This window comes from Myotis yumanensis, unplaced genomic scaffold (assembly GCF_028538775.1).
Source record: "Myotis yumanensis isolate MYYU_CA2020_CCGP unplaced genomic scaffold, mMyoYum1.0.hap1 SCAF_4, whole genome shotgun sequence".
Lineage (NCBI taxonomy): Eukaryota > Metazoa > Chordata > Mammalia > Chiroptera > Vespertilionidae > Myotis > Myotis yumanensis.
This window is the reverse complement of record NW_027223755.1, coordinates 82,393,880-82,514,333: the sequence shown is the minus strand read 5'-3', so window position 1 is coordinate 82,514,333 and position 120,454 is coordinate 82,393,880. Positions and strand designations below refer to the sequence as shown.

Sequence of the window (120,454 nt, the reverse complement as noted above, 5' to 3'; positions counted from 1 at the left end):
ACGACTGCCAGCTGATTTCTCAACAGAAACTTTGCAGGCCAGAAGGGAATGGCAAGAAATACTCAAAGTGATGAATACCAAGAACCTACAACCAAGATTACTTTATCCAGCAAAGCTATCATTCAGAATTGAAGGTCAGATAAAGAGCTTCACAGATAAGGAAAAGCTAAAGGAGTTCATCACCACTAAACCAGTATTAGACGAAATGCTGAAAGGTATCCTTTAAGAAGAGGAAGAAGAAAAAGGTAAAGATACAAATTATGAACAACAAACATGCATCTATCAACAAGTGAATCTAAGAATCAAGTGAATAAATAATCTGATGTACAGAATGAACTGGTGATTATAATGAATCAGGGACATAGAAAGGGAGTGGACTGACTATTCTTGGGGGGGAAAGGGGTGTGGGAGATGCGGGAAGAGACTGGACAAAAATCGTGCACCTATTGATGAGGACAGTGGGTGGGGAGTGAGGGCGGAGGGTGGGTCGGGAACTGGGAGGAGGGAGTTATGAGGGGGAAAAAAAGAGGAACAAATGTAATCTGAACAATAAAGATTTAATTAAAAAAAAAAAGAAAGAAAGAAGGAAAAGGTTGGTGGGCTCAGAGTCAGTGAGGCCGTGAGCAAGGACAACGATGCCCAAGGGGCGGGCCACAGTGGCACCGAGGACAGGACCCGCACTCCACAATGCCCCGTGGGTGGCGAGGGGAAGCTCAGGGCCCCTGTGGTATATCTGGGGGCTCTAAGGCTCAGAGGGACTTGCCCCATTACGCAGAGCAGCAAGTGGCAGGGCGGGATTTGCCCAGGGCCCGTTTGTGGTGTCTCGGAGCCTCCGGACGGACGAGCCAGCAAGGCCCCCGTCCCGATGTGCTGCATTATTCATAAGCCTCACGTTCTCCCCGGGGCAGACACTCAGAAGGAGCGTTTCAAATCCACTTGCCTGCTCTGAAAATAAATGAGCAGAGAATGCCGGCACACATGGAGGTGGTGGGCCGACTCCTCGCCCTCGGAAAGCTCACAGATGGCCTTGCTGTCCCCTTACCCGGGGCCCCGGAATGGCGGGGCCGAGGCCCATGAGTTTGGCAAGCTGGGCCGAGCCTAGAGAAGGACCTGAAGCCAGGTGCCCCCTTTTGCCCACTTCTCCTGTCCCGGACTGGGGACAGCGCAGCCCCCAACATCCCAGGTGACCGTGACTCTTGGGACCTGTTGGTTCCCTGCAGTTGGTACAACCTGGGGTCCTCCAGGAACCAGGAGCTGGCTAGGCCCAGAGGGTGCCTTGGCTCCTTGCCAGGTCAAGCAGATGCACACTTAACTGGTGCTTTTGTGGCCTAAAAAAATTAAGAATAGAGGCACCACGCTGCTGTCTCCATCACCAGGAAGATGCCCGGAGCCCCCGCTCCCTGAGCTGCTGCTGCGCTTCACCATTGCCTCCTGTGGAGCTCATGACGCAGGAGGCCCTCAGTCCCCAACGGCCAGGAACTCGGGGGGGTGTGGGGGGGGTACTTTCCCACTTTCCCAGACGGTGCATCAAAGATGGAAATGTTGATTTAGTTACACCCACATCAACACTGATCTTATTTTTAAATTTTTATTGAGTGAGTTCAGAGAGGAAGGGCGAGGGAGAGAGAGAGACAGAAACATCAGTGATGAGATAGAATCACTGATTGGCTGCCTCCTGCACATCCCCCATTGGAGATCGAGCCCGCAACCCGGGCATGTGCCCTTGACCGGAATCGAACCCAGGATCCCTCAGTCTGCAGCCAATGCTCCATCCATTGAGCCAAAGCAGGTAGGATTCAACATTGATTTTAAAAAGGAGGTCAGTGCTCTGGATCAAGGTCACAGAAAGTGGCTTTGAATTCAGCAGCAAGAGGGCAAACTGAGAACTGCCCATGTGAAGTTCTAGAGGGGGTGTGGGTTGGCCAGGATTGGGGGCGGGGGGACTGCTCCTTCACAGCTGGGCTGCTCAGATAAGGGAGGAGAGGGGAAGGGAACGTAGGTAGGAAATGTGGAAGAGTATGTTCAGCTCACTCATCAGCTCCAGCCCTTGAGGAGACAGCAGTGAGCCCTAGTTCCCCAGGCCACAGGGGAGCAGTCTGCAGATGGAGGAAGCCGGGGCTCACCCGCTGAATCTCCTCTCCGAATCTCCATAACCACAGGTCCCTCCCGGGGGGCCCTCCCCGCACCAGTGAGCTGAGCGTGGGCATGATCTTCCATCCGTGCCTTGTGATGGGTCCTCTGGGGCCGGTGCTGAAGGCCTCCTGGAGCTGCTGCTCAGCTGGGCACATGTGCCGGGGCCAACCAGGCGCTCAGAAAACCCCGAGGCTCCTGGACCAATGACCACCAGGTGTCCTCAAAAACCCCTTGTCGCCCTGACCGGTTTGGCTCAATGGATAGAGCGTCGGCCTGTGGACTAAAGGGTCCCCGGTTCGATTCCGGTCAAAGGCATGTACCTTGGTTGCAGGCACATCCCCAGTAGGGGGTGTGCAGGAAGCAACTGATCGATGTTTCTCTCTCATCGATGTTTCTAACTCTCTATCCCTCTCCCTTCCTCTCTGTAAAAAAATCAATAAAATATATATTTTTTAAAAAGTCCCTTGTCTACCCCCAACATTCTGTTCGCCTCTCCAGACCCAGCTCTCCTGTCACTGCCTCCAGGAAGGAGTCCGAAATCTCGGGCTGGTCAGCCGCCTGTCTGGGTCCTTGCAGGCCCACAGTACCCTGCCCGGCTCAGTCTGCTTTGCAGAGAACTGGATGAAAACTCAAGACACACCTCTCCTCCTGCCTGGCCCCTGAATGGTTCAGACTCAGGGCTGGGCCCAGCTATATAACTGCAGAATGAGAGCGTGGGCACGTTGTTCAACAAGCAGGAAACGTGTGTCCTTAAAGTACTAACACATAAAACATTTTCCTTTCTTCCGACTTATCACGGTGATTTTGTTGTTTTGATTTGGTATTTGGTGTCATTCTAAGTAAAGGAAAATGAAAAGGTTTATTCACATCTTGACATCTCATTCTTTGCCATTCAGAGCTGCCTCTTCCGACCTGCACAGGGGAAATGTACATATTGATTTCAGAGAGGAAGGGAGAGGGAGACAGAGACAACAATGAAGAGAGAGAATCATTGACCAAACCTGCCACCTTTCAGCGTGTGGGATGATGCCAACCAACTGAGCCACACCGGCCGGGACTACTTCACTTTTTGACACACGTTTCCCCAACTCCCTCTACCTTTGGCTTAGGATGTGTGCGGACTGAAAGGAAAAAGGAACTGTGAGTTGCCCCATCTTTCCTTTGCCGCCTCTGTTGTCCTTTTGGCTAATACGGAGAAGTAACAAGTAAGGATATGATAGGGTTTCTCAGTCCTTCGTGTTTCCTAGAAAGCCATTGCCTTTCTGCATGCGGAGAAGATCTGGTCTGAACAGAAAGTGGGCCTTCTCCAGGCTCTCGGGGGAACCTTGGTATGACATCAGGGGTCCACTGGAGTTCCGTGCCCTGGGCATCACCAGCACTGGGTGCGAACACGACGCATGGAACAGGGACACGCATCTGAGTGCCCCCTCCGTTCCCATTCCTGCTCATTGTCCTCTGGCCTTCACTCACAGAACACACATTCAGAGATGAAATGATTAAGATTTTCCAAGACAGCAACAGCAGAGCATTTAACCAAGCGTGGAGCCCTTCAGAGCACGAGGCCCTGTGTGGCCCAAGAAGACAGCCCTGCCAAAGGGAGCAAATTTGCTCATCCGCCCGATTACACATCCAGCCACAGGACTGCATTTTTCTGCCAGAACCCTAGGGGCCCAGCGCGGGCCTGCCAGGGGCTCCCACCTGAGGCCGGTCAAAGTCATTACCCCAGCCTGGCCTCCCTGCTCATGGGCCCAAGCTTCTGCTTCCAGAGCCCATCTGCTCTCCTGCCTCCCCTCCCCAACCTCCTCCCGCCCAGAAGCCAGAAACCTGCCTCCCCTCCCCTGCTGCTCACGATCTGTGCGCCCTTGGGTGGGTACCTCCGCTCTCTGAGGCTCAGACAGAGGCGGTGCCATGGGCTCCCTGACCATCAGCCAGGCCGGGGAGCAGCTGTCCTCTCGCATCCGCCTCTTTGCCACACTTGGGGACATTTTAGGGAACTGTCAGTGTATGCGGTCATGCAGATTTCACTGTCCCTGGGCCTGGGGCAGCCTCGCCCCCCTCCTAGGTGGGGTGTTCATCCCCCGGTGCATTGGTTTCCTTCCCAGTTGGAGTTTCGCTGGCACAGCCGTATTTTCAGCGCTGGCACTGTGTTTGTATTTAGGTCAGGCCTATTTTAACTCCGCTGGGACTGGTGCTGGGCTGCGACCGCCTTCCGGGGCTGACACAGAAGCACTGGGCTGCTGAGAGTTTGGGGCGATGGTAGAGGGAGGAAGGGAAAAGGCAGGAAGGGAGAGATGGCTTCAGCCCCCAAACTCTGGCCCCTCTGAGTCCCCTTCCCCCTGTCCCTTCCTGGTGGAGACCCCCACACACACACTGAGCTGCAGGGGAGGGGACACGGCTTCAGTCCACCAATGTGCAGGATGACTGTGGCAGGTGACGCCCTCTCCTGCCTCAGTTTCCTCCCCTGTGTCATGAAGGACTGAGTTGACGACGTCAGCCAGCATGTCTAGGTCCTTGTGTCCTTGTGATTAAGAGCACAGGCTGGTGTCCTGGTACTGCCACCAGCTGTGTGACCCTGTAAAACTCCAAAACCTCTCTGTGTCCCAATGTCCCCAGCTGCAAAGTGGGGCTAAAAATAGGACCGATCTCAAGAGGCTACGGGGAGATGACAGAGGCTGTGTCAGTGCTCACGTGGCCCCTGCCTGGTGGCCCGGGGGCTGCTCGGCAGGAGGTGACGAGCGGCAGTGATGTTGTATTTATTACCGGTCATCCGCGAAAGGTGCCCCTCACCTGCCAGCCCTCCTCAGCCCAGACTGAGCCGTAGAGGCCGGTGCTCATTGACATTCTGACCGCCCGGATCTGTATCCAGCCTGAGTAAACCTACCCTGTGTCTATCGCCAGATCTGGTAATTAATACCCTGGACGCTTTTATTGGAACGAAGCAGGACCTGCACATGACTTGCTTTTTAATTAATAACCAGTCTCCGCCCCACTCCCCTCTCCTCTCCCTGTTGTCCTTGAGGACAGGCTGGGGTGGGGGCCGAGTTGCCCAGGCCTGTTCTACTACCTCTGGAGGGAGGGGTGCATGGCAGGGCACAAGAAGGTGGGCCTTGGTCATTCCCCCACATATACCCCAAACCTTCCCCGTGCAGATCGGAAGAGGCAGCTCTGAGTGGGGCCTGGACGGTGGGGGTGGGGTGGGGTGGGGGGGGTGGGAGGAGTCCAGATGTGGCCCGGGAACTCAGGGAGCAAGTAGCTCGGGTGGCCAGACCCGTAGACACATCGATACCAAGAGCAGGTGCCATAGGAGAAGTCTCTGGAAGAACAGAGCCAGAGCAGCCAGCTTGGCCTGCAGGCACTAGGGAGGTGCCTTTGAGCTAATGCTTGAAAGATGGCTGTAGCCAGGCCGGCGTGGCTCAGTGGTTGAGCGTCGATCTATGCACCAGGAGGTCATGGTTTGATTGCCGGTCAGGGCACTTGCCTGGGTAGCAGGCTCCATCCCCAATTGGGGGTGTGCAGGAGGTAGTCAATCAATGATTCTCCCTCATCATTGATGTTTCTATCTCTATCTCCTCCCTTCCTTTCTGAAATCAATAAAAAAAAATATTTAAAAAAAGAAAGAAAGATGGCTGTAGCCTTCCTGGTGGAAAGGAGGAGGCACTGCTGTTCCAGGTAGCAGGAATGGCCTATGCAAAGGCTCAGAGGCTCAGAGTCGGGGCGAAGCCGGGCTGATCAGAATGGGTGTTCCCTCAACTAGAGCAACGGGGAGCTCTAGGGGCAGGTGGGAGATGAGAAGACCAGGCAGGATGGGCCTGAGTACATGGCTACGCGCCTAGCTTTATCCTGAAGGCAATGGGCTGGTCATACACAGAGGAGCCATGTGGTCAGATCTGAGTTTTAGAATCACTGCTCAGGGGTTCAGTGTATGAAAGGGACTAGTGGGAGCAGGACGGCAGCGGAGGGCCCTGGCTGTTAGAACTGGAGTCCACGATCAGGCTCTGAGGCCTGGTCACCCCACCAGGGGCACAGGAACCTGGACCTTCTTAGGGCATAGGGCCCGGCAGCCTCTCTCCACTCCCAAACGTATCGCCTTCCTCCTGCTATTTTTAATGTAGCACCTTGTTGAGGTTCAAATGAGCATCTCTAACCTGGCTTCTTGGCATCATTTCCTTCCATTAACATTTCCAAGGGGCCAAAGAAGACAGCACAGCCCCCTAGTGGGGACCCCCTCACCCTGGAGGGAGAGGAGCACAAGCCCATCTTCCCAGACAGGAACTTGCTGAGCTGGCTGAATGCTCTTGGGTGGGCCCTGGCATCTCTGGCCTCGCTTTTCCCCTCTTTGAAAGGAGGGAGCTGGCAGCATGGTCTCTGTGGCGCTCTGCCCACTCCTGGCACAGAAACCACACATGGTCTCCTTTCCTCCCAGCAAACTTGTGAGGACGATGAACCTACTTAATAGCTGGGAAAACTGAGACCCAGAGAAAGGAGGGATTTTTCTCCATCTCACTCAGGGCTTTGGCGGCGGGACTAGACCTGGTCCTTTCATTTCAAACAGTAGGGTCTCCTGTGCTCTACGGGCTCCGGGTCATTTGGGGAGATCAGACCCCCATGGGAAAACAATGAGAAGGAAAGTGAGGCAAGCCAGGGCCACCGTCCCTGAGGGCCGTGGCAGCCAGGAAACCTTTCCTTTTTGATCCCCAGGTCTCAGCCCTGACTTGCCTCCTCCAAGAAGTCTTCCCAGATCTCCTAGTTCTTTGAGCTACTTTGTCCCTTGCTGTCCATGTTGCCCACCATCTCCTGATCCCCTTAGGCAGCCCTCTTCTCCCAGGATCCTCTGGTCTCCGCCCTGGACCAAGGCTTCACTGAGGGCAGGGATGGAATCCCTTTGCTCCTGGCCTTCCTGCCTTCTAGTCCCACGTGTGGCTTAGCAAACAGGGCTGGCTGTCCCTGAACGCCTGCCTTTCCAACACATGTCAGGACACTCCACATGTGCTGGACATGCGAGTGAGTGCCTGGTCGGTGGGCGCTGACACGTCACCCTTTCCTCGGCTGGGCCGCACGCACCCTGAGGGCAGGGCTCACGTCTCTTTGGCAGACAATCCCTACCCCACAGGGCTGCTTATTATTGGTGCCCAGTAAGGCACTTGGGGACTGAGGTCACGTTGCCTCTCAGGTCCGGTCTCCTCACTGGGAGATGAGAATTCACACCCATGTTACGGAGCATCTGCTCTGCGCAGGGCACAGCGAGAGACCCTGGACCCACAGAGGAAGCCGATCTGACCATCCACGTCCTCTTGACACCTGTCTAGTTGGGGGCTGGGCACACCTAGGAATAGATACCAGGTCATGAGATTGATGCTCTGAGGAGGGCAGGTAACAGGCGGTGGGGATCTGGGGGGGGCGGTGGCAGGTGGGGAGACTAGTGTCCGAGCGGGGCCTAAACGATGGGAGGAGGGAAAAGCAGCCCGAGAGGGCGGGGCCCCAGGAGCCGCGGGGCAGGCTGGTGTCTGCTGCTATAAGGTTGAGATGCCCCAGATGTAAGAGTCTGTGGGAAATGGTGGCATCTTCATCCCCTCATTTATTCAGCGCTCTGGACTGCACCTCGTTCCAGAGAGGATTTAGAGTCACTTCTAACCACAGGTATTTAACACTCAAGTCGCTTGGTGTCATTCTGTGCATTAGGAAGCGACATCGCCCCCTTGCAGGGTGTTTAAGGTCACCACGTCAGCCTCCCGTTGTGCACACAGAGGCTCAGTGTTAACGTTGCTGGTTTGTCTGGCACCCCTGCCCACACCAAAGCCTTCCTCTGTGGTCTCTGTTGGGTGTATGAGGGGAAGTTTCATGTGCTGGGTTTTTATCCTTTTCTTATTGATTTGTAAGAGTTCTTTATATATGATAGATCCCCATCCTTTGTGAGTTATGTGTGCTGCAAATCTTTTCCCAAACTCAGATTTATCTTTCATTTGGTTTTCAATATTTACTTATTTATTAATAGAATTTGAATATTTTATTTATTAGGAGTTTTAGATTTTAATTTAGTCACATTGTCAATATTTGCCTTTAACATTTGTGCCTCTTTATATCTTGTTTCAGAAAAACTTTCTATGGTCAATTCTGTTGGTGGTGTCCAATATCCAGTCTACTCATCTTCCTTAATAACAAAATTCCAGGTTTTATCTGAATATATTGCACTGAGCTATAAGACTACATTTCCCAGTCTCCTTTCCAGCTGGGTGCGCCATTAGACAGGCATCTGACCAATGGGATGTGAATAAAAGTGTCATTCCCTCCCTCACCTTCCTCATTCTGCCATCCGGAAGGTAAATGTGATGGTTGGAGCTCCAGCAGTCATCTTGTACTCTGAGGTGACTTCTGTATGAAAGCAATATGCTGAGTAATGGCAGGGCAGAAAGTTAGAAGCCTATTTCTTTTTATATTATTATTATTTTTTATTTTATAGAGAAAGGAAAGGAGCGGGATAGAAAGACAGAAATATTGATGAGAGAGAGAGAGAGAGATCGATTGGCTACCTCCTGCATGCCCTACTGGGGATGGAGCCTATAACCTGGGCATGTACCCTGACGGAGAATCAAACTGTGCCCTTCTGGTTCATAGATTGACGCTCAAACACTAAGCCCCACTGGTCGGGCTAGAAGCCTATTTCTTGATATCACTGTGAATCAGTCATAATAGTTTTTCTGGTTTTGTTGTTGTTGTTGCCTACCTCTAGAATGATTACACCTGAGATAGAAATGATAATAAGTAAGAGAGGGCTTACTTAAGCCACTACTGCTTTGAGTTTTCTAACCTAATATGCTTCCCTATTTTACATTTTCTTTAAAAGTTTCACAGCTTTGCCCAGCCGGCGTTGCTCAGTGGCTGAGTGTTCACCCATGCACCAAGAGGTCGCTGGCTCGATTTCCAGTCAGGGCACATGCCTGGCTTGCAGGCTTAGTCCCCAGCAGAGGGCATGCAGGAGGCAGCCAATCAACGTTGATGTTCCTCTCTCCCTTCCTCTCTCTCTAAAAATCAATAAAAACATATTTTTTAAAAAGTTTCACAACTTTACTTTTTACACATAGCTCTTTAACTCCTCTGGAGTTGATTTTTGCTTATGTGGGAGGTGGGAATCTAATTTTATTCTTTCCCCATATGTACAGCTAATTGTCTTAGCATCATTTATTGAATAGCCCAAAACAAAATAGAAGGTATTTTGGAATAAATTTAGTAAAATTTGTTCAAGACCTTTATAGATAACATTGTAAAATTAACTTAGGGATGCAACTTTTTTAAATGTTTAGATAAATAGAAAGACTTACCATGCTCACGGATGGGAAGATAATTCTTCCCTGAATCCATTTATAAATTCAATACCACCTCAATCAAATCCTGCTGTGGGTTTTTCAAATTATATATACAAAGATTAAAAAAAACAAAACACACACACACACAAAACAAGTTAGGAAAAGAGGGAGAATAAGGGCAGGAAAATAAGATGAAGTCAGAGGTAAGGGCCGGTATATTTGTCAGAGGCGAGCCACACATTTTCCATTGAAACTTTTGGCAACGGATGCACAGAGGGGAACATGACGAGTTTTTATTTAAAAGATAAAAACATGTCATTACCAGATAAAGAGCTGCTCCTGGGATTGGTGGAAGGATTGGGGGGGGGGGGGGGGGCGGTGATGGCTAAGGGGCACAAGGTTTCTTTCTGGGGTGATGAAAACAGCCTAAAATTGATTGTGATGTTTGCACAACTCTGGGACTACACGAAAAACCTTTGAATTGTATGGTATGTGAGTTATATCTCACGAAAGCTGTTAAAAAATAAAAGGGGAACAAAGAGGAACACATAAGAAGGCGTCATCGGTGCATGGAGGTGAGCGTGAGACTTCCCTGCAAGCCCTCCACGATTAACTGGCTCTAAATCAGGCCTGGAGCTCAGTGGGCCATCCCCTAACAGTCTGTGAAATCTGAGCGTTTCCCGGCCGTGAGCTGGGATGGTGGGTCTGAGCCCTCTGATGGCCATGACGAGCGGGCAGGCCCGACTGGGGCCAGGCCTCAGGAGAGCCCTCTCTGCCTGCAGGAGAATGCCTCCTTGGGTTTGTTAAAGAACTTGGTTTGAGGTATGACATACAAAACGTACACAAACCATCAGTGTGGATTTCATAAACTGAACAGTTCTGAGCAACTGGCACCCACGCCAGGAAATAGACACTGCCTGGCCCCCAGAAGTCCCCTCACACCTTCTGCTGGGCATCGCCCTGGAGGAAAAGTACCTGGGCTTCCAACAGCATAGATACCATTGCCTGTTATATTCTGTAGACACGTGGGATCCTGGCAGCTCCCAACTGTCTATAGCTGGGGGTGGGGGTGGGGAAAGAGCTGAACAAGCTAACAGATGGACATTCCAGGGGGTCTTGGGGACCAGTGTTGGTCCTGGCAGGAAAGTGCTGGGACAGGGTATCTTCCTGGAGGCTCCTGGTACCCTCCTGGCATAGTCTGCCTTGACTCCCATGGCCATGGGTGTCAGAGACCACAGATTCTAAAACACGCAGGGTTTGGAGGAAGCCTGGGTGCAGGAGACTTTAGGCGACACTTACCCTCCTTGGGTCTCATTTCCTCATCTGTGAAACAGGGTTGATGATATGGAACATGGGCTGCATGTGTAAGGACTGAATGCCTAGACAATTAAGAAGAAATAATGACTGAGAAAAATAAGGATTTTTAAACCGAGAAAAATCAAATGCCAGCAAAAGACTTAAGATCAAGAACTTACTTTTTAAATAATGAAAAAATGTTAACATGAAAGAAATGAAAGACTAGGACCAATGAGATGACAACTTTAAAATGTAAAGATGAAGAAAAGTAAACTATAATGCAAAGTTAAAATTAGCAAATAAAAAATGAAAAACCAGGAAGTTGGGCTTAAAAATTACCCTTAACAAGAGATCAAAGTTAAGAGGCTTAAAATATTGATAAAATAAAGTGACAAAATGAATGTAATTTAAGTTAGAAGATCAAAGCCTAAAGGCTGAGATTTAAAGATTAAACAAAGGAAAGTTAAAGATGTAAGAGTTTAAGAAGTTTTGGACGACCACCCAGGAGATGAAGAGGGATTTTTAAGAGGATAGGACCATGTATGAAAAACTGACATTAAGAATGATGACAATTATGTTTATCTTCTAAACAAGAAGTAAACTTTAAAGATAATTAAGAGAAAACCTATTTTAAAGGAAACAATAGCAAGAAACTTGAAGATTACAGATACAGATGGTCAAATAAACCCAGATTACAAAATAAAAAAAAAATGAAGACAATTAAGTGACTTGTAAAAGGCTATAGGAGAAGGAAATATTTTAAAAAATATTTTTTTAATTGATTTCAGAGAGGAAGGGAGAGGGAAAGAGAGATAGAAACACCAATGATGAGAGAGAATCATTGATCGGCTGCCTCCTGCACACCCCACACTGGGATCGAGCCTGCAATCCAGTCATTTGCCCTGACTGGGAATTGTAACCTTCTGGTTCATAGGTCGACGCTCAACCACTGACCCATGCCAGCCAGCTATTTATTTGATTGATTGATTGATTTTAGAATGGTGGACAATATGGGAATGTTTGGAGCTTAGGGAAGATGGCAAAGAAGAGGACAAGATAGAAGATTTAGGGGTGTGTGTGTGTGTGTGTGTGTGTGTGTAGGGGAATAGATCCATCTGACAAATGTTCATTGAGCTAAAAGCTAGGGGTACAGGTGAGCCAAACACAGTGCCTGTCTCAGAGAGAGAATGTCTCTTCAGACTGTGATGCATGCCATGAGGGGATGGAAGAGTGCTGGGGAGGGAAATGTGTGTGTGTGTTTACTTGGAAAGGCTTCTTCAAGAATGTGGGGTTTGAGCCAGGATCCGAGGGCTGAGGCAAGAGAAGGGGGCTGGGGAGGTGGTGAAGGATATAATGAAGTCCAGGGGTGCACCTATTGAGGGGAAAATGAAGATACCCCTGGTAAATTTCAGCCTCCAGGCTTCTGGGAAATCAGATCCCAAGTTGTCTGCGTGGGTCAGAGGGAAGGGTGGCCTCTGCAGTTGGGAAAGGGAGGCTGTAAGGGGCGTCTTGATGGATATTGGGGCAGCTGGTGAGATAGCAGGTCCTTCCCTCGTTGGTATGTTTGAGGGAAAGAGCAGAGAAAGTTTCCAGAGAAGATTCTAGAACTAAGTCTTTTGTTTTTTTAATCCTCACCCAAGGACGAGAGAGAGAGAGAGAGAGAGAGAAAGAGAGATCAATCAGTTGCCTTCCCTGTGTGCCCCCACTGGGGATGGGACCTGCAACTCAAGTATGTGCCCTGACTAGGAATGAAACCAGAAACCTTTTGATGCACAGGACGACACTCAACCAACTGAGCCGCCCCAGCCAGGCTAGAATTAAGTCTTTTGGTTATTTACCCCATACAGGAGGTTATTTGCCTTCTGAATTTACACCAGACCCCAAACTTCTGTCTTTTGACATTTTCAGTCACTTCTGGGGAGTAGAAGAGGGGCCAGGGTGAGTGCCCCCAGTTGGGGTTGGCCAGGGGGAAGTGAAGACAGGATTTATGACAGAGATCCAGGCCCAGGAGGCAGCCCAGGGAGGGGAGCAGAGCCTGGAGTCAGGAGGGGCACACCAAGACCCCAGGTCCTGCAAGGTAGAGAGGCCACCGTGATGGGAGGAGGGATACTGGGTCAAATCCTGGTCTCTGTATGGGGTCCTGGTGATGGAATGAAAATCCACCCCCTATTTGGCCTCTGTCCCAATGCATACTCATGTACAGGCGGGAACCAAGTCTGGGAGGCCACAGGGACAGTGAGCTCTAGGGCCACCAGCTCGGATGCCTGGGTCCCCACCTGGTTCTGGCCTGTGAACTTGGCCGGACCGACGCCCTCTGCGCTGTGGGCCTCTCTCCCCTCTGCATCCATGGATGGTGGCTTGGTACACGGTGGTGGGAGGGCTGAGGGCGACACCTGGTGGTGGGTTGAAAGCACCACAAGCGAGGCTTGGCTGATGAGTCACCATGAGTCCCCTATGCCTGTTCCACCCTCCACTTCACCCCCAGTTCCCTCAGGAGGAGAAGGCCAAGGCCTCCCAGTGGACCTAGATCAGTGGTTCTCAACCTTCCTAATGCCGCGACCCTTTAATACAGTTCCTCATGTTGTGGTGACCCCCAACCATAAAATTATTTTCGTTGCTACTTCATAACTGTAATTTTGCTACTGTTATGAATCGTAATATAAATATCTGATATACAAGATGTATTTTCATTGTTACAAATTGAACATAAAGCATAGTGATTAATCACTAAAACCATATGTAATTATAATGTGTTTTCCGATGGTCTTAGGCGACTCCTGTGAAAGGGTCGTTCGACCGCCAAAGGGGTCGCGACCCACAGGTTGAGAACCGCTGAGCTAGATGGTCCAACCGATGTCTCCCAGGGCAGGCAGAGCAAAGAAGGGAAATGGACAGGAGAGGTCCCGGTGTCTGAGACGACCGGCCCTCCCTGAGCTAGACCCTGCGCCGTGGGGAGGGAATGCGGCATCTGATGGCCACGACCCTGTGCAATGCATTTCATGGTCCTGACCTTAGTGGAGGTGGGAAGCAAGGGTTCAGGGAAGTGTAAGTCTGGCGAACGTCATAAACCAGGTAAGTGGCTGAGCTGGCATTCAAACCAAGATGTCTCATTCTCAAGCCTGATCAGGTGCCTTTCCCATCTGTCCCAAGGGGGCGCCCTCCAAGGGCCAATGTACATCGGGCAGAGCTGTGCTGAGGACACCCCACTCCTCGCTGCAGTCCCGGGGACTCAGTCCCACGCCCGAACACGGCTGCTCCAAGGTCTACTTAGTCTTCCCTAGGAGGGGCCTGCCTGCGCCATGCCCGGAGGAGTGGGGATCACGCTCCATTTTACAGATGAGGAAACCGAGGCCGTGCCCGGGGCCACAGGTGGGCTAGTGAGTCAGGGGTGGAACGTGGGCCTCAGCGGCCGCATAGCACCGCCTCTTGAGGATGAAGGAAGGCCCTGTCAGCCATCGAAGGCCCCCTCAGGCGGCTCACCCCATCAGGAGCATAAGAGGGGGAGCAGATGAGAAAGAATCAGAGGAGGGCTGCTTCGGAGCAGCATCTCTCAACCGCGGCCCGGCTGGCCTTCCGGCTGGATGAGTCATTGTTCTGGGGTCTGTCCTGTGGACTGCAGGCCACAAAGCAGCATCCTGGTCTCTACCCACAGAGACCCAGCATCCCCCTCCCTGCCACCCCGCCCCCCGTCGTGAGCACCCAAGGGTGTCTGGGAACATTGCCAAGTGTCCCCTGGGGGAAAGGCAGGTTGGGGAAGGTCCCCTGGCTTGGAGAGCGTGGGGATGAGGTTGCCACCTCCCCACTGAAGCCGCGTAGGTGGGGCTTTAAGACCCCCTTGGAGAGCTCATTATGCTTTCCTCGAAGTTGGGGGACACAGTGGACGGGTGTCCACTATTTTAAGTCGTGAATTGAGCCTATGCTTGCAATCAAAGTGACCTTGGTACTCTGACCTTTGAGTGCCTGCTGAGGTGGAGGGGTCTGCCCAAGCTCTGGGGCAGGGGTGGGGCAGGAGCACCCTCACTTGAACAGGTTTCATGACAAATTGCAGACAAAAATAAAGTTGTGTTATGGTTCTATCCTGTGAGTTCTGCTTGGATCTTTATCTTTCAGGTTCTGCAAATGTCAAGGAGACGTGCCTAAGCCTGGGTTTCTTTTCATTTATGATGCTCGTGATTCTATGTATTTCACGTTTATACCTTTTGTGTCTATTCTGGTAATTTCTCAGGTGTTTCCTCTTTAAACAATTCTTCTGTTCAATTCTCTCTATTTTCTTTTGGAATCCAATTACACACATAAAAGCTTTTCTTTTGTTCTCTCTGTCTTCTATTTATTCAGCAAATATTTATTGAGCACAATGCCAAGCACGATCAAGCTCTCTTGTGGACCTTTTCTTTTGTTAAAACTGGAGGGGGGCGGGGAGAGAGAAAGAAAAGAAAAATAATGATTTGTTGTTCCACTTATTTATGTATTCATTGGTTGATTCTTATATGTGCCCTGATGGGGGCTTGAACCCACAACCTTGACATATGGGGACGATGCTCTAACCAACTGAGCTACTCGGCCAAGGGTTCCTTGTGGATCTTAACCAGTCTTTTCCATCTTTTACCTCTAGGTAATTTTTTCTGAGCTATCTCTAGTTTTCCAATTTCCCATCAGCTTTGTTTAATCTTTTGCTTTAAGTATCTATTGAATTTTAATTTCAGTAATGAGATTTTCCATTTTAGAATTTCTAATTAGATATTTTCAAGCCAGTCTGGCCTTCTTTCTTTTCTTAATAGTATCATGTTTCCTTGCTCCTGTTTTTAATTCAATCTTATTTCCTTAAAACTGAAAGATAAGCATTTTGTACTTTGTATTAAATAATCCCAGTATCTGAAATACTGAATACTGTTTCTCCTGGCTTTTGCTTTGTGTATTAAATTTTGGCTTGTTGCCGAACCGGTTTGGCTCAGTGGATAGAGCGTCGGCCTGCGGACTCAAGGATCCCAGGTTTGATTCCGGTCAAGGGCATGTACCTTGGTTGCAGGCACATCCCCAGTGGTGTGTGTGCAGGAGGCAGCTGATCGATCTCTCTCATCGATGTTTCTAACTCTCCATCCCTCTCCCTTCTTCTCTGTAAAAAATCAATAAAATATTTTAAAAAATAATAATAAATAAATAAATTTTGGCTTGTGAGCTCATGTTCAGTGGGAATGCTGGAGGCCGGGGATGATGGCACATTCTTTCAGAGGGGGTTGCACTGGCTTCTGCCAGGTGCTCTGTACCAGGACCACTTGAAAGTCATTTGCCTGCTTATTGTTTCCTGAATCACCCCAATGTCATAGTCAGACTCCAGTCTCTCACGGGGCTTGGGTTGTTAGAAAGTCTGTGAATTTTTTTCCCCCTCACCGAGAGAGTAGGCCAAGATACTCAAGTGTCCTTGTCACCTAGTCCATACTTGTCAGGAGGTTGTAGTTCTGTCGTTTTGACTTTCGAACGAGTCTTGGTTCCAATTTTCCACTTTGCAAAGCCCAGTCTCCTGTGCCCCTTGTGGCTGTAATATCCCCAGCCTTTGGGTCTCCGATACGGGAACAGCCTGGGCAGTCACAGCTCCCGAATCAGCTTACCCTCTGGCTTCCAACCCTGGTCTTCAGCCCTCGGGGATTTCCTGTACGTTCCCGCAGGCTCAGCACATGCCTAACAGCATGAGTGGTATATTTTATCTGGCACATCATATCAGGAGAAATTGTATCGAGGTGTTTTTACAAATGAAGTTCAGTCTGCTGCATTGCCCGAAACAGAAATCTCACCGTGTCTTCAGGCACACGCTTGTAATTCTGGATTCTGTGGTTGATTGCTTTCAGAGGTTCCATCTTCTGCTCCGAGTCTCCCAAATGCCCTGCCTCCTTTGTTCGGTGGTGTTTTATGGGCCCACACTGCTGAGTTTTGCTCCCGCTCTTTCCTGACTTTCTGGGAACGGCTCGGTCAGCGCAGACAGACAGAGTGAGGGCTCCGTGTGCCCACTCCTGCTGTCCAGCTTTGATTCCCAGGTGGACATGGGTGGCAGACTCAGTGTGCGCCTTAGCCCGGCCTCCCGGCCTGGCGCCTCCTGTGAGGCTGCCATGGTGCTGGCCTCCCTCCCCAGCACACGGAGTTCGTTCCCGAGGTCTGGGTCAGGGGACACAGAGGCTTGATAAATGTCGCCGGACCTCCCAGGTCCTGGCGTCAGGCTGTCTGTCCATCTGATTGTACAGTGTTACTGTGAGCCTTCATCATGTCCTAGGTCTCCTGGATAGAGTGCACAATACTTCTAACCCCGTTGTGTATCAAGAGAAGAACAGATAAAGACAAATACGGTATGCTCGCCCTTATAGTCGGAATCTTAAAACAACCCAAAACAGCCAAACCACAGATACAGAGAACAGATTGGCGGTTGCCAGGTGTGTGGGGTGGAGGGTGAGTGAAATGGGTGAAGGGATCGGAAAGTACAAACTTCTAGTTACTCAATAAACGTCATGGGATATAATGTACAGCATGGTGACTATCGTTAATCATACCGATTTGTACATTTGGAAGTTGCTAAGAGAACGGACCTTGAAGTTCCCATCACAAGGAAAAACAACAACACACAGAACTGTGACTATATGAGGTAATGGATGTAAACTACACTGACCGTGGTGATCATTTCACAATATGTACGAATATGCAATCATTATGCTGTACACTTAAAACCAACATAATGTTCCATGTTAATTATATCACAGTTTAAAAAATAACAAACAATGCCAAAGGGAGGGGAATAGGTGACTAAGCTGTGGTATACTGCACAACGGAATGCCACACAGCAACGAGCAAAGGGCGGATTATTACCACACACAAGAAAGGGGAGGATCTCAGAGGCGCAATGTGACCCCAAACAGCACACGAGCAACACTCCCCTATGATGACAGAGGCAGAGATATTGCTTATTTCTTAGTGGGGAGGGCGAGTGTGGGCTGGGAGGGGCGGGAAGGAGCCTGCTTGGAGTTGGAAATGTTCTTTTTTTAAATCTTAGTGGTGATTCCACTGGTTCACACTCAGATTCATCAATCTGGGCACTAAGTTTATAAAGAAAGTGTTATAAAATATTCTTAACACCTCTCAAATGACTATAAAGGAGCATTCCTCTACGAGACATTTAAAAAATAACGACCTCAGTTCAGGGACGCCCCCGAAGCCCTAGGTGCCCGGCTCTCTCCCGCTCCACCCATCTTCGCGGTCGTTACTTTGGAAAGTCAGCAGACGCTGCGTGGTGGGTTCTCCCTCTAACCTGGGAGTCATTGTTTCTTCCTTTTATTTGATATTTTATGGTCAGTTTATGGAGTTTGATGATGAATGTTATGAGAAGAATATCCTCCTAAAATTATTTTTTTCTCAGAAAAAAAGAACAGAAGATAAAGACCCTCTCAGCATAGCCTCAGACGCCGTGCCATCGACCTGCCGTGGGGACGGGCCGTCGGTTACTCTGATCAGCGGGGTTGTAGCCTGGACCATCCTCCTCGCCCTCTCGCTCCAAGTCACCCGTTTCCTGGCCCCAGGCCGCACGGCCCTCCGCTGTCTGCAGCGCCTCCTGCAACTGGATATCCGGTGGGTGAAGATCATGGTCTGTTTTATTTATTTATTTTTAAATATATTTTTATTGATTTCAGAAAGGAAGGGAGAGTGAGAGAGAAACATCAACGATGAGAGAGAATCATCGACTGGCTCCCTCCCGCACGCCCCACACTGGGGTCAAGCCTGCAACCCAGGCGTGTCCCCAATGGGAATCGAATCCTGACCTCCGGGTTCATAGGTCGACGCTCAACCACTGAGCCACGCTGGCCAGGCGGTCATGATCTGTTTTGAAGCGCTGTTTCCCACCTAATTACTTTTTCCCTTCTTGCTCTCCTTCCACTCACTTCTTTTTTAATTTCCGAGAGTCCTGCGTCAAACCTGGCCTTCCAGCCTAAGAACTCGTCAGTCGTAATGGAGTGCCACGAAATAATTGCGTCCCGGCTCCTGTTTCCTTTCCATTCTGTAGCTGCCTTTTTTCTTCCGGTTTTTATTTAATCGATTGTATTGGATTTTCTTGCACAGCCAGCACTAAAGTAAAGATCATCACCCTGCGAGGGTTTCTTCTTCCCACAGGGCTCATTTTAAAATGTCTGAGACGTCTTGTCTTCTGGATCCCATCCTAGAGAATATTGCGTAAAAGGGGAATCCAACGGGGTATTTTCCACAGCATGTCAGCTTGAGTATGGTCTGGACAGCTTTGTCATTAGATGTCAGAGTAACGGCGAAGCTGGGATTCCTTGGTCATTCCAGATAAGGACACTGTCAGAACCCTCTTCACGCATCCCCTCACCCCCTTACAGCATCCCAGAGAACGAGAGCAGGCCTGGAGCTGGATGGAGGCAAGGCGAGCAAACCCCAGGCCTCCAGCTCACGGAGTTGTATCCACATGGCAGCACGTATCAGTGCTTCATTCCTTCCTACGGCCAAATAACATCCATCGTATGGATGTGTTACACTTTATCCATCCCTCCACTGACGGACATCGGTGCTGTGTGCACTTCCTGGCCACTGTGAGTAATGCCGCTACGAACAGCTGTGCACGCGTCTTTGTGTGGACGTTGGAGAACCCTCTGCACATCAGCTTAGTGACCATCACTGGTGATGACCCGGAATCAGGCTCCCCCGACACGGTGCGCTGGAGGGCACGGCACCTCTGCGCTCAGTCTAATCCCGAGAAAACACCAGACGAACCGAACTGAGGGACGTGCAACAAAATCACTGTTCGGGGCTCTTCAGATGCGTCGAGGTTGTGAGAGACCAGGAAGGTCCGAGAAACTGTTGCAGATTGGAGATGGAGGAGACGTGACGCATGCGTGCCGTGCGGGGTCCTCGATGGGATCCCGGGACAGCAAAGGGACATCGGAGGAAAACTAATGAAATCCAAAGCGTGTACTTTGGCCAGGTGTACCCTACCAATGTCAGTTTTCTAGTTTGGGTCACTGAACTGTGGTTGTGCAAGAGAGTAACGTGAGGGGAAGGCGGTGAAGGGGATATAGGAATTACACTATTTTTGCAATTCTTTTAAGTCTGAAATTATCTGAAAATTTTAAAATTAGGAAAGTCCATGCAGGGCTGGTGTGGGGACGCCTGTCTGAGTGGCCGGCTCTGAGCCCCATCCCAGCATAAGGCAAGCCCGGACCTGTGGGCGGCTCCTGAGCTGTCAGTGCAGGGGTGCCTGGGGCAGGGGTGCCTGGGGCAGGGGCGAGGGGCTCCTCCCACGCTGGCTGAGCAATCTGCTGGACTGTCAAGGGGCCCACCGAGCTGGGGTGGTGCCCCCGGATGGAGAACGGGCAACTTCCCCGGTAGGAGGGGAGGAGGGGAGAAACCACTGGGCTGAGCCTTTAGTCTAAAGCAGGGCTTCTCTGGGCCACCAACCTACATGCTGGTCAGTGTCCATCTCTCCCACCATCTGGACCCCACCTGCCTGAGATCGCTTTTTTTTTTCCCGTCCCACAAGCAAGTGGAGCAGTGGGCCTGGCCCGCACAGTCAGAGGGTGGCAGGCTGGCTGGACCCAGGGTGTCCAGTGCCAGCTCTTAGCAGGGTGGTCCTGGGAGAGACGCCTCCCCCAGGGTCACAGCTCCGAAGGGTGGAGGCTGCCCTCCAGACCTTGGGTTTGTGCACACCTCCCCGAAGCGGCCCACACCACATGCCACTGAAGGCTGCTCTGGGGAGTGGACTGTCATGGCCACCTCGCGCCCCTCTCCCCCCTCGGAGGCCTCCCCTCCTTCCTGGTGCTTTCCTTCGTCCTGCGCCTCCTGGATGCGCTCCCTGGACAGACAGCTCAGGAAGCTCCTTCTGTGAGATCCAAGCCCGCGGCCACCGGGCCTCCAGTTCCTGGCCCCCTCAGCCTTGGTGACAGCAGGGAAGCCCGCCCACCTGGGAGGCCAGCCGCCTCTCTCCCTGTGGCAGTCCCGCCTACTCCCCTCTCCGTCCTCCCCCACCCAGCACCCTTTGCACAGAAGCTGACTTGGAGCTAGACTGCTGGCCTGGGAGCCACACGTGGGCAGGGGCCTTGCTCTCCTCTGACCGCAGCCCCTGGCCCGGAGTTTCCACGGACTTGAGCTAATTCTCTCTCCTGCAGCAGCAAGCGGTCCCTGGGATGGGGACACACACACACACACACACACACACACACACACATATTTGGTGTCATGACTTCAAGTGACTGGGCTGAGCCGGTGCCTCGGGTGAAAGGAACCACAGGTCACAGTGGTGTTCGGTCTGAAGAGAAGTGGTGTTCGCAGCAGCTCTTTGAATTTCAGATGCTGGGCTGGTAAGAAAGTTCTGGAAGGACAGAGACCATTTATATTCAAGGCAGCAGAAGCCCAGAGAATAGGGCACTGTTTAAATCTATCTTGTGACGGATACTGTGTGGATTGCACTCCATTCCTACCCGCTCTGCACTCCCTCCCTCCTGGCTGGGCCCAGGGCTGGCCTTTCGCCCGCCCACAGGCCCCCTGGCCTTGGCTTTGGGTTTAACTAACGGGGAGAGGCATCGGGAGGGCGGGAAGAGGCCAGGGTATTCGTCCTCCAGCTCCTGGGGCCACCCCACCTGCTGGAGTCCCCCCACAGCTGCAACGTTGGCCCATTCCAGTCACAGCCCCTCTGCTTTGCCCTTTGGGCAGGAATGGCTCCCAGAGCCCTTTGCGGGTTTCCTTAATCCTGTCCACACGGCACAAATGGCCCTTCCCTTCAGGCCCTGTCCCCCCTTGAGGCCCCACCGCTTGTTCCAGGACCTGCTGATGCAGCTCCTGAGAAATGGCAGGTGCTCCTGGACCCTCAGCTGGGAGCCTCGAGGGCCTGCTCCGTCTTCCGGGGAGGCCACCTCAAGGGCAAAGCCTGTAAAAGGACCACAGAGCTGCAGACGCTGACTGTTCATGCGACCTACAGACAGCTGGCGGTAGGACAGAACTGGCTCTGAACTTGAAAGTGTTCTCCCTAACTCAGCAAACTGGTGTTGGCTGACCCATCCCTATTTCGCATATTGGGGGACTTTTCTTTTCTTGCAGGCCCACTTATAACTCTAAGAGGTTCAAGTTCAGACCTCCGCCTCTCAAAGAACTGCTGCAAACAAGATTCGTTCAAACCCAAACCAGGCAGCTCAGCCCCGGACGTCTTCAACACCAGGCCCTCTGAGGGCCTCACCAGCCATCCACACCCGAGACAAACCGGCAGGCAGCCCACCAGGAACAGGACGGAGACCAAGTCCTGGCACCAGCGTGCCCACAAGCTGGGAGAGGCTGGGGGCCAGGGCACCGACAGAGAGAAGCAGACACGGCACAGGTCCTGGACCTCAGTCACAAGCTTTATTGTCTCGAGCACGGACTTGCCACACTTCAACAATTCCACTTCGGGGAGGAAGGGCGTGGGGAGGACTTGGCGGGATGTGGCTGAGTCCACACTGGTCAGAGATGCTCACTGGAAATCGCTTCTGTGACACCTGCCCCCTGCAAACCCATCTGGGGCTCAGCCCTCCGGTGTGGGCCTCTGACTGTTATAGGCTAATCAGCGCCTCCTTTGGGGGGGCAGCTGCCTGAATTTGCTGAAAAGAGTAGTATTAACTCTGGGTTAGGCCACTAGAGCATCACTCCTAGACTGTTGTTAATAAAACAGCATGCGAGAGCTACCAAAAGCCAACAGGGAGGGGGAGGGGGCTGATGGGACAAACTGGCTGCCCCCACGATGGCAAGGTTGATGGCAAGGCGGTGAGCACCACCCACCTGTATCTGGGAGCACTTGCAGGCTACTTGGGCTGCTCCCTGGGCAGACTGTGTACCCGTCCTGGTGCACCTTGGGAACGCCATGATGGGGCCCTAGGCTCCCCCGTGCCCCCAGCAGCAGTGCTGGGCACAAGGCCATGGCCTGTGGGCCCTCCAGCTCTAGAGGTGGGCACTGCTGGGCCAGAGCTGGCTTCTCCTGCCACACACAGGCCTGGAGAGACTCACAGGGCTCGAGGGGGGGAGGTGCTTAGCTTTTTCTTGCCAACTACATCCCTTGGGTTCTCTTTCTGGAGACAAGGTTTAAAGGCTCCGGGCCGGGGCCTGGTAAGATTGAAAGGGGCTGTTGGTACCTGTACATCCTGATGCCTGTGCCTGGCACACACACCCCTGAACACTCACTGCGTGTACCTGGGTGCGTGCGTGCACTGCCAGGTTGCAGGAATGTCTGTGGTGTGTGCAGTCACTACCTTGCCTGGCTTGGGGCTCAGTCCTGGAACCCAAGTGTGTGCACCTGTGTGGCCTGAGCATGGCTGATGCAAACACCCCACCTGCATGGCCCCATGTGACCCCTGTGAGTGTGCGTGAGTCAAGGGTCAGTGGGTGTATACGTCAGGGTGTGCACAAGTGCACCTGCAGGGGGGAGGCCCAGTTTTGGAACAGCTAGTCAGCCCAGGGGACACCGAATTACCGACCAGTTAAAATATGCCTGGACCACTGGTTTCAACTCCCCTGCAGCCACCCTGCCCCAGCTCCAAGCCAGGTCGATGTGGGGGTGAGGACAGGCTCCCACTTTCCTAATACTGTGCTCCTGGCCTTAGCGGCCACCCTCTGGCCAGCAGCTTGGAGTTGTGTGTGTATGTTGGTATTGGGGGGAAAGGACCTTGTACCCCAACACCTTGAACCTGGGACTCGCTGGGCAGACAGGCTAAGGGGAGCTTGTACCACTGCTTGAAGGAGGCTCAGGATGTGGGGACAAGCAGCCCTGAGACTTGCCTTGCCGGGAAGTGGGTGCAGAAAAGGGGGTCCTCAGTGGCTCCTGAGGTCCAGACTTGGCTCCTTGGTGCCTGCAAGGAGACCCTGGGCCTCCTCTGACCTTTCCTGGGACCATGGCTCTGGGACCCGAGGGGGACCCTGGAGAAGGAAGGGAAGAAAGGGAGGGTAGGGACGAGCTCAGAATGGTCCCCAGGGCAGCTCGTTCTGGGGAGAGGGCCTGGTCGGATAGCCTCAGCCTCCCCCAAACACATTCCAGAAGCTGCTGGGTGTCCGGGCGTCGGGGCTGCAGGTTCCGGGGCTGCAGGTTCCGGGCTGTACCGCTCTCTGTGGAAGTTCGTGCTTGAGGAAGCCTCCTGGTCCGGCAGGGGGTTGAGGGTGGGGATTGTCCAGACGGTAGGTACATTATTGTTACAAATACTGTTCTTGTCTCCAAAGTAACAGTCCTGGCCGCTGCCTGGAGGGGGTGCCACTGGGGCAGAAAGGAGTGGCTCCGGTGTGGACGGGGCTGCTCCATGATGGCCCTCAGGGTCAGTGCTTGTCCTGGAGAGAGCAAGGGCTTGATCAGCAAGTGTCATCAGGAGTGGCAGAGGGGAGGAGGTAAAAAAGGAGGGGCTGTGGGAGGAGAACCCACCGGTGCCAGGTAGAGGGAACAGCATGGGCAAAGGCCCTGGGGCAGAAAAAAGTCTCTTTGCTGACTGTTGAAGAGTGGTGAGATAGGAGGGAGGGTGGGAGCTGTTAGGGGAAGTTGAGGAGAAGAGGCAAGAGCAGGTGGGTGTACAGAGCCCTGCGTTCCTGTGTGGAGGTTGGATCCAAGAAAATAAAAATTGGAGGTGAGACTCCAAGCCCTGGTGTTCATGTCTGCAAACTGGGATGACCCCTGTGCCTCAAAGGGTAGACGAAGCCACACGGGGCTGGCTCTCAGCACCCTGACACTCCCCCCTTACAACTCTGTGCCCCGCCCCACCCAGTTCTCTCCTTGGCCCTTGGCAGATTGATTCTATGTCCAAGGTTCTCCTATCTCCAGGTGAGCATGTGTGCTCAGGGGTTTTCCTGTCCAGGGTGGAAGGAAAGTTCCTCCAGCCTCACTTGCCCAGGGTCACATAGCAAACCAGGTGCAGAGCCAGTGCTGGGCTCTTCCCACCTACTGGGCTGGCATCCGGGCCCCAGGTGGGTGCCTATAACACTATGGGTAAAAGCAGGTGTTAACTGTGGGGTGGGGCCACCAGACACCCTCTTAAAACACAACAGTCACCCTAACCGGTTTGGCTCAGTGGATAGAGCGTTGGCCTTCAGACTGAAAGGTCCCAGGTTCAATTCCGGTCAAGGGCATGTACCTTGGTTGCGGGCACATCCCCAGTAGGAGGTGTGCAGGAGGCAGCTGATCAATGTTTCTCTCTCATCGATGTTTCTGGCTCTCTATCTCTCTCCCTTCCTCTCTGTAAAAAATCAATAAAATATATTTAAAAATAAATAAATAAATAAATAAAATATTCAGTGGAAAATACAGGAGGTGAAATTGAATATAGTGTGAGACTTACTCTATTAAAATGATGTATGTGCTGCTTTGCAACCATCACAGTAAAGACTGGCTGAGGCCAGAGTCATCCACGGATGCGAATTCCAGGGGAGGGGTTCAGTGAGAGGGTATCCACATGACCCTACAGTCTCCACAGACTGATGGTTAGAAAAGAGCCAATAACTATGCAGTGGAGAAATCAGATAACTCCTGGACGAGGTGATCACAATTCACATCAGGAGGGAAGGGCAGATGGACATCATGCCCTCAGTCGGGATGCCGGAGGACACGACATTGACGAAGTGTTCCAGCCTGAGATGCAGGACCTGGCTCAGATCACGGGGACCCACCAGCAAACCTCAAATGAGGAATCTTCTATTTAAAAAAGGAGGGGGGACATGCAGGAGGCAGCTGATGGATATTCCTCTCGCATCGGTTTCTGTTTCTCTCACCCTCCCTTCCTCTCTCTTTAAAAATCAATACAAATATATATATTTTAAAAAGGAGTGAGGACTATGTTTCAAAAATGTCAATATCATAAAAATCAAAGAGAAATTGAGGACATGTTCCAGATTAAAGAAGACCAACAAGACAGAACAGCTAAATGCAATAAGCTGACTTAACCTATGACAAATCCTGTACAGAGGGGAAAACGAATATGGAGAGTAGAATGGATATAAATCTTACATCAATGTTAGGTTTGCTGAAATTGATAACTGCACTGTTGTTATGTATAATCATGTCCTTTTACTCAGAAAATACAGAGCCAAGTGTTAAGGGCCAAGACATGCTATTATACTGAAATGGTTCAGAAAAAAATTACAGGCATTACTACACACACACCTACACATAGAGCAAAAGGTGAAACAGACAGGGCAGCATGCTTACAATGCAGTGTGGGAAAGGGTAGATGACATGCCAGGTACTATTTTTATTCTTGCAGTTTTTTGGTAATTTTGAAATGATTTCCAAATAAAGTGAATGTTTACACACATGCATAGACATATACACACACATATAACAGCTTCTCATTATTCACAGTAGTTATGTTCTATGAAGTCATCACCTGCGCTGAATTACCGAATACTGAGCCACGGCTCCAGTTGGAAATATGGGTTTAAGTTCCCTCAAACCTCTGATCAGGATGTTTTAGTCAACTGATCCTACATAACCAGTTTTATGTGTGATTCTGTGTAAAGACATCTTACTTAACACATGCTGTTGACTCATTATCAACTCAAGGCCAACAGTACAGCAGGTCTTCAAATAACATCATTTTGTTATAATGGTGACGGTGACGATTCTTGGCCGGGACCACCGTCTGTGTGGCATTTGCACATCCTCCCCATGTCTGCGTGGGTTTTCTCTGGGGGCTCTGGTTTCCCCCGACATTCCAAAGACGTGCATGTGAGATACAATGGCATGCCTACACTGTCCCAGTCCGCGTGGGTGTGGGTATGGGTGTGGGTGTGGGTGGCGCTGTGATGGAAGGGCGTCCTGTCCAGGTGGGTCCCACATTGTGCCTTGAGCTGTTGGGAGAGACCCAGCCACCTGTGACCCTGAACTGGAATAAGCAGGTTGGAATATAATGATCTTACCTATTTTTATTCTTCTTAAATGTATGTAGAGCTCACATTTATTTCAATGTTTAATATTAGAAGTGTTTGGGGTCTTTATTTAGAAGTTTGGCGATGTTTTTGTGACCAGAAATATGCCATGGGAACTTAACTCTTGTTTATATCAATTAGCCAATCGTAAAACTGGTTTTGTTATATGTCATTTCACTTAAAGTTGCAATCTCCAGGAACCCACCAATAATCTCAAGTGAGGACTTACTGCATAACTCATGCCTGAACAAAGCTTATTTATTGATTTTTCAAATACATTTTCATTGATTTCAGAAAGGAAGGGAGAGGGACAGAGAGAAACATCAATGATGAGAGTTACTGATCAGCTGCCTTCTGCACACCCCACACTGGGGATCGAGCCTGCAACCGGGGCATGTGCCCTGACCGGGAATCGAACTGTGACCTCCATGGTTCATAGTTCGACATTTGACCATTGAATCATATCGTCAGGGCTGAATGAAGCTTATTTAAACACACAGATTTTCTTTGCAGGGCACATAGCCATCACTTGGGGGTCATTGTAAACAGCAGAAATCACCAAGTAAAAGCACAAAAATGTGAAAAAGGTGGCACTAATTAGATTTCAAAAAGGACACGTTTGCAGTATGAGAGCTGGAACAAGAAGGGAGAGTGCAGCCTTGTTACCCCTCGGCTGGGAACATGCAGGTCAGGCAACTCAGATTTTTCTCTGCTCTGCACATGTCCATAAGTGACCACAAAATTGTTGCAAATATTGATTTTGGGGTTATAAATACATTTTAGTTGCAAATTTGCGAACATGGAATCTGTGAATAATGAGGCTTGATGGTACATATACATGTGTTCACACACACACACTTAGGAAAGTTCAGGAAGGCTGCCACTTACAAAAACACGAACCTTGGTCATCTCTGAGTGGGAGGGCTCCTAGTATTTTCTTCTTTATGTATTTTTGCTTTTTTCTCAAAAGTTTCCCAAGGGGCATGTATTACTTTATAACAAACACTTTTTTAAAACAGGGAAACAAGGTTAAAAAGCAAGAGGAATTCTGAATCAAGATGGACTGCATGGGTTCCTCTGTGAGAGACTCTATTGTGAAGCCTTTGCATGATGCATCTTTGTTTGTATTTTTGGTGACTTGTCAGGCTCTGTTCTGCCTGTGCAGGAGTGCAGTGGGAGTTCCACGGTGTCCCCCGGGACCAGAGAGCTCCTTACCTCTTGTTTGTGGGTCTTGTCTTGCTGGTGGATGCCGTTTGCAGAACCCGAATTGCCAATGGCCTGTAAGAGTCACGGGCAGATGCTGAGTGAGGTTCACCAGACAACAGTTCCTCGTCCGTCCACTAGATGGCGATGTCTTCTTGATAGGATCCTCTCAGGCTCCAAACTGATCAGAGCTCTTCGGAATGGGGGTCCCAGGACCCGTAGACCGAAACTCTCCGGGCAAGGTTGCATCTCTCCCCTTGGTCTGAGACCCTCAGGCAAAGCCATGCACCCTTGGGCTGGGGCTCTCAGAGCACATGCCTGTGTCTCCCCCTAGACCAGGGCTCCCAGGATAGAGAGGGCTGCCTCCCCGTGAAGACTAGGTGTCTGAGGACAGGGCTGCCTTCCCCTGCAGAGAGGGGTTCCCAGGATAGGGCCCTGCTCCATGAGGACACTGCCCACTGGCTTGCCTGGTCAGCCCAGCCCTGGCCCATGGCTCACCGGGGACTTGTCGGGACTGCTCCTCATGGCCTCCATGAGCTTCTCCACCTGCTGAGCCTGGTCCAGTGCATCCCGCAGTGTGTCCTCTGTGCTCATCAGCTGGTGCTGTAGCCGCAGGAGCTCAGGTGCTGAGGACGGGTCAATGAGGGAGTAGCGCCTCTGATCCGACAGCGACTTCTCTTTGTCCTAGAAGTGGCCGGAGAAAGGAAAAACATGCGTGAGGGTGCAGTGTGCATGTGTTAGGGGAGGGTGACCTCCTCCAGGCAGAAAATTCTCCTGGCCCCACCCCATCTCTGGGCCAGGCCTGAGCATCACGGGGATGTTCCTCAGGCCCCCCTCCCTCACCTGAGGGTCCCCACTGAAGTAGGCTTTGTCAGATGCTTCACATCCTCCAAGTCTCCAAATCCAGACACCTTCCTCTTTCCTTCTTGATTCTCCCTACTCCCTCCACACTGTCTTGTATGGGTCCCTCCTCTTGACCGCCAGACCCCATCCTATAGTGACTTCTCTACTCCTCCTCCCCTACCCAGCAGGACACAGCTGCCCCACCCATGATGGTCTCTGGAGACACACCTTTCTTGTTCCTACACAAACTGGCCCCCTTCTTCCTGACATTCATGTGTGAATCCCCCTGCAGGACCCTGAACAAGGAGCTGCTTTCTGGTTGATTACTTCGCTGGGCAGGGAGCTCACCACTCTGCATAGCCCATCTTACCTCTGGATAGGTCAGGTTCTTAGACAGTATTCCTTTGCATTGCATCACCTAGGCTGCCACACAGCAGCTGGCCACAATGCCTGCAAAAGCAGCTGCCTGTGACCCCTCCACGAGCTACATCACTGACCCTGTGGTTCTAGGGGATTGTGAATTCTCGGAGGCTTGGCGGTTCCCGGGATGGCTCCAGGAGGTCACCACTCTCCTGGCCTGACAGCAGGGCAGCCTCAGTCCCACCCTCGAATTCCCCTGCCCCGACATACCAGCCCAGTCAGCTTTTCACGAAGGCCCCGGATGTCATCCTTGAGTTTCTGCTCCTTGATCCGCCACTCAGCCTTGTGGACCTCACGGCTCAGGTCCCTCTCGGGCCCTGGGGAGTGGCGATTGGCTTCCAGCAACAATACCCGCAATTCGTTCAGGCTCCTGGGGGAGGGAGTTGGGAGGGGGGTCACAGAACAGCGACAGTCACTCCCACACTCCAGCTATCTGCCAAATGCCTAGAGACGGCCACTCTGACGGGGAGACTGGCTATTAAAACAGCCCCTGCGCCAGAAGGGGCCAGACTGGAAACATGAGGCATGAAATCATGCAACCACAGCCCAAGAGGGACCAGGATTTAGGGACGGAACAGTGAAGAGGACTTGGCCTTTCCTAGAATGTTTGTAAAGTTGTTGTCTTTCAAAAGAGAATATTTGTTTATTTAACTAAAAAATTAAGCAAAGCACACAAAATATTCATCCAAGGGCACCCATGAAGCAAGACATTTTAAATGGCTGAAATCGGATGAGTTTTCTTTCCTATGTCCACCCTTAACCAGCTGGCAGCAGCTGCCTGGAATACTGTGATGAGGATGACCCTCAGGCACATCCAGGCTCTGTGGAAAAGAGTGCGGCCGTCAGTGAGCGATGTCTGCAATGGGCACAGGCGGAGAACAGGACACACTCCTTCTATGCCTTTTCCCTTCCCTGCAACTACTATAGAGAGAGGGAAACTCCCTCACTAGGTGGCCATGGGTAGTTGAGAACAAAGTGGAAGTCCACCGGTACTGCCCCTTTCCTCCTCCTTCCTGCTATGGATGTGATGGCTGGAGCTCCAGCAGCCACTTTGCAACCAGGAGGAAGAGTCCAAGAGAACCAATCACTTAGCACTGATATTTTTAGCTACTGAGCCGTCATCCATGGCTACTCCCAGATTTCTGTTCTGTGAGGACAGTAAATCTCTACTGGTTAATCTGCCAACACATTCCTAGCTGATCTTCCACTCCCATCCTTAGCATCACAGGCGCGTGGAGGAGCTCATGGTGGCCAACGTCGATAAAGGAAGGCTTCAAAGGAGAGGGGCTGAGAGCTAAGCCTCGAGAATGGACTGGACAGAGTGAGATGTCCAAAAAGAAGAAGGTAGCAATTGAGTAAGTGCTGAGGGACAGAGGAGGAAATGAGCCTGTGGATAGCAGGAAGACAGACTCCCCAGAGGAGGCAAGACTGGGCTGAGCATCGAGAAAAAGTATCTGATTTGGACAGGGAGGAAATGGGGGGCAAGACAGCAGTGGAGCCTTGACGGAGCACCGGGCTGTGAGTTCATGCTGGGAAGGAATGTTCCCCAGCTGCACCTGTCTCACTCCCCCCTGGGAAGGGCCACATTTTCTAGAGAGGTGCTAAATTTAAAGCAAATCTAGCACAGAAACTCCCAGTGTGTCATCAGACTGAAGAGCAGGGGAAGGGAAGAGACACCGTTTCCTTTATAAAAAGGTGCTTGTACTTTAACAAGATTCCTTTCAATCGGAGGATGAACCTCAGATGTTTACAGGGGCTGGCGAACCATGCCCATAAGGGGGTGTGAGTAAAATAATGAAGAGGGTGGAGGCCTGGGGACACGAGACGTCCCTGACCACCGAGAGCGTGCAGGCGCTCCCCAGCAATGACTGGTTGTTACTATGCTGGGAGTCAGCCTATTGTTGTCAGAACTTCTGGAGAAATCTAGATTTTATGTGCCATCTTCTGATTTTTTAAATGCTCATCTAGGTGTATTTTCCCCCCTAAAGCCTCATATGGGTTACACAAACCATGTCGATAAACTGGAACCAAGTGGTTCTCAAAGTGTGACATGGGGAACCCTCAGGGGTCCCTAAGACCCTTTCAAGGGGTCCATGGGTCAAAACTAGTTTCACTATCATTTCTCATGAACATACAATGAATTTTTTCTTGGGGTCATATAGCATATTAGTGATGTGAAAACAGTATTAGCATACATTCTTTTCTAACTACAAATCACTGTAAGGCCAGATTTTCATAATATGCTTCAACTAAAACAACAAACTGCAAAGACTGAATACAAAATGTTAAACAATGCCCCACTTTTCATTAAATATTTTTTTTGTTTTGGAAAACAGTTACTTTTTATCAAAAGCATGTTATTTATAGTACATGCAATTGGTTTATTATTTTTAAATGAGTTCATAAATATTTTTATATTCCTCGGTTTTAATTTCTAATATGACAAATATAGAATAAACAAAAACAAGCTCCTTGGGAATCCTCAATAAATTTTAAGAGTTTAAAGGTAGCAGTGAAGGCCAGGAAGCTTGGGAACCACGCGTCTTTCCCGTAAGTTCTGCTTGGAGAAAGCACTGTGTGAGGGAGGATTCTGAGGCCTCCCCTGAGCTTAGAGGAGAGCACAGAGACCCCTGGTGATGCCAGCCACCTATCCTACCCACGCCATCCTTGCCCACCTCTGGAGAAGACTGGCTAATGTCGGGTGGGGTGAGGCTCAGGCAGAGGGAAGGCAGCTGGGTGGCAGGCCAGGCAGGTCTGAGCACACTGCCCGCTACGCACCGCTCCTTCCTGAGCAGCTCCTGGCTGATGAGCACCAGCTGGCCCGAGGCATCATGGGTCTTCCGGGACACGGCCTCCAGCTCGGCCTCCAGGCGCCGCTTCTCCTTCTGGAGGACGTCCACCTTCTTGTCCCCTGACTTGCACTTGCTCTCCAGCGCTGAGGGTCAGCCAGCAGGAAAGAAGGGGGGGTCAGGATCGCCGTGGGAATCTGTCCCACCAGCGCGCCCGGGCAGGGAGCCAGTTTTCTTGGAGGGTGGCGGGGATAGGGGGGTGTTCAGTGACACACTCCACTGAGTGGGTCTCTCAGGTTCTGCAGAGCCGGGCAGCCAGGGGCCGAGAGAACAGCCACAAAAAGCAGACTGGGACCCCAAGCACAGAGCCCGGGCCCTGTGGTGGTGGGAAGCAGTCCGCCCGAGACAGGCCCGGCATTCCACTCCTGCCTGAACAGGGACAGGCTCTAGCTTGACCTTTGCCTTGGAGGGACTGAGGTCGGCTGACCTTTGTTGGAACCAATGGTATGAATCCCCTGTGTGAATCCCCCTGCAGGACCCTGAATGAGGCCATGGGAACGTGATGGGAACTGGAGAGAGGCTGGGTGGGAGCCATTTCCCAGCACAGGGGCCATCTCACAGACACCACCACTGATACTGTGGCGGACAAGAAGCAGGGCCAGTTTGTCAATAAGTCACGAATTCCAGACGCCCTGCCTCACCCGGGCTCCCCCTGTCCTCACTTCCCCTGTGCCTTGCTCTCTGTTGCAGCCTGTGCCCTTCCCCCGATTCCAAAACCCTGGTATTTCCTCTAGGGGCTGGGGCAGATAGACTGTGTCAAAGTGGCCTGAGAAACCAAAAAGTCCTGGTGGTATTCAGAACAGAGTGGCTGCTGGCGAGAGAAGCTGGCTGGGGTCCCTGGTTCTATTATGGACCATGAAAGGGCTACTATCCCCCCACTCCCTGCTGCCCATGGAAGTTCTGTGTAGGTGAACTGGCCCAGGCCACCTCCTCCTCAAGGCGGAGTGCAGGAGGGTACCCTGACCCAGATGCCAACCCTCTCCACGCTCCACTGGCACGTGGCCCCGAGGAAAGCCCCTGCATCTGCCCTGCGGGCGGGAGACTTACCACTTACTTGGGCCCTGAGCATCTCAGTCTGGTTCGTCAAGGCTGTCACCTCTTTGTCCCTCTTGTTCAGCTTGTCCTGCAGGCCTAGGGGAGAAGGAAGAGATGAGGGGCCATTAATGCCCCAGGTCCAGCGCTGGGGTCCAGTGGTTGCCACCCGTCCCTCTGGGTAGCTCACTCTGAATTAAAGGCTCCAGTACTGTGTGGTCTCAGGCAACTTAACTCTCAGGAGTTTCCTCGAGTGAAAAATGGAGATGGTAATAATGGTGCTCATGTCACAAGGCCCTGTGCATTCAATACTGGATAGACGAACCGGGCCGGTGTGGCACAGTGGTTGAGCGTCAATGTATGAACCAGGAGGGTGCGGTTCAATTCTCGGTCAGGGCACTTACCTGGGTTGTGGATATGATCCCTCGTTGGAGCGAGAATGAAATGCAATCGATAGATGTTTCTCTCACATCGATGTTTCTCTCTGTCTCCCTTCCTCTCTCTAAGCATGTCCTTAGGTGAGGATTAAAAAAAAAATGGCCAAGAGAATTTTGAAAGGACAGAGTTAGGCAAGGGTAGCCTTGCCAATAATTAAAAACCAAACAGAGCTTGGATAATGAAAACATTATAGGCCGTGGCCGGTGCGGCTCAGTAGGTTGGAGCATCATCCTCTGCAGCAGAAGGTCATGGATTCGATCCCCAGTCAGGGCGGGTGTGAGAGGCAACCGATCGATGTGTCTCTCTCACAACAATGTCTCTCTCTCTCTTTCTCGCTCCCTTCCTCCCTTTCTAAAATCAATTAAAAAAATTTTAAAATTATAGAATTGGCACATGAACAGATAGAAAAGTCACTGGAAAGGAATAGAAAATCCAGAAATAGAGTCAGTTACATAAGGAAAGTTAAAAATAAAAAGGTTGGCAATTCAAATCAGTAGAGAAGGGGAGATAAGTTTTTCAAATATGGGGTACTCCTTTAGGAAAAAAAAATGGATCCTTACCTCACACCTTCTAGAAGGATGAATTCTAGATGGATCAGATATTTAAACATAGAATATAGAACTAAAAAGTACTAGAAGAAACCATGAGATAATTAATGAAAATAATAAATACAGAAGGTCCCCCTCAAAAAAGATCGATTTAAGAAAATCTGCATGGCAAATACCATGATAAGAAAACCAAACCACAACTTGGGGGATATGTTTGCAATGTCATAAATAAGGAGTTTCTAAAAAATGAACAAAAAGATCAATAACAACAGGAATAAAATGGGTAAAGGATGCAGTAGAAATGGAAATGGCATTTCAGTCACAGTGAGCGAAAGGTAAATTGAAATTACATCAGGCAACATCGTTTACTCTTCAGATTGGCAGCGATCACAAAGCTTAATGAAACATTGTTGGGGAGGCTTGTGAGGAAACACACTTTTTTTCTTATTAAAACATGTTTTTATTGATTTCAGAGCGAGGAAGTGAGAGGGAGAGAGTTAGAAACATCAATGATGAGAAAGAATCACCAATCGGCTGCCTCCTGCACACCCCCTACTGGGGATCGAGCCTGCAACTTGGGCATGTGCCCTGACCGGGAATCAAACTGTGACCTCCCGGTTCATGGGTCAATGCTCAACCACTGTGCCACACTGGCTGGGCGGGAAACACACTTTCAACCACAGCCAGTGGGAGTTAAAATTGGTTGAGCCCAAGGAGAAGGTAATTTACTGCAGGTGTTTGCAATAGACAAAGACTAAAAACAACCTACAATCCATCAGCAGGAAACTGGCTAAACAGATGATGGCAGCTCCACAATGGCATATTGTGCACCACGGAAAAGAATGTAGTGATGAGGAAGAGTCTCCAAGACACATTATTAAATGGAAAAAAGTAAGGGACCGAGCAGAGTGGGAGCCATGGCACCATCTGTTACCTGTCTGCTTGTATGTGCGGAAACGCTCTCTGCCTGGGGACAGAAGCTGACCAACTTTGTGCCTTTGGGAAGGGAACAGGGAATAGGACCCTTCACCTTATATCCTTTGAACCATTGGTAGATTATACCTATTTTAAAAATAATGTAAAAACAAACAAACAACAAGGTATGCCCAGCACTCAATAAACCGAGCCGCAGCCCGCCTCACCTGTGGGGTGGGGTGATGGCTGTGCATGCAGTAGGCACCTCTCACCAAATGGCAGATGATGCAAAACCAGGTGGCACCAGCTCAAAGGCAGAACCACCAGCCTGTCCCCAAAGCAAGTGTCCCGCCTGCCCAGCGGCCACTCACCCTCCACAGTCTCCTTCATCCTGATCTTCTCCCCTGAAATGTCGTTCGACTCAATCATCTGAAAGAAGAGGACTGTAAGGGGGACGCTCGCCGCCCTCTGCCCCCAGCCCCAGCCAGCCCAGCATACTTCACGCTACACTACATAAGGGGACTTGCAGTGGCGGGAGCACAGATGTCCTTGAGACGCCCCCCCTGACAACAGAGGACCCTCCTCTGTTCCCATCATCCCAAGGCTGCTGTGTGGCTGCCATGTGAACACCTCCTGCCCCTACCTCTGTTGAAAATGTTTATTATATTGAACAGACATCTCCTTCCCTGGGATGCCTACAGGGGTTGGTTCCCATCAACATCCAGAGGCAAGATTCCAGCCTCGGTTTCCCCTCCATGAAACAAGTATCGACTGCCGTGGGGCAGTGTGTGCAGAGCATACTCCGGACTGGCTCCCAGAGGGACTTCAAGAAATGCTACTTCCTTTCTCTCTAACACGTCTTCTAAATAATAAACTCAGAAGCCGAAGAAGAAAAGATCAAGGAAAAAAAAATCTGGGCAAACATCGACTGGCCCCTGACTGCTTCCTTCTCCAAAGGTTTCTGGCCTCCTGTCCACGCTGGCTGTCCTCTGAGCTTGCAGTCTGTCAGAGTCTAACACTGCAGATCAGGAGGCAGTCACCTCCATCAACCTGCCCTTCATACTTCTTCTCATACATCCCAAGCCCCATTTTGTTCGCAGCGAGTGATAACTAAGCTCCTAGATCAGTGGTCGGCAAACTGCGGCTCGCGAGCCACATGCGGCTCTTTGGCCCCTTGAGTGTGGCTCTTCCACAAAATACCGGCTCTTCCACAAAATACCGACTTCTGCGCATGGGCCACGAAGTTTTAATTGCATTGTACGTGCGGGCCTGCACATGGTATTTTGTGGAAGACCCACACTCAAGGGGCCAAAGAGCCACATGTGGCTCTCGAGCCGCGGTTTACCGACCACGGCCCTAGATCTTTATATACAAACAATGCAGGGAAAATGAGGCACACACTAAAACATCTTTTAAAAATTCTCATACTTATTACATTAGACTAAATATCTAGTTGTACCTGGACATGTGGGCCCAGACTGAGACCCTGTGCATGTAGAAGAGAGGTCTTCTTGAGGTCACTACCCACTCCTCTACCCGAGGACTGTGACTGAGGAGCAGGAGGCCACCCTTAGACCTCTGTCCCCCACGCTCTGTGGAGCTACAGCAGCCCCAAACCTCTCCCGCAAGGGAGTCCATGTGCGGGTCACAGGCCTGACCCCCCGGCCTGAGAAGCCAATCAGGCCGTATGCACACAGGCTAACCTGGGGCTCTTCCTTCCTCTCTGCCCAGGATCCTGGGAGAGCACTTGTTAAACACGTCACTTCCTAGCAGAAGGGGCCGGAAGGCTGCTGCAGTGGGACCTCGAGGCATGACAGGCACCCTGTCCTCGGACCTCCTGAAGACTTACTGCTGGAATCTGAGTTCTAGTGTAAAAGTAGAAGGAGAACTGGAAGCCCAAGAACCCCGGGGCCTGTAAAAAGGCAACGATCATGCTGCTAGCTGTCCCTTCATATCAAACTTGACGTTTGTCATCCTGAGCACCCTCTGGCAGCCCTCTGGCACCAGGGTTGGGCACCACCTCTGCCACTGGTGGGCAGAAACCCTGGGAAGGTTACTCGTCTTGAGGTCTTGGTTGGATCATCTATGAAATGGAGCATCGGCCTCGTGGGAATGAAGTTGAAATGGGGCAACATAGGGCCTGGCACAAGGTCTGGTGCCCGGAGCCACTCAAAGGCCCTTCCCAGCCCACTGGAGTGAACACAACCCGTCTGGGCCTCCTAGCGTGCTCAGCCGGGACGTCTGGATTTGGAGCAAAGCTGATACTGGTGGCAGCAGCGTCTCCAGGGCCACCCCTCCAGCCTTCCAGACCCCACTCCCGGGACCCCACACTCAGGGAAAGTGACCACTGGACTGTGGCTCATCTCATTAGGACCAGCAGCAAGAGGGCACCCTCAGATCCCTGGGTCAGCGCTCCAGTTGGAGAGGGGAGCCCGGGGATGGGCAGGCTTGTCCACGTCAATGCCAGCCCACGGCACAGGGACTCACAGCAGGACATGTGTGGGCACATCAGGGACTTGGGGACTTGGAGGAAGCCTGTTCTCTGCTCTGAGGTACATCTCTCTCCAGGCCTGGTCTGTGGGGGACCCAGCCAGGTCAGCTCAGACCACCATGGGTCCCCACAGTCACAGGGCCAGCTGCCCTTCTCACAGAGGGACAAGAGGCTCCCTCCTCTGAGCCTAGTGCCCCCATATCTCAATGGGCATGTACCTGGGGGCAACGAGAACTCTTCCCTGGGCTGAAAAAAGAGGTCAGAAACACTAGGCCCTCCCCAGCCAGCTCTCAAGCCCGAGCTGCTGTTGCCCACGGGCCCGCACAGCCCACAAGAAGGTGCTCCGTACGTTGGTGTGCTGGGACGAGCACAGGGACTCGACAGCCTGGAGTCTGTTTTCAGCGACCAGCAGCTTCTCCCGCAGCTTCTCGGCCTCCTGCTTGCTCTGGGCCTCCGACCGCTGCAGCAGCTCATAGTCCAGCATCTTCTTCTCGGCCAGGGAGATCTGCTCCTTGAGGAACTCGATGGCCTGCGCCTGGCCCCGGTACTCCGCGTCCAGCTTCTCCAGCTCATGCACCCGCAGCTCGGCGTCCCGGCGCTGGTCCTGGGCTTCCTGCAGCTCCAGCCGGTGCTGGCCGGCCTGCACCTCCAGCTGGGCCCGCCAGTGCTGCTGCAGCCCAGCCAGCTCCTCCTGGGCTTCCTGCAGCTTCTGCCGCAGGCCCTCCTTCTCCTTCACGTGCATGGCCGTCTCGATGTCGTGCTTGGCGCGCAGGTTGCCCAGCTCCAGCTGGTGCTCCATCTTGATGCCCTCCATCACAGCCTTCAGCTCCCCGATCTCCTTCTGCTGGGCGCCAGGGCCCGAGTTCAGGGTGGCCTTGAGGTCCTCCAGGGACTTCTGGTGGTCCGAGGCCAGCGAGTCCAGCTTGGACTTCCAGTTGTCCATGAGCCCCATGTTCTCGCTGGTGGCCTGCTGGACCTTGGCCTTGAGGTCCACCACCTCTTGTGCATACTTGTCGTTGGCAGCCCGCAGCTTCTCCACCTCAGCCTGGTAGGCCCTCAGGGCCTTCTCGTACTTGTCCCGCAGCACGCCGCTCTCCCTCTGGTGCTCCTTGCTGGCCGACAGCAGCCGCTCCCGCAGCTGCAGGGTCTCAGCGGCCTCGGGGTGGTCGGCGGGCGGCGGGCCGGAGTGCAGCAGGCACTGCTGCAGCTCCTCGATCTCGCCCCGCCGCAGGTTCAGCTCCTCCTCCAGCTGCAGCACCCTCGACTTCTCGGCCACCGTGGTCAGCTACCAGGAGAGAGGGAGACAGTGAGCAGGCCGCTGGAGAGCAAGGGGGATCTGCAGGGGTGCGGGGGCTTCCTCACCACACAAGGGCCCCAGTCCCCGTGGGGTAAGGTTATGAGAAGGGAAGGGCATCCCCTCCTACCCAAGTGCTGCCTTTTCTCATGGCCTTGCCCACCACACCTCCCAGAAAGAGCCCCCTGACTTGTACCCCAGTGATTGAGGGAGTCAGCTGTCCCCACTGCACCAGGCGTGGGGCAAATTGGTGGTTAAAAACCCCACTTATTCGAGGTTATGGCTTTCTTTCAGTTTAAAGGGCAGAGGCGACAGGGAAGTTTGCAAGTCCCCCAGCTGGAATGGGTGGACTCAGGGGCTGTCTGCAGGGGGTGGCCAAAGAAGGGCCGGTGGAATGCCTAAAGCAGAACAAAATTAATGCTCCCAGACCTGCCTCCTGAGGGAAAACTCCGAGATCAGAGGTTCCACCCTCCCGAGGTTCACTTTGATCATGTCAATGGTCACAGATTTGGAAACAAAAATATTGAAGCGTTTTAAATCCGTTACAAGCTTAAACATTTTTGTTTCTGAAGCTGACCTTTAGTTCAATGAAGCTGTTTTTGTTTTTTTCAATCAGGTTGGGGTGCCTGGGTGTGAAGGGCTTCAGCCTATCAACTGTGACTGGGTCAGTTTCTGCCAGTAGCCTCTGTGCACACGCGTGTGTATTGCACAAGCACACGGTCACCGGGCAACGCTTAGTGCAGTGCCCTGTGTCCCCCAGATGCCCCACATGCACACACTCCCTGGTGCTGAGGCCAACATGCAGAGACTGACCGCTGCTCACCCACATCCCATGCTGTTTACGCCCCAATCACTGCTCACTGGCTGTGAGCGCCGTTGCCAGGAGAACGGTGGCTGCACTGTCCCCTGGGCGGGGCCAGCCAGCTGTTTGGATGCGTGTACCTGCACGGGGGCCAGTCCCGGGACATGCATGGGCTGTGGAGGGGCCAGCCAGGCCTGGAGCTGGACTTGGAACCAGGCCCTGGGACTTGGCGGGAACCACCCCCAAACAGAGCTTTCCCTAACCTAGGAACACTCCCTCCTCCCCCAGCCCCAGGTCCTTCAGGGGGCCACTCCTAGCACCATATTTAAGACCTTTCAGGCTAGAGAAACTGGATCTAAAGTCCTCCAACCTCCACCTTCCCAGCTGGGAGAAGGGAGGCATGGATAGGCTGTCTCCGTGACTGCCCGCAGAAGGCAGACCTGTCCCAAGAGACCCCTGATTTCTGAACCTGACCGAGCCTTGTCATGGCAATGCATGGGAAGGAGGGCGCGGAGGGTCTCACAGGACATTCCCGGCCAATGGGACCGGCTGGGGAGCAAAGTCCCAGAGAGCCAAGCCCCCTCCTCCCCAGTAGGCATCCGTGTCACCACTTCCCTCCTAGAAAGGGCACAAAAGGGAAAAAACAATGAGGACAGCAGCCAAGGACAGAGAAAATAATCGAACAGAGGAGCCCAGGGGCGCCAGGGGCAGGGCGCTGGCGGGCGGAGGCGGCAGGCGTGTTACCCTGTTGTCGGCTAATTCTCGGAGCAGGCGCTCGGCCTGCGCCTTCTCCAGCAGCAGGCTCTGCTCCAGCTCCCCAATGCGCGCGTGCTCCAGCTGTGTCTGGGTCTGGTCCACCCGTGGGTGGGAGGGAGGGGCAGGGCAGAGGGCACAGGGAAAGGAAGCCGGAGGAAGAGAGAGGGAAAGAGAGAGAGAAAGGCGGCGTCATCTACCATGAACAAGACAGGAAACAGGTCGAGGAGAGGAGGTGGCTGAGGGAAAGAGAGGTCTGGTGAGGTGGGCCTGCCTCCTGCCCTCGTGTCCTGGCTGGGTTTCTTTAAGGGCACCCTGGGGCCCTTCTGTCACCTCCAGGTGGCCCTCCCCTTTGCAGCTCTGGGGAGGAGTGCCAGCCTTCTCCCCTTCCCCACGGGGACGCTGCGGGCTGCTTTTTAGGCCAGGCCCAGGGTCCTGCACACAGGCCACCAGGAGGGATGAACAGTAAATGACCCCAGGATTCCTGGCCCTCAGGCCTGTGCTGAAGGTGGATGAACCAAATGAATGGAAGGTCTTCAAAACTATACCCACACCTTCACGGTTCTCCCAGCCTGGCCTCCCTGGTGGAGGCTGAGCTGTGCCTACCACTGCCCAGCCCCAAGCCCGGCCTGTGGTGGCCACCCCGCCCCCCCCCCCCCCCGCCCCCGCCCCAGGGCCCTGCAGAGACAGCCAGTCTCCTGAAAGCACAAGGGCATTTCTGTCCCAGCTTCACAACTCCCACTTCACACACTAACAAAGCCTGGCATTCTCCAGGCATCCGGGCTGGCATTTGGGTTCCCATAGCAGATCGGTAAGCACCCAGACTAGCATGGAGACCAGTTCATGGTAGGGAGAGGCATGGTCCTCCTTACCCTCCCACCTGTCCCCTCCTCGTCCAGGAGAAACAAGGTTAAAGCAAGTCCGTGGGGCGGTTCTGAAGAGGCAGGTTCAGCAACGTGGCACATATTTGTAAAAAGAATACACACCCGACACCGGCAGGGCTGAGGGCAGCAGGCTAAACTGGTACCTCCCGTCCCTGAAATACGTTTGCAATTCATCAAGAACTACTGAGAAGTTCATGTCCGTTGGCCTGTGACCTTATATATTTCTGAGTTTTCCTAAAAGAACTAAAAAGGTTCCCTCTTTCTCTCTCAAGAGGGCAGCAGGCTGCAATGCTAACAAGCAGCTACGCTCCATCTCTTCCAGAAAATCACAGGCTGATGATGGTGCCTCATCCCAGACTCGCAGGCCATCTCCCTGCCCCCTTCTCCCCAATGGTGGGCACAGCAGCACTGCCCGAGACCCAGGCTAGATGGAGCATGACCATAAATGCCCTACTGGTGGCCCCACAGGCAAGGAAAAGCCCCGAGCCTTACAATTTAAGGGCAATTTCATTTGGTGGCCCCCCCCCCCCCTCCCGCCAACAAAGGACTCTTCTCCATCACCTTCAGAACATCTAGCCTCCTGGTCCATGGACTGGGGTCTTTGTGGGGGCACAGGGGAGCTCAGTGGAACTGCTCTGGTGCTCAGTTAATTAAGGTAAATTCGATGCAGGAGTTTGAGGGGCAGCCTCAGAGGCTAGATTTTAGGTGGGGTGGGCGGTTTGGCCTTCCAGTCTGCTCCAGGGCACTGCCCAGGGCCCGTGGGGAGGCACCACACTCCTGTTTCAGACACTGTCAGGGCCCCTGGAGTTAATGTTCTGAAAGCCACCATCAAGGCCGTCTCCCCAGCCTGCGGGAGAGAGGCCACTGCAGGCAGAAAAAGCCTCGGGCTCAGAATCGCACTTTGGGCAGTGCAAGGTCCAGACTCAGGCCGCTGGACCCCAGGACTGGCGCCTTTCCCGGACCAGCTGGACTCAGAGGGGAGGGAGGGTTTCCACCAGCAACGGGAGCAGTGACAGAGACTCCTGAGAGTCCTGTCCTGGAGCTCAGTCCAGCCTGAAGGACCTGCGGCTCATTTCCTTCTCCTCACACGGACCGTGTCACCCCACTCCAAAGCACACAGCCACGCCTGGCACATTTTTATTATTAATTAAATGGGGAAGGAGTTTCCCCAACTGCACAGGGGGCTCCTGAAGGTCATGGGCACATGTCACTCCTCTAGATGTCCCTTCAGGCCTCGCACCAAATCCTCCTCAACCAATAGCTGATTCTGTGTTCATAAAACTGGCTCTTTCTGTTACATGAAAATGAATAAAAACACCGAGGGGCTATCTAATTAACAAAAAATAACCCGAACCTTGGTGGCAGGGAGTGGCACAGGTTTCTATGATGCAACAGGGCAACACCCCTGTGGGGACCACAAAACACATCCCAGCCTGTGACCCGGGATTCCCTGCTGGAGAAGCACTGGCCATGCCCCTGCTCTGCTCTGGCTTCGGGGACATAAATGGAAAAAAGACAGACAGGGCCCCCACCCCCAAGGGGCTCACATTCTAGGGAGGGATGCAAACAATAAATGATCAGAGAAGATAACTTCAGGCTGTGGCTCAAAATAGGGACAAGTGGTGGGCAAGTGGGATGGAGGTAAACAAGGAGGCTGCGAAAGCTCTCCAAGGGGCCTCCTTAAGGTGAGACCTGCAGGGGAAGCAGGGACCCGCTGACCCAGGCAGGGGTGGAGGAGTGAGTGTTTCCAGCAGAGGAACCAGCACGTGCAGAAGCTCAGAGGCAGACAGAGCGTGGGGTGTTCCAGAAGCAGAGAGGAGCCCCTGTGCCTGGAGCAGAGGTGCTCGGCGGGGCGGGGTCCCCAGGGTCTTCCGGACCATTCTCCAGAGCCTGGCTGTTATCTAGGGTGGTGGCACGGGTGTGTGAGCAGAAAACGGACAGGATCTGATTTACGTTTTTAAAAGATTTGGTCATATGATGTCTGCAGTTTGCTTCAAAATAACATGGGAGGAGGACAGGGGAGTGTGGCTGAAACGAGTGACTATGAGGTGAAAATCGCTGAATGTGTAAAAGAGGGTTCAAAATTTTCCAATGTTAAAAATTGAAAAGATATTTTAAAAAAGTCTACGTGGCTTCAGTGTGAAGAACAGACAGTTGAGGAATAAGAGCCGAAACAGAGCAGCCACTGGCTATGCAGCTGTCCGAGGCAGGGCTGCGGCTGACCCAGGAAGGTGGACGTGGGGATGAAGATCATTTTGGCGGCAAGGTCAAAAGGATGTCAGATGAGAGATGAGGGAAAGAGAAGGTTCAAGGTGAATTTGAGCTGTGGGGCCTGAGCACCTGTGTAGATTGTGGGCCAATTGTGAGATGAGAAAGGTAGGGGGGTGGTGTGAGGGGGAGACAGGAACAAACAGATCTGTTTGGTACATGTCACATGTGGGCTCCTGTACTGGACTGAATAGCATCCCCCCAAATTTCACACCCACCTGGAACCTCAGAACATGACCTTGTTTGGAATAGGTTCTTTGCACATGTAATTAGTTAAGATGAGGTCAGACTAGATTAAGGTGGGCCTGAAATCCACTGACTGTGTCCTTGTAAAGTCACGTGAAGAGACACAGGAACACACAGGGAGGAAGGCCATGCGATGAGGGAGGCAGGGAGGCAGCTACAAGCAACCCACCAGAGCTGGGGGGGAGGCATGGAGCATTGTCCCTGAGGCCTCCAAAAGGAATGACCCTGCCCACACCTTGATTTCAGACTTCTGGCCTCCAGAATTGTCAAAGAATATATTAGTGTTGTTTTAAGCCACCGAGTTATAGTAATTTTTTTTATTTTACTGCAGCCCCAGGAAAATGCTACAGGTGCCTGTCACCTACTTGTCCTGGTGGAGATGACCAGGTGGCACACCAGTGCAGGGCTCAGGGAAGACCCGGGGAATCATGGGCTTATTAAGGACATAATGTCACAGACTGGAAGCTCTCAGGGAGAGTGTGGACCAAGAGGCAAGTGGGCCCGGACTGGGCCCTTGGACAGGCCAACATCAGGATCAGGAAGGAGGCTGGGAGGCTGGAATGAGGCACCTCCTGTGGTTGGGGGAGCGAGGTCAGGAGGAGGACAAGTAGAGAGATGGGGTGATACAGCTGGAAGGTGTTATGAGTTTTATTTTTGACTTTTAAGATGTGTGTGGATGAATGAAACTTTGGGTCTATTTGCCTTCCGGTTACCATGAATATACTACACTTGATCTTAGCCAAAAAGCGATCGGTTACCATGAATATGGTCACAATAAAAACAGCAGCAACAGGACTCTACTGTCCTTGGACTGAATTAGCTGTCAGTCATTGTCTGTCCCACCCCCTGCCTCTCCCAGCCAAGACCAATTGGATCTGGGATGGAAGGTGATCTAAAGTCAGATAGCTCATTGGCTATCCTGGGATCAATCAGATTCTCTTGAGAGGACAGCTAGTAGCTAGTGGATGCTGGAGCCTGAGTGGGGCCAGGAGGCTGGGTGGGTGGTGGGGAGAGGGAACAGACGTACCAAGGGACATGGAGACACGGTGAGAGAGACAGACAGACACAAAGCCTGACCACATGTCATGAGAAGGAGGAAATCCCTGGGTGGGAGAGAATAGGCTTGGATCCTAATGCTGTTTCTTGTTCTAGTTCCCTGAACTGCCTGTGAGATTTCCCTGTAGGCTTTTCCCCATTGACTGGAGTTGGCAGGAGGGGGTCTCTGTTCTTTTCACCTACAGGCACTTTCCCCAGAAGCCCACCCCAAGCCCTGCAGGAGGCAGCCATCCAGAGGGAAAGCCAGCCAAACAACCCCATGACCTGCCCCCTTGGCTAAGAGGGAAACATCCATGAGAACACCCTGACGCTGGCCTGGGGCTCCTACGCCATGTTGTGCCCTGACATCCATCCTTTAAGCTTGTGAAGGAAAACCTGCCCCAACAGGGGCAGCTGGCAGTGACCCTATGCAGATCATACATGTCCCTCCCCAGCGGGAGTCATCTAGGGGACAGGACAACCATTCACATGCTTTTGCGGTGCTTTGGAACTTATAAGGATGTTACTACGGCTCTTTTACAAAATCAGAAACTGCAAGTTCCAATCTGAGCTCAGAATGATCTAGTGCAATGATTCCCCCAACGTGTGACCCTACAGCCGCACCTGGGAGCTCGTTAGAAATCTCAGATTCCACCCAGACCAGCTGAATGAGGCTGGGGCCAGCCAGCCTTCTGTATCTGAACAAGCCACCCAGGTGATGAATCCTCAAGTTTGAGAATCACTGACCTAGTTCGACCGCTTCATTTTAAAGTAGAGCAAACTGAGGCTCGAGAAGGGAAGAGGCTGCCCAAGGCCAGTGGGGGCAGCTCGGCATGTGGGGAGGGACTGAACGCACTGTGGTATCTGCATGGTTTCGTGAGGAGGGCTGGGATGGGGAGGGGTGGGGGGCGTTACTAATTGATGTGAACACCCCCGTCCCTCAGCTTAGAAAGGGTGGGCTGGATTGAAGAGTGCAAGGTCCACTGTGTCTAGACCACTTGTCCAGGCATTATAACAAGGAGGTGCTATAATGGCCATCCTTTCCGGCTGAGCTCAGGAGTCAGGAGTCCTGGCCCTGGTCCCAGGGGCTGCTGACTTGCTCTATTACTGGGTGAGCCCATTTGCCTTTCTGAGTATGTTTTTCCATCTATAATTTCTGTGACTCAACAACAAGCTAATTTTAGCCAAATTTTACCTGGAATCTAAGATGAACTAAGGGCCCAAGGGCCACCTTTAGGGCCATTACCCAACAAGGCAGGGACTGGGAGTCCAGTCAATACATCCTCAGGCCCTTGATGGCCAAGACAAGAAGTATGGCCCCTCAGGCTCCTGGAGCTGAGCCATTCCCACCTGTGACATCTGAGTCTCTCATGACCAACTCCTCCCCACTCTCCCAGAGTATGACCTTTGACCCTTCTTCATTTCTCCCTCAAAACCCCCGTGGCCCCTCCGAGGGGGCCTGGAATTGCTGCCTGGACCGCATGGCCATTTGCCCCACAAGGGCTGGGCCTGGGATGCCGAGCAAGCCAGGCGGTGCCTGTGACTGTTACCTCCAGGTCTCCCTTGGTGATGGACTCCTCCTCCACGCGGAACTGCAGGTCCTCCACCTTCCTGCGGGGGGAGAGGGAGCTGAGCGGGCTTTGCCCAGACAGGTGGGCTTCGCCAAGTCAGCAATGGCAGAGAGATGAGGCCACAGATGGCCCAGAGTCCGAGGTCAGACCACACAGAAGGTGCTGTCCCCGTTGAGGGGACACCTGCCCAGAGCCACACGGCTGATGGGGCAGAACCTCCTGCAAACCTCCAGCCCTCCCAGCTTCCCGGCCTGTGCTCGACGCAGAGACCACCGACTTCTCTAAAAGGGGAGTGCTCAATTCCACATCCTTCCTCCCAGGGTGGCTGTGGGAATGAATGAACAGAGTGATGCTAGTGACCACTCTGTTTTCACCACTGCAGGGGACAGACATGGCCACAGGGAATAGTGGAGGGCGGGGGGTGCAGTGGGGGGAGGCAGGGAAGGAGGTAGGCTTTTCCCTGCTGATCCACACTCATTCAAAGGGCTCAAAATTGGGGCTACAGTCCCAATCCCCACTGCTCCTTGATGTGGAGGGCACCACCCTCAGGGAGACACATTCACCCACCCATGTGCCAAGACACCATAGGGGAGACGCAGGCACATTACAGCTCACAAAGCTGCTCTTATTGGGCTTCTGACAGCTCCCAGCACACAGATGAGGAAAACTGAGGCCCAGAAAGGGCAAGGGACCTGCCCAAGCGCATCCAAGGCGATGCTGGGTCTTGTACCCAGGCCCTTCCTGAACACAAATCCCACAATGTCTTAAAGATGTGCTTTTGTTTTTAGGCAAGCAGGCGTGTTGCCATGGGAACCAGACGTGTGGACCCTGACAAGCAACTCTGGCAGATTTAAGTAAGCCCTCCCCTCCCCAGTCAGATGGTAACAGCCTGTGGAGCACATGCCTGGCTGAAAGCCCCAAAACAGACGCATGGTGGGGGGCTGCCTACTACATGGGGAAGGGAAGGAAGCCACAGAAATCTGTGTCAGCCAGGAGACAGAGAAGCTCCTGGGCCAAGGGAAACCCTGTTCCCCAGGCGACACAGGACCAAGCCAGGCCAGGGTACCCACAGAAAAGGAACCACAGCCCCACTAGCCACCGAGCCTGGGCAGAAAGAACCAGCGAATGATGAACAGGCTGGTGGCCTGGGACAAGTCCCTTTCCTACCCTGAGCCTCAGTTTCTCATGAGTGACATGAATTAACACCTGCCTAGGCTAATAGTAAGGTTGAGACCGTGCAGGTACAGCACTCAGCATGGGGCTGACACCAGGTGCAAGGCGTTTCAAGCATCCCTTTGCTGCTGCTTTTCTAAGCCTCAGTTTCTTGACATGTGAAATGGGAACAGAGCTTCTGGACAGGAGCTATGAGCTCCATGCACAGAACCTGGTCCAGGGGGCGCTCCGAGGACCTGAGCTGGTTCAAGGGGTGAGAGCACTGGCTCTTCCTCATGGTGCCTGTCTCCCTAGGGGCACGGGGCACGGGCCACCCCCTCCACGGGGCATTCTCCTCATGACAGGCTTCCTGAGCCGTGTGGGGCAGGAACAGTGAACCCACACAGGTGGGAAGGACAGTGTCCCCATGTGTTCAGCACATGCCGGGTGCTTTACTGGAATTATCGTGTAAGTGCCCCCAACAGCTTGTAGACATGGGGATCACCAGCCCACGTTACAGATGAGATGACTGAGGCCCACAGAGCTCATGTCACTAGTCCAGGTGACGCAGCCTGTAAGTGGTGGAAGCCGGATTTGGACCTGGGTCATCCTACGGAGGTGCAGAGAAAATGTGTTCCCAGGACCAGGGCAGGGGCAGCACATACCTCCTCTCCTCCTCCAGCTGGTTGGACAGGTCTACCTTCTCCTTCCGCACGCTCTCCACCAGCAGCCGGGCCCGCTGCAGCTTCTCCTCTGCTTCTGCAACATACTGGGCCCCCAGCAAGGGCAGAACAGGGTCAGCCTCCTTCTGGGGAGTGGGGGCCAAGTGGGGGAGGGGTGGGAGGTAGCAGGGGTGGTGCAAGTAGTCAGGCCTGGAACCCTAGCCACCCCTACTCCCCTGCCAGCCTTAGGTGAGCTTGGACTGTGGGCCTGATGTGAGGGGTAGGCCCAGCTGTGGCCTCACCCAGTGGGAACCTCAAGTCCACCTGCCCCCATATCTAGCACCCCAATATCTGCCACCTCCCACAACTCCCAAGGACCTAGAACACATTGTCTTGTGAAGTCCCCTGCCACAGCACACATGAGCTTGGCCTTATTTTTTAAATATATTTTTATTGATTTCAGAGAGGAAGGGAGAAGGAGAGAGAGAGAAACATCAAAGATGATACAGAATCATTGATTGGCTGCCTCCTGCAAGCTGCCCCCTACAGGGGATTGAGCCTGCAACCTGGGCAAATGCCCTTGGCCAGAATCGAACCCAGGACCCTTCAGTCTGCAGGCCAATGCTCTATCCACTGAGTCAAACTGGCTAGGGCTGAACTTGGCCTTATTAATTCCAGCACCCAAGAGAGGGGTGAGCTGGCCCCGAATGGGGGCAGTGGCCCAGGAGGGGGCTCTCATGCAGGTGACAAACATCAGGGAAGAGTAGACATGCGACAGCAGATGACTCAAGGCTGTGGGCAGGGGATTACTTCCCCAAAGCCCAACCCACGAATCCGCTCCAAAGTTCAATCTGAAACAGGACAGGTGTACACAGAAAATCTGTGCACGAGCGTTATTTTGAAAAAGTGAGAAACTGGAAACAATTTAAACAATAGCAGGGGACTGGCCACATCAGCAAGGACGCAGCCTGTGACAGACAGCAATGCAGCTAGCTGTTCAGACGGGGAAGAATGTTCCATGACCGAGGAAACGCTAGTACTGAGGAGGTAGGAAAAAGCAGGGGACAGTTTATTTCCAGGTTCTTTTTTCTAACTTTCTTTTTTTAAAGATGTTTTTATTTATTTTAAGAGAGAGAGGAAGAGAGAGAGAGATAGAAACATCGATGAGAGAGAAATATCAACACTGATCAGCTGCCTCCTGCACAACCCCTGCTGGGGATCAAGCCTGCTACCCAGGCATGTGCCCTGACCAGGAATCCAACCATGACCTCTCAGTGCACGGGTGCACATTCAACCCAAGCCTCACCGACCGGACTCTACCCAGCTTCTGAAAGCGTGTGCACCTATCCACCAGAAGGACTTCCGCCAGTTGGAGGAGGAGTCTTCTCTGCATACCCATCGTCTGCACTCTGAGTGTGAGTGACCTGTGAGCCTGGCCTGGGAGGCTGCTGGTGTCCCTCTGGGTGCCCACTGCCCGCCTGCCCACCCACCTGCTCATGCTGCGCCTTGAGCAGGGCGATCTCCTTCTCCACCTCGCAGATGTGGCTCGTGGCCTTGGCCACCTCAGCCCGCTCCAGGTCCCGTTCAGCCAGCAGCTGCTCAATGTGCTGCTGCTTCTCCTTCAGTGCCTCTTGCAAGGCAGTCGTGCCGGAGATCTTGCGGGCGTAGCGTGAAGAGGTCTCCGTGAGCTGCAGGAGGGCATGGGTGCAGGCAGGACTCAGGATCTGAGCACCATCCAGATAACCCACAGCTACCCAGCAGGTGGGGGCCCAAGGGCCTGCACTCCCAGGGTCCTGCCCCTCCCCATGCTACTGCCCCTGCCTACTTGTGCAGGGGGAAGCGTATTATTTCAGATTCAGGAAACTCCCCCCTCCCAGGAGAGTCACAGCTGGAGCTCTCCCTCTCCTGGGTCAGGAGGAACCTTTCATCCTAGACCAGCGGTTCTCAACCTGTGGGTCGCGACACCTTTGGCAGTCGAACGACCCTTTCACAGGGGTCACCTAAGACCATCCTGCATATCAGATATTTACATTATGATTCATAACAGTAGCAACATTACAGTTATGAAGTAGCAACGAAAATAATTTTATGGTTGGGTCACAACATGAAGAACTGTATTTAAAGGGCCAGAAGGTTGAGAACCACTGCCTAGACTGAGCTTGGCTAGAAGCTCTCTGCCCAGAAGGGCAGCCTCACCTTTTCCCCTCATCCAGGGTGCCTGTGGCAACCTTTTTTGAAACCTACACCTGTATGACCTGCCCTGCATCTGTATGACCCTCAACTCCCAGGAAAGGCTCAGGCTACTGACAAATCAGTACTATAAAAATAACAATAATGTAAATGGATCAATTTCCCTCGTTAAAAGATATGTGCTTTCATCTTTCCTCAAAAACTCCAGTCTGAGGATGCCTGGCGCTAGTGCAAGTCAGGAGCACCTGGATCCCTCTGTCCTCAATCCCCATCCATACATCAGGACACCCCTCCCCAGCCCCACCCTCACCAGGCCACTGCGGCTGGGCCGGCCCCCCACAGAGGAAGCCACCGAGCTGACGGAGCTGATGGAGGAGCTGCTGGGACTGTGGGTCAGCGCTGACACACCCATGGCCATACGCTTGGTCTTCTTGGCTTTGGCTGGGCTGGTGGACGGGAAGCCGATGCGGATCACCTTGTGGATGGGCGCGAAGAGACCAAACTTGGGTGGGCACTGGAAGTACCTGGGGAAACAAGAGAGATCCATGCTGGCATCATGGCCGCATAGCCTGCAGCTTCACCTGCCTCCCCCACCTCCCTAGAGCCCAGTAGAGAGGCTCATCCTTGGGGCACAATCACCCATATCCCAAGACCAATAGAAGAGACTCCCAGAAAGGGATTAGAGTAAGTAGGGCCTGAGATTCTTTGCAGCTGTGAACAGCTGGGGCTGGGCGGGGTGTCCTGGTGTATGTATGGGGGTTGGGAATAGCTGTTGGGCATATCTGGGGGGAGGCAGGCGAATAACAATTACTGAGCACATGCTCTGCCCCAGTCCCTTTTCATGAATGCTCATTTTAAGCCCCCAACCACTCCACTATTGTCTACATTTCACAGGTGAAGAGACAGGTTCAGAGAGGTTCAGTAACTTGCTCACAGTCACACAGCTGGTCAAGTGGCAATGCTGGGACTGGAACCTCTAGCCTGCTGGGCTCCAAAGCCGACTATGCTTGGCTCCATTCAGAGGCCACCAGGCATATCTGCAGCCCCACTCTCATGGCTGCCCTGGTCCACCCCAGACCCAAGGAACCCCATCAGCTCTCTGCCATGGAACTCCCTGAATAGAGAAGCAAAAGTGTGTGTGTGTTGGGGGTTGGGGTGGGGGGCTGCCACCCAACCTGCCCCTGAGGTCAGAAAGCAGGAGTAAGTTGAGAGAAATGTCGGTCTTGAAAACAGGAAGGCAAAGTGTTGTTATGGAAACTCTGGGTGATCTCTTGAAATCTCTCCGGTCAAGGATTCTACATGGGACCAGGCGAGCTAGTTCTGTCCAGTTTCTGACTCACTTTGAAACAACCACCCCGCCCCTCCTCTTCCTGCATTAAGGTCTTTGCTCGGGCTGTCCCCCAGCCTAGCATAGCTTCCTTCTCAGAGCTGCCACAGACTCATCTGGGCCACAGAAGCTAATCCAGGCACAGCCAACGCAGGAACGCAGGCCATCTAGCCCGAGCCCACATCCCTGACACTGCTCACCCGTCACATCACCCACCCCATCCCAAGTGATTGAGACACAGTCTTAGACCCTCTTGACTCCACATTCCCACAGTCAATTCCCTTTAACTGGAGGTGGCATGGAGCCTAGAACCAGTAGTGACCCCACCCTTGCCTGCAGAGCTCACTGTCTGATTTCCTGTGTTGTCCAGAGAAACCCCAGGGAGGCAGGGACCACTGCCTCTCCTAGCGTTTGCCCCTGACTCTGTGTGACCTTGAGCAATGACCTCTCTGGCTTCTGTTCTCTCATCTGTAAAACGGGGATGATAGCTCCACGATCTGCCCCACACACTGCTGTGACAGAAGGATGGAGGCAGCATCTGTACCGTGGTGTCTGGCACAGCCACCCACACACTCAACACTGGCTTCCTCAGATGTCCCATCCTTGTCCCCTGCACCCACCCCAGGCAAAGACAAGCCCCCTCCCACACTCCTGGGAGAAGCCCACCGTACCTGGTGCCCGCCACCGCCCCATCGTTCTTCCCAAGGGGCTCGTCCAGCTCCACGCCACACCACTCGCCCTTGGCAAAGTCCGTCTCCCCCACATAACGCACCACGCCAGTCTTTGTCCCGCCAACCTGTTGGCACATGGAGAGACTCAGGGCTAGAGCATAAGTGGGCACAGGCAGAGGTGGTGCAGGGACCCAGGCGCCAGGCTCACCCCACCCCTCCTTTCCAAAGTGCAGGAGAGAGGAGAGCTGGGGTGAGGAGGGACACGGGTATAACCAGCACTTCTCGGGGCTGCCCAGGCAAGAGCTTTGAGACGGACAGGTAGGCCTGCATTCAAACTCTGCAGTGTGAGCTTGAGCCCGTTACCGAACCTCTGAGCTTCAGCATCTTCATCTGTGAAAAGGGATTTTGTGAGGGCTACGTGCTCTGTGTGCAGTACATACTAGAGTCTCAATACATTTTATCCTTAAAAATGAATGTTTCAAATGGTGGCTGCCAGGGGCTGGCAGGAAGAGGGAAACGAAGAGTTGTAGTTTAAGGAACAGTTTCAGGTTTGCATGATGAACAAAATCTGTAGATCTGTTGCACGACAGCGTCAATGTACTTAACATACTGAGCTGTACACTTCAAATGGTTAAGAAGGTACATTTTCTTATGTGTATTTTACCACAGTCAAAAAATTCACAGGACAGACTAATAAGTGTGACTATTACTGTAAAAATAGTTTTTTAAAAAATTAAAGTTATTTATACATAAAGAGTCAGATACTTCTAAAGCCGCCCTGAAAGCTTCTCTACTTCTCCCCAGAAGCAAAACTGTAACTCTTTAAGCTGAACTGCTTGGTATTTTATCTCCATATTTCTAACTGACATGCTTATGTTGCTACTTTGTGCCTTTTCAATTTTGGGTGCCATTCACTGACTTCCCATCAAGGAAGGGAGGTGCTAGATGCCCATCACCGCTGCTTCACACCTACTTCCGGGCTTGCCACCCTCTTCCCCGTGGGGATGTTGGTCGATTCGGGTTTACAGAGCTATGACCAAGCAAACAGTACTCAGGGCCCCTCTCCCCTGGGGTGGGGTCTGGCTAGAGCACTAACAAGCCTGCCCCCGCCCCAGCGAGGTGCTGCTGCAACCTTAGTCCTCAGCTGCCTCCGAAGCGGAATCCTCTGTCCCTTCCCATCTTCAACAGGATGAAACCAGACAGGTATCCTCAGAGATGGGAGCAGAGCGGAAAGAGTGGCACAGTCTCCAGAGGGGACGGGTCTGTACCTGAGCCCCACCTGGGCCAGCACAACCTGGGGAAGCTCACCTCCTGAAGCCCCAGAGATTCTGCAGCGGCTCCCTCACGTGTGTGCCAGGCCTGCCCTCCAGTGATGAGAACTGCCCCTTCTCTATTTACTATTTTTTGAAAGTAAGATATTTAAATAGATTTTATTGATTTTTTACAGAGAGGAAGGGAGAGGGATAGAGAGTTAGAAACATCGATGAGAGAGAAACATCGATCAGCTGCCTCCTGCACACCTCCTACTGGGGATGTGCCCACAACCAAGGTCTATGCCCTGGACCGGAATTGAACCTGGGACCCTTCAGTCTGCGGGTCAACGCTCTAACCACTGAGCCAAACCGGCTAGGGCTCTATTTACTGTTTTTATTATGCTGCCCAGGATCAAACTGCTGTCAGGGGCAAAGCTGAGCTCACACCCAGGCCTGTACAACCCCTAAGCCTACCTTCCCACTTTGCCACCTCGACACCCCCTGCTGGGTGTTTGACCTAGCGGTTGTGGGGGCAGGACTGGTAGAGAGAGAACCTCATTCTTCATCTCTCAGGACCTTGTTCCCGTACCTAATCGGGCCAGTTGCCAAGGGGACCCTGGAGGGACACAGCCCTGTGGAGAACCGACCAGTCCAGTGGGGGAGCGTCGGCTGGTCAGACTGCCTGGTGGGCTGGTACACTCTGGTTACCTGCATGCTAGGCTGGCCTCGGCTGTGAGCTTTAAGATGTACTGGGAGCCTGGCCAGTGTTGCTCAGTGGTTGAGTGCTGACCCATGAACCAGGAGGTCATGGTTCAATTCCCGGTCAGGGCATATGCCCAGGTTGTGGACTTGATCCCCAGTGTGGGGCATGCAGGAGTTGAAACATGCAGGAGGCAGCGATCAATGATTCCCTTTCAGCATTGATGTTTCTATTTCTCTCTCCCTCTCCCTTTCTCTCTGAAATCAATAAAAACATTATAAAAAAAATATATGTGCTGGGCGAGGGTAGCAGGTGGTTCTCTGGAAAGGTCCCACCCTTCTTGGGTTGCCTCTGTGGCCAGTGCGTGAAGGAACGTGAAGGGACGGAGCCTTCACCTACATGGAGCTGCTCCACACAGATCCCGCTTCAAGGACGGCCTGGCTGCCCTGCTTCGAGCCCCTCGGGACTGGCCCTTGTTGCAGGCCCCTCACCTGAGCTGAGGCCTTTCCTGGGGCAGCCACACCAAGTACCTGAAAGGTGGACACCTGGCTCAACACGGGGTGCTGTGATGGACAGTCTCTCTCTAGAGCTCCCGGGCTGGCCAAGCTCTATTCCCCTGCGTGCAGTCTGACTTCTCCTTCTGCCCAGTCTCCCATAGATGCTGAAATCCTTCATCAACATCTGCACCGCAAGCCCACCTCAGCAGCTACTCCTGGAGAGCCCGACCTGTCACGGCAGCCTTTCTGCCATTGACGTCCTTGGGGGTCAGAGAGCTCTCCCACCACCTCGCATCTGTCTCCACATCTTTGGCCTGGGGCGCCTCCTGGAGCCACAAGCAGCCAGCCAGGCCTCTTCCTTAAAGCTCTGTTCCTTGCTAATTATGCCCCACAGTGTCAATGGTAGATGACCAAGACATTTCTGCTCCCCCACCCAGGCTGCTGGGCACACAGAAGGTGGAGGACACAGGGAACGTTCCTGGGCTGGTAGGTAGAAGCCCAAAGTCCCATCTCAGCCTTGCCCATGCCCTGCTGTGTGACTCTGAGCAAGTACTTGCCCTCTCTGAGCCTCACTGTCTTCACTCAAACAACAATCAGGGCCTGGTGGTTTCTGCCCCAGCAGGCCTCTCTCTGAGTCAGGATTGGCTCTCACCGGTCAATGACCCGCAGGTGGGGTTGTCCTCCCAACCTCTCCTGTCACCAGGTCCCACCTGCCCTCTCGGTTCCTGCTGCTCTGCATTTCCAACCTGGAATGTCTTTTGTCTTCAACGACCTCAATCCTAAACTGGTGGTTGCGTGGCTGGTCCCTGCGTCTGCCACACCGGTCATGCTGCCTCTGAAACCGACTTCCCTAAAACCCATGCAGACAGACCACCTCCTGGGCTACGGCAGGGGCAGAGGGTGGGAAAGCCAGGCAGGACAGCCAGCCTCTGGGCCCAGCTCGGCTGCTGCCACTGTAGGTGCTGTGGGAAACGCAGGTCTCTCAGTCTGTGAAATGGGCGACTGTGAGAACAAGAGGTGATCCACGAAACCCAATGCACAGCTCCAAACAGCATCTGAAAATTGAGCCAGACAGGCATGTAACACAACTTCCAGTATTTAGGTAACACTATTCGGGGAAGGGGAGGCATGTTTCTCCTGTGGTCTCCAGGTCTCCCTCTCACCCTCCAGAGGTTCCTCCAGGGACCAGGGCCTCTCAGGGCTGAAGAGGAAATGGATGGTGGGTGTAAAGTTTTCGGCACAGGATTCCATTCACAGCAAGCACTTGACCAATAGAAGCCAAGGACATTCAGGCCATTGTGAGCCACCGTGTGCCCTCAGGGAGCCTCCCTGAGCTCTAAGCACTTCACTGCACCCAGGACCCCCTGGCCGAGGAGAATGCCCACCCATCATGGAATTAAAAAAAAAAAGTTTTCATTGATTTTCAGAGAGAGGAAGGGAGAAGGAGAGAGAAACAGAAACATCAATGATGAGAGAGAATCATTGATCGGCTGCCTCCTGCACACCCTCTACTGGGGATGGAGCCACAATCGGAGCATGTGCCCTGATTGGGAATCGAACCGTGACTTCCTGGTTTATGGGTCAACATTCAACCACTGAGCCACACTGGACAGGCCCAAAACGGACTTTAATGCTGACAATAGCTAACACTTCACAGAGGTTACACAGAGCCACGTAAGACAGATGAACTATTATCCCCATTTTACAGTAGAAGAAACTGAGGCAGAGAGGATAAATAACTTGCCCATGATTACCTATCTAGTACATAAACCTTATGGGGTAGTGTTGAGGCCCAAATGAAACCAGGATCCAGGGGTATCTTTAAAGGGCAGCACAACTTAATAAGCATAAATACCGTTACTTATGTTCATAAATAATGAACACAGCTCACACCTTTGACCTAGGTCAGAAGCGGACTTGTGGTTGGTGAAGCTAACAGCTTAGGCAACAGGGACCCTCACCTGCATTGGCCTCTTCCAAGGCCCTGACAATGCATTCATGGGAATCACATGATTTACAAAATTTTCAAAAGCAGTATTTTTTCATATAGTTTTTCCTAGAGTCCCTCATCCTCAAATTGTGTAATGTCAGGCCTCTATAGTCACCCATGTCCGGGATATAATTTTTTAAGGGTGGGAAAGGGACCGGAAGGAGAGGTGTCAGGTCTTCACAGCAGGTCCAGGGGAGAAAAGCAAGGTCCAGGGTCAGCAAGCCAGCTGGGTCCTGGCAGTGCTGGACCAGCCAGGAGGACTAACCCAAGGGCAGCTGCAGGCGAGGGTGGGGTGGGTGGGGGGCAGGTGAGGCCCGATCCTTGTGGTAGAAACAACCCCCTCGTTCAGATTCCTCTCCCGCACCAGAATCCAAGGGCGTCCGGGCAGGCACAGCTGATGAGTGAATAAAGGATGAATGGCCCATCAACTCCTGGCTGTGAGTCCTGGGCAGGCTGTTTCCCAGGCTGAGCCCAGTTTCCTCATCTGTAAAACGGGGGGATAACCCCTATCTCGTAAGGCAGAGGGGAGGACCCAGAGGGGAGGACCCACAGGGACAAGGTACAGAAAGTGCTGGGCAGGTGCCCAGCATGGGCTACACTCCCCAGAAAGCAGTGTCTCAAAGACAGGACTCAGCCCACTCGCGGGCTGGGAAGTCAATGGGGCGTCTGCTGCTACTGCTGCCAGCTCTGATGAAGGCTTGAGGTTTCAATGGGGAAATGGGTATAAACATTTCCTCTCATCCCCCCTACCCAAATGCGCTTCCCAGAAGCCTCCAGGAGAAACCATGGCCCTGTGCAAGGTCTGTGGAGTGGGGAGGGAGGATCCCAGGCAGTGATAACTTGTTGGGATCCCCACATTGGGACTCCAGAGCCTGCCAAACCCTTCCCCGCTCAGCCTGAGAGCTCCGGCCATGTGCTCCCCACCTTGAGGTGGGAAACCCCTCCACTCGCCTCCACCTGACCTGATACCTCTCCCTCCACCAACTGATACCTTTCCTTGACTCCTCAGACCCCAGGCCTGCCTGACACCCTTCAGGTAAATTTTTTTTTTTTTTTTTTTTTTAGAAATTATCTCTTCTTTACTGCTACATTCATATAAAAAGGTTGATATAAGGCTAGTAAAAGAAAGCCACAGTATATATAAAGAAAGTTGTAGGAAGTTAAAAAATATATGGCTTTAGTGTTTGGAAAAGCAGTTATGAATTGCTCCTTGGGTTTACGTATCCAGGCGATTGCAATTCTGGGTTTGGAACTCTTGGAAGTCCTCTGGGATGGTGTCATTGCAGTGATACTAAGGTTGGACCAGATGCTGTTTGCTTGGGAGAAGCAGAAGACGCCGAGCCGGCCTTCTCGTATGGTGTTATTCTCACCTACCCAAAACCATGGTTCTCGAAGGACAGGGTCAGCCCGGAGCCACCTGGGCCCTGGATTTGGCACAGCAGATCTTGGCCCTGTCCTGTGTACCTTGCCACCCCCAGCCTAGGTCTGGCTCACAGCAGGTGCCAGGAAAACACTCCCACATTCATACTACAGGATGAATCCAGACTCTGAAGGGCTTGAGGGCAACTGCCCGTCTCTTACTCCTGCCCCAACAGCGGGAGTAGCGGAGAAGAGGGACCCCTGGCAGGTAGACTTGCCTAGAGAGCCTGTTGGCTCTTGTGACCCAATTCTCTCCTCCACAGCAACAGTGATTACTCTCCGTTACGGTTAATTAGATGTCTGAACCAACTGCCGACCCTGGGCCAGGGGTCTTGAGCACTCTAGTCCCTGGCCGTTTCAGTATAGGCCTGGCACATCCATGATGGTGGCCCAGATCAATGACTATCATCAATAATAGGTAACATTATGGGGCACTTACTAAGTATAGGCACCATCTAAAGGCATTATACATATTAATGCATTTCAACTTATGTGGAAGGTACTATTAAAATTCCCATTTTATAGATGGGAAGACTGAGGCCCAGAAAGGTTAAGACACCTGCCCAGGGTCACGCAGCGACAGTCTGCAGAGCCAATTAACCCGTCTCCCTGATTCCTCTGTGTGGTTCTAACAAGGAGTGGGTGACCCAGCCGGGACCCCACCCCTGACAGCCCCCTTGTTCCAGCTTGCCTAGTGGGGTGCAGCAGTGGGGGGAAGGGACTCACCAGCACACGGTCTCCCAAGCGCAGGTCCTTGTCACCCCGCTTCACGGAGCCACTGTCCGAGAGGTTGGAGCCTGACTCGTTGCCTGTCTTGACGGAGCTGTTGAGGACACTCTCCCGAAGCGGGATGACGCGGCTGGTCAGCGGGGGTGTGGCCGTGCCCGAGTGCAGCGACAGGTTCTGGGCGGTCAGCGACTCCACCGAGTGGGTGTCGCTGCCCGAGCCCTCAGCCGTGGGCTGCCGGGTGAGCTTGGAGGGCCGCGTGAAGATGCCCTGCAGGGCCGGGCACTCGAAGTAGCGCACGCCGCCCACAGCGCCGTCGTTCTTGCCCACGGGCTCGTCCAGCACCACGCCGGCCCACTGGCCGGGTGCGAACTGCGTCTCGCCCAGGTACTGTACCACACCTGGCTTCACGCCATTCACCCATACCCGCTCGCCGACCTCAAAGTCCCCCACGAAGTCATCGCCCACCTCGGCTGCCTTCGGGCCCGGCTTCTCAGGGGCAGCGGGCGCAGCCACAGAGGGTGCCGAGGCCTGCTTGTGCAGTGGGGAGCCTGGAGAGTGAGGAGAGAGGCAGTGGTTAGGGCTGAGTGAGAGCTGGAAGGTGCCAGTGCTGGTTACCTGATGGGGAAACTGAGGCAGGTGTGGTTGGCAGTGTGGGCTTGGGCAGGTCTCATTCTTCATGGACCTTGTGCCCCAGCAAAAGGCTATTCCTTGACAGCCGGCCATAGCCACAGACATTTTGGAGCAAAGAAAGAGCCAGGAAAAATATCTTACTCCACCTCTAAACCTCCCCTCTCCTCCTCCTTCCCAAGTCTGAGCCTCAGGGTTGTGCAGACCAGAACAAGTGGGAGGGAGGAGGGCAGGAGGAGGAAGCAAGTGTGTAACCTCATTCTTAGGACTGAACGTGGGGTTCTCTGGCCTGAACTGGGCCCCCTAACCCAGTCCTCCTTGTAGGAAGGAGGACCCTGAGGCTGAGAGAGGCAAAGGCCTCGCCCAAGGCCACACAGCAGAAATGGGACTCAAACTCTGCGAGGGGGCCTACCTCCCAGGAGGTAGGGAAGGGAAGCAACTTGCTCAAGGTCACTCAGGAAAGGACAAAGCAGAGCTGGCCCCACCGTGCTCTGTGTGTGTGTGCCTCCTGGGTCCTAGGCTCCTGGGAAGGTGGGAGCTCAGAAAGCCTTCCTGTTTGCACCTCAAGATCCAGAGGCTGCCCCTCCTTCCTGCCGGACCATGCATCAAGCAGAGGAGAGCTCATCTTCTCTATTCCAGAGGCGATGGGCTTGTGAAACACAGATGGAGACAGGGGGCAAGCAGGTGTTTCTGACCCTGATGTTTCCATGGGCAGCCAGTGGAGGGGGCCTAGGGCAGCAGCTCCAACCTGAGTCCTCCTTTCATCCAAGGCCAAGGGCCCCGGGGCCCCGGCCTGGCTGGATGCTGTCTCGGGCTGGAAACCAACCCTTAAGGACAGAGCTTCCGGGACGAGGAAGCCACACAATTCCAAGGCAGGCCCAACACACGAGGCCAAGCAGCAGGGTCTCCCTCTGGCACTGGCAGCGGTGGTGGGAAAGCACGTGGCACCCAGGCCCGAGCAGCCAGGACGGGGTCCTGACCAGGCGGGAAGGGACTACCTCTCACCTGGGAGCTGGGCTCCGGGAGATCAACGAGCTTTAATGCTGAATTTGATCAACAACCGCAGTCATCAGACCCACTGACGGGTGCTCTGTGCACAGAGGCTGGCAGGCAGCAGCCATCTGGCCCTCACAGCTAACCCTGCGAAGGGATTTTGTCGTCCCAGTTTTACAGCTGAGGACACGGGCCCAGAGACGGCAGGTGCTTCATCTCAGCTCCCAAGCAGTAGGCAGCAGAGTCAAGTCCTGGCCAAAGGCCTCTGGCTCCTGGTGCAGGGCACTTTCAAATCATCTAAAAAAACGTACACACAATGCCCACAATGCCCAGCCCCAAACTACCATCACCCCAAATCGTGGACTCCCCTGAATGGACCTATTTCCCAGAATCTGGCTAAACCCTAGGGTTCCCTACAATCAGAAAACAATCTCATCTCTTACTTCTTCATATGTAAGGATGTCCCCCTCCATTTCTTGTGGAGATGAGACGCCTGAGTGGGACCCTGGTTTGGGGCCCAAGGCTCTCTTCCACCACCGAGATCCCAGGAGGCGGAAGTCACAGTGGCTGAGGGGGCAGGTCCTGGAGCCCAGCAGTCCTGCTCTGGAACCCAACTTCCCCCGCCCCACCTGTGTCGCTCACCTGCACCTCTCTTCTGGGCTGTTGTGTGACGACAGGGACAGTGCCTGCCTGGTCCATACATGTGCCCATGAGTGCTGGCTTTTGTTATTTCATGAGAATGACTTATACAAAAACTAAGGGGCTAGAAAAAAATTAAATATCACAAAAGGCCCAGGAGGCAGAAGAAGGGCTTCCAGGCAGGTTTTGGGCAAGTGGCTCCAGCCCTGAGTAAAATAAGGGGCGGGGGGGGGGGGGGGGGGGGGCAAGTCCTCTGAAATTGACATAAAACACTGAGTGCAAGTCAGTTGACACAGACCCCATCCTGCTGGTTCCTTGTGCCTGGGCCGAGCTCCTGGGAGTCCTCAATCTTGATTTAGGATTTAGGACAATCCTGTACCACAAAGAGCTTCTGCTGGGACCTAGGTCAGGCAGGCACCTCCCTTAGGCAAAGCTGCTCTGAAAAGCAGGCAGAAGGGAAAGAAGCCCCCACCCCCTCCCAACACTGCCCAAGGGGCCGGTGGGCCCATCAACAATGAGGTGTCGATGTGATCACCATTAAAGCAGCAACTAGCATTTATGAAGTGCCAGTGCATGCCCCCAATAGGCTGCATTCTTATCTTGCAGAGGAGGAAACAGAGGCTATGGGACTTGCCCCCTGTTACCCAGGCAGGAGTCGCCCCGCTGGTCTGGCCCAGAGCCCTCCCTCTCGATGACGCCCCAGGAGGCACACATGCCTAGCAGGTGTCAGTGTCGTCCCGTATCCATTTCTACAACACTTCCCTGTGCCAAGGGCCTGCCTGATGTCTGTTACCTGAACTGAACGGTGGTGGTCCAGGTGCGAGCCTTCTCTACCTGTCCTCTGCTTACAGAGGAGAGTCCCAGGTCGCAGGGAACCCAGCTATTCTCGGCTATTCTTGGCAAAAGGCTGCCTACTCAGCTGTCTTCCCGCCCAGCTGTCCCGGCTCAGGCAGACCCTCAGGTAATATTTCTTCCCCACCCGCCCCTTCCAGGGGCCACAGGCCCAGGGACCAGTTGTTTCAACAGCTGCTAAAATCCAGGTCAAACCCTGGGGCAACTGCACTCCGTATTTCGCTCCACTTTTCCTCTTTGGCAAACCCTCATCAAATCCCCTCTCACACTGGGGAGTGTTCAGCAGCCTGAACGTGGGGAGGCATGGAAAACCCTTCCAGGGCCAAAAAAGAAGGAACTCTTACCTTTTGCAACAGCATGGAGGGACCTGGAGAGCATTGTGCTAAGTGAAATAAGCCAGCCAGAGGAAGACAAGTATCACATGGTCTCACTTTTATGTGGGATCTAATGAACAAAATAAAACGACGAACAAAATAGAAACAGAAGCATGGATGCATGGAAGAGACTGACAGCTGTCAGAGGGGAGGGGGCTTAGAGGGCTGGATAAAAGGCGAAGGGATTAAGAAAAAAATTAAAAATATATATATATTAATATACAGACAACAGTGTGGTGATAGCCAGAAGGAAGGGGAGTGGGGAGGGTAGGTGGGCAAAGGCGGGGAAAGGGGACAGAAAGAGACTTTGCTTGGGCCAATGGACACACAATGCAGAGTGCAGGTGATGTTATGTTGAGTTGTACACTTGAAACCTGTATGGTTTTATGAACCAATGTCGTCACCCCAATAAATGTTTTTTAAAACTCACTAAAACAAACAAGCAAACAAATAGAATAAAACATAATTAAAAAAAAAAAAAACCCTTTCAGAGTCCCCTTGCCTCCAGGGAGCCATTGTAACATGCTGGCTAGGCCTGGCCAAGCCCCTTCTCTTATCTGGGCCTCAGTTTCCCCGTGGGACAACTAAGAACTAGGTCAGAATAGCCAGGGACCTGGCCAGCACTGATATTCTATGGACCCCATCTCTCCTGGAGGAGCTGCTGTGAGTACTCCAGCTCTCAGACCTGGCTCCCCCTCACGGCTCTTAGGCTCTGAGGCACTGAGGCAGGCCCTGGAAGCTCCCTGAAGCCAGGATCTGGGCACTGCTCCCTCCAGGTTCCTGCACAGAGCAGCAGGGGTCTCAGCAAACCCCCGAGGCAGCGACAGACTTAAAGCTCACAGAAGCAGCTGATCCTTTCCTAGGCGCGGGAACGAGGACATTTCTTGCTGGTTTCAAGTTCAAAGTAGAACTTGGATGGAAAGGGCTAATGGATATGGTGTGGAGTGACAGCAGCTGCTGGCCTGGCCCACAGTGGGTGGAGGCCCAGGTGAGAAGGCATCCTCCCCTCTTTCCACAAGGACTCAAGTCCCACCTCCCTGGGGAGGCAGGGACAGGTCCTTTCCACACCTGCCCATCTCAGCCGCTGAGGGTCAAGAGGTCAGTGCCCCTGACTTCAGAGCCAGGTACAGTATGTTTTAAAACTTCGCATGGCACACCAGTGTGCTGCAAAACCCTGGTTAAAACCGCTATCCTAGAGGAAAGCTAAGAGCCCTCTTCTCTCTTCAGAAGCAAACTTCTATTCCCGTTTGGTCTTCCTGGGAGCTGCCTCCCCATCTCTCCTCTCTCCCCCGACTGGCTCTCCAACAGAGCCCACTGTGGCATCAACACCCCGGCCCATGAAACAGCAACTTCTCCTGTTGTCCTCCACTCGCCTTCCCAGCAATTAAGCTTTCCTTTCTATTTAAATGTTTATCACAGAGGTCTTTCATATGCCACGGAAGAAAATTAGAAAACATAGGTTAGCGATTTTTAAAAAAATTAAAGCACCAATAGTCCTATCATACAGACATAACACAGTTAACGTCTTGGTGTGTGTTTCTCTAGGCCTTATATGTACATGCATATATACTGCATAGTTAAAAGCAGAAGCAAGGCCATATATAGATATGACTTGGTCTCCTGCACTTGGAGAGGTGGGTATTTCCCATCCGGCACCATCGAAGGAAGTGGCTCCATCCTCTGAGGAGACTCTGCTTCCCAGACCCTCTCTGACCCTCAGCTCCCGACCCCTCCCCATGGACACTACTGGAGGGAGGCCGACAGTGCCCCTTCCCGGACCTGTGGCTGCTGTCCCTGCTGTCCACCCTCTCAGAAAGCTCCCTGTTTCTGTGACAGGACTGGGGGCCTCTCTGCCTCTTCCATCCTGGTGGTCCTTCCCAGCAGGGCAGCCTCTGTCCATTCCTCCTCCCACCTACATTCCAGCCAGCAGTTGCTGGTAAAGGCTGAACAACTAGCTCTCTGGGAGAAGATAAATAAATAACTCTGATCTGTAGCATTTGCCAATTTCCATGGTGTAAATTTTCCCACCATGGCCAATTTCAAACTACCAGCATGATATCACTGAACATGGTACTGGAAGAAATGATATCGTATTTCCACCATAGAATAAATAACCTCAAAAACACAGATATTATAAATCTTACCATGAGTAAAATAATAGTAGTATGAGGGTGCAAACACTACCAGAAGTACCACCAGAAGTCATGAGTTTTGAACATATTACCTTTGTTTTTTAATAGAATTTACTTAATTGTAAATTTACACAATCTGCTTTAAAAAGAATGGCTGTGATTAACATCTGACTGGCAAAATTCCTGAAATTTCACAACTGGTCCTTGTGAGCTGGCATGGGTTGGCACTACCACACCACCAGTTCCAGCCCAGCCCACACCCTGGATGGGTGGCTGATCCAAGACACGTACACATTCTCTACATACCCCACAAATGAGAGATCGGAAGAGGATGCAAAGAAGCACCAAGTCCCTGAGAGTCTCCACTATGACAGCAGGGCGGGGAGAGGGGTAGAGGCAGGAGAAATGGCCTCCTTCTCCGGTCAGTGCCTGGGGAACCCTGACCTATACTGTGACTGTGCTCCCCACATAACCCTACCCTCTCCTGAAGCTTCAGCTACTGCCTGTACACTGACATACTTCTGCTTTTTAAAAGACACTGATAAATCCTCCTTGTAAAAGATCTAAATGACACCGGAAGATGTAGAATGAAGTTGGGCCCTAACTGCACTCTCCAGCTCAGATTCCTTCCCTGGATACCAGACCTGCCCACCTAGCAGCTGCCTCCTCCAGGATGTCCCCCAGAATCTCACACTCGACGTCCTGAACCAAAGGACACCCCCCCCCCAAGAGCTCTTCCTCTGTTCTCCCCATCTCGGAAGTGCCCCCTACCCATTCATTTACCCAGGCCCAGACCTTCATTGCTCCTTCCCCTCCTACCCCAACAACCTAGTTACCCATCAAGATCCAGCAATTCCACAGAAGAAATAACTCCTAAATCCACATTTCTCAAAGGCCCCTCCCAAGTTTAGGCCCTTGAAATTTCACACCTTGCTCAGCACAGCAACCTCCAAAATGGTCTCCCAGCCTCTAGTCGCCCCCCTTTTGCTCCAGGCCCTCTTCCAAACCCTTCAGAGTGAGCCCTCTGCAAGGCAAACCTAATCACACCATCATCCCTCCCCCGCCCCATCCATTTGAAATCTTTAGATACAGATCACTTTTTATGTTCTCTTTTTGCTTTTTTAATGCTACTTTTGTAATGAAATATAATAACAATGAAGTACAATGTTTTCAAGAAGAAAAACTAAAATAAGGAAGGTAATCTTTGCCCCATTTCCCAATGAAATAATTTAGAAAGAAAAAACGAACTCACTGTCTTGTCATTTACAAAGCCAACAAAAAACAAAACCTGAATCTAAGTGCCCCAAAAGAGGGGAACAGTGATGTAAATTATCAAGCCACCCTTAAAAATTATTCTCGCAAGGAAATGTTTCTGATGTGATGCTTGAGGAGAAAGCAAGGTTTCTCATCAACACACAGCACGGAGGCACAAATGCCTGGGGCTGGGGGAATGGGAACACAGGGACAGGACAGAAAAGAATCTATTTGAAAAAACACAAGCAGGGGCTTTGCAGGAACCCACAGGGACAGATGTGCTATGAAGTCTGCCCCTGCAATGAGAGGCAGAGGGAACCAAGCGCACCTATGCTAGGATCTGGTCCCTCCAGGACCTGGTCCGTTTCCTAAATGTCCCACAGAAAATAGTTCCACAGGGTGTTAACGAGTACAATGAAAAATAAAACTTAATCTCAAACTGCAAACAAGCTTGAGAACCAGTGGCTTAAACAGAGCTAGGGTTATGTTGCTGCAGGACTTCTCAGAGCCTTTAAAGTGCACTGTGGCCACTTAGGAAGGGCTATAAATAAGGTAACCACACGATTCATCAGCCAAAACCAGGTACCTTGGAGAGAAAGGAGGTGTTATTAAGACAGCATCATGCCAACACCACAGGTGTAAACTAGGGCTGCCCCAGGCAGAACATGGCCGCCCTGGTCTTAAAGTACAGCATTTCCCTCTCTGTCACCTAAGGAAACCCTGCCTGTCCATCAGACCAGCTCCAATAGCCCTCATCGGCAGCCACCCGCCAGGGCTCTATTCTTCCTTGGTTTTGCACAGTCTGCCTTCCAGGATACGCATCTGCACCCCACCCAGAACCCAAGCGCTGGGAGGTGGGGCCCATACCAAGTCCTCCCCCCATCCTTGGAGCCCCAGGACTGAAATGCAGGCTGGCCGTGAGGCTGAACTCCCCTCCCTGGTGGCCCCAAAGCAACACACATAAATGCCCACAGTCCCTGAAGCGGCTCTCTGCTCTAAGCTCCCCCTCCTCACCAGCTGGTGCTCCAGGCATAGGGCACGAAGAAGGGACAGGTCTCCATGCATTCCTCACGGGAGCCTGGCTTTGCCACCATGAGCCCCAGCCCAGTTCACCCTGAGGTAAGTCCAATACGGCCTTGAGGGAGAGCCGAGTCCATCCGTCCCAGCGCACCCTGACCAAGGCAGGGCCCATCCCTTCTGGCTACCACAGGCCCTGCATCCCCCTGCTGCACTGCCTCCAACCACCCATCCCTGGAGAAGGGACGGCTCTCAGCCACTATGGGGTGGGCCTCAGTCCCAGGGATTGCTCATCATCCTTCTAGGGCCAAATGGAACTCAGAAGCCCCCTGCCATTCCCTCTACCCCCAAATCAGGAGGGTAAAGCCACCTCCCAGCAGACTCAGCCAGGGACCCAGGGAAGAAAGAAGTGGGCGGCTTACCCTGGAAAGAGCAGAGCCAGCTCCCCATGGAGGAGCCCTGCTGCCGCCACACACCGGGGCGGCAGTGCTGGCAGCTGGGCCCCCACCCCCTGGATCAATACCAGTGACGTCAGGAGCATTAGGAGGCTTCGATGCCCCTCCCCTCCACAGCCCAGCCACAAAAATGCTCAGCTTGGCTTTCCCCATCCTGAGGCCATTAAAAAGTTTAGGATGTGGTTAGGGAGAGCCAGAGAGGTTGACCTTGAAGGGAGTGAGTGCTGCTGGGGGCTGTGCTGGCTGGTCTGGCTCTGCAGGGCTGGCAGCCCTAGTTCTGCCCAGGTTTGCACAGCATCTGGGACAAGTCACTTACAACGGGGATGATGCCTCCTGCCCTCCCAGGGAGCAGGGGTACCAAGGTGAAAGACAACCCTTTAGGGTGGGGTGGGGTGGGGTCAGTGTCTAAGACTAGAGGCCAGCTCTGGGGCCCCGTTGGGGCAGGGCAGGCTGGCTGCCATGTCTGGAACACCCAGGAAGTGCAGGGGTATCCAGGCCCAACTCAGTAAGCCAGAACTAAAAGCTCTGGGACCAGCCCCAGGTCGGCCCTTTGCGGGGATTGAGATATAGGGGTGAACCCCACCCCGAGTAGCCCGCTCCCTGTCTGAGAGGAAATCCATGCATTCTTCCTTGACCTCCTGTGTCCTGGGTCCGCAGCAGGAGGAATGGCCGCAGGCACATTAGGGACAGTTGTCACCAGCTTAACGAGAACAGCCCACTCCTCCCACCCTGCCCACCTGTCCGGGGTCTGAGCTGAGTGTGTAGAGCTGGGACTGAACTTGGGGCACCAGCCACACCACCAGATGCCAGTGGCTTGAGCCAGCTTTAGACCCAGCCTAGCCTGAGTCTCAACTCCAGCCCCATCGCTCTCTGGCCCTGTAACTCTGGGCAACTTAGCTGAGAGCTCCGAGCCTCAGTTTTTTCATCTTTAAAATGGAGAGAAGAGCAGTTATCTCACTGGGTTGTTAATGAGAAATGTGATACGATGACTGCTGTAGAGCCTGCTTGTGACATAGCAAGTGTCAAATTTTGTCCCTCCTGGAGAGGACACCTCTGGGGCTGGACCACTCTGTGAGGGATGGGAAAGGTCCTTCAAGGCCTGCCTGCCCCCTCGGAACAAGGGCAGAGGGGAGGGCGACAGTGGCTGTGGTCTGTCCCTTCACTCAGTCCAGAGTCCGCCCCAGGCCACTGCAGTCAGCCCTTCCTATTGGGGCAAATGGGACGCCTGGCCTGGCCTGCCGTGACCTGGGGCTCAGGAGGGAACCCCATGGAAGGGCTAAGAGCCCCTGTTCACAGTGTGCCGCAGCCCCCACCCTGCCGACCACTGCAGGCTGCTCCTGACCCAAAGGGAGGGCCGTATGCCAGCAGCAGTCTTGGGCCGCCAGGCTAGAGGCCTGAACCCCTTCAGGCCCAGGATAGATTCCAAACCCCCAGGTGGCCCCAGGCACAGCTCCCCAACTTCCATCTAGGGCCCTGACTCATGCCCTGGACTTGAGTGACCGCCCCCCTTGTCCACTCACGCTGCTCTCTGGTTCTTCGACATCTCAAACCTCAGGGCCTTTGCAACCACTATTCCCTCTGCCTTGATGTTCTTCCCCTAACCTCAGCTGGGCTGGCTCCTGTCACTTAGATCTTTGTACCCATGTCACCTCCTGAGCAAGACCCTCCCTGACCTGATCAGAGCAGCCTCCAAGTGCTCCATCCTGTCTGGCTGGGATGCCCCGGACCTTGCTGCCTCACTCAGGCCTTTGCCCACAGGTATGTCCCAGACACCCTCCTGCACACCTGCTCGGACCACCTCTGGGCCACCTGCTAGTGTGAGAGACCCCCTACCATGGCCCCCTGGGTCTGCTGCTCTGAGTGTCACAGCTCCTGGGACCGACACAGGCCCTCCATCTCACGGGGCAGGGGGCAGGGGCATCCGTCCAGGCCCAGCCCTTGGCTAGACCCTCTGCCAGGAAGCTGAGCTCATGCTTTGGGAGGCAGCCACGGCCCCGATTCCCAAAAGAGATTCCAGCTTTTTACTGTCCCCATCCCCAACCAGGCTCGTCTCCTCAGGCTCATCTTTCAGGGCCCCTGCCCCTCACACAGGGTCCCAGCCTCCGATGGGGGCAGCACCTCCAGCTCCTCAGAGAGCAGATGGCCAGTTCTAGGGGGTGGGGGAGCAGCCTGAGGGGCCCTGCCCTGCTGCTCCCACCACCCCTCCTCTCCAGAGACTCTTGTTATGAGCAGGGACAAAGCAGCTCTGGGTGGCAGACATCTCCCTTCCCCTCTCACAGGGTTTCTCTGCCTCTGCCAGCTCTCCCCCAGCCTGGGTGTCTGCAAAGGCAGCTGGTGCCAGAGGAGGGAGGGCACCGCCAAGCCCAGCCGCAGCCTTTCACGCCCACGTGGAATACAGGGGCATGGCTCTGTCATCAATCAGACATTCATGGAGTGGCACCTCCTCTCTCTGGAACAGCCCTTCGGGGTAGGGGGGTGGGGGGGCAGGCCAAGTCAGACCACTGGCCCCCACCCTCAGGGCTCCCAGGCCACTGTGCAGTGTGACCGGGAAGCAACCAGCACACCACACCGTGTGCTCCATCCCCACTCCCTGGAGGGACTACGACGCAGCTGTTCTAAAGGACGGCAAAGACACTGCAGGCACCGTCCAAGGTGGAACAGGAAGATGCAAACGCGGGCACAACCCATGATTTAACGACTAAACAATATGTGCAGCAGGGAAAGACGGGAAGGGAATCGTCACAGTGGTGGCTGTGATTACGTTCAGGGAGGGCTGCTGCTTCTTTTACCACTTTCCAGTTTTCTGTAATGAGATTACAGATGGGTGGAAGGAAAAGAAATTACTCTTTAATGAGTTCTGTACCTGCAGGCACTTCACATTCCTTCACTGACGCGATCTCATCAGAGATGCTATGCTCCCATTAGTGGCGCAGAGAGGCTAAGTCACTCAGGGGCAGAGCACATTAGATCTGGATCAGAGCCACATTCAGGCCCCTCTTGACCAGTGGGGAGCGATGAGGAAAGGACTCTCTCCAGTAGAGAAGAGGGTCAGTGTCAGGCCTGGCTGGTGCCCTTCTCCAGAAAGTAGGCTACCCACCGCCACTGTCATCGCCCCCCTGCACCCGACCAAGCTCAGCCCTCTCGGTGTCTTTGCCCATGTTCTACTCCACTGCCTGCAGGTCCTCCTCTTCGCCAATACATCCTCCCACTGTCAAGGCTACGCTCTTTCAGGCTTCCTCCAAGAAGTCTTTCCTGATGACCCACGTATGGTGGTCAGAGCCCTGGCAGTGAGTTGTACTTGTACTTGTACGAGGATATATTTGTATATCCTCGCCTGGGTGACCAATTGCCACTGGTCTCCCCAAGCCGTTCTTAACCCCCGCAGTCCGTTCTGCACGTGGTGGCCTGAGGGATGTGTACATGCCGTCATTCCTCTGCTAACACCCTCCCACAGCTCCCATCACCCTGAAACCCAAAGCCCCTGCCCTTCATCATCTGCCTCTGCCACCCTCCCCAGCCTCATTCACACTCCTCTCCACCCAGACCTGCCTTCCTTCTTAACATACACAGTCCATCCCTGCCTCATGGCCTTCGCTCCGCTTGTTCTCTCCACCTAGAACGTCCTTCCCGCCTTGTTTTCTCCTGCCTGGCCTCTTCTCATTGCTCAGGAGCCTCCCAGGAGTAAGGAAGGTTTGCCACCTCAGACGGGGAGTCTGGACCTGCCTGTGTAGGTCCCCGTGGCCACACCACACAGCTTCCTCACCCTGTCATGCTGGCTGTTTGGCTCTGCCAGGGACCTGGTTCTGCCAACTGCCCAAGCCTTTGGCTCAAACTTTCCTTGACCCAACCCAGGACCCAAATTTCCCAGTCTGGCCTCTGGCTATTTTTTTATCTCCCCAACTTCTGTGCCAATCAGATGACATGGAAGCATCAGACCTTGGTGGCTGCAATATACTCAGAGCAAGGATCTGTGTCCAAAGATGTTCATCACAGCATCTTTTATCAAAGTGAACATAAAAATCAGTCTCAATTTTCAACTGCAGAGAATGGGTTAAGGAAATTTTTCCAATTCCTTCTATCATATTCCTTTTTATTTACAACCCTCAGTGGTGTCCTGCTGCTATTAAGATGTCAGTAAAACTCCCTGCATAACCCCAACCTGCCCCCGCCCGGTCCACCATCTCACCAGCACGCTTTCCACTGGTCATATTCAGCCTCACTCACTTGCTTTCCCTCCCTTGTACTCGCCATGCTCCCTCCTGCCACTGAGCCTTTGCACATGCTGTTCCCTCTGCCAGGAATACCCTCCCTTCTTCATCTAGTAAGCCATCACCTTCCAGACCCCAGCTTGCACGTGCCCACCTCCCAGACCTGGGCAGGCTCCCGTTACAGGATCTCACAACATTCAGTCTCCCCACCAGACTGGCAGCCCTGAGGGCTGGGACCACATCCGGTTTTGTTCAGAATGAGAGTCCAGCGGTTAGGGGTTAGGACTGTGTCAACAAAGCAGGCCCCTGACTTATATTTGTTGAATGAACAGAGTATTTTCCAGCCATTAAAAATGATGAGCATGTGAAGTTTTAATGATATGAAAAATTCACCTAATCATATTGAATGAAAAAAAGCAGATTTTCAAGTTGTAGATGCAGAATGATAACAAATAGGTTTAAGGGGGAAAAAAAAAAGAGTAAGGACATAAACCAAAATAATAGTTGCCTCCAGGGGATGGCAATTTTACTCCTGCATCCAACTGTCCACATATCCCACAGGGCCCATCTTACTTTTATGATCAGAAAAAGCAACTCACTAACAGCAGTTCCCTACCATTTGCCCCCGGAGCTGGTTCCTCCAGCCAAGGTGCCCTCTGCCCACCAACAGAAAGACCAGGGTCAGATAAGGAAAGGGTCAAGGCCACAGTTCTGGGTGGCAGACAAGAAGGCTGGTGGGAAAATGGGGCTGGCTCCACTAGGACAATCTCAGATCCTGGAAGGAGAATGAATGGGGGCAGAGAGGCGGTGGAGTCTGAGTGACCTTGGGCAAGATGCCAGGCCTCCCTGGAGCTCCATTTTCTCATCCGCAGTGGTACCCACCTCCCGGGCTGGGGGAGCATGAATAGATCGGTGCACGTAAAGCCTGCATTGGTGCTTGTCACTAGTTGTTCAAGGGATCACAGTCAGACAAAAAGAACTTCCATGTGCTGCCGGCCTCCAGGTCGGCCACAGAGCGGCTCTTCCGGGAGATCCACGCCCCACCCAGCCCCTTACCCTTGGCCCTGCGCACCTTCCTTGGAGCCGGTGGCTGCCGCCGTGGCAGAGGCTGAGGCTGACCCAGCAGACGTCCGGCCCATGGGGCTCGAGTGTTTTCCCCCACGGCCGGGGGGCTTCAGGCCGCTGGGCTTCTGCATGGTGGTGCCACTCAGTGGGTGGAAAAGGGCCCGTGCAGGTCACGTTCTCCCCGCCATCGTCACTCACCTGCGGGTAGAGAATAAGAGTGATCACATCATACGGTCACCCCGATACCAACACCGCGGGACTCCAACACCGTGAGGCACAGACCACCATCACCCCTCTTCTCCTACATAGGGAAACTGAGGCACAGAGCAGCGGCAGCAGGAGTGGGCCCAGTGTGGCAGTGGTGCTGCCAGGACAAGTGTCCTGGTCTGCTGGACTCAGAGGTTGGGCACATTCTCTTTGCCCACCTCCTGGGCCCAGGAGGCGAGAATCAGGAGCAAACTGGCTTAGGGTCTACAGCAATGCTGTATGAACCCCAGAAACCCCAGGCCAGGGTCACGAGGGCCTGCACAGCCCCCAACAGCTGAGCATGTCCCTCACCACAGAGCACAGGCTGGTGTGGGTTCTGACGTGCACGGCAACCAGTGAGTTCCCCTCCGTCAGCCCCCAGACTCTCTAGGACTAGCCAATAACCCACACCCCTCCTTGATGCATCCCTCCTGATGCGGGCTGACAAAGCAACATCTAATGTCATCAACCAGCTCATTGCTCTGCCTCGCCACACAGGCCTCGCGCCCGCTCTTGGGCTCACCCTCCCAACACTGCCCACTCCACCGGTGCGGGGACAGAGAGGCCTCATCCCTCGCCAGCACGGACTCACGTGCCTCTGCCTACCCTCCCACCGTTACAGCTCCTGCCTCTGTGACTAAAAAGGGAAGGGTGTGACACGTACGGTGTCCGGGGTGCACGGGGCACTAGCATTTTACAAAGGGGACCCTTGAGAGGGGAAGCCTCCAGTCTCCAAGGCATAGAGGACAGGCCCCCGTCCCCTGGCCTCCTCCCCCGCTGTCCTGTGTGCACACCCTCTTACACCCATGTCTACAGAGGGTACACCGTGGGCCTGGGCCTGTCCTGCCCGAGCCGCGGGCCTCTGCCTTAGGAGCACACCGTCCAGTGGGGAGAGGGAGTGCAGAGCACCCCGGGCGAATGGAGGATTCTGCATGAAAGCCTGACCCCCTCAGGACCTGAGGAGGGGAAACCGAAGCCTCTGGGCACTCCGCTCCGACAGTCAGGGATGCCAAACCCTGCACCTGTCCAGCCATATCCCTATCCCCCCTTGGTCACGGAACATTACCCCTTTAGAGAACCCTTTTCTCCACTCTGGATCCACATGACTTATGGGGGCTGACCCCGCACACACTCCTGGAGTAGACACAACGCAGACCTGGTCAGAGCCCTAGTGGTTCGCTGAGGGGGAGTCACATGACCCGAGGAGCATCAGGGCCTGGAGTCTGGCTGAAACCTTTAGGAAGAGGTGCTCTCCTCACCGCGGGGCTGCCTGGGTGTGGGATGGACGCCAGTAACTGCAGGGCCACCCCAGCTACCGCCTGGGAGAGCCGCCAGGAACGATGCCAACACAGAGAAAGCAGAGCTGAGTGGCTGGATTTGGAGGGCCTAGATCCAGCTGAGCCTGAAGACAGTCACTTGAGGCCCTCGCTTACATCAGCCAACACATCCTCACACACACACACACACACACACACACACGCATCGTTTCCTCTTTTTGCCTAAACCTATCTGAGGGACACCATTGCTTGCAACCACAAAAGTCCTAACCAATACAGAAGCTAACCTACAATGCTCACGACAGGAATACAGTGTCCTCAGAACGGCTCTCAGGCCAGCAAGATGAGCCAGCAACTACTAGCTGTCCTGGGAAGATCAGCCATGGGAAGGATCGGCTCCTTACATGGGGCTGCCAGCCATACGAACAGAGAATAATAAGCTCCCCCACGGCACACAGTGCCGCGCCTACATGCCCAGGTGAGCCGACAGGAGCACGGGGCATTCTCGCCGACCCTGACCTGGCCCCGGAGCCTGCAAACCCAACACCACAGTCCCCTGACCCACGACTCTGACACCCCGGGAATTCTGGGGCCTGGAGACACTTGGTCAGGCTGGAGCATGAGGCTGCTCCCTTGCTCCCCAGAATCGGGCCCTCCAGGAAGCTCGTCCACTGGGGAACTGCCCCATAGTTTGTGACGTCTCTGTGAGCCTGGTTAGGCTGCGTTGGCACCCCCGAGCCTGACAGGGATGCGCTGAGCCAACAAGGGCATGTGAGGGTGGTCTCTGATGACAGCGAATGGGTGGCCACTCTGTGGGTGGCCAAAACAAACTTCCGGTTCCTGTGGCTTAGCCAGGGGACCCTCTGACCCAGGAAATCTTGATGCAGCCCACATGCCTGAGGCAGAGAAGAGTGTGTTGCTGGGACTGAAGCCAGGTGCAAGGACCCACTCCCCATGCCCATGGCCCCTTCTCTGCCCAAGAACCTCCCAGAGAAAAAAAACTACAAATCATATATCTAATAAAAGACTTGTATTCAGAACATATAAAGAACTCTTACGACTCACTGATGACAACCTAATGATACATGAACAAAAAGCTGAACGTCATTTCACTAACCAAGGAAGATACACAAACAGCAATACGCACATGGAAATATGAGCAACATCATCAGTCACTAGGCAATAAGGACCAAAACCTCAAAGAGGTTTCACACCAATTAGAAAGGCTTAGCAGCAGGGAAACAGACAATATCACGTGCTGGTGGGGAGGCACGGAAACTGGCGCACACACGTTGCTGGTGGAAATGAAAAACGGTACCGCCACTTTGGAGGACAGTTTGGCAGTTTCTTAAAAACTTAAATACATACCTACCATACGACCCAAACACCAAGAGAAATAAACACACATATCCATACAAGGATTTATTTTTAAATGTAAAATTAAAAATAATTTTATTCACAATAACATTTATTGTGAATAAAAACACATTTATTCACAATAACCAAAGAATGGTAAAAACCCAAAGGTCCATCCACTAGTGAATGCACAAACATGGCGTGGCTCAGTGGCTGAGCGTCAACCTGTGACCTGGGAGGTCCCGAGAGGTCGTGGTTTGGTTCCTGGTCAGGGCATATGCCCAGGTGGCAAGCTCGATCCCCACCCAGTGTGGGGCATGCGGGAGGCGGCTGGCCGGTCAGTGATTCTCTCTCATTGTTGATGCTTCTCTCTCTCTCTCCCTCCCCCTTCCTCTCTGAAATCAATACATATTTGTATATATAAATCCAAACAGTCCATCTATACAATAGTATAGCACTCACCAATAGAAAGAAAATACTGACACGTACAACAAATATGGATGAACCTCTAAATGCATTATACTAAGTGAAAGACATCTGACAAAGAAGAATACATATTATATGATTCTATTCATATAAAATTTCAAAAGTAGAGAAAGAAAGCAGATCAGCGGTTGCCTGGTGGTGGGACCAGGGATTGACTGAAAACAAACATGAGAGAACTTTCTGGGTGGAGGAAATGTTCTAAAACTGGATTGTGGTAATGGCTGCATAATTGTATGTTTAGATTAAAAGTCATCAAACCGTCTGCTTAAAATGAGTAAATTAAACCTCAACTTAAAAAATACATATTTTAAAAATCCTCGAAGGGTCTCCATAGCAGTGCAATGGCCTTCAAAGCCCTGCTCAGCTCTCACCTCCACCACCGCTGACCCTCCCTCACCACTCAAACCACACTGGTCTTCAGCAGCTCCTGGATCACACTAAGCACGCTTCAGCTTCAGGGCCGTTCGCACATGCTGTTCCCTCTACTTGGAATGCTTTTCTCTCAAATATCTAGGGGTGCTGTTCATCTCTTTCAAGTATCCGCTCCAATGTTCCCTTCTAAGATTGCAACCCCTACCCAGTCCTCCCCACCCTGACCCTGTTGTGTTTTTCTCCACTGCACATGGGCAGGGACTTGGGTCTGTTTTGTTTGCTTTGGCACCCTTAGTTCTGACAAGGGTGCCTGCAGGAGCTCAATAGATCACCTTTGAATAAATGAATGATGCTAGCCCATGGCAGGAGAGGCCCAGGAGGTCCCCCTCACCTCTGCAGGGCCCACTACTCAGGACTGAGTAGCTTATGGTCATCAGCCTAGCTGGCTGGCTGATGCCATGGTATTTCATGCAGCTGGTCTGACCTCTCCACTAGCCAGGGTGCCCTTGGAGACAGCGACCAGGTATTATAACCAAGTTCCTGCACTGGAGGCTCCCCACTGGGTGTGCTGCTGCTACCACACAACTGACACTTCCCCACCTCCCAAACTCTGCCTGTGCCTTTTCTCCCACCTGCTTCACCTATTCCAACCTCCTGTGAGAACACTTAACCTGATGCCTCCTCCTCCTCCAGGAAGTCTCCCAGGATTTTACCTTACAGAAACCTCAGGACACACACTGAGCTAAGAGAGAGGATACTGTTCTCATTTGCCTCCTGAGAGCTCACGGACAACCCCAGGTGGGGTCACAGTCTCTCGAGAACTCAGCCCCTGCCTGATGTCTGGCACAGAGCCCATGTTCCAGAAACTCCACGGACAGCACACCTGCGATGGCCCAGAGGACAAATCCCCATGGACACTCCTCCCAGGAAAGGCTTCCGGAGGCTCCCACGGTTGCCCTGATGATCCCCACAGCCTCCAGTATGAAGAACCTGTTATGCAGCAGGCCTTGTGGGAATGTGGTCTCATGAGTCCTCACACGCCCTGAGGAGGCAGTGCTCATCTTAAGAGGCAGAGCATCTGAAGCTCAGAAAGTTCAGGGATTCACCCAAAGTCACACGTAGCTCAGTGGCTGAGACTAGACCCTGCGGGCCCTCCATGCACCCTGCCCGGCCCAGGCCTGGAATAACATGTGTGAGACCCCTGGCCTCTGGAGAAAGCGTCCACGTGCCTCGCGCCTCGCTGACCAAGGAGAGGAGAGGAGCTGGTGGGAGGAGAGAACCAGGCAGCACTGACTCAGCCCCAGCCACTACTGCTGAGGGGGTGGGGAGGGCCAGGGGAGGAGAGGCAAGCAGCCCACTCCCCACCCCCACCTCCCCTAGGGCCTCCAACACTGGGGCGGGGGGCGGGGGGTTGGGGAGGGGCGGGAGTGGAGATGAGAAGAATGGTGAAGAGGAAGAGGGGGAGGAGGAGGCTTCGGGCAAACTGGCCTTTGTGACTCAGCTCTGTTCCTGGGCAGAGGAAGGGTTTCTTGGAAAAAGCTAGACATGGTGATAAACTGGCCCTTGGCCACACTGCGCTGATGGGGGAGGCCTGGGAGGAAGTAGATTTAAGCTTCAGGGAGGTCCAAACCCCAGACTCAGAGTGGCTGTGGGAGCTTGGCCCAGTGCCTCGGTTTCATCACCTGTGAAATGGGGTAAAAGTATGGCTGCCTCAAAGCAGTCCACAACCGCCCTCCGTGCCTGGCACACGGCAGCTGCTGGGAAGGGCCTCTATTGTGATCTCCGAAGGCCCGGGATGCCCACACCACCTCCCCCAGGGACTCCGGCCCAGACGACAGCGCAGGAGAGGGCGGGTGGCATTCAGACCAACAGGCCCCCTTTGTGCGGCCCTCAATTACCATTTACTGAAGACAAACCCGGCTGCATTTCAGGGTTTCCATTTCAGTTGCTCCCCCCGCCCCAGGCCGGGGGGGGGGGGGGGGGGGCACACCAAAGTTTCAGTGTAGATGAGGACCAAGAACTTTCTGCCAACCGGCGGCCCAGGGTGCGGCCCCGACGGAAGGACAGTTGGTGCCAAATAGGGCAGTGGAAAGCCCATGTCTACGTGCCAGCCTGCCCAGAGGGCAAGAGAGGCGGCACCCAGAAGGGGGCCTCCAGGCCAGACTCTGATGGGGGACCGGGCCATGGCCCACCCGCAGGGTCTGCTGCTGGGAGGGTGGTGCTTGGGCAGGACACTGCTGCTGGCTGAGGCCTCAGGGACACTCACCCCTGACAGTGGCAGCTCTCCCTGTGCTGCTCCTCCTTCCCCAGCAGGGGTCCTGGCTGTCAGGGTACCCATGCTCCCGGCTCCCCTCCTGAGCCTGTGACCAGAATGCAGGGACTATAGTGTCCAGAGGGCCACAACACACCATGGGGTGGGGTGGGGAGGGGGTAGGCTCTGTAACAGGAAGCAGAGTGGTGGCAGGGGGAGGGGGAGCAGGTGGAACAAGCCAGGCACAGACCACACCCTGCCAGGTCAATCAAACAGCCAAGGATTTAGTGGCTAAAATGTGTGTGGAGGGGTGGGATTCAGGGACTGGCAGGGACAGTGATGGGAGAGGGGTCTTCCAGTGCTGGCCGCCAGGCTGAGGCGACCCGAACTAAAGGTGAGCCCTTATGTGGGTGTGGCATGGGCTCCCCTAGTCTTGCCCCACTGGGCACCCCAATGCTCACACCTACTTCCAGGCATCAGGCTGGAGGGGTGAGGAGCCAGGGGGACATCAGCAAGGGATGTGACAGACTAGAAGTGCACATTAGCAAAACTGCGCTTGGGAGCTGAGGGGATGGAGGGAATGAGGGCAAGGAGGCTGCTGTGATAGACAAGAGCACACAGTGAGGCCTGCACTGGGACAGGCACAGGCTGGAGGGGACAGAGTCTGGGTAGGATTTGGTGGCAAACAGCAAGGGGCAGGGGCGCCCAGGGTTCCAGCAGGTGGTAGAATCTCTCAAACTGGGAGGGACCCACTGGGAGAGACCCAGGAGAAAGAAGGCAGGGGCTGGAAGTGGGAGGTGACTAAGGGGCCCTGGGGGGAGGGGGCACAAAGCAGGTTGTGCCCTTGGGGGAGTCACTGGGACAGCTGAGGCTGGGAGAAAGGAGCACAGGCCTGGGGCACCCACCGGTATGCAATGTGAGAGGCTGAAGAGAAAGAAGAAAGGCATCGCAGGGTACACACTTGAGGGCACCCCAATAACAGAAGGGCATGAATGGGGCAGCTTTCGAGGAGAGACTGTCCGGCTGGGCCACTGGGCCTCCTAGTCTTCAGGGAAATGCATGTCCAAGCCACAAGAAGCTCCCATTTCCCACCCAATCAGATGGGCGAAAAGTCAAAAAGTCTGGTGATGCCAGTGCTACAAAGGCCACGGAGCAAGGGCTTGTGGGCTGGGTGGGCACAGCCGGGCGGAGGATGGGGGGGCCTGCAGAGGCAGAAGACCCAGCCAGGAACTGCGGCCCTGCATCCTGGGAGGCACCTAAGGGTGCTTATCACAGCCCTCCATGCAACAGCCAGGAAATGCGGTTTTGGGGATGGGAACGGGGCTGGGCAGGGTAACCGAGGCTTCATTTCTATTTATAAGACTCGTTTCTTAAGTCCCGCAGGATATACACGGTGTTCGTTGCATGCGCTCTATGCCTTTATCTGAAAGCCTGAAATATTTCATACTCACTTCTTAAAAAACAAGACACACACAAGAGGAGGGGAGAGCAAACAGCCCCCAAACAGAATGAACCCCCACAGATGCTGGCCACCAAATGGAAGGTGAGTTCTTATGTGAGCATGGCATGGGCTACCCCTAGCCCTGCTTCACTGGGTACCCCAAGTCATGCAGCACCCAGTGCTCTCCCAACCCCCGGATCCAGCAGAGGCCCCAGGGAAGTGTGGACCACCGTGTCCAGGAGCCCACTCCCAGCTGGCACCTCCTGCCCGTCCCATCCAGCTTGGAAGGGAGGTTTACTTAGTCTGCATTTGACCCAGGCTTAGGAACGTGCACCAGTGGTAACGCTAGAATCCCCAGGCACAAGCAGAGAGCAGGGCAGGGCTGGGACGGGCTCCCTCGAGTCCTGCCAGCTTGAGTCAGAAGCCAAAGCTCTGAGCCTCAGGCTAGCGGCCCCTCCAGCCAGGGAGAGCCAGGAAGATGGTGCCTGTCTGCCTAGGCCCCTGTCCCAACACCCACCCTCTGCTCACTCTGGGTCAGTGAGGCCATGTGGGGAGCTGCAGCCAGGGCCATACACACTTAGCACACTCGCCAGCTGGGGTAGAGACAGGGGGCCCCAGAATGGGGTGGTGATGGACCCTGTTTGGGGTCTCAAGTTGCCCTGGGAGTACCAAGGGGCCTGGCAGCCATCCAGAGCCAGCCATCCCTTACCTTGGGAGAAGGGACCCTCGCAAGCCTCAGTGCAGAGCTGGGCTGGCACCCGGGCTCCCCAGCAGATGGGGCTTGGAGAACGGGAGGGAGCTGGAAGGACGGTGGGGCAGAGCAGAGCACTCTGTGCCAGCAGCGTGGAGGAGAGCGCAGGGTCACTCCTGGTCCAAGCAGGGAAGGACAAACCAACCCAGGAGCCCCCATCAGCTCTGGCACCTTCAGCTGAGACACCAGCAGGGCCTGCGTCCAGCGTCCGGCTACAGTCCCACAGGCTCTCCATCCTCACAGCCTCCGAGCTCAGGGTTGCAGCTCCACTCTGTAAAGTCAGCACCTTCCCTGTCCTACCAACAACCTGGGGCCACTGCAGAGACTGGGAACGGCCAGTGCAGCCTGAGCTGGACACACGGGACTTGACCATCTTCCCTCAGGTTTGGAGGGATATCATTTCTCAGCCAGGAACAATTGGGACCAGGGCTGTGTCAGGTCTAGGGAGGGGAGGAACATCAATATATTTCCCTGCCTTATGCAGGCGCACAACATGTGCACACACACACAGTTGGCACGTTCAGAACCAGGGCACAGCCATGGCCCAAGAGCCTGCTCCTGGCTGTGTGGTAACCCATAGGCCTGCCAATCAGACAACTGGAGCCCTCCTGCCACTGGCCCAAGATGCTGGTCAGGCATCAGCCTGGCTCTGACAGATGCAGTCTCCCACCTTTCCCAATGGAGAAGGGCTTGGGAACAGCACAGCTCAAGTTGCCCTCTGACCCATCTTTATTCCGATTTCAAAGAATGAGAAACTGAGGCCCAGAGCAGACTCGCCCAAGGTCACAGAGCAAGTGAACAGCACACTGAGATTCAACTCCCAAATGAAGAAAACTTGTGTGGGGCAAGAGGCTCCCTGCTGAGATGACCCAGCAACCAGGACAAAGGAAGGAATGGGCTCCAGTGTCCCGCCTCCCAGGCCAGGATAGGGACCCAATCGTCTTTCATGGTTGCCTCATCCCCTTCTGATTTCTGTGGCAGCTCCATCCAATACATCTCGGCCAGGTGGCTGCAGGAAAGCCACCCATCTCCTGGGTTCTCTCCAACCCAGCCTGAACAAGTAACTAAAAATTACCCGTGAGCCAAGAATGGTCTTTACAATAAGTCAGCGGTTCTCAACCTTCCTAATGCCACGACCCTTTAACACAGCTCCTCATGTTGTGGTGACCCCCAACCATAAAATTATTTTCGTTGCTACTTCATAACTGTAATTTTGCTACTGTTATGAATTGCCATGTAAATATCTGATATGCAGGATGTATTTCCATTGTTACAAATTGAACATAATTAAAGCATAGTGACTAATCACAAAAACAATATGTAATTATATATATGTGTTTCCGATGGTCTTAGGTGACCCCTGTGAAAGGGTCGTTCCACCCCCAAAGGGGTCGCGACCCACAGGTTGAGAACCACTGCAATAAGTGGTGCTGGGTCAACTGGATAGCCACACAGGAAAAATATCCTGATCCCTCCTTGGCAGAATAAGGCCCCTCCCCGGTAACGGCCCCCACAACTTGTGAACATGCCTACATGGCAGAGGGGAGTTAAGTTACTGATGGAATTAAGGTTCCTAATGAGATGACCTGGAGATGGAAGATTATCCTGTACCATCCAGGCAGGTCCAATGTAAGCACAGGGTCCTTACAAGTGGAAGAGGGAAGCAGGAGCAAAAGAATCAGAGAGATGGCAGTGTGCAAAGGACGCAGTCCAACACTGCTGGCTTTGAAGATGGAGGCAGGGCCACCAGCCAAAGAATGCAGGCTGTGTCTAGAACAGCCGTGGGCAAACTATGGCCCACGGGCCAGATCTGGCCCGTTTGAAATGAATAAAACTAAAAAAAAAAAAAAAAAGATTGTATGCCGAAACCGGTTTGGCTCGGTGGATGGAGCGTCGGCCTGCGGACTAAAGGGTCCCGGGTTCAGTTCCGGTTAAGGGCATGTGCCTGGGTTGCGGGCACATCCCCAGTGGGAGATGTGCGGGAGGCGACTGATCGATGTTTCTAACTCTCTATCTCTCTCCCTTCCTCTCTGTAAAAAATCAATAAAATATATATTAAAAAAAAAAAAAGATCGTACCCTTTTATGTAATGATGTTTACTTTGAATTTATATTAGTTCACACAAACACTCCATCCATGCTTTTGTTCCGGCCCTCCCGTCCAGTTTAAGAACCCATTGTGGCCCTCGAGTCAAAAAGTTTGCCCACCCCTGGTCTAGAAGCTGGGAAAGGCGAAGAAACAGAATCTTCCCTTGAGCCTCTCAAGTCTAGAGTCTAGGAGGAACGTAGCCCTGCTGACATCCGAATTTTAGCCTGAGATCCATTTCAGACTTCCGACCTCCAGAATTGTAAGATGTTGTTTTAAACTACTGAGTGTGAGCCCAGCTGTGGTGGCTTAGTAGATTAAGCATTGACCTACGAACCAAGAGGTCCTGAGTTCGATTCCAGACAGGGCACATACCCGGGTTACAGGCTCGATCCCCAGTAGGGGGCATGAAGGAGGCAGTCAATGATTCTCTCTCATCATTGATGCTCCTATCTCTCTATCTCTCTCTTCCTCTCTGAAATCAATAAAAATATATTTAAAAATAAATAAACAACTAAGAGTGTGGTCATTTGTTATAGTAGCAAAAGGAAACTAATAAACTTACTCACATCACACATACAGATCGATTCCTCATGGGCAGCAGATCTAAATGTGAAAGTTAAAACAATCCAGTCTTTAGAAGAAGACATGGAAGACCTTCATAACATTGGAGCAAGCACAGACTCCTTAAACAGGACACAGGAAGTGCTGAAGATAAGGGAAAGATAGATAAATTGGACAAAATTAAGAGCTTCTGTGCATCAAACGATACCACTGAGAGAGGGGAGATGGGAAAGCCACAAAGGGGGAGGAGACATCAGCAATTCCTGTGATCTACAAAGGACTCATATTCAGAATATAAAAAGAACTCTGACAAGTCGAGTTTGAAAAACAGCAAAAGCGCTTCACAAAAACAGGGAGGGTATCCAAAAGACCAACAAACATATGCAAAGATGTTCACCTTTAGTAGTCATCAGGGTAACACCATACATCCACCAGCCTGTGTAACAACAGAAATGTTACACGTGTGCACCAAAAGACATGTTCTTTTCCTAATGCTCCCAAACTGAAAATAACCCAAATACCCACCACCATTAGAATGACTACATAAGTTGTCACTCAGTCACGTGTGTAAATAAATTCACACAATTGAATAAAACACAGCAATGAGAATGAATGAACTGCAACCACAGGTAACAATGTGTATGAATCTTGGGATTATAATCTGGAGTGGGGAAAAAAGCCGGATATAAAAGAGTGCAAGGAGTATGACTGTATGCTTCCATTTAAAATGAAGTTCAAGGGCAGGCAGTGTGGATTTATTGCTGGTGTTAGAAATCAGGGAAGGGGTCACGCTTGGGCCAGGCATACTGACTGGAAGAAATAACAAGAGGGGCTTCTGGGAGCTGGCCCGTTCTGATTCTGGGTCTGGCTGCTGTTTCACAGTCATTTCACTTTGAGAAAATTCAACAAGCAGTGCACTTAGGACAGGTGCACTCTTCTGTATGGAGGCTGTACTGCAATAAAAAGTTTTAAAACTTTTCCTGGGCAGGAGTGGAGGACGTAGGGATGGTCCCTGCTGCTCTGGGACCTTCCCACCCATCAGACTGCCCCAGCTGGTGGCACCTAACCATGTGGACCGACTTGAGCGTCTGCCTCCCCACAGTTCTGTGAGCTCCCTGGGGAAGGCCCGAGCCCCTTGGACTTCAGGTGCCCAGGGTGTGGCACTCGGTGGTGCTGTGCGCACTGAACAACCTTCCCAGGACCAACCTTCCCTAAAGAAGGTTGGGAGTCAGCACAGGGCCTCCTTTCACACGGGAGCCTTCCCCTGCAGGGGGCGGGGAGGCTGAGCCCATTGAGGTCAAGGCTTGGCCTCTCTGTGGCATGAGAGGCTCAGCCAGCTCTGGGAGGGGCTGTAAACCAAGGCCCACAAGGAAGGGCCAGGGTGTGGCAGCCTGGAGAAGGCATGAACCAGCGAGGGGGATGAACCAGGGACCGGGGCACCATCTACACCTCCGAAAGGCGACCCAAAGCTGCTGGAAGGCAGGGAGGGGAGAGTAAAGAAGCAGCAGAACTTGATGGCCCTGGGGATTGGTCAGTCACTAACCAGCCCTCAAAGTTATGTTGTTGTTTTAATTGCTTCCAGAAAGGCAACCCCTGCTTTCCACTATCCCCAGCCACCAAATTCTGGCAGAATGCCCCACACCTACCCACACCCATACGGACTGTCACATCTCAGGCCTTTACACATGCTGTTCCCTCTGCCCAGAATGCCCTTCCTCTCGGCCTCTGGCAAACCTCCTCAGCTCTCACTGACAGCAGCTGACAAGGGCAGGTTCTTTGTGTATCTTGTTCACAGCTGAGCTCTCGGTACCTAGGACAGCGCCTAGCGCACACACAGCTCAGCATGTTTAATCAATAGGCGAATGAATGAAAATGCCCTCCTCTGCCACCCTTATCCTCCGCACACTCAGTTGGAGACCATGGCAGCTTGTTCACACCCCACAGCGGCGCTCACCGGCTGGCCTGAAGCCATGTCTGGGAAGGACAGAGAGGAGCAATTCAAGGTTCTAATGACTCGCATCCTGCAGAAAAGCCGGCACCAAGCACATCTGATGCACACAGCACACAGCACGCAGCACACACAGGGTGCTCACCCGCTAAGGGTCCAAAGAGCAAAGAGACAGTGAGCCCCCTGCGGCTGGAGGGGACTGAGCAGAGACTAAGGCCTGCTCTGGGAGCAGGGTTCTGCTCCAGGTGGCACAGCTGCCATAGGAAGCTCTCCCAAACTCATGCAACTGTTATTACTGTCAAAACCCACATTAAGAGGGACCTGCTGAGCACCTCCACCTCCCAGGGCCAGCCCACCACAGGGCAGGGGCGATCGTGCCCACACCTCTCTCTGTCAAGGACTCTGCTTCTTCAGTGTCCTTGACTCTGAACTTGTGTGCTCGGGGTGGGATGAGACCCTCCTCCACTGAACTGCTCCAGCGTAAGCAGCTGCAGATCTGTAATGTTTGTTCTGCTCCAGGCACCAGTCAAAGCGCTTTATAAAACTAACCCACTTAATCTGTACAACAGTCCTGTGAAGAAGATACTGTTATGAGCCCCAATTTACTAATGGGGAAACGGAGGCCCAGAGGGGTCAAGCCACTTGCCCAGGGTGATGCAACCGACAAACGGCAGAGGTCTCATGAGCACTTGGGCCCCCTGGCCACGAGCCTGCGCTCCGAACCACTTCTCTTTACTTCCTCAGAACCAAGACCAACTCTCCTCCAGGTACCCAGGTCGGGGGGACAAGGGCAAAGATTTAGGCAAAAGGTTAGGAGGACAGCCCACAGCCCTCAGTGCCAGGGCCACGGTCTGCAGCACTCCTGCCCGCTGACCTGGCCCTCACCTGCCCTGGCCTTGTTTCCTGAGCCCCTTCCCCCAAGAGCCCCGCATTTCAGCCTCCCTAAACTTCTCAGTGCTCCCTCAGACACCCCACGCCATTTGCCAGGAATGCCTTCACCCCTCTTCTATCCCTTAGCCAACTCCTGGGACCAAGTGGGCGGGCACAGTCCTGTATTAGATGCCCCACACCTCCTCACAAGGTGGGGATTCTTGGGGCAGAGACCAGTCTGGCTCCTGGTTCACAGGGTCTCATCACCCCTAGAGCCCATTAGACACTTGAGGGGCTGGCTGCGGGCAGCAGCCCAGCCACAGCTGCTGGCTGGACCCTCCAGGAGGAGGATTAGAAGGATCAGAGGCGGCTGCTGCCCTCCCTCCCACCCTCTGCGTTCTGGACATCTGCCTGTCCCAGGCCCACACTACCCAGCTCCTACTCGGAGGTGCTATCCCTCGCTCAGGCTGCTGTTTCATACACAGCACGGCCTTACACGAGCCAATGCGACACTACAAAGCCACTCGGAGCTTCCGCTCCCCTCAGATCCAGCCGCTGGAAAGCTGAGTCAAGTTACCTCCACAGAGGGTGCCAGGTCCCCTTGGGCATCGTTTGGCTTTTGCTACCCTGCGTTTCCTCCGTTTCCCGTCTTTTTTATCTCATTACACTGCGTTTATCTTTGCAAATCACCTCAAGTCCTTTCTAGAATCAGACAGAGTGCACACATGACCCTCTGTGTCTCCTCTGCTCCCGGTTCCCTGAGCCCAGCACAGACACAATCTCTAGTCTGAAAGAAGCTGAATGTGACCTGAGTGACCGAAGCTACAAGCAAAGGAATTTATGAAGGGAATGGTCTACGTTAGAAAAGGACCTGGGCAGAATCAGGATAGAGGGCAGCCAAAACCCGAAGACACCAAGTGTCCCTCCTGTCCTCACCACTAGACGCAACTAGGTCCTACAACTAGACGCAGACTTGGCTCCTTCCTGAGCCCCAGCCAGACACTCTGCTCCTTCACTTTCCTGCTTTATGCCCTCAGAAGGCCCCCCTTAACTCCCCCAAGTCCGCCCCTCCTTCAAGATAGGGCCCAGTCCTAGTCCTCCAGGGAGCCCCAGGCCATCTCACCCACCCACTGCCTGTGGTCCACCTGCAACCCTTGCCAGGGCAATGACCCCACTGGGCACTGAGGCAGCCCTTCTACTCGTCTTCAAATGTTTCTCAGAGGCGCTGATCTTGTTCACATTTCCAGGAAGGGTGCTGATGTCTTCCTAATTCAGTGAAAGCTTCTCAAAGGCAGGGTCCAAAACTGAAGTGCACTGTGCTCCCTACACACTGAGCGGCAGGTTAATCCTCACCGGAGGAGATCTTTTCATTGATTTTTAGGACAAATGGAAAGGAGGGGGAGAGACACAGAGAGAGACTGGGGCCGGGGATCGAGCCTGCAGCCAAGGTATGTGCCCTTGATGGGAATCGAACCCGGGACCCTTCAGTCCGCACCCGATGCTCTACCCACCCCACCAAGCCAAACCAGGTAGGGCTGAGAGGCTGGTTTCTGCACAGCCATCCACCCATCCTTGATGCCACATGTTGGGGGCGAGGGTGGGGCCCCCCAGGGAAGAGCTGGGGCCAGGGTGGGTCCAAGCAGGAGCAGATCAGCCCTGGACACCCCCAGGACTGCGGCTTGGGAAAGGGAAGCTGGCAAACCAGGCACACCTTGGGAGCCTGCAATCCCACCCTCTCATGGCAAAGAGGGCAAAAGGGCAAAGAAGGGGGTGGAAGAGGAACGGGTGTCTTTCTGGCTGCAGCTGGGGTCAAAGGTAAGATTCCAGGGACGGAGCCAGGGCTGATCAGTGAAGACGGAAGCCGGCAAGTGGACAAGGCCCCGCACTAATGCCTTGTTAATAAAAACCACCTGCCGTGTTCCGCTCTCTATTCAGAAGGGAGCCATTTCACTGTCATTTTGAAGCATTTCTTCTGAAAACATGGGTTTTGTATTACTGTGTCTATGTACTGACCCTGGCAGCACAGCTCAGAGCAGGGAGTGGGGGGCCGGGTAGGTCCTACACTGGAAATAGGAACGCCAGCCTCCAGGTCCCGAAGGGAGGAGCCTCCTCAGCTCCAAGCCAGGGCTGGGGAGACCCGTGAGGTACAGCCATCCCGTCCTCCCCCGAGAACAGCGAACTCCAGTTTCTCCCAAGTAATCCCACTTCGTATCCTGTGGCCTTTTGGTAAATCAGCTATGGGTCTACCTCTCCCATCATACCGAGAGCTCTCAAGGAGTGACACCCCATTTGCCCGTCCTTCCCCAGAACATACCACACATCATAAATGCAGCCGGCATGGTAGCAGCTGTGCCCAGCACTGCCTCCCACCCCGTCCCAGAGACCATGTGGCCTGCCTCCCCCAGCTGAGTGGACAGGGCGGACACCCGCACCCAGGCCAGGCCAATCGGTTTCTCTGACACCCCAAGACCAAGGGCAGTGCTCCTGGGAGGTCCTGTGGTCTCAGCCACACCAGAACCCGGAGAGAGTGAGCCTGCAGGGAGAGAAGGGACAGAGGCACCAGGAGAGGTGGGGAAAATGAAACCACAGTCCAGAGAGGAAAGCTGGAGGAGAGGTTGCTTGCCAGCTTCCCGAGTCCTGGGGGAGCCAGGCTGCCTGCAATTGTTTGCTAGGCAAGTTCCCTTTCCCTCCTCACTCTCCTTTCACTTAACCTAATTGGAGGTTTCTGACAAAATGATCCCAGAGACACGGTGAGAGCCTGCCCCCCTTCCCGATCAAGGGCAGGCCCATCATCAAGCCATGCCCGCTACTCAGTTTACAAGGTGAGCCAGGTTTGGGTAGGGCCAGCACCAAGAGCATGCTGGGAAGGCAAGGCACCGCCAGCCAGGGCCCTGAGAGTCAGAGAGCATTTGGACTTTGTACTTCAGCAAACGAGGTGGAGGTGTCTGAAGATAGCATGGCCAAAATTGTGCTTTAGGGTCAAATGGCGAAGGGGGCATGACTTCTAGGTACACAGTAAGTGCCTAACAAATGCATGGGGGGCGAACAGGATTTCCTCATCTCTAAAATATAGGGAAAGTGATGAAGATATCCAAAAACTAACACACATTTAAAAAGCTCAAAAAAGGGCCCAGCATACACTCAATATGTATTTTGTTTTGTTATTTTAGACCTACACACAGACTGCTGTTCTCCCCTCAAGAACCCCTGGCCAGATGCTATGTTCGGAATGTTTGTGTCTCCCCAAATTCATATATTGAAGCTTAATGCCGAATGTAATGGTGTTAGGAGGTGGGGCCTTTGGGAGGTGATTAGGTCATGAGGATGGAGCCCCGATGAAGGGGATTAGTGCCCTTATAAAAGAGACCCCCACAAAGCTCCCTTGCCCCTTCCACCATAGGATACAAGGAGATGGCTGCAACCTGGAAGAGGGCCTTCACCCGACCACACTGGCAGCCTGACCTCAGACTTCCAGCCTCCAGAACTGGGAGAAATAAGTTTCTGTTGTGTATAAGTCTGTAGTGTTTTGTTAAAACAATGGGACGAAGATGGCAGGGAACCAGGAGGGTCAAGAATGCAGCTCCCCCCTCCCCTACCCCCCACCCCCCCGGGCATAGAAGCAGAGGTAGAGTAGATGGCATCAAAAGGGCAAGGTCAATCTTTAGGGTGGCAGGGCCAGGGACGGAAGGCCAAAAGGGAACGGTCCCCTACATGTGGATCAGAGTGGAGGGAACAGGGATGGCTAGAGCTGTGGGGGTGGTGGCCTTCCCATTGCCAAGGGAGGTGTACCAGAGTGGGGGGGGGGGGGGGGAGGCTGCAGTGAGGCAGAGAACAGGGCCTGGGCGGGGCCAACAGGCAGGACTGCCTGACAGTGGACAAACAGATGGAGAGGGAATAAGCGTGTGCGTGTGTGTAGAATGTAGGGCCACCAGGCACAGCCACAATAACAACATTGGGCATGTCTCCATCAAGTGAACATACTTCACACACACATTGATTCAATTCTCTCAATAACCCTAACAGGTAGATACCATAAGTAGCCTCATTTTTATAGATGGGAAAATTGAGGCAGAGAGAGGTATAGTGATTTGTCACTAGTAGGTGGCAAAGCTGGGATTTGAACGCAGGCTGTCAGGGCCCAGTATCTGAACTCTTAACCACTAAAAGTGGACAGGAGACGCTGGAAAAGAATTGGTGCCCAAGGGTGAATCCCCAACTTGGGATTTCAGGCTCTGGGTGCAAAATTCTAGGCACCACCTTCCCAGCCTGCTGGGTGGCCCTGGGGGCTTGCAGGTGCACCCTGTGTGCCTACGTTCCCCCCAGGTGCCCTCTGCCAGGCTCTTCTGCCTTTGAAACACCTCTGCATCTCTAACCCCCTCCAGAGAGATGCACCCCACCATCACTTGTAGGCCAGGCACTGCAGGTGAAATGCATCCTCGCTCACGGCTCGTGGAGGAAGGCGTCTGAGGCGCCCCACCTGGGAAAGGAGGAAGGACAAGACAATCCCTCCCCTCAACAGAACTCCCCTGCCTTAGACCCCATGCCCCATCACTAAACCCTTCACTGCTCCTCTAACCCAGCGGCTACCAGGACTCCTGCCCCCTTCTCTGACTCCAGGCCCTGCCCATGCTATTTCCCTGTCCGAAGCCCATTTGGCATCCTGGCAGCAAACTTCTGCAATGGGCTCCATCAAGCTTCCTCTCCACCCCACCCTCCACGTGTCCCTCCTCTGCTCCCAGCCCTACACCACTTCACTCCGTGATGGGCGCTGCTCCCTAGTGGCAGCGATGCCCCCACTCCTGTGTACCTGCCAGCGCCTGGCAGAGCTGGGCCAGGTGACAGCAGCTGGATGAATGAAGGGTTCATTGTTTACATTACAACCGGTGGGGAGTGTGTGGCACACAGGAGGTGAGGCTGCCCCACGTGGTGCTCCCTGTACCCTGCTCCTCCTCTGCCAGCAGCCCCAGGCCAGCCCACTAGCCTCCCTGGGCATCTTACAAGGTGAGGACAGCCAGCACCCCTCATGTGGACTCTCATTTCTCACCCAGAAGGGAGAGGTAGCATCTCAGAGATTGGGGGATGGGCCGCTGTGTGTGACTCCCCACAAGGTGCCCCTCTGCCCATCCTCTCCAGGGAGGGGGTGGGGCTACAGCCAGCGTGGCAGTGCCCAGTGAGCACCCGCCCCACCCAGGCCCCGCCTGAAGGGCCCAAACGGGCGGGTCCTGGAGGCCCAGCGAAGCATCCTAGGCTGCTGCGGCCGCTCCCTATGGGGAGGGCAGAAAATCTGCTGCCTCACCAGCCACCAGCGCCCAGCTTGGGGGGGGTGGGACACCCCCTGCGGGGAGCCGCCCTGCCCCAGTCTCCCCCTAACCTCCTCTGCTATGCACTTCAACCAAGTTTTGCAAAGGGCATCAGCCAGGCGCTTCCAGCCCGCGGGCGAGGGCTCCGTGTCCTCCCAGACCCGGGTCTGCAGAAGGGGGTTGGGGGCCGCGCCCACCAGGAGGTGCCCCTCGGGCCAGGTAGCCCAGAGCCCTCGCCCTGCCCTGGGGAGAGGGGACGGGCGGCCGCCGGCAGATGTGCCGAACCCTCGTCTGTAGATGGGGGAACGAGGCGCTGACGATACCCTCTCCACGGGGACGCGCAGCCCGGCCAGCGCCTCCCCACGCCAGAGCACCCCTCCTCGTTTGCAGGCATAGGGAAGTTGGGGTGCACCCAGGGCCGGCTCCGCTCACGCCCACCCACCAGCCGCGGCCTCTCCCCCGCCCGACGCCGTCCCCGGGCCGGCCCGCTCCCGCCGAGGCTGGGGCCACCGCCGCCTCCCGACCCCCCGGTCCTTTGTTGCCCGGCAAGCCCCCTCCTCCGGGGCGCCCGCGGCTCCTACCTTCGCCCCTCCGGCAGCAGGCTGAGCGGCAGCGGCCGGGCGCCGGCCTCCTCCTCTGCGGGCCGCCGCCGCGGGGGGAGAGGATGCTGCGGCCGCTCCCCGGACCCGCCGCCCCGCCCCGCCCCGCGGAGCCCCGCGGCGCCCGGACCCCGCGCCCGCGCTCCGCTCCGGGCCTCGCGCCGCGTGTGCGCCGGCCGGCGGCGGGAAAGCCGGAGGAGCAGCCCCGGGCGGCCCCGCCGCCGCCTCCGCGCCCGCGGCCGAGCCCAGCAGCCGAGCCGAGCGGAGCGAGCGGCCCGGCTCCGGGAGGGAACAAAAGGGGCCGGCGCTGGGGAGGGCGCCGGAGGGCGGGGCCGGCGCGGCGGGGGCGGGCCCGCGGCGCGCGGCCTCGCGGTTCTCGGCCCCGGCGCCGAGCCGTCAGCGCGCGGGCGGGCGGGAAGCGCGGCGCGCCTGCTGGTCTTCGGGCCGCAGGCAGTTGGAGGTGTCGGGGTGCGCCGACACCCCCTTCAGCGCTGGCCCCCTGTTGGTCTTCGGTCGCGTTTGGCTTCAGTCTGGCTCTGCTCACAAGGATGGCCCAGACCTCTGGGAGAGAGGGAAGCCTGGGAAGCTGCGGGGAGGGACGGGGAGTTCCAGGAAGCCTTCGCGGAAGAGGTGACTTGGACTGGACAGGAAGCGATGAGGAGGGGACAGTGTGACCGAGGCTCGAACTCCGGATCCTCCTGAGCTGTCCCGAGGCCAGAGGGTGCGGTGATAAATGACACGGGGTTCTTGGTGATTTGCTGCCAACATGTCTGCAGAAATTGGTACCCAAGACAGAGGAACCCCGAGCCCTTCTCCCCGGGCAAGGGTCTCTCTCCTGCGATGTCAGGGAGCTGCGCGGTCCAGCCCCCCGAGTGGGGGAGCAGAGGCTAAGTGGCAGCCAGAGATGAGAAATAAATGAACCCCAACACCCATAGGAGCCTGGCTGTGGTTGGCCTCTGTGCTTCTGTGTCCCCTTCCCCCTTGATAAACAAACCTCTGAGCCTCTGCCTTGCTGGTTTCTCTACCGGTAATGCTGCCCCCTCTCCCGGCTTACACAAATCATCCTTCTGCTTCAAAGCCTGGCTCAAACGCACCTTCATTTCCCCTGAGCCTGGGAACTGGCTGTGCTGGGGGAGGCTGTGATGTCTACAGTGAGACTCACTCCGGCGGGCCGGGCGGGCACCAGCACAGTCTTGTTTATGTCCCCGAAGGTGCCCACCACAGTGCCTGGCCAAGGGTGCACATTCAGTGACACTTGTTGAATGAATAAATTTGCTAAGTTGGCACCGACCATCCTTGCATTGCCCTAGTATCCAGAATCTTTGAGAAATGAATTAACCTCTGAAACTCCGTTTCCCCACCGATAAACTGAGATAGTGTTTCACTTCAGTCTGGCAAATATGTAATGGCATAATGATGGAGGCTGGGCACGGGCCAGTCCTGAGGGGGTCCCCAGCTGGTGAGGGTGCAAGACCTGGAGACCAGCTTGGGAGGATGGTGCAGAGTGAGCCGACAGAACAGGCTTCTGGAGGAGGTGCCAACCTGATAGGAAAGGGGGGGTTCGAGGTGGGAAGGGCTGTGTTCAGGACCGAGGGAGGATGGGGCTGGGGTGAGAGGTCCGATATCTATATATATAAAAGCCTAAGCGACCCTTACAACCGAAAGACCAGAGAGACTGGTCAACCAGTCGCTATGACGCACTCACCACCAGGGGGGAGACACTCAATGCAGGAGCTGCCCCCTAGTGGTCAGTGCACTTCCACAGCCAACCTCCCCCAGTCCCTCCCCCTGGCTGGCAAACCTCCCGCAGTCCCTCCCTCCCATCCCTCCCTCAGTCTGGCAGGCTCCATTCAGCAGCCAGCAGGCCCCAGCAGGCCCCAGCCAGAAAGGCCCCGGCAGGCCCTAGCTGGCAGGTGCCAGCAGGCCCCCAGGCCCTGGCCGGCAACCAGTAGGCCCCAGCTGGCCTGGCCCCAATCGGGACTGGGCGAGACAGCCCCAATAGGCCCTGATCGCCAGCCAGGCCTAGGAACCCCCGCCCCCCACCTGTACGAATTTTGTACACCAGGCCTCTAGTTAAGAGATAAGACTAAGGCATCAGGCAGTGGTGAGAATCCAGCTCCCTCACCTCCAGCTGATGCGCAATACTCTCTGGGCCTCTGTTTCCCCATCTGTAAAATGGAGCTGGTGTTACACTGCCTCCTAGGGTTGTTGTCAAGGCTGAATGCCTTAATCTATGTGAAGGGCTTAGAACAAAGAGTGTCTAGTGCAAAGTTGACATTCAAAGAGCATGGTCATAAAAGGACTTTGTACGTTAGGAGGCTGGATCTTCTCCTGTGAGCTGGAGATTTCTAACAGGGACTTCTCTCCCATGTAGAGGAAGAGTTGCTCTCCTAAGATTCTGCCCGCTCCTCCCTCCCTTGGGAATAGTGGGGGGCAAGGGGCCCAGGAAGGCTTTGAAGGCCATGGGGGTCCTGATGATGGAAAGCAATGAGGCCCAATCAGAAGCCATTGCGAAAGCTCTCCTGGCAGCTCATGGGAGCAGGCTGAGACCGGAGAGACCAGCTGGAAGGCTGTGGGGGTGCAAGCTAGAGCTGGGGTGCTGGGACCCTGTCAGGGTGAGGGAGCAGCTGAGCAAACCAAAGGAGAGGCCACTCCAGGTCAGGTCTCAGGGACACACCTTTGAGACTGAAATCCATGGGGACTCCCCCCCAGAAACATGTGATATGCTTATGCACACGTGCCTGTGCAGACACACACACACACACCACAGTGTTTCGCAGACAAGTTCAGACAGTTCACAGACACTCTGAAGTTCTGGGGCAGCAGAGAGTGCGCAGAAAAAACAGAGCAGGTGGGGTGTAGCTGAGAGTGTGATTTGCCCAAATGAGTGGGTTTCTGACCCAGACCAAATGGGCCCTGGAGGCACTTCTCCCTTCTTTGGCACCTGAGGCTTCTGGAACCAGGAAAGAGGCCAAAGTTCTCAGGACAACAACCCATCAGAGATGGATTAAGAAGGTTCCTCATAAGAAAGGAAACTATCCTTTCATCCTGGCCCCTCCTTGCACAGGTGGGGAAATTGAGGCCTCAAAGAGAGGCAGGGATTTCAGATCACACAGATCCTGCTGTGATGCACCTGAGCTCACCTGTGCCCAGCCAGCACGTTCAGCCACCTTCCACCCACCAGCCCCCTCCCTCCCAGCCAGCTCCCAGTTCCTGCAGAGTACTAACCTCTCCTCACCTGGACGGGGTGGGCGGAGCTGCAAAGGCATAACTCACCTGAGAGGAGCATTGATTGCCCTTGCAGCTGCTGGGCTTGTTCTAGGTGAGACTACAGGTTTCTATCTTGTTGGGTTTTCTACTTCCTGCAGCCAAACAAATGATGTGGACATGGAGGGTGGAGCTGGGCACGATGCCCCAGCATCAGGCCTGTGGATGGTGGGGGTGGGCGGTGGGGGGGCTGGGACTACAGGGAGAGGGACTTTCTCACCCAAGCCTTTTGTCTCCATGAAAGTGCTGATTTGACCATTTTCTTGCTGACACTGGCCATGACCAGCAGCAAGGTGGGGGAGGCGGCTTATGGGAAGAGCATATCAGGAATAATGGGGGGGGGGCGGGGCAGGGCAGAGGTCTCAGAGGCCTGCAGTGGGGCAGCCACAGACGAGGCCTGGCTGCCCTGCAGGTTACCGCCTCTCTGGTATACTTTTTATTGTTTTATTTTCATTTTAAGGACCAATAGGACATCCACATGATGGAATATTGTATATTCTCTGAATCACTATTTATAATGTATTTGTAATAAATGGGGAAACAATCCTGTATTTATGTCAAATGAAAAAAGCACATTCAAAACTTGTGTATAAGGTAGAATCTCAACCGTGGAAACTGTAGAGGGGAAAAACTGGTCACTGTGATGGGCTTTGGGTGGGGGAACCCACCATACACAAGAATAAACTCAAATGGATTAAAGACTTAAAATGTAAGACTCAAAACCATAAAACTCCTAGAAGAAAACCTAGGCAGTGAAATCTCGGACATTTCTCCTAGCAATATTTTTTTCTGATATATTTCCTTGGGCAAGGGAAACAAAATAAAAAAAAATTAACAACTGGGACTACATTAAACTAAAAAGCAAAAGAAACCACAACAAAATGAAAAAAACGGCCCACTGGATGGGAGAATATATTCACCAATGATACATCTGGTAACAGGTTAATATTCAAAATCTATAAAGAACTTATAAAACTCAACATCAAAAAAATCCAATTAAAAAACGGGCAAAGGACCTGAAAGGACACTTTTCCAAAGAGGACATACAGATGGCCAATAGACATATGACAAGCTGCTCAGCATCACTAGTTGCCAGAGAGATGCAAATTAATACCACAGTGAGATACCACCTCACACCTGTCAGAATGGCTATCATCAATAAATCAACAAACAACAAGTGTTGGTGAGGATGTGGAGGAAAGGGAACCCTCGTGTACTGTTGGTGGGAATGCAGATTGGTGCGGCCACTGTGGAAAACAGTATGGAATTTCCTCAAAAAAAATGAAACTGCCTTATGACCCAGTGAGTCCACTTCGGGGAATATATCTGAAGAAATCCGAAATACTGATCCGAAAGAATACTAGTATATGCACCCCATGATCATTGCAGTGCTATTTACAATAGCCAAGATTTGGAAGCAGCCCAAGTGCCCATCAGTAGACGAGTGGATAAAAAGGCTCTGGCACATTTACACATGGAATAGTAAGAACTCAGCTGTAAAAGGGAAGGAAATCTCACCTTTGGCGACAGCATGGATGGACCGTGGACCTGCAGAGTAATATGCTAAGTGAAGTAAACCAGTTAGAGAAAGACAAATACCATCTGATTTCACTTTCATGTGGAATCTAATGAACAAAATAAGCTAACAAACAGAATAGAAACAGACTCACAGATACAGAGAACAGACTGACAGCTGTTAGAGGGGAGTGGGCTGGAGGGCTGGGTGAAAAAGGTGAAGTGATTAAGCAAAGAACAAAAAAAAACCTTATAGACATAGAAAAGAAAGAAAGAAAAGAACAATTTAAACCCAAACCCTTTTCTGTTGAAAACACAAAAAAATTATTGTTTGGATGCTGTCAGTGGCCTGGTGCTGGAGTAGCATCACCATGGAGATATCAGCTGAGTCCATCACTCTGAAGGCTACACCCCTACTTTCAAACGGGTCTTCGCCTGAGTCCTACTCTTCCTTGCCTGGGAGAGGAAGCCCAGGCACCTCCCTCCAGTTGGTACAAGTGGATACGGCCTGTGGAAGAGGGAGCCCAGCAGTGACAAGCAGTGTCTGCTACTGCCCAGCCCAGCTGGCCTGGTTCCGTGGGGTTCAGTGGTTGAGTGTCGACCTATGAACCAGGAGGTCACAGTTCGATTCTGGTTGGGGTTTGTGTGGGGTTGTGGGCTTGATCCCCAGTGTGGGGTGTGCAGGAGGCAGCCAATCAATGACACTCTCTCTCATCACTGATGTTTCTCTCTCCCTCTCCCTTACTCTCTGAAATCAATAAAAACATATATTTTTTAAAGTGTCTGCTACTGTGTGGATGCACAAGGTCCTGGGGTCTTTCTCCACGCAGCCTCCTCCATTTCCTACGGGCTGCTGAGTGAACAAAAGCTGGCATTTGTAAGTAAACTTATGACTGGGTAGGTTTCGAGCTAAGAACGGCGTATGGATTGTGGAAATGAAGACCAGCCGGGTGAGAACAAGCAAGGGCAGTGTAGGGGGAGCTTGCTGTGGTAGGCAGTCAGGCACCAACACTGCATGACAGTCACGCAGGCGGGTGGGAGAGCTTCGCAGTGGACAAAGGAGGCGGGGTGTGTCTTAATGGGGAGGCTGATGGTGTGGGGAGCTGGATGCGGGGTAACCAGAAGCAGGACATGTGTCGCCGCCGTGATTGGTGAGGGGAGCATATTTGGCTTTTTCCAGTTGGTCCTGAGTTGGAAGAAGAGGCAAAAACTTGTTCGAGTCCTGGCCATCGGGGTTGTCACCAGGCCTCCTCCTGCCAAGGGAAGTCTCTAGAACAGGGGTGGGGAACGTCCCACATGAGGCCCGTGAAATCACTTGGCCTGGCCCTGCCAAGGCATTAGAGGTAAGTTAATGAAATGTTTGACCAAACATACAGGCTGACTTTTAAGTTGGTAATTGTGTATGACCCGTGAATGATGTTACAAATACCCAAATGGCCCTTGGCAGAAAAAGGGTTCCCCACCCTTAGTCCAGAAGGTGCTGGCTGGGGAGCTCCCCTCAGCCCCCCGGTTGCCAGCTTCACGGCCTTCCTTCACAGCTGCTATTCCCCAAGCCCCCGCCTTTGCACATCGGTGCAGTGCGCCTGTCAGCTGAGGTGGTGACACACCCGGAGGCATGTGAACCTTCGCCGGGGACGCTGCCAGAGTCTTTCTCCCCAGGACACTGCCCACCGGCCCTGCTGCTTTGCAGAGCTGCCCGTCCCTCCCGAGGCTGCACTTCCTCTGCAGCCGGATACAAGGGGACATTGGTTTTAGGGTCTTTGGGTCCTTCTGAGAAGTCACACACATCAGTCACCCACCAAACACCCCAACATTAGAGACTGACAGAATGTGACCAGTTAATTATTTTACCATGAAAAGACATTGGAAAAAACAACCATGCAATCGCCATCATTTCCTACAAGAAAGGCTGCTTTAGCACCAGATGAAGGAAGGAACATAATCTGGGGGTACAGAACAGTCCTTGAAACTCAGTCTGGCTTCCTGAAAGCCTTGTTCTGTTCACCTTGCGGCTGATGGAGGAGCGCTTGGTCAAGGTAGGCAGCGGTTCCTGGGACATCTGGGGAGCAGCGCCCTAAGCAGGCTCACTCTGGCTTAGAAGCATCACTTTCCTAGTCCCCTCTCCCCCTCCCGATGCTCTCAGCCACCTTGGTTTCCTGAGAGAACCGCACTGATCTGTTTGGCTATTCTTGGACCAATCCACACGCCTTTCCACGCCCCCCTACACACACACACACACACACACACACACACTCACACACACACACACACACAGGCACGCACGCACGCACACATACTCACACTCACACACACCCCTTCTGGGGCCCCCTGAGCCTTGGATGTCTGTGAGCCAGATGTTTGGAGAGAAGCGGGAAGGTCATTTGTCCAATCCCTGTTGCTTTTCAGCAGGAAAGATAAAGTGCTGTCAGACAAAGCACCATTAGGAATGCCATCAGCCCTCTTGAAAACCAGTCTCCTGTCTCTGCAGCTTACCCCTGTGCTTCCTTGTTCATACACTGCCCCTCAGCCCACGGATGTGGTCCATGTGTGTATAATACACAAAAGTTAGAGCTCATATTCAAACTGCTAGTGTCCTAGCCACAAAACCCCCTTTACTGCTTTCAAATCCTTCAGCCCCTTTTCTGCCCAGTGTATGGCTACAGAATACTTTGACAAGACAGGTGCACAGGTTCACACGGTGTGAGGCGGTAAGAGCGCTGATGGAGTTGCCTGTCATGCTTTGGGTGGTGCTCTGGGCCACATCTCATTCTCAATGTGTGGGATCAAGGGCCGCTTCCTGGACAAGGTGACAGCCCAAATGTGTCTTGACGGCTAAGTGAGTGGCAGGCAGAGGGAGCAGCCCAAAGGTGCTGTTGTGAGGAGCCTTGAAGAATGCAGGCCACCAGAGCACAGGGAATGGAGCTGAGAGGAAGGCGGGGGGGGGGGGGGGGGGGGGAGCAGCAGGCCTCTGTCGGAGAGAGATTCCTATGGCTGGGCCATGGAGGAGGGCTTCTGGACCTGACCTGAAGCCTGGCTCCCTAGGTCATATAGGGACAGTGTGGTGACAGGTTAGAGGAGCAGAGCCAGCAGGGACGAGGGGGTGGGGATGCCCACGTGGACAGAGATGAGAAGTATGGCTCCCAGCCACACCAGCCTCTGTGCCAGCGGTTCTCAACCTGTGGGTCGCCACCCCTTTGGCGGTCCAATGACCCTTTCACAGGGGTCGCCTAAGACCATCTGCATATCTGATGTTTACATTACGATTCATAACAGTAGCAACATTGCAGTTATGAAGTAGCAACGAAAATAATTTTATGGTTGGGTCACAACATGAGGAACTGTATTTAAAGGGCCAGAAGGTTGAGAACCACTGCTCTATGCCTAGCAGCGTGTGGCCTGGGGAAGAGCAAGTCGTGGAAGATAGGACCCCCACATTCTAGGCTCCCAGCTCCTCCCAGTGAGAGAAGGGACCCCAGTCCCTGATGCCTCTGACGCTGAGGGGAGGGCTTTGCTGCCTGCAGTTGGAATGAAGGACGGACCCCAGCTGCCTGCCTAAGAAAGCAGGGCCAGCCCTGGCCGGTGGCTCAGTGGTTAGAGCATTGGCCCAGGGTCATAGGTTCGATTCCCGGTCAAGGGCATGTACCTGGGTTGCAGGTTCCAACCCCAGCCGGTGCAGGAGGTAACCCATTTCTGTGTCTCTCTCACATCGATGTTGTTTCTCTCTCGCTCTCTCTCTCTCTCTCTCTCTCTCTCCCCCTCCCCTCCCTCCCTTCAACTCTCTAAAAATCAATGGAAAAAATATCCTCTGGTGAGGATTCACACACACACACACACACACACACATACACACACACACACACAGTGCAGGGCCAGGGACATGACCATACTTATATTCCAAACCCACTGCCCCACCGTGAAAGTCTGCATTCTCCACGCGCTCCTGAGGGGACGCTGTGTCAGAGCCTCCCGCTCTGTGGACAGAGCTCCTGTGACCCTCGGCAATGGAGGCTGGGTCCAAAGAAAAGCGATGCCACAGACAGGATGATTCCAGGGGGGCCCAGTCGGGGGGAGGGGCACACAGCTGGGTGCCCTCCGGAGCTGTGGCGACAGCGATGCCAGTGCTCGGGCGAGCAGCTCGGGAAGGGTACGTGTGGAGGAATGAGGCACCGGCTTGGCAAGCCACAGACCTGTGGGTCTGGAGCTGCGTTCCATGCATGTGATGCACCAGGTGTGGGGCCCTGGAAGAGGGCCTCGGGCCCCGGCCTCAGTCTCCTTGTCTGCCAAACGGGAACGGCAGGCTCCCCCTCACACACAAGGACAGACAGACAGTCCAGCCACACGGCTCTGATGGGAGCATGGCCAGGGCGCCCGGGCCACGTCTGACTCTCACCTGTGGGACTAAGAGGTATGCCAGGCAGCTCAGGGCCCTGGGACTGTTCCTGTACAAAGTGTGGTCACCCCTGCCTTTTCTCATTGGTTGGACGAGGAGACGCAGAAGCAGAGATGTTAGTCCGGAGCGGTCAGCCCTGGTCAAAGCGTTAGCGAAGGAGTGAGAAGGAAGGAACCAAAATGAACCCTTTTTGTCTTTGGCCGGAGGGAGGGTGTCTGGGAATGTCATCAGGGAGCTGGTTCCTCTCCTCCCGCAGCCTGGGGTGCTGAAAGCAGCCGCTGCAAACCTTCCACTAGGCCTATGAAAACGTGTCTCCTCTTCTGTGAGATAGTCATCCATGCCTTTGTTTGCTATGGGGTGGTTTGTCTTCTTTCTTTATGATTTGTAGGATTATTTGCATGTCTTAGACACTATTTCTTTTTTTAAATATATTTTTATTGATTCAGAGAGGAAGGGAGAGGGAGAGAGAGAGAAACATCTATGATGAGAGAGAATCATGGATCGGCCGCCTCCTGTACGCCCCCCTACTGGGGATCGAGCCCGCAACCAGGCATATGCCCTTGACCAGAATCGAACCCGGGACCCTTAGGTCCGCAGGCCAAGCCTTCACTCCCACACATCTGCTCACGGAGGTCAGACCCACTCAGTAATGCCTTACACCCACTGTGCATCACTACCACTCGCCTTTTTCTCTTTTAGCTCCACCCCAGCCTTCCCCGCCAGCTCCCAGGGCTGGTGGCCTGCACAGCCCAGCGTGCTGCAGCCGATGCAGGGGGGGTGCTGACGTGGATCCCTTGTCCCACAGCACCCAGCCGATCCTCTCACCCCCCTGCTCCGATGCTCCTTTTCCTCTCTGCATCTCCAGCCTCCACTCGGCCCTGGGAGGGGAAGTCCCCGGAGGCCCCAGCGGAAGTCAGAGGGGCTGCACAAAGCTAGACGGTATTCTCTCAGCCAGCCCATCGGAAGCACAGGCAACCCCCTGGACTGTGACTGGCGTCTGAGGTGGAGGGAGGCGGCAGGCTGGTGGGACTGAGCCCTTTAGCTGTGAGCTCTGTACAGAGAGATAGTGTCAGAATTGAATGACATTGTAGGTCACCCAATAGCTGTAGATAATTGCTTGGTGTGGGAAACCCACCCATCTGCTGTCAGAAGTGAATTAGCTTGTGCAAGGAGACACAGGGAGTTTTCCTATAGTGGCAGAGTCTGTAGGTCAGGGTGGGGGTGGGGGTGGAATCACTGTGTGACTTTGGGCAGGTTTCTGCCCCCACCATCCTTAGTTCACAGATGGGAGAGCTGTGGGGTCCATTGCTTTGGTGTTGATTATAAAGTATCACGCATTTATAAGCGAGACTTAAAGATAATACAATGAGCAGCCATGTTAAGAACATCTGGCTTAAGAAATAAAACCTTCCCCTGGCCAGTTTGGCTCACTGGATAGAGCGTCAGCCTGTGGACCAAATAGTCCCAGGTTCAATTCCGGTCAAGGGAACATACCTTGGTTGCAGGCTCCTCCCTGGCCCAGGCCCTGGTTGGGGCTCATGCAGGAGGCAACCAATCAATATATTTCTCTCACATCGATGTTTCTCTCTGTCTTTTCCTCTCTCTTCCACTCCCTCTAAAAATCAATGGGGGTGGGGGAAGGGAAGAAGACAACTTTACCAGGACCTTGAATCTCCTACACGCACCTTCCCATCCCATCTCCTCCCCAAAGGTACCCGCTGTCATGAATTTGGTTTTCCTCACTTTGCTCTGCTTCCCTTTACATGTGCATCCCCTCAAACAGTGCTGTGTTCATACTGCATGCTTCCACCCGCATGTACATGGAGCCTGCCGTAGGATTCTTGTGATTGCTCTTGTGCTGCAAACTGATGTTCGGGATTGAGCCACACAGATGGGGGGGGGGGGGGGTGGGCACGGAGTGTCCCATTGTGTGCTGTCCCTCAACATCCTCCTCCTGTTGACGGAACCTTAGGTTGCTTCCAGTTTGGGGTCGTGTTTAGTTTTGCTGCTTTTGCAAAACTCATGGCGTTCCTTCCACAGGCGTCTGTTGGGTGCACAGCTAGGAGGATACTCGTTCTTTTGGTCCAGTGTCCATAATAACACTGTCTATTGTCAGACCTTTTGATTTTTGCTGGTCTGATTGTTGTAAAAAACAAAAAGAAAGTGCCCTGATCGGTTTGGCTTAGTGGAAAGAGCATCAGCCTGCAGACTCAAGGGTCCCAGGTTCGATTCTGATCAAGGGCATGTACCTTGGTTGTGGGCACATCCCAAGTAGGAGTGTGCAGGAGGCAGCTGATTGATGTTTCTCTCTTCGATGTTTCTAACTCTCTATCCCTCTCCCTTCCTCTCTGTAAAAAATCAATAAAGTATATTTTTTAAAAAACAAAAAGAAAGCAAAACAAGCAACCAGAACTTGACCTCAAATGAGGCAGCTTTCAAAAGTCTCCTCTTCTGTGAAATAGTCATCCATGCATTTGTTTGCTATTGGGTGGTTTGTCTTCTTTCTTTATGATTTGTAGGATCAATTACATGTCTTAGACACTGTTTCTTTTTTTAAATATATTTTTATTGATTCAGAGAGGAAGGGAGAGGGAGAGAGAGAAACATCAATGGTGAGAGAGAATCATGGATCGGCCGCCTCCTGCACTCCCCTTACTGGGGATGAAGCCCGCAACCAGGCATATGCCCTTGACCGGAATTGAACCCGGGACCCTTAGGTCTGCAGGCTGAGGCTTCATCCACCAAGCCAAACTAGCTAGGGCATTAGGCACTATTTCTTTATCAGTCTGAAGAATTGCCAAGACCTCTACCAGTTAGTGACTTGTCATTTAACTTTATCGTATTCTGTGACTGGACAGGAGTTTTTAATATGAATGTAGTAAAATTGATTATCTTTTTTTTTCACAGTTTAAGTCTTTGGGAACGTGTTTAAGTCAGAGATTTTCAATTTACTTTTTAGCAACATGGCTCTTTGTTCAAAAGAAACCACATGTGGATCCCCACACAGAATGCCCACCCTCTTCCGGGACCAGTTCTTTCTTTAAAGAACATTTCCTGGGCTAACTATCATAAATCAAAGCTCTAATTGCCAGGGAGATTAATGCTACGCATTTTTCAATAGTTAACAAAATAAACATGCGACGTTCGTGTTTATTTTGTTTCAATAATTGAATCATTATTGCAACGACAGCAATGAAACCAAGAAATGTAAAGACAAAGAAATCAATGACGTTCTCCACACTCTGCCCCAGGTCGCCCAGCGCTCAGCCCGGAAACCAGGCCAGCCACACGCCACCAGGCCGGGCTCCGGTGTGCGCTGACTCCGAGGCCACTTTTTTTTCCCCCCAGATAAAATTAAGTTAATTTACTTTACAAAATAATTCTTTGTTTGGGGGAAGTAATTTCAGAACATTGATAAATATCTTCTGGTTGTGCAATTAAAATATAGATATATTTTTCATCCAAGTTTCCAGAAAAAGTAACTGAGTAAAGCTTAGTACTTGCTTTAAATAACAAATGTATAAATGACACAAAAATCACAGCCTTTTAGCCTGGCTGGTGTGTCTCAGTAGTTGAGCCTCGATCTATTAACCAGGAGGTCATGGTTTGATTCCCGGTCAGGGCACATGCCCCAATCCCCAGTGTAGGGCCTGCAGGAGGCAGCCTATCAGCGATCCTTACTCATCATTGATGTTTCTATCTCTCTCTCTCTCTCCCTCTCCCTTCCTCTCTGAAATCAATAAACATATATTTTTTTAAATCACGGTATTTTGGAATGTTATAAGATCCTGGAACATTTTGACCAAATTTCCTCATTTTATTAAGTAGGAGACAGAGGTCCATTTTCTGAAGATCTTGAGATGCAAGGAGCCCACAGCAGGCCTCCGGAAGATGAGTTGCCTAGAAACAGAGGGTAGTACCAAGGGAAGCCCCTCCCCTTGGATGGACTCCTCGAACCTGAATGGCTGCATGTGGACAAGTGGCAGACTGACACTCACCTCAGCCACCTCAGCCAGGGACCTCCATCCAAGTGAGATGCCTGACCTCCCGTCTCCCTGGGGCCTGACAGTGGGCCTGGCGTGGAAGGCCACCGAGGTGCCCTTTGGGCCGGGTCTCCCTCACCTCCCTGGCCCTGCCAACAGCAGCACCTCTAGCAGGAAGGTGAGGATCCCCACCAACCTCACCTAGACTTTCCTTCCGCCTGGGTGATGTTCTGGCTGTTACAATGGGGACACGGCCAATTGTCTTCCAACAGGGTGCTCAGCCTTCACGTGGCAGCAGCCAGGGGTGGGCTGGGGTGGAGAGGGCACTGCCCCATGGGCGCTGCAGCTTTCCAACCTTGAGGCCCCAGCCCGAGGAGGCCGGGGCTGGGAAAGTACCCATGAATCCTGTTTCCCAGGCAGCCCCTGTCCCACGGCTGCTCATTCCTACCATCCAGCCAGACTGAGGCCACAGACATCTGGAACCCCTCATCCCTGTTCCTCTATTTGTTGCCCCAGGTAGGAGATGAGATGACACCTCAGGCCCATGTCCGGCTGATCTTTCTGGGGAAACATGGCAGGTCTAGGGTGTCTTTCCAAACACAGAGGCTGCAGGGCTGGGTAACGCAGCCCCTGGGGACCGGCAGCCGCCCTTAGCATTCCGTCCTGCTGCTCACTGTCTCTGTGGCCTTGGACCACGACCTTCCCTGCTCTGTGCCTCGGTTTCCCTCTCTGAGAGAGCATTTCCTCGAGGGCTCTTCACACAGTGCCTGGCATGCTGTCAGTGCACATAATTATGTGCTCCCGGAGAAGGGGTTGCTGGGAGGAAATGCCTACAGTGCACTTCCAGCAGGCTCTCCAATGCCCCTGAGATTAACTCATCTACCCAGCCCTCCCATCTCTGCCCCACCCCCCCACCCCCCGCCACACACACAGCCATGAAACCACACACACAACCCCCCCCCCCACACACACACACACTGCTTCCCCATTGGTGAGTGGTGTCATGCTCCTGCCTTCCTTGCTTCTCTTCTGTGCCACCAGCTTCAGCCCAGATGTTGCCCACCGACCACCCTGACTCCCACCCCCATGGGAGGCAGATCTGGCCCCGGGCTGTTTGCAGACTCTAACCCCTCTCCCTGAGCCCAGGGTGAAGCCTGCACGGCCAGGCCTATGGCAGGACTAATCTAGTATATTCCCAGATGGTCCATTTAAGCTGGAATGCCTGACTTCCTGTTTTGTTTTCCATAAGCAATTCTCAACCAAAACTTTCTTTCCCATAAAAAGTATTTCTTTAGACAACTGACACTCATCCCACTCTGCAAATGAGGAGAATTTTGAACACTTCTTATTTGGATAAAATTTTTATTAAAAAATTTTAAACCATTTTTATTTCTGCAGGTTTTGCCAAGTGTACGGTTTTAATGCATTTTTTAAAATTTAATTTAATTTTTCATCACCATTTACCCCCTCTGTGCCCTCTTACACCACCCCGCCCCCCCACAACCACCACACTGTTGTCCACTGATTTTTAGAGAGAAGAGAAAGAGAAACATTGATTTGTCGTTCCACTTATTTGTGCATATTGCCAAGCGAAAGAAGCCAGTCTGAAGAGACTATATAACTCCATTTCAGAAGGCTAAAGAGTGAAAGTCTACGTGGCAGGCTTGGCTCAGTGGTTGAGCATCGACCTATGAACCAGGAGGTCAAGGTGGATTTCTGTGGATTCTGGTTGGGTTGGGGTAGATGCAGGGGTTGGAGGCTCGGGGTGTGCAGGAGGCAGCCAATCAATGATCTCTCCCATCATTGATGTTTCTCTCTCTCTCTATCTCTCTGAAATCAATAAAAATATATTTTTAAGTTTTTGAGTGAACGTCTGAGTTTCTCAAGAAACAGGGAATGTGTGCTGCAAGTAGTTTAGTTCCAGGGCCCCCCCACCCCACCCCCACCCCCACCCCCACCCCCAGTATAGAAAATGCCAATTCTCCTGCCCTGTCACCTTGACGAACCAATTTAAATTTCCCCAAATTCCACGCGGTCGGCGACAACAACCGAAACACTAAACGGCTTCTGGTCCCTACCAGCTGGCGGGGTTTCTTCCCTTCTTGGCTCGGCCTAGAAACTCATATTTTATTCATGAAAATTGAGGCCCTGGGAGGCCTCGGCATAAACAGGATGTAAATATTTGCGGGCGGTGGCCGAGAGGTGGTATTTGAGCGGGGACGGTCCAATGTGGGGACCTGCAGGACAATGCTGGCTTGGGACCCGCCCACCTCGATCTCCTCTATTGGTGGGGTGATGGGCTGGGGAGTGGGGGCGAGGGGGAGGCTGTACCCCTGATTGGAGACGGGGTGGGGACTCCAGCTCCCTGAAGTGAGAGGGGCTGCTGCTTCACCTCTGCCTCATCCCACTTCCCTAATCGCGGGCTTCCTTCCTCAGCTGGAGATTGAGGTTTGGCTTTCCTAAGTCAGAGAGGGACCGGCCTCCTCTCTAGCCCTCACCTGCCCTTCCTACACCTGGGCACCTCTTGTTTCAGCTTTGTGGAGCCCCCTACCACTCCCCAAATTATACCCTCCCGTGGTGCTGTCCCTTTGCTTATTCCAGGTGCTCCACCTGGTGTGAACTTACCTCTGTGGGCTCCCCTGGTCTCTAAGACTCCTCCAGATGTTGGCGTGGACAGCACCCTTTCCCGGAATCGGGGCCTCCTTGGGAGGAGAATAATCCTGCTCAGCTCTCAGGGCCTGGCTTGGGTATCACTTCCTCCAGGAGACGGTCCTGATGCCTCCCCTCCGAACCGGGGCTGGAAGCCCCTCCTCCCCGTCCCTAGAACAGATTTCTTCTATTTCAGCACCTGCAGTGCAGAGCCCCAGCCCTCCCCTCCTTATCCCACACTCTGATAGGGCCCAGGCTCTCCGGCCCGTTCACGGAGTAAACACTTGTTGAATAATTGAATGGATAAATAGGTGGCTGGTTGAATGGGTGGGTGGATGAAGCCGTGACTGCTGTGTCTGTGGCTCTCTTCGACTTGCACCGCTCCCAGATGGAACCCTTCACTCCCACACATCTGCTCATGGAGGCCAGACCCGCTGTGTTAATGCCTTACACTCACTGTGCATTAGTCACTTGTTTCTTGCCTGTGTCCCCCGCACCCTCCCCCACAGCCTGTGCACTTAGGACACTTCCTGGAGCAGAATAAGTGGCAGCCTTGGAATCTCCCAGGGTAAGGCAGCGTTTCAAAGTTACACCCTGCACCCAACAGCCTCAGGCATGAGGAAAACATAGCCTTCTTGGAAAGGACACCCTCTGGGGATTCCCAAAGAATGTGGTGAGCAGGTACGTGCGTGAGTGGGCATGCTGGGACTAAGCTTTGCTCAACATGTTCATGACACTCTTCAGATAACGAGACCACACTTGGGTCCTTCGGAGATTAGGAAAAACAAATGACACCCCCGAAGTTGGACCACCAGTCGCCAGATTGGACCCAGTTGAGCGACCCCATTTGCAGTGAAGGTGGCGTTGAAATGGTAGGTGCGGCCACAGGCTGAGAAATAACATATCGGACAGATTGCTATTGAAAGAAATGTCAACCGGCTTAGGCGGGGTTTCTTAAATTTAATCAACCCCTACTTGATCCAGTGTGTGCATGTAGATTTTTTTCCCCCAGTACCTATAAGACTTCTTAGCTTAAAGTGGGCTCCATGATCTAACAGTTCAAATATCCCACACAACAGAGAGCCCAACAGGAAGCAAAACAACAACAGCCCTAGCTGGTTTGGCTCAGGGGATAGAGCGTCGGCCTGTGGTCTGAAAGGTCCTGGGTTCTGTTCCAGTCAAGGGCACATTCCCAGGTTGTGGTCTCGATCCCCAGTAGGGGGTGTGCAGGAGGCAGCCGATCAATGATTCCCTCTCATCATTGATGTCTCTATCTCTCTCTCCCTCTCCCTTCCTCTCTGAAATCAATAAAAATATATTTAAAACAACAACAAACACCTATCAAACAGCCTAGAGCAGTGGTTCTCAACCTTCCTAATGCCGCGACCCTTTAATACAGTTCCTCATGTTGTGACCCAACCGTAAAATTATTTTCGTTGCTACTTCATAACTGTAATTTGGCTACTGTTATGAATCATAATGTAAACATCTGATATGCAGGATGTATTTTCATTGTTACAAATTGAACATAATTAAAGCATAGTGATTAATTACAAAAACCATATGTAATTATATATGTGTTTTCCGATGGTCTTAGGCGACCCCTGTAAAAGGGTCGTTCGACCCCCAAAGGGTCTCAACCCACAGGTTGAGAACCGCTGCTCTAAGGTCACACAGCACCCTCTAGGGCAGGGGTCCTCAAACTTTTTAAACAGGGGGCCAGTTCACTGTCCCTCAGACCGTTGGAGGGCCGGACTATAGTTTTAAAAAAAAACTATGAACAAATTCCTATGCACACATATCTTATTTTGAAGTAAAAAAAACAAAATGGGAACAAATACAATATTTGTATTTGCACGTGGCCCGCTGGGCTGGCCGGGCTGTAGTTTGAGGACCCCTGCTCTAGGGCCTCAAGGCACCCTCTGGGCCACACAGCAGCCAGGGAGTGTTGGGGAATCCACAGGCTCTTGTGAAAGAGCAAAGATGAGCCAAAGTGAATTCTTGCTCTTACCACCAAAGATCTGTGAAATCCCAGGATATTGAATTCACCACCAGGCTCAACTTCCAGAGTATTTTCTCACAAGAGGGCAGTTAGTTATACAAAAGAGGAAAGACGGGAAAGGAGATAAAATAGAAAACAAAAATCCTTGCCTAAAGCCAGAGCCTTCCAATAAAATGATCACATGAGACAGGCAATAAATCTTGGTTAAAATGACACTTAGTCCTGGCCGTTGACCCCCAAGTGGAAGGGTTGTGGCTTTAATTCCTGGGTTGCAGGTTTGATCCCCGGCCCCAGTCAGGGCACATGCAAAGGCAACCGATGGATGTGTCTCTCTCACATCGATGTTCCTCTGTCTCTCGCCTTTCATTCTCTCTAAAAATCAATGGGGAAAAAAAATACCCTCGGGTGTGGATTAACAACAACAACAAAATGACATGTTGACTTTTACCAATAGATGTAGCCTGCTTCCCCCGTTGCTGGATGGGGTTGAAAATCTGGTGGCATCTCAAGAGCAGGGCTATTGGATACACCTGCTTTCAACCCACCCATTGGCCCAGAATGTTGACCTGCTTGATGCTCTTTGCCTTGTTTACACTGAATTTTTTAAAATTCGCTTGTTTTCCAGTGGATTTCTTTATTAATTTTAGCTATTGTCAAAGGTGATACTTTTACTGAAATAATTGTTTCCTCTCAGACACTGCAGTGTTCCATCACCGTGAGAGTTTTTCTGACATTACCATTTTGGTTTTTTTAAAATTTAATACAGTTTTATTGGTTTCAGAGAGGAAGGGAGAGGGAGAGATAGAAACATCAATGATGAGAGAGAATCATTGATTCGCTGCCTCTTGAATACTTCCCACCGGGGATGGAGCCTACAACAGGCCATGTACCCTGACCGGGGATTGAACCTGGTTCATAAGTCAATGCTTAACCACTGAGCCACTCCAGCCAGGCTGACATTTCCGTTTTCAATATTAAAAGGCTCATTATGTAGTGAAAAAAGCATTTTCCTAAATATAGCTATGGTATAAGTATTTGTCATTTTCGTAACATTTGTCCTCAAAAATCACTCTGAATAGGTTTGTGGAATTTGGAAGCTGGTAATCATTAAGCCTGACTCTTGGTTTCTGTCTTTAACAAACGTTGATTTAGTGCCTACAGCCACTGTGATAGGCACAGGATGCGTGAACAGGGCAAGCTTCCGGCCCTCAAGAAACTTACATTGTAGAGAGGAAACGGATACCAAGCAGCCAATCATATGTTTACTTAATTATAATTATGATGTGTTAGGAAAGGCACTGATTGGTTGTTAGGATATCAGTACTCGGGTACGCCCCACCTAGGAGATCTGAAAGGGCCTTGCTGGGGACAGGCATTTGACCCAAGATCTGAACCCTGAATCTGAGATCTGAACACCTGTGGGCTTTGCCTGGAAGGCACCTGCTAACAGCCTCCCTGTCTCTCCCTGCTCTCCCCCCATGGCTTGTTTATTTCTTCAGTACTTGCCTACAGTCTGTAATTATCTGGGTTTATTGCCCTGTTTATTGTCCCCCACACACACCCCACCCCCACCCCCAATAGCAGCTCTCTGAGAACAGGAACTCTCTCTGTCCTGGTCACCATGATACCCTGTTGCCTATATGGCTGGCCCAGAGTTGGTGCACCATATGTCCTAAAGGGGCACCCAGTAGCCAGATCTGGATGAGTGGGAGTCAGGTTGGAGAGAGATGAGTCTAGTGCAGGACAAGAGCAATGAGCCCCTGGAGAAGGCTAGGTAAAAGCTACACGACCTAGTTTACATTTTAGGTCACTCTGGTTGCCAAGTGGCAAGTAGTCTGGAGGGAGGCAAGGGTGCATGTGGAGGAAAGGTGTGTAGAAGTGTTTTGTTTTGTTTTATGATCATACATATACTAATATACACACACACACACACACACACACACACATACTAGAGGCCTGGTGCACGATATTTGTGCACTGGGTTGCGAGAGGGCACAGGCCAGGCCGAGGGACCCCACCGGTGCACGATCAGGGCCAGGGAGGGACACGGGAGGTTGACCAGCCGCGGAGGGACCATAGGAGGACTCCAGGTGTGTCCAGCCCATCTAGCTCAGTCCTGATTGGCTGGACCCCAGCATCAAGCTAACCTACCAGTCAGAGCATCTACCCCCTGGTGGTCAGTGCAGGTCATAGCGACTGGTCGACTGGTCAACTGTCTGCCCCTGGTGGTGAGTGCACATCATAGTGAGCTGTTGAGTGGCCTTAGCATATCATTGGCATATTATGCTTTGATTGTTTGAACGGCTGACCAGATGACTGGACACTTAGCATATTAGGATTTATTATATAGGATTGATTTCAGAGAGGAAGGGAGAGGGAGATAGAAACATCGATGATGAGAGAGAATCATTGATTGGCTGCCTCCTGCACGCCCCCTACTGGGGATTGAGCCCACAACCCGGGAATGTGACCTTGACCGGAATTGAACCTGGGACCCTTCACTCCACAGGCCGACGCTCTGTCCACTGAGCAAAACCAGCTAGGGTTGTTTTATGATCTTTTAATCTCTAAATTTTAAATTATAAAACATTTAAAACATATTGAAAATAATGTCAACAGTCATGTGCTCACAGTCAAGACAGCTGTTAAATTTTGCCTCCTTTTATAAAAAAATAAATAAAACATTATGGATACCGCTAAAGCTCTCCACCATGTTCTTTCCTCTTCCCTTTTCCACTCCCACTTTGCAGAAGAGGAAACTGAGGCACAAAGAGGTCAAGCTGTGGTCCCAGGGTGTCTTGGTGAGTAGGAAGTAGACTCTGCATCTAGATGAGGTGGTCTGAGCCCAGGACCTATATGTTTTATGTACTTTTGTACTTTGATGAGACATACATTATTTGTTAACATGATGTACTGTTGTTTGGTGGGTTTCAAAATTTTCCATAAATTGAATCCTTCTATGAATAACTTTCCATTTATTTTTCCCCAGTTAGCATTATGTTTTTGAGTTACTTATATCGGTCTATTTCATCTTATAAAATGTAAGATTACCTCTTTTGTTCACTGCCTGGCACAGAATAGGTGCTCAATAAAACTTGCCAAATGAATTCATTTGTGTTCTGCCACAGAGTACCCCATTGTGTTTCTGAGACAGTTTCTCTGGAGTAGGTACCTAGAAATGGAACTGTTGGGTCCCAGGTAAGGGCATCTTCCATTTAATAAGGATCCTGAGGATGACTTTCTGTAGAAGGTCTCCAGACAAATCCTCACAGAATATTTGGGGTCAGGGTAGAATAAAAACCCAAGCCCCACCGGCCCCGTATGTCTTACCTCCACTCCGTTATTTTCTTGGCCTGCCTTTCCACCACCCTCACCTTCACACACTTGATTCCAGTCACATGGGCCTCCTTGCTCCACATGACAAGGCCCAAGGACGTCCTTGCCCTCGCTTTCCCCTGGCTGTCCACATGGCTCACCCCTTGTCGCATCCTGATCCCTGCTTGGTGTCATCTGCTCACGGAGGCTTTCCTGCTTCCCTGCTCCCACCAAGTCCTTTCCTCCCTGCACTGCTTTCCTTTTTCTATAGCATCACTAGCTGGTGGTGTATTACGTGTGCATTGTGTGTGTGTCCCCCACTGGAATAGGTTTCTAGGTGGCAAGCATTTTCTCTGTCGCAGCCACTCTATGGTCAGTGCCTTGAATTGTGAGTGCTTGGCACTTTACAGACATTGATATTTGAATGAAGGAGTAATCTCAGAGAGTTTCGGAAGTACAGACATGATGAAGAAAGTAAAAAATTTATATTAGTGTTTTTTGTAGAACTCACAGATAATTGTTATATATTTGATATTAGAGGCCCAATGCACAAAAATTCATGCAAGAGTGGGCCTTCCTTCCCCCGGCTGCCAGCACCGGCTTCCCTCCGGCACCCGGCACCCGGGCTGGCTTCCCTTGGGCCCCGACTTCGTCAGGAAAGACATTCGAAAGACATCGGTCTAATTTGCATATTACCCTTTTATTATTATAGATATTAAGGATTTGAAATGCTTATGAGAACTTGGCATACTAATGTCTAACAGGGACAATGTATAATTCTAATTTAAATGCAAAATTAAATTAAGTTGAACAAGTGATTTGATATTGAAATTTACCAAATTTATTAGCATGTTTAAAAAAACTTAAGATTCAACATACTGCCCTAACCGGTTGGCTCAGTGGATAGAGCATTGGCCTGCAGACTGAAGGGACCCAGGTTCAATTCCGGCCAAGGGCATGTAACTGGATTGTGGGCTTGATCCCCAGTAGGGGTCCTGCAAGAGTCAGCTGATCGATGTTTCTAACTATCCCTCTCCCTTCCTCTCTGTAAAAAGCAATAAAAATATATTAAAATAAAGATTCAACATACTACAAGTTTAATTTATTAGATTTATAAGATATATTTAAGTACTTGGAAGGTTTGTCAGATAACTGAGATACTTAAAAAAGAAATCAAACATATTAAATTTGTAAGTATAGTTTCAAATGTTTCTGAGAATTTAATTATGTTCTATCTAAAAAGACCTTTAAAAGTTATTGTCAAAATTTGGCAGCGTTATTAAAAGAAAAATAAGATTTGTAGAGTGACCTTGAAACCTTGAGGAAGAATGAGGTTTTTCAAATGTGTAACTTTCACAAGGCAAAACCAATGTACTTTCCAATAAACGTTTCAATGCACGGGGTGGGTGTTGCTACTTGTGTCCTGAAAGGTTGTGCTAACATACACTCCTACCAGTGGTATCAGGAAGTAATTTTTTTAAAAATATATTTTATTGATTTTTTCACAGAGAGGAAGGGAGAGGGATAGAGAGTTAGAAACATCGATCAGCTGCCTCCTGCACACTCCCTACTGGGGATGTGCCTGCAACCAAGGTACATGCCCTTGACCGGAATTGAACCTGGGACCCTTGAGTCCGCAGGCCTACGCTCTATCCACTGAGCCAAACCGGTTAGGGCTCAGGAGGTAATTTTTAAAGTGCTGTTCAATGGCCAAGCACTATGACAGGTGAGAAAACTGATGGCTGCTGAGATTCAGTGAGGCCCTGTCACAAATGCACGCTGAGTCAGCGGGTCTCAGGCCCTAGCTCCTACCTGGGGCCTGCTCCTCCCACCTCGGCAGCGGCCTCTCCCTGTGGCACCTGGCATCCCCTCAGTGAGTCTGGGGCTGTTGCCAGTCTTCAGGCCCCGCTGAGGATCAGTAATAGTAACTAGCAATTGCCGCCCCCCCCGCCCCCCCCCCGTGAAGGGGCTTTACACTTCTCCTTGAAACCCCTCTGCGAGGCTGTCATTATCTCCATTACAGATTTAGAAACGGAGGCCCATGGCACTCACCATGAGGAGAAGATGGGGCTGTGATCCAACCTAGAGGTCCGACGCCGAGCCTGTGTGCCTTGCCGTGTCTGAGCAGCTGCTCTCGTGCCTGCCTCTCTAAGGACATCTGGCCTCTCCAGGAACTTCCTGGGGGCCTTGGGGGCCTGGAGTTAAGGTCATTCCGCCCACAGCAGACGCACACCAGCACCTGAAAGGTCCTCCCGCCATGCTTGTCTCTGCTTCTCGGAGCCTCTCCCTGAAGGTGTGCATGTGTCTCTTGCTCCTCCCATTCCAGTGAACGAGGTCACAGGGTGACCTCCAGGGGATGTCTCCACAGGCCCTGCTATCGAGTCTGGATGGGACTCTCTGTCAGTCCACAAAGAGCCAGCCCCGGGTGAGCACTGTTCTGACCATGGTGGGAGATACAAAAATTAGTTTGTCCGTGATCCGAGAATCCTGGTAGGACTCCACACGCCGCTGGTGACACCTGAAGAGCACAGGGAGGGAAGGGTCCTGTGTGGTTGGAGTGGCCCAGGCTCTACAGGGAGATGGCCTGTGAGCAGGGCCGTGGGAGGAAGCACAGCTGAAGCTTGAATTTGGTGCTCCTGAGCCAACGTGTCCAAGAGGATTCTTGTTTTTTATTTTTTTAAAAAATATATTTTATTGATTTTTTTACAGAGAGGAAGGGAAAGGGATAGAGAGTTAGAAACATCGATGAGAGAGAAACATCGATTCAGCTGCCTCCTGCACACCCCCTACTGGGGATGTGCCCGCAACCAAGGTACATGCCCTTGACCGGAATCGAACCTGGGACCCTTTAGTCCGCAGGCCGACGCTCTATCCACTGAGCCAAACCGGTTAGGGCAGAGGACTCTTGTGTTTTAAATGTTCACACCTCTCAGCAGAACAGCTCTGGTCCCATCCCCTGAGACCTCTGTTTTGAGGGCCATGGAAGATGGCTACAAAATACCCTAAGATGCATCTTTTAAAAGACGTTTGTTTTTTTCTCACACAGTGGCATTTTAGAGTGGGTGAGGCTGGTACTTTCAAAGAGAGGCTGCCTGGCTTTATGCAAATTCTGAACAGCAAGACTTTACTAACCCTCCCAGAGAACAGGCCGCTCCGCATGGAGAGTGTCCCGGTTAAGTGGCCTCTGCATGCACATTTTGCATTTTAACGGTTCTGTTAACTTTTAACAATTGGGAAACTTTGAGAACTGTCCTCCTAAAAACAAAGGTACGGATTTTGCCTGGTGCCTTAGGGAGACTGCTGCAGAGGTCACGTGATTTGTGCGCTGTGATGTGGGGGTGACCCCAGGCTGCCCCTTGCCCCCACGCTCTAGAGCGGGATCATTAGGCTGTTGGAGTCTTTACTGCTAATTTTGTTCTGTTTGTTTATTCATTCAAGCTTTCCCTGCTTCCTGTTCTCAGTCAGCACATCTGCCCTGGTGTCCATGTGGCCACTTCCAAATCTGCTGAGGGATGGGGGCCAGAGCACCAAGCTCATTCCGGCCATGGCCGGTTATCACTCCATCAGCGGAGATGAGACACGGGAGGGCATGTTTTTCTTTGTCTGCCAGTCTGGTGTGCATATAAATATGCTCTTGCATGTAACATATGCATCGCATGTACTGTAGAACATGTATAATTGCTGTTTTAATTTTCCTTTTCTTGATAAGCACATTTTTAACGTGTGTGGACCTTTTACATGTAATGTATGTTGCCCTCCTTTGTGACTTGTGCATTTGCCCATTTTTCTGTTCTGTACAAATTGTAAAGCTCTTTGGAGAGCAATCTGTCAGTTTCTAGCAATGCTTTAGAAGTATACATCCTTTGACCCAGAATTTGCTTCTAGAAACTGTCCTACAGAAGTGTTTACACATGTGCACAGACATCGGGCTAGGATGTTCACTGCAGCCAGCTGGAATGGGAGAAACAGGAAGGGATAGAGCTGTCCATCTGCACCGGATGGGTAGGTGAGTGATGGTATAGTCGAACCACATAGTCACTAAACTAGGAAGGACATCTATGTACACTGACTCCGTGTCAAAAAAAAAAAAAGTGGAAGAAAAAATATAATCTCATATAGCTAAAGAGAAATTGTATCTCTGCCCGAAGCAACAAGTATAACTGTGTCTCCCTGTGGGGAGGACAACGGTATGGAAGGGGTGGAAGGGGGATGGGATAAACTTTCTCTCATGGTTCCCGCCACACATTTGTTTTAGTCTTCTACAAGAAGGATTAACCGTGTCCTAAAATTTCTTGCCGCTTCAAGTGTGGTTCAGACACCAGCAGCGTCAGCTTCCGTGGGAGCGGGTTAGAAATGCAGTCTCATGAGGCACCGCCAAGGCTTCAAGCCCATCTGCACGGATTTCCCTGAGGTTCCACACACATGCTGGGGCCGGCGCACGCAGAGGTTCTGAGGGGGCAGGCCTGGCGGCCTGAGCTCACAGCAGGGCTGACCTCTGCTCTGAGACAGCCAGTCAATGATAAATGCAGGGACAGTGTGAGTGGCAGGCTGACCCTCAGAGGGTGCTGTGTGGCCCTAGAGCAGTGGTTCTCAACCTTCCTAATGCCACGACCGTTTAATACAGTTCCTCATGTTGTGGTGACCCACAACCATAAAATTATTTTCGTTGCTACTTCATAACTGTAATTTTGCTACTGTTATGAATTGTAATGTAAATACCTGATATGCAGGATGTATTTTCATTGTTACAAATTGAACATAATGAAAGCATAGTGATTAATCACAAAAACAATATGTAACTATATATGTTTTCCGATGGTCTTAGGCGACCCCTGTGAAAGGGTCTTTCAACCCCCAAAGGGGTCGTGACCCACAGGTTGAGAACAGCTGCCCTAGAGGGTGCTGTGTGATCCTGGGGGTGCTGTGTGGCCCTAGAGCAGCGGTTCTCAACCTGTGGGTCACAACCCCTTTGGGAGTCGAACGACCCTTTCACAGGGGTCGCCTAAGACCATCGGAAAACACATATATAATTACATATTGTTTTTGTGATTAATCACTATGCTTTCATTATGTTCATTTTGTAACAATGAAATTGGGGGTCACCACAACATGAGGAACTGTATTAAAGGGTCGCGGCATTAGGAAGGTTGAGAACCACTGCCCTAGAGGGTGCTGTGCGGCCCTAGGGGGTGCTATGTTGCCTAGGGGAGGCTGGAGTTCTGAAGCTCTTAGCTCAGTCTGGGCCTAAGTCCAACAAGTCACAGAAGGCTCAGTACAGGGAGGAGAAAAATGTCCTGATCGTGCAGTTCTGCCCCAAAGGTCACCACCTCCTCTGATCCTCCTGGTATTCCAAGCCCATCATTGAAAGCAAGTCCTGGGAGTGCCAACAAGCCTCTTGTAGAGATGGGTTTTTAGAAAAGAACCATAAAGGGGAAAGAATTGTGCACTGTCTTCTACATTTATTGAAAATGCTTTGTTCCTAATCACAAACACCCAGTGAATGTGGTAGGAGGTGTGTGTGTCATAGCTGACTATAAGGAAAATATGAGTAATATTACCACATGGGAACAATCTCGAGAGAAAAACACCAAGAGACATTTCAAGAAAAGTTTATTTCAATAAAAAATTGTATTTTTTCTCCTTCAGAGAAATAAAGGACCTGTGAATAGTGGTTTTACAAATATGCAAGATGGCCTGGCTGGTGTGGTTCAGTGGTTGAATGAACATCAACACATAAACTAGGACAGTGATGGGGAACCTATGACATGCGTGTCAGAGGTGACACGCAAACTCATTTTTTTGGTTGAGTTTTCTTTGTTAAATGGCATTTAAATATATAAAATAAATATCAAAAATATAAGTCTCTGTTTAACTATGGTTGCAAATATCAAAAAATTTCTATATGTGACACGGCACCAGAGTTAAGTTAGGGTTTTTCAAAATGCTGACACGCCGAGCTCAAAAGGTTCGCCATCACTGGACTAGGAGGTCAGGGTTCGATTTCTGGTTGGGGCATGCTGGGGTTGGGGGCTAGATCCCCAGTGGGGGGCGTGCAGGAGGCAGCTAATCAATGATTTTCTCTCATTACTGATGTGTCTCTCTCCCTTTCACTCTCTGAAATCAATAAAAAATATGTGTTTTTTTAAAATATGCAAGATGGTTCCATCAGTTTAAAGAGGAATGGGAGAGAGACAGCTAACCTCAAGAACTTTTTCCAAATCATATATAAGGAAGAAGAAAAACACCAAGGAAGTTCTCAACCTGGAAACTTTAATAATTACCATCATTAAAACCAACTGCTTCAGAATTTGAGTCATTTGGGGTTCCTGCCCATTGGCAATAACTTGAAAGAATGAGGAAGCACATGTTCTGGTCCCACCTCAGAACACAATTGTGAATTGGGACCTTGCTGGCCTGGCTGTATAATTGGAAGGAGCCATCGGCAGACATCAGCTCCACGCTTACTACCCTATTACGGGCAAGGGAAGAAACTAGGGCGTAAGTACTATATCCTCAAGGAGCTAAATACTCAGGTTGGAAAGATGGAGCACAGAATTTACAGATGAAAAATAAATGTAACAGCAATATTGTCTTCCCCAATAAATTTCCATAATGGATAGGGCTTTGGGGGGAGGGGGTAAGGAAAACCAAAATGTTAAGAATAAAAATAGAAAAACAATCGCTCTGGCCAGTGTGGCTCAGTTGGAGCGTTGTTCCATACACCAAAGGGCTGCTGCAGGTTCGGACCTGGTCTGGGTGTGTAGGGGAGGCAACTGGTCCAAGTTTCTTTCTTGCATCAGTGTTTCTCCCTCTCTTTCTCTCTTCCCTCCTCCCTCTCTATAACCAGTGAACATACCCTGGGGTGAGGATTTTAAAAATAATAAAAAAATAGAAAAACAATCACCTACAACATAGATTCTGGAGCCCATGTTTACTTGAATGACTGATCAATCACCTGGAAGGCAAGGTCTACATGTTACATATTGTGGACAAAAAAGGGGCCAAATACTAAACCTGACAAGTCATGGCAGGCCTTACCAACATAAATTCCTAACTAAGATGGGTAGTCACATCCAGGGCCTGTCACTTCCTAGATAAAGATCAGTCTTTAAGAGAGCTTGTCTATCGTCTTTTTGCATCTAGGATAACACTTAAAATGCCAGCATAATCTTCTTTCCCAGACCCCTCAGGGCACACCTGCTGGCATCACCGCTTGAGACCACAGAACCCTTGTGATCTCATTGCCCCAATACCACCTCTATGTGCTGTAAATATTAATTAACTATCCACCAATGGAAAAGAAGCATGTGTCTTTATTTTCCCCTTTTACCCAATCCGACAGATTTCTCC

General features: G+C 52.6%; 1 protein-coding gene across 3 annotated transcripts; it reads right to left on the bottom strand.

Moving 5' to 3' along the window:
* Window positions 1-22,090: 22,090 nt before the first annotated feature.
* Window positions 22,091-92,062, bottom strand: CLIP2 (CAP-Gly domain containing linker protein 2). 3 transcript variants are annotated; one of them, XM_070412808.1, is made up of 17 exons: window positions 91,966-92,062; window positions 72,445-72,635; window positions 58,819-59,369; window positions 52,234-52,358; window positions 50,546-50,759; window positions 49,536-49,733; window positions 48,049-48,152; window positions 46,211-46,271; window positions 40,219-40,323; window positions 37,728-38,663; window positions 35,259-35,316; window positions 33,002-33,085; window positions 31,884-32,040; window positions 29,316-29,475; window positions 28,341-28,526; window positions 27,855-27,917; window positions 22,091-24,056 (listed from the first exon to the last, which is right to left on the bottom strand). In XM_070412808.1, the coding sequence occupies exons 2-17, from the start codon at window positions 72,566-72,568 to the stop codon at window positions 24,045-24,047; spliced, it is 3,138 nt and encodes a 1,045-aa protein (XP_070268909.1). In that variant the 5' UTR covers window positions 72,569-72,635; window positions 91,966-92,062; the 3' UTR covers window positions 22,091-24,044. The 3 variants fall into 3 exon arrangements, with proteins under 3 accessions (XP_070268909.1, XP_070268910.1, XP_070268911.1); XM_070412809.1 differs by lacking the exon at window positions 91,966-92,062 and adding an exon at window positions 62,277-62,376 and having other exon boundaries at window positions 72,445-72,522; XM_070412810.1 differs by lacking the exon at window positions 40,219-40,323.
* Between the last annotated feature and the right edge of the window lie 28,392 nt (window positions 92,063-120,454).

What these genes read in the sequence shown, in the direction of transcription:
- CLIP2 (XM_070412808.1), bottom strand. Translation starts at nt 72,568, where the DNA reads ATGCAGAAGCCCAGCGGCCTGAAGCCCCCCGGCCGTGGGGGAAAACAC. An exon ending in GGCCCAGCCGCAGTGGCCTG is followed by an intron (nt 49,734 to 50,545) that starts GTGAGGGTGGGG and finishes GCCCTCCTGCAG; the next exon opens with CTCACGGAGACCTCTTCACG. An exon ending in GTGAAAAGCTGACTGGGCTG is followed by an intron (nt 28,527 to 29,315) that starts GTATGTCGGGGC and finishes GGCCACTTCTAG; the next exon opens with GACAAAGAGAAGTCGCTGTC.